Source organism: Perna viridis, chromosome 9, assembly GCF_037379345.1.
Source record: "Perna viridis isolate PV_CMFRI_1.1 ecotype Kerala chromosome 9, ASM3737934v1, whole genome shotgun sequence".
Lineage (NCBI taxonomy): Eukaryota > Metazoa > Mollusca > Bivalvia > Mytilida > Mytilidae > Perna > Perna viridis.
In genome coordinates this window covers 32,180,632-32,319,195 of record NC_142453.1, presented here as the reverse complement: position 1 = coordinate 32,319,195, position 138,564 = coordinate 32,180,632, and the positions used below count along the sequence as shown (strand labels likewise).

Below are 138,564 nucleotides of genomic sequence, written 5' to 3'. Positions count from 1 at the left end.
GTTATTCAGAAGCCAGATTTTTTTTTCAGCGGTCATCCCAGTGCTGGATCAGTACTCTTGGTGAGGTCTTATACTTTCCTGGTAGAATGTTATATATATATATGGAAGGATCTGAAAAATTCCCATCGATGTTAGAACTGTCAAATTTGCGATGGTGGTAATTTTTGGTCGTTCCCTCCGCGGGACTCGAACTCGTATCGCTGTGACATCTATGGCATCACCGCCTGCACCAAGTTCAGCGCCCTAGACCACTCGGCCAGCTAGGCTATATAAAAATATTGCTTTCGCTGGCCAGGTCACTCCTCCTTGTAGGATTAATCTAGGGCTGTAACTTAGTACACGATGTATGGTAGTACGGGACAGTTCTTTTAGGTGTTATTATGTAGGATAGAGGATCAAATTAATGATGCATGTCACAACAAATCAATATTATACAAACGTCTCATGATGTGAATGCTCTATTTGCTGCACTGTTCCATCGGATCAAATTGATACAGGAAAGATATTTTAAACGTAAAAAAGTGTTATATATATTCCATCTATCAATTTGATCCGATGGAGCAGTGTAGCGAATAGAGTCGTCACATTCTTAGACGTTGTATAATATTGATTTTTGTGACATGCATCATTAATTTGGTCCTCTATCCTACATAATAACACCTAGATGAGCGCTCCAGTACTATCATACATTGTGTACGAAGTTACAACCCTAGATTAATCCTACGAGGAGGAATAACCCGGCGAGCGAAAGCTATATTTTTATACATGAGCCGAGTTGCTCATCTGCTTTCGTTACTTTGTATGTATGGTTTTAGTTACTTTATGTTCTTTGTTGTGTATGTCTGTTTTCCATGTCTGGTTTTGTCCCTGAATTATATCCTTTTGATTACCGCTATAACCTTTGTTCCCTTGATTACTCTTATATAGCCTAGATGGCCGAGTGATATATATATATGTGTAATTACGTCTTGATTTAGCTCCTGCTTTAGTAATGTGCTTTGTCCATGTCATCCCTTATTGCAGTTACCTTAAGGTAGGTTTATTGGTCTCATAATCTAAATCATGTTGTATTAATGATGAGCTTTTCGCGTTGAACTATTGTAAATAGTAATAAGAGGGTAGATAATGTTTTTTTTTCTCTATTGGCGGCAACACCATTGTTCAGCCGAATCAGATATTATATACAGAGCACCTTACGTCTGTAGTTGGTTGTCGTGGCACATTGTATATTATTCTGAGCACCATATTACAAGATCTTCTGCAAAAAGAGATGAATAGACAATTTGGAGTAGCACTGGTACTAAATCATCCATGTATAATATGAATATGTTGTAAGTGGTAATTCTCTTCCATGTGAAAAAAACATTGCTTGAGTATCATTTCTCAGTGTTTGTGCCATATAACGTACTCTTGCTCTCCTTTTGTAGGATTGGATTTTGTCCATTTATACACCTTACCACTAATTTCATTTGTGATGAGTTTGATGGATGTTTCTAGAAAAGCAGAGGACGCTTACCCTACCGGTGCACCTGGTCCATGCTCCCAGTTTTTAGTGGAGTCCGAGTTGCTCATTTTCTTTTGTCACTTTGTATGTATGATTCTAGTTTCTTTATATTCTTTGTTGTGTATGTCTGTTTTCCATGTCTGGTCTTTGTCCCTGAATTACATTCTTTTGATTACCGCTATAACCTTGGGTCCCTTGATTACTATTTGACAAATAAACCATCTTTCCATAATTTGTAAAATGTCTTTTAAGCTCAAGTAAGTAAAAAAGTAAGATGTACTTTCTTGGCTTAAAGTACGTCTTCAATAATTAACGATAGGTTAGTTGTTTGATCGGTAATATCTCTGTCCCAGTGGTGCCTAAATCCGTCCTAACACTTGTGATAACATGTTTTGAGACTCTAGGGTTTTTGAATACTTTCTCAAATATTTTTCAACAGCGGTTAAGTAAACTAATAGGGTGATATCTGAGGACATGAACTATTTCAATTTCTTTAAAAGCTTGTATCATTGGTGGTTCTTTCGTACATGTATCTGAGGGGCTTGTCTCTGTTCCAGCTAAGGATGAATATGTGTATAAATTTCGTAAGTGTGAGTGTTGTGCTGCCAAGTTGATGAAATACTTCATTTGACAATGCAGAGAATTTTCTTGCAAACAAGTGTTCATCCGCAAAATAAATCCAAATGAAATATTATATAAGTGTTCTTGAACTGTGTGCATAGACTTTGTAAAAAAACATGGAAAGAGTATTGAAAAATTGTTTTTACTATCGTTCTTGTTGAACGATACACATCAGGCACACAAACAAAATATATATCTTGATGACAATTATTTTCATTATACATAATATAAGTACATAATGTGGTAATTTATATTTAGAAATACAAAAATCAATTTAAAGAATGTATATTATATAAATGATATTGTTCCTTTAATTTAGATGCGTCATAAGTCTATAGCTATTTACTAAAAATGAAGTCATTATCTTTATTTAGAATTTTTATTTTTGGCTTGTTTTGTTTGATTTGTTTTTGTTTTGTTTTGTTTTGATTTTTTTTCTATTTAATCTAATATAATCGATAGTTTGGTGTGATTTCATTAAATATTGTTTTCCCGTTTTTACTCATTTTGTTGCAATCTAATTAAGGAATAACTGATATATATTTTGCAGAGCTTACAGATACTGTATTTCGTGGAAAAAGACGTCAATTCCATTTAGTACAACTGTTCATATATACATGTTTATGAGGTTGTTATGTCATTTTTTCTAAAATATCATTTGAAATTTGCAAATGAGTGATACAGTCGTTTTTAAAGTACCCGTGCTATAATCTCGATAATGCAATATCGGGATTGCATAACTTGGACTGTGCGAGTTATCTGTCCTCTGTGTGTTTGAAATCAGTTTTGCTGGCACTCAGGGTATAGATATCCATCTTCGTTATACATAAAATAGTCTGTATCCTTGTTGGTTCTATCGTATCTATGCAAATAGCTTCTTTTTGAACGACATGTTTATGATAAAAATACTTTGAATAAATGTTACCTTTCATTTTGGCATTACTCGTGCCATTCCCGTTTTTTTGTCTTTTATCACATGTGTCAAATAAGTCCAATGACTGCGATAACATAATTTCGCTGTCGTTCAATTTTAGTGCTACTCTTTGACACTCATGGTAAAGGAGAAAGTTTTCTTTTTTCTTTTTCTTTTTTGTTTTTGTTTTTTGTTTTGTAAATGTTCTTTTACAGTTTAAATGACTTATTGACAATTTTTTTCAGAATGGATTAATTTACGCCGACATTTAGGGGTCATTTTGAGAAGTCTCAATCAAAACACTTTTTGGCGATTCTCGTGCAGTTGGGAAATCTTCAAATGCAGATCCAGGGTATAATTCCGTGAGTAAGAACTCCCCTTTTCTGTCGGAAAAAGTGTTTAATTTGCAGAAAACAGGCGCTAAAATTTCCTTTTTTTTTCTTTTTCTTTCCCTTTTTTTTATCAGATATTTCTGTATTCAGCTTTTATTATCTGAGTTTATGTTGAGCATGTTCGTTCCCTGCTCAAAGCCTTTATGGGCTATGTAAAGTGAAATGTCATCTGTAAGATGAGTAAATCATTTCTCTAAATATCCTGTGTGCAAACTGACATAGACTAATTCCCATTTTTTTGTTCTGTTTGTGGCCTCGATGGAAAAATCCGGATTCGAACCATCCTTTTAATTATATAAACCAAAGATAACGGCTAGTCATGAAAATATACACATACAACAAAGAACGTGAAATATGAAAAATAGCACAAAGAAACAAATAATTGAGTATCCCGGACTCCATTGTGCAGGTGAATACAGCAAAGTGAGTTCATAATGACGGCATTAAAATATCTGTGTTCAAGACTTTAATCTTGTAGGCACATAACCTTGTCCCTGAAGGTCTAGACGGCCGTTTTGTGATCTCTGGAAGTATTTACTATTTTGCATTTAGGTTATATGCTGGTACATTTGTTGCGTTTCACAAGTATACAAAAAAAAAGAAAAACATAACAAAATTCCATATAATTGAATATTTCATTGCGATAGACACTTTACTGAGGTCACACTATATAGACCTTTAAGTATTCAAAAGTTCATGTAATCTAGAATTTAAAGACTATATTATACACAGGTACGCATATCTAATAAAACTAATACTTTAAATCAATATTCCAACTATACATGTATGTATATAGTATTTTAAATTCAGCGATAATAGTTTTTGTTATGTTTAACATATGCATGTATAAACGTATATATAGCGTAAATGTTGACTGCAATTCTTCTTTGGCATTATATAAGGGACTCTATCGTCTCAATATCCGATAGAGCGGTGAGTATGCAAGTTACTTTTGTAAGTATCTTTTTTCATGCTCCGGAATTTATGTCGACATCTTCTCGACGCAAGTTATGTTTTGATGTGGTAGATGCGTGGGTTCTTGACAACGTTACTCTTTATACATAGATTGGTTGTTAAACGTTAATTTTATTTGTTGATTTCGAACCTTGTTTTCATAGATTGTCCTTCATGCATGCATACAGCCTGATGTCATATTAAACATGCAAACCTATATAGATCCCACAAGGGATAGATCTGTAATTCAATTTATTAACTGATGACTTAAAATACAATGTAAATTGCCCCTTTAATACAACAGGAGGTTTTAGCAACCATAATTTATACAGGGCAATTGCCCTGTATTAATTCTGGCCCTGTATAAAAGTTAAACTTGGTATATTTATATAGATCGATATAGAAAAGAACAGTTGGGGTGAATAAATGCATCAAGAGATCTGGAGTGTTACAGTCTTCACTAGGAAATATGTCATACTGAGCTGTATTTAAAGGTTTGTACAGATAACTCCTGTTATTTTAAGTCATCAGTTAATAAAGGGATCATAAAATGGTTATTTTCATATTAATCCTGTATTATGTCCTCGTACAGTCGTATTGGGTTTCGACCACTTGTATTGGCCCTCGGCTTCGCCTCGGGCCAATACAAGTGATCTCAACCCAATACGACTGTACTTGGACATAATACAGGATTAATATGAAAATAACCATTTAATAACCCTATAGTATTTCCTGCAAGGGTCAAAACGAAATATCACATTAAAGTAAGAAAAACTACCTTAAACAACCAAAACGCCGAGTAACAGTGGTTATATAAGTAGGATTTATATGTACATACTGATACCGTCGTGGTCCAAATAATGTTCAAATGCAAGTGCTGTCATATTGGACGAGGTTTACTGTGCTAGCTTTGTAGATGACAAAATAATGCTAAAAGTTGGAGAATTTTATTCTGAATTCGTTAAATAGATAGACACTACAGATAATATTATTCTGCAGAAATAAGGTTGCAAATAAGACATTCGGACAAGCAACTCGAACTATGTTCTGTATTCATTCTTAAACAGATTTACCACGGACCTGTAAATCACCCAACCTATTGATTTTGAAATCACAGATCTAATTTAAGATCTTTACATTATGGAGATCCAATAGATGAACATGCAAGATCTTCTCATGGAATTTAATATACATGCCCTGATCTTCTGTTTCAATTGTCATAAGAATCATCAACGTTATACACATCCTGAAACCTTTGAAACTAGATTCTTTTTTATCTCAATAAAGGCATCTTATATATAGGCTTAAGACGGTACAATCAATTCAACAAACAATTATGCATGGATTAACATATATACATATCGGGTAGCTATAAGAGTATAGAGGAGGGGAAATATTACAAATAATATCACTTAAATACAGACACACAATTTTGCAAAATTTCACCAACCCGACAAGAACATATTATTATCTTGATTATTCATTAAATCTTTTACCAGGCTAACAATGTTTCTATTATTACATATGTGAACCTGTATAACTTATGAATTTTCGTCTTTCATGGTTATAAAAATGTTTCAGTTGAATATAAAGTTCAAAGACATACAGATACACACAAAACAAAGCATGAATTTGTGTTTTTTTTTATTTTTATTAGGTCATGTAAGTATGGTGGACTTCTTTTGTGTATGATGTGTATGATGTTAAAAATACTTTGATTGTGTAGATCTTATCCGTCTGATTGCTAATGTTGGCATTTAATATGTTTCTAGTAGTTGTTCATGGTTACTTTGGTAGTCTTCATAAATAAGTCTGAGTGCCCTCTCTTGGATTTTTTTTTAACTTTGTATGTATTGCTTTTTCTACAAAAGTGTCAACTTAGTGGACAAAAGTTATTAAAGTTTAATAAGAATGGTATACATGGTAAGTTTGCCCAATCTGTTCAGGTTATAGGTATTTTCCGATAAAAAAAAATCCTTTTGAGTATAATTAAGTTGTTTTGATGCCTTTTTGCAATATTTGAGATGTAAATGTTGAATTTCATTTCAAAATAAAGGGTAACCACAAGTAGTTTCACATCATTTTCACAACCGATTGTATTTCCAGTCAAATTAAAGCTTGTATTCACGTTTTATTCCTTGTTTTTCCCAAAACTTTTTCACCCACTAGGTCACATACAGTTGCAGACCTATTAATACTAAAATATCTACCAACATCAATTGGCAATTTAAGTCTTCCACTTCTAAATTTAATACGCTGATGTAAGCATAGTGAGATAAATCCTGAGAGGCTCCAGTTTACCGAAAAACAGTAGAATTATCCCCCCTACCGGAAGTTAAACCTACGTCAGGTGTATTGAATGCCAAATTGTTTACCTTGTCCACAAGGCGTGTTATCGGTGTTTATACCTGTTTTCGTCTTGTCTCTTTCGTTTTATTTGGTAGGTAGATGTTAGGATTGAAATTCTTGGAAATGAAATGACAGCATATTACCATTGAAATAAATAATGTATAAGAGATTGCTAATATTTTCATCTAAAAATGAGCTATCATACAACAGTATTCAATTAGGAATAAAAAATTGGTAGGAATTGCTTGTGTCTTGAAAATGGCGAGATCTCCTCCCTAATAAGTACAGATGTTTTATACTTCATATTAAATTATATATTTTTCATTGGTTTATAAAGATGACTTATTTTTGGTGTACCACCCTTCCCTTCCTTTGCAAGTTTAGTATATACATGTACAAGTATACCACTCTTCTCAAAAGAATACCGCCCAATCAAACCGGAAATTGTTATCTTGTTAATTCTTTTTTACATATTTTTCACACTTCTGCCTAAACAAAAACATGTATTACGTGATAATTTGTTAAAAATCAAAAATAAAATGAAATTTTAAATAATTTTGGTACATGTAAAGAAGGGTGCAGAGAAGTCACAACAATTGTACTAAGAGGAATGAGATTGTTCCTCTGGTTCCTACTCAAGACATTACAGTGCATCAGATTGTTCAGAGAATTTAATTAACACAAAATGATATTCAACTTTGTTTTAGGCGATTTTCTCCCTTCGTGTGGTAATGTACTTGTAGTATACTTATGTACCACCTTCAACTGCAGGCAGTATGTGAATAATAGTACAGTAGGGTGGTATCAATAATCCCAGGGTCTGATCTAGGGGAGATACATTTGTATGACCAAAAACTTCCACTTGTTTGTGTTCACTGCTTCCATATATTTGTCATTGACAGGTAGAAGTTTTTGTAATAGATACTTACATGTAGCAGGGGTCGCGCTGGGCTTCCCCAATGTCGCAATTTGCGATTTTTTATTTTATCTGGCGACAAAAATAGCCAGTTGGCGATTTTCTTGGCGCCTAGGTTTTGTGTATAAAAATTGACAGGAAGTTTATCAGCTACGGATATTTTCTCTACTTAAACAATTGCGTTGACACCTGCCACGCTAACCTGGTCTGAGTTAATTGACTATGACCAATTTACGACTGAAGGCAATTAAAGGTAATTAGACCAGGTGACTGGACTGACAATATCCTCATGGGAGATGTCAATCAAATGTAAATATATTATTGAGCGAAACAAAACTCTCATCATCTGGTCAAAGGTAAACACATTTAAGGCCATGTGCACGCAGCTACACACAAGTTTCACAGCCCTATTTAACCATGTAGTACATTCAGAAACAGACTTACGTAATAACAGAATAAATTAAATCCAATTAACAATAATTATCCCACCAGGAAGTATCCAAATACTTAGAAATGAAAGAATTGATAAATAAATGGATGACATTTGTTTACACTTTTGCCATGTGACTTTTTTGGTGGGAAAATTGGCAAACAAATAGAATGGGGATTCCCAAAATCTAATTAAGGAAATGCTATTCAGATCAAGATAATTAAACAGGGACACAATTAATGGTCCATGGTACAAACTGTAGTTTGATAGAAATTTTATCACTTGAAAAAAAGAATCAAGTTTATTAAAAATAATAAAAAAAAGTAAATTAGATTGTATTAGATAAATTAGACCATAAAGGACATAGGTGACCATGTTTTAAAATCAGGGACTGTATGAGAATAGTAACATAATCTTTGATAGAAGTAAAATACCTGTTTTTGGAGTAGTACTTAATATTTTATGCCTATGAAAGTGACAGACTAGAGCTAAAAACCTGCTTTATACATGCATCAAGAGTGAATCTCGGGTACATGTATGTCTTGAATGGAGAGGTTATTTTGATGAATTGACAAAGATAATTCATCAGTGAACTTAATACTGTCTTTTTTAAAAAAAAGTATAATTATTTTTGGCACCCTTTGGCTCTAATTTCTTAAAACTGGCGACAAAAAATGGTAGCTGGCAATTTTTCTGGCGATAGAATTTTGGAAGCCAGAGCAGCCCCTGCATGTAGACAACAATGTCAGCATTGTTATTTTTCAAACCAAATCTCCTTGCATGTTGTTGATGTCTAGATTAAGTCGTGTTTACCCCAAAATGTAATACTTTGATTGTTATATGTGTAGATATACAGAATAACAGAAAATTATAAGGACCTCAGGAGCTTGATTTATTTTTCAGATTATGAAAATTAACATGATGGGACTTATACATTGTATGCTATGTTAGTTTATTTTTAAGCACCATATACATGTATATACAGAAGCAGTGATATTGTTGGTTTTTTTTTAATTCTTCACCCATTTTTATTGGGAAATTAAAATTTTTTTTAGCGGGAAATTTTGAATAATAGTATAAAACCTAAACCTGAATATTTAATCCATGTAACTTTGAACAGAAATGTCTAGTACTACCCTTGGACTATAGATTAAAATAGTTCATCCTATTTGGGTTAAATTTTTGGCAATTTTTTGACAAATTGGGAAACATTCATGATGGATAAGGGCCTTATTTCTTAGTTGATATAAGGCAAATTATATCACTGAGAGGCATTTAATGTTTAAGATTCATTGTAATAGTGCCAACACCCACACATTTTGCTAGAGACTTACACATTTGAAGCTGATTTAGTTGCATTTTCCTTTGAACTATTGTTTTTTTGTCTTTGATCTTTCAATCGTTTAAGTGATAGCCCATTTCAAATATGTAATCCCAAAATGAGTACTGACTTACTGTTACTTATAAGCACATTGATAGTTAAAATTACATCTTGGTATAAAAACAAGTTTTAAGATTAGACCTAGGGTAAGGGACATCAATTTTGAAATCAGTGATATGTTTGCATCATATTCAATGTTACCAAAGCCTGTCAAGTGTTCATTTGGAATGGAATGAATCAGTCCAAGTTAATTTGATGCTTAGATGACATTGATGTAAAATGCTTTACAAAACCATTCCAATGATTGGTAAGAGTTATATATATGTCCCTTACCCTAGGTCTGATTCCATTAGTAATATGCCAGAAATTAAAGGTTCGGTAGACCTGGTATGATAATAATCTTTATTTGTAATTTTATTTATTATTAGAAATTCTTTTCTTAATCAAATTACAGGAGTTTCATTATTTTTTTGCAATGCAGGTACCTTCGGTTTTGTAGGAGGTACTTTTCATCATTGTCTTTTATAAGCATATATGAAATTTAAAAATTCTGGAGGTACCTTTCAGTAGCTTAGAGGGGTAAAAGTACCTGGTACCACCTCTTAATAAAAGGCCTGAAATTATATGAAAAACTCCTGTACATCATGCTGCTTCATGATTTGATATGACATATACTGGTGATGTTCAAAGACAATCTACAATCTAGTTTTGGGTAAAAGTTAAAACACTGCTCATTTACACAACTGTTGAAGATCAAATATCTTGTATTACATTGTTCAATGTATATGTTTGTCAAATTCTTTATTTTCATTTCGTATTTTGGACCTCTTTTCTTTTTAGCTAATTATGGGAGTATATCCCTTCCAAGTGAACTTAGTATGAAGGACCATTTAACCATGTTGTTGTTCAGTGATCAAATTTAAGGGGAGATGCTAAATGCGAGTTAAAATTTAATTTTGCAAATAAAAATTATTTGCACTTGTTAAAATTTGCTTGTTAAATTCTAAATGTATTACAGATGAAGTCCAGAAATAACACAAAAACATAGATTTAGCAAGTTTAAGTTTTTGATACTTACTGAAATTAAGCTAGTCAAGTGGAAACTTTCCTTAGATTCAATCCCTGTTGTTTCCAGGGCCTAACCTAGAGAGAGAAATGAGCAAATTTTCCTTTGTGCTCACTTAGCCCATTTGTCTTTGACAATGAGAAGTACAGTATACATTAACACCTAAACGTTAATGTCAGTAGTGTTATTTTTCAAATAGAATTGACTAAATCTTCTCCTTTGTGGTCACTTCTTCCATTCGTTTTTGACAGGCAGAAGTACAATGTCCATTTACACTTAAACATTAATGTCAGTAGTGTTATTTTTCAAACAGAATTGACTGAAACTTCTTGTCAGTGATGTCTTGATGAGGCCCTGGTTGTTTCCTCTTTGTACTATAAATTTTCTTATGGTTAAATTTACCAATTCAAATTTTAGACCTACATGTGGGCAGAAACAAAAGGTTTGATGAGTGTATCGAACAATTACTATAATTTCATTACTCTCTTTTTATGAACTTAATATGTATTTAAGTAGCGGTCTTTGTAAGAATCATGCAAATTTTAAGATATGTGATACACCCCCAAAAAGGGCTACACATTTTGATTTTTGTTATTAAGTTATTTTATATGTCCATATGATGAAATGTATAGTTATTCATTCCAATCTTCACTTTTTTGTATCGGCTTATAGGAGATAATCCACATTGAAAATCCAACAGTTTCTATTGTATTTTAGTGTCATTTGCAGAGTTATCTCCCTTAATTTTGAATCCTACAGTGCATTCTATATAATTTTTATCTCCTATGAATAAGGGTTATATGAAAAGCCACATGTTACTTTCTGTTTACCTTGACATTTTAAACAAAATATCAAAAATAAAAATATGTAGGCTTTCCAACCATGAATCACATTTTACACAATTCTTATGTGGAGTGCTACTTAATCTGTAGATCAACTTTTCTGTATAAAGTTCTAGTAACATGTTCATGGGTACCAGGCTGGATTTACCTAATTCATTTACATGTATAATACTTAACAAATAGATAATGGTAGATGTACATGTGCATGTAAATTTTACTATTAAATTGTTTGATATTTTTCACTTCCCTTACAGAATGAAAATTATATGATAAGAAGAATAACAAGCATTATTGGTCAGTCAAACTCCATTAAGAAGATGAAGGGTGGCTCTGTCCACACAAAGGCACGTTGTCCAGAATATCCAAGAAAAGCAGGTCTGAAAAGATTTCCAGTTCCTGATGAAAAAGTATCATGGGATATTCCATTTCCAGAATATAATCCTGTGGCTTTTACTACAGACACAGTTCTTGGTGGACCTTATTATGCTGATCCTGATATATGGTTTGTGAAAATACCAATAAGCATAAAAAGTTTACCTTATTAATTAAGTTAAAGTTTTAGCTAAAGATAATTGTCTTTAATATGCAGGGGTCAAAATTAAAATTGGTCCGCTGAAAATGTAACTGCGGCTCATGAATCTCTTCAATTATTAATGTCTCTACCAATGGGGAATATTTGAGACTTTCTACATGTATGTCAGACCCTGTACACCTGCATTTAAAGTTCAAACAGTCACTTCCTAATTACATGATATATACATGCCATTGGGGATGCTCCATCCCCCATTAAAGAAAATGAAGCTTTTTAGTACAGACGATAACACTAACCTTTATTTAAAATAGCTGTTTCTTTTTGAATATCTTATTGATTGCCACAGTTTAGTAAACTGATGAACACATTCCTAAAAGACTAAATCTGTTACATATCATTTTTGATACCTAGAAATTCAATTCAACAAAATGAATTGCAAACTAGTATAACGCTCTAATACGAAAAAATGTATTTACAAAAATGTTGGGTTAAAACATGAAGCTGTTCTTTTAATTCAGTGAAAAATATATACTGGTATGCTTTTTTAGCTCAGGAAAAGGGGAGATAACCAAATGGAATGAAGTTGATGGGAAAGTCAGCAGAATCAGCTATGAAGGCACATATAAAGTAGAAAATGGTCTTCCATTGTAAGTGTTACAACATAGAAATTTATAATTCTGCCATGAAATTACTGCTTAATAACTAATGTTCAGATATAAAGGAATGTTACAATCTATTCTATAAATTTATTTAGAAATTAAAATGAAATCTTTTTTATGGGAATTATTTTACATAGAAAATACTAGAGTATAATGCTTTACTTTCTTAAAATAGAGTTTTCTTTCAGCTTCAATGAATTAGTACCTTGGAATGATGTCCCATAGACTTCCGGATTTAAGACAGGATAAATAATTTGTCTAAGGCCTAAAATAAAATTACCTGTGTTTCTGTTAACCCTATCAAAAAAGTTTTTGGCCATTTTTGACAGGCACTATTAAAGTTTAAATTTATCTCCATAACAGACCAGTCAAGCACTTTGAAAAAAAAGTTGTGCTTACCTTTAAACCTAAGTTTAAATACCCTGCTATATTGAGTGCAAGGTATATTGTGATACCCTATGAAAAGATATGTGTCCATCCATCCATCCATCTGTCTGTCTCTGGATGACTTGAGGAAGGATCAGTGACTTTTTTTTTCAACTTTGCCCAGTTGCTTAGTATCATAAAATACAGGTTAAGGTCAATTTTCAGCAAATATATGAAATGTAGTTTCTGAGTAAGGCCATTTTGAACACTTTGCTACCCTTTTTCACTATTACTTGGCGGGGTATTATTTAATTTCACATTTAAACCCTATATTTTAGAACCTGAAAACAGAAACACAGGTATTTGTTTTCCTTTGCCTAACTCTCATACATGTAGTATATGCTTTTGGTCAATAAATGAACATTATATTATGGAGCTCATCATGAAGTACAGGTATACATGTACAATGTATATTCTCACATGTAATGTTATATGCAGTCAAAAACTATGTATTCCTTCCACAGAGGTAAACTTAGTTTGAATGCAGTTGACTTCTGATATTGAACATTGTCTTGGGTCAACTTCAGAGAGTAAAATAAATTTACCAGCATAAGTATATATGCTTAACCTTATTGCGTATAGGCAGACTGTGCTACTTATTTTGCTTTCATGTTTACTTGTCTACAAAGTTCTAATCTATTTTTAGACATTTTGAATAAAGAATTTATACGTTGTTTTTTATTATTATTTAAATATATAGATTCCAATGTCAAGATTTTTGGAGTTATTGAAGAAAATTTGTTTTTCCATGGACAGGTAGATTAGTCGATAAAAAGTGGAAATTTCAAGGGTGATAGCCCGATCTTGGAAGTTGTTGACTTGTAAAATGTAAACAAATTTTACTCTATAAGTAAGAATGAAAATTGCAGTTTTGTTACTTTTTTGAGATTTTACTGTGTACATCTATTTCAACATGTTTTTTCCTCTCAGAAACCCAAGAGGAAGGACGGGGTTAAAACACAGAGGTTGCCTCGGACGATGGGGACCTAATCATGCTGCTGACCCTATAGTAACAAGGTACAAGTACTGCATTATAATAATAAAGAACAGTTGATTTAAAAAATTGTTATTTAAGTAACCTACTTTAATGATTTAATTTCTTTATCGATGTAATTAAGTTTGGGTTTGTTTGAATTGCAGACTGTAGACCAATTGATGTTCATGATGTCACATTACCAAATTACATGTAGTTTGTACATAATATTTGATCTTGTCCACAGATTAGAGGACAACTAATCCAAATGATTTTTACAAATCACATTAGATTGTAATTAATGTATCCAAAGTGAAATTATAAGTACCTGTCTCAGTCTCTTGAATTAACAATATAATTACTTTAAATTTTTGAAAATTAGGTATCAAGTTATAAAGATAAAAAGAGTAAGAAACTGTTTGAATTTGATCATACTAATTGTACAATTTTTTCTTTTTTTAGATGGAAAAGAAATGATGATGGGGAGATAGTTAAAGACAAAGATAACAAACCAATAATACAGTTTGTATCAGTACAGAGAAGAGACAATCATGAATGGGCAATACCAGGGGTAAGTAGCCAGCTGTTACAGAGACCAAACAGTCATGAATGGGCAATACTAGGGGTAAGTTGTCAGCTGTTACAGATACCAAACAATCATGAATAGGTAATACCAGGGGTAAGTTATCTGCTGTATTGGAGATGAAACAGTCATTAATGGGCTATATCATGGGTAAGTTGTCAGCTGTTACAGAGTGGAGACGATCATGAATATGCAATACCAGAGGTAAGTTGTCAGCTGTTACAGACACCAAACATTAAATATTTAGATTTATGGATTGACAAAACCCAATAAAGTTGTTATCCAGTTTAGTTTACAAAAGGGATAGGACACAAGTTTTACCAACTTATGAAGTCTTCTACCAACAGTAATATACAATACATAAATTAGAACATTGAGGGCATGCATTAAATCATTACGAACATTAAAAAGACAATTTTGAATAAGATTTTACAGAAAAAAAATGAAGAAAAAAAAGAAAAGAAAATACAACAGTACAATTAGAGAAAAAAAAGACAAACTACTGTACTATGAAAAATAAGAAGAAAAAACACCAATACAATGAAAAAAAAAACAAAAAAACACTGTAGTTTCAGAAATATATATACAAAACTGAAGAGAAACATAAAGTGGACGGATGGATGCGCTGTTCTTGTGCAACACTGATTTTACCTCCATAATATTAAGTCGGAAATCTTTTTGACCTTTTAATAAATCTTACGACACTATAAATATATTTTCTTTGTACGTTAGATCAGTACTGCCCTTGGTAAGCAGTGAAACATCCATTCTTAAAGGAATTAAGTGTAAACTCTCAAAAAGTGTAATACGGTTTTCGGTATATTTTTTGCATTCGAAAAAAATATGGTAGATACTTTCAATGGGAGAAGCGTAACTACATGCAGTATCAGCTACAATATGGACTCTGTGTAAATCGTAGTTAAGGAAAGACTCAGAATATTGTAGCTGGGTCAAACGAGTATTTAATTTACGAGAGCCGTAATTAAAATATTGGCGAATGTCTAGTTTATGCAAGGTATTTTCGCTTCGGATTGCACATTTGAATCTTGATATTGAATTCTCATTTCACATGTCTTTGCTTAGATGGTTTCATTCTCGTATAGCAGATGGTATGAATGATTCACTAGTTAATGACAATCTACAGAAGGGTAATATAATATCAGATCCATTACGTAGCGGATAGGCTGTTGTACTCTGAACAAGAGGGGGAATAAGTTCGTGGAGATAGTTTGGAGCATTGCCATTTTGTATATTGTAAAACATTTGTAATTTTCTCTTATTTCACCTTTCAGACAATTTTTCCCAACCTGTTTCTTCGTATAAATAGCTACATTTCCTAAATACTTGAAGACCTATTACTATCTTCGTGACTTCTAGTTGCAATTTTTCCAGTTTGTTAGAGTAGGTGATAGCACAATTATCCACACCTCACTGGCATATTCTAAGATTTTCAATCCCTGAAAATAATGAGAAATCGGTTTAAAAATCAAAAATCAACAGAATAGGATATTTCAAGGGTGAGCCATACCCTGTTTAATAATTAATTTATAGATCACAGAAGACTTTATTTTATTTTTCTTCAGGGTATGGTGGACCCTGGTGATTTAGTTAGTATAACAATTAAAAAAGAATTTGGAGAAGAAGCTTTAAATTCATTAGAAATGACTGAGGAAGAAAAGAAGGAGATGCATGAAATGGTAGAAGATTTTTTATCCAATGGTGATGAGGTTAGTTTCACTTTCTACTTTCACTTTTTCATTTTGTTTAGGGTAAGGTTGATGCTGGAGAAGTTGTTACTGAGACTTTACTTAGAGAATTTGGGGAAGAAGCATTGAGTACTAAGGAGATATCAGATGAGGAGAGGGAGAATGCTATGAAATCTATGGAGAAATTCTTTTCTAGTGGAGACGAGGTTTTTTCAAATATTTTACAGATTCAGACACCTCTTTAACTTTCTTCTTCTTTGTGATCTCTGCCCAAAAGGTTTTCTAGTCTTTCTTAGAGTTGCAATAAGGCAATTTAAAATATACTTGCGATAATTAAATATCTTTCTTTGGATTTTTTCTGCCAACCATGAATCAAAGTACTGTATAATGTGTATTCAAAATTGTAATTGCATTGTTTTTTTTTTCTGGGTGGATTGGATTCATCATGTATTGAGCCAATCCTATTATTGAATTTCTTTCATTATTTTAATATGAGGATCTTCCTTTTAACTGGTCTTTATTACATATCCTTTTATTTGGAAAAGTCTTATTACATGTTTGACTGAATTGTAAAGTAATAAATGTTTCAAATTTTTTGTCCACATAAATTTTTTTAGATCCTTTCATTTCAATTATTTGAAACTTGGTGTGCTGTATTTGTATGATGCATTATAACCTTTATGTGACTTTCATCTTAGTCTGACATCTTGTTCATGTTTAAAGGACATCTAAGTTTGCTAAATTGCATTGAAGTGCTAGTTCATAATGTACATACTGGAAATGGTTCCTCTGTTTCAATCAATATTTAAGATGGCATTTGAAATTATTTGGACTACACTTTTGAAGTTACCAATCTCACATGGTTGACAATCTAAATTGATATTTTATTCACAGATATACAGAGGATATGTTGATGACCCCAGGAATACAGACAATGCCTGGATGGAAACGGTGGCATACAATTTCCATGACAATGATGGTACTAAAGTAGGACAGTTCAATCTACATGCAGGTTTGTATTAAATTCCCTGCTCCAGTCTTGTTTATATGGGAATTCACCTGTTTGCCTAGAGCAGTAGTGGTACACTGATCATCTGGAACATTGAGATATTGGTCGTTTGGGGAGTTTCTATTCGATGATTGATTTCAAGATACCAAGATCGATTTGTTCACGTCTTAAAAGTATGAAGATTTTGTCTTCATCCTTCTTTTCTCTTGTCTGACTGGACTATTTATCTTTCTGTTGACAAACAATTTGTTCTATTTTTTACCGTAACATTGGACAATTTTATTTGTTGTCTGTGGACCAGGGATGGATAGGCCAAAGGTCAACACGTTGCTTTATTGAAGACAACATTTACATAAGATATTATAATATCCAAACTGGGTAATGGAATTTTAGGCAATTTAAGGAGGTAGACCTAGGGTAAGGGACACAACTCACACAAATCATTGGAACGTTTGCATTCAGCATTGTACATCAATCTCATGTAAGCATCAAAGTAACTTGGTCTGATTTCATTCTGTTTCAAATAAAAGCTTGAAAGACTTCAGTGAAATTGAATGTGATACAAACATATCACTGACTTCATGAGTTATTTCCCTTACCCTAGGTCTACCTCCTTAAGAAGAGGGTATTTAGGGTTCATCCTTATCAAACTCCCAAATACTGATCATCGGTCAATGTTGGTACATGTACAATGGTCATCTATCCAGATTTAGGATCGATTCCCAACTCTATAGAGTAGTATACCCTTAATGGAATAAGAGTGGTACATTCACTCTTCATGCAAGTATGTACAGTTGATAATGCTTTTGTTGAACAGCTACTTTTGATCACACTTAATAGTTTTCTATATAGTATTACTCCTTTCAGTTGCCACTTCACTTACATGGACATCAGTCATCCATTTATTTATGAAAAAGGCATTTTGTTTATGTATTTACTTGATTTAAATCTGTAAACTGTAAAAATAAATGGTGCTTTAATTATGTTGCTTTAGGGGTCAAGGATTTATTAACCAGTACTTGCTAATAAAACCAAATACACATATATAGTTAAAGCAATTGTCAAAAAGTGTGAAAATCTATTCACTGACAGGTAATAATTTTTTAGATGAAGTTAATATTTGAGACAAAATTTTTCAGTCATGTCGGAAAATTTTGCCTTTGTTGAAGGGCAGGATACCATAACATTAATTTTTGGTAAAATTAAATACATGTTATAAAAAATATAAGATAGACACATGCATGCATAATATTTGTATTTAGTCAACTTTTTTTAGCATTTTACTTAAACTTTTTTGAAAGGTCACCTCTCTTAGAGGTCAGTTTTACCATTTACCAAAGGTGACCCCTTAATAGAGGTTGCACTGTAAAGAGGCTTTTGGTATTGTATTTAAATATTCATATTTTATGAAATAGTTTCTAAGGGTTACAAGGTACTTCTTAATCACCAATACTGTCTATAATGGATTTTTTTTTCAAATAATTGCAACACATTTCTTATATCTTAAATCCTTGGTTTTAAATGGCTGATTTTTCCATAGATAAAAGAAAATCCATAAATTTTATTGCTGTTATCTTATAATGTTTAATTCTTCTAAATATAAAGAAAAGGCTTAAATTACTACTTCCGACCAACTTAAACTTATGAATGATTCCCACAAATAAGTATAACAAATAAGTTTAACATTTTAATATGAAGTTGCTATTTTAGTGGTTGAAGCTTTTCTCTTTGTATACAAGGTAATGTCAGAGCTGTTTACTTCATTGATCCATGTATTTAATTACACTCCAAACTTGCTTTTTGATTCTTCTGATTAATCTGTAAAGGTCAGTTAATCCTAACACATGTAGTTTTGTTTTAGCAATATGTCAAACTGTAATATGTATTATTGTAAACTGTTGTAATTTTTATTGTGTACTAATTTACACTATTTAAGCCAGTTTCAAAGAAGCCCAATAAATTTGAAATCACAAAATTGATTTTTTACTTATAATATTTTAAAACTGTGAAAAAATGAAACCACAGAATATGCTCCTTGAAAGCATCCTTAAAAATTAACAGCTACAGAAGATCATACATTTACAGTAAATTCATGATATTTTCAATGTTTTTTTTTCATTTGAACATTCTATAATCAAAATTACTCAATTAATCTTGACCAAAATTGATTCATACTTTGTTCTTTACAAAAAAAACCTGAGAATTTTCAAGGTATAAGTGAAAAGTGGAAATCATTGTGGTGCACATGAATTTGGTCAGGGTCAAAGTGTTGTTTATATACACTGCAAGAAGATGTCATGTTACTTGATGTCCTTGGTTGATGCTTGCTGAATTAATCTTTAGATTTTAATTATTTACAACATCCTAGCTGTATCAAAATTGAACATTAATATTTTGTATTATATTCAATTCCTACTCATTCAATTCAGTATAATTTTGTTCTATTTTTAGGTGATGATGCAATGGCTGTTCAGTGGATGGACTGTAATAACTCTATTAAACTCTACGCTAGCCATGTTGATTTCTTACACGAAGTGGCCAAACTGAGAGGTGCAAGTTGGTGATGACATTGCAATTTCATTGTAAAAATGTATTAGGAACTTGTTATAGTTTTATATTGAATCAATTCATTGTTTAATCATGTAGTATTTTTTTCTGGATGGGTTTTATATTGTTACAATCAATGACTATAAGCATCAACCATTTTTAAGGGGGGTTGAATTCTTTTGAAAAAAATGGAATTATTCCAAATTGGGCAAAAATGAATTTTTTACATGGCCATGGACAGAAAAAAAATATGATTCAGCATTTCCCTCATTAACAATGTAGATTTTCAAATATAAATTTTTAACTTGGGCTACCATTGAAAAAAAGTAATTATTTTGCGCTTGCACAGAAAAAAATTCTAACTCTATATAAAATCCCAGGCCCCTTCTGGAAAAGAAAATGGTATGTGCCAAAGAGCTATCCCACATATGAAGAAACATTGGACAGGAAATAATTTCTGAAAATCCTTCACCACCACCTATGATCCAATACTACTGCTACCTTCATTAAAACGCAGACATAAATTGCAATATTTCATTATAATCTCTATTCATGAACTCCAAACATCCTGGTAAATTGACCAAAACTGTTTAAATCAACCATGTTACAATAGGTGCATGTACAGGTATGTTTTTTATTATGCTTATATTTCGATTAAGAAAACATGTCTTTGAAGTGTTGCCAATTTTGCCAGTTTTCAAATAAGATAAAAAAAAACACAATATCATTCAGTTAGATTTATGTTCAACATTTAAGTCTTGTTAAGTTTGAGGTTAAAAGTCTTAATTTAAGGGTACCTAAATTGATTTTTGCTATAGCCGGCCTTTGTATAAAAGTGACCTTGTTGGACACAGGACAATATGACTTGTTAATTTCTTAGAAGATGTTTAGATTACGTATGTAAATTGACATGATAGGGCGTTGCCAGTGAATGGTTGATAGGTCATGGGTTATTCTAAAGGAAAAGGTAAGAGTAAATAAAATGCACGGGGGTCAATTTCACAAAAAGTAGTAAGTTATAAGGTAATGATAGAAAATAGCATTTTAATGTCATAACCTACAATCCATTTTACTCTTACAATTTTGAGTGAAATTGACTACAGAACTTCAAAGTCCAGTCACTATTTTTGATAAAGGTATTAATCCTGTTATAGACATTACTCACTAAAAAATGGGGTGATCTTTTAGAGGAGGGTTGGTTGTACTTAAACTTTTATAATTGGAGTTGATAAGTTAGTATTATTGGTACAGGATAGGTTTATTTATTTCAAAGTGCTTAATTAATTAATCATATTTCCTTTTTTACTTGTTTTGCATGTTAAGCATCATCACTCTTGCATAGTTTTTATGATATGAAGTGTTTTGTTACTTATTAAATGTGGAACATAAACTCATATACATGTATTCACCTGCCATTTGACCTGAATATGAGATCTACTGTCAACAATATCACAATGACAGGAGATTTTGTGTGACCTGATAATATTCAAAACCAACAATACCTTGTCAATAAATTATTAACAGTGTTCATTGTATTTCAGGCAAACAAGAATTGATTGAAAGCAAACTGATAAGCTTTCACCTGAAAATAGAAAGGTCATGACCTTTTAAAACTTTTGGATTTCACCTTTTATTTTGTATGGTACTTGCATTTTTATGTAAAGATCAATTTTTTTTATTTATGCCTTCTAAATTCTGTATACCAGTCTTGTTTAACTTAGTGGATTCCATTTTATTTTTGTAAAAGTGTGGGGGTTGCATTTCATTTTATCTTGTCTTCAACTTTTTTCAGGGATTACTTTTTTCATTTATAATCTTTATTTTATACATGTATGAGTTATCATTATTTTAAATACATGTAAGTTTTCTTTGTGTATACTTTAGATTTGTACAAATTTATTCGGTGTAAATGATTTATACATGTCAGTTTGAATATGCATAGTCATACATGTACCTTATACAAAATGTAGATATTTTATACTGTGTGTGTATACATGTACTTTATTTTTCTCTCTGTGATATGATTTTTGCTGAACTGACATAATACAATGTTACACTGTCCATATATTTCTTGTCAAATTTGATGTTGCTCTAATAAGCCACAGAAAATTGATTTTGAAATTTATTTGATTATTTTTTTGCAAATCAAGTTGTTGGGTTTGGAAAAAAATGAATCATTTAGCATATATGTTCCTTCTTCATGTTGCAGAGAAAAGCAACCAGAGAAAGTGTAAAAAATAGCATTTGATGAATATATAAAGTACCATGAATTTATATAAAGTTCAGGCATTGCCTGTGGTAGAGGTGATTCATGAAAAACCCACCAAACAAACAAGGGTATTTTTGTACATATGCCATATTTTTACAGAAACCAATAGTGTAGGCCTTTCTGTATTCAGGTCTGTATTTTGGAGAATACTATTCACAAAAATCAACCAAGTCAAAAACGATAACTCTTGCAAAGTCCCAATGACAGCTAAATGACGATATTATTGTGAATTTGGCGGGTTTTTGAAATGCATGGATCACCTCCTGTCTTGATTTCTGTAAAGACAGCTAATTAAAACAAGAGCGTAGGTAATTGAAACTCTTACTGTTTGCCAAAATTGAGTCCATTCTATTGTTATTCTTTGATTCATATTGTCCTTGTTTTTGTTATGAGCATGTACATACATATTTTTTGCTGATATTAAACCATATTTTTTTAATTCCATATAGGATAAACCATTAATACCATTTTTTAATTAAACTTATAAATTTAACCAATAATTATTTGTTAGGATTTATTTAATCTCTTAGTAAACTATACTTATATTGTTTTGATTAGCTTTACCAGGGGTGGATCCAGAATTGAAAAGGGATGTACCAGTTTATGAATGGTCATTTTTGCCAAAAATAACATTTTCAAAGAAAAGCGGGGGGGGGGGGGGGGGTTCCATATTTTGATTGATTTATCTTAAAATTGGTATACAAATTCTTTGAAATTCAAAATGTGAATACAATTGTTAAGGTGTTAAAAGACAATCCAATTTTGATAGTACCCGATAGTTTATATTGAACAAAATGACTAGTGTAAACACATACCATCTTGTGAGGGTTGGAATACTGCCATTTATTTCCTATCTGCAAGATATGTATAAAAGTTCTTTGTCTGTTTGTGAGGTAATCTGTATCACCAGTTTTGGATTCTTTAAATTTGACAGCTTTAAGATATTATTTGTCCAATTTTGCTATTACAGTAAAAAATTTTGCACACAATTAATTGGACACTCTTAAGTGCCCAGTTTCATAACAAAATCTGAAATCCTTCCCCAATTAAAACTTGAAGAAATCAGATCTCTTGAAATCGAAGATGTTTGAGGAAAAACTCCGGATTTTAGGACATTCTCAACTTTAGATGATATATGAAACCCAATAATTGGTACAAGTATGGCAATGAGAGAACTAAGTGCCCCACCCTTCATTCTATAAAAAAGCACAGTGCTGAATGAAATGGCAGTTATTTATAAGTCTTTTCAAACAGCAATGAGCTTGACATTTGACTGCTGTTTCTTCCTTATTAATGCTTATCTTTTTATATGTCATTAATTATTTTCTCTACTACCTTGTAGTGCCAATAAAAAGTCAGGACAACTAAATTTTGTTATTTCACTTCTGATCTTTTGTGTCTATTGTCTTTGTGATGATTAGTACATGAAGGTCAATACAAACATGAATGTAGTAATGGATAATGGGAAAAGTATATAGTACTGTGTTATGAAATACTACTATTTCCAACATATACATGTATTTATTTAGTAATAAACATATGGGATAATCAGTATTTTTTTAGAGTAATTGCTGTAGTAAGTTATCATTCTAAGCCTTGTCTGTTTTTCTACATATCACACACATGACTCAATTGGACGTAAAGGGATTTCAATAAGTTTGTTGCAGTGTTAGTACATTTATTAAAAGAAGACTTTTTACTTTTTTAGCTCACAGGCCATGTGAGCTATTGCCATCACTTGTCATCGTTATTGTCAATCGTCTTTGTTAACAGTATTTCAAACATCTACTCTATCTCAAACTATTGAATGGATTTGGATGAAACCAAGCATGATTGTTCCTTAGAGTATTCTGCATTAAATGGCTATTTGAATATTTGATCCGTGAAAAAAATATGGGCGTCATTACTAGGAACAGAACATAGGGATCGGACAGCAGTTTTTTTGCGTATGCTTCCAAAACCATTTGGTTTAATCAATTTCTGACTGAGGGAAAAGTGCGTAGCATAGCGAGATCTGTCTGGTCAAATTTTTGTGAAAATTTGTTGTACCGTGTTGCAGTGATTTTCTTTTTGGACGTTTTTAGCTGTTTTTGATGTTGTTACTCTCAAAAATCTTCTCAGAGACTACACTGTACAGAATTCGATGAAATTAGTTAATGATTGTTCCTTAGGGTATCCTGCTCAAAATGACCATTTATTTTTATCCTTGAAAAAAAAAACATGGCTGATGTTGCTAATAATATAAGATTGTGGTCAAGATACAGTTTTTTTGTTTGTTTTGTTTTGTTTCTTCTTTGAAACCATGCCACGGAATTTTTCAAATTTGCACATTTTTTAGTGTATTCTGCACAAACTGATTATTTAAAATTTTCATTGGTCGAAATTAAAGCATGGCTGCTGTTGCTAAAAATAGAACATAGGTGTCAAAATTCCCCTTTTGCTATTTTTTCTTAAACTAAAGACGAATTTTGATGATGAAAGCTACTCTTAAGATAAACATGATATTCTGAGTTGACTGACAGTATTTAAATTATTTTTTAGGCGGCCATTTCAAATTGCGATTTTTCATTGAGGAGATTATATCTTGCACCTCGGATCACACCAATATTTCTGAAATCCGAGGTGCAAGATATAATCTCCTCAATGAAAAATCGCAAAACCCCAGATTGTCTAGGAGTAATAACAGAACATTTCAAGTATGGCGGATATAAATTACTGACGTTCGTAACAAAACAGATAAATCAAATCTTTGACAAAGGACTGATACCAGATCAGTTTCGAACTGGAACTTTGACACCCGTATTCAAGAATAAGGGGAAACCGTTACATGATCCTAACAGTTATCGCAAGATCACAGTAGCTAGTATTGCTGGTAAATTGGTGGAGAAACTACATCTCAGTTTAGTATCAGATAAGATTGTCTCTGGACAAACTAAACTCCAACATGGTTTCACAAATTGTGTATCACCATCTAGGGCGGCATTAATAGTAATAGAGCTCAGAGGAGAGGAAAGAGATAATCGATCTCCCATATTCTTTGGATTCCTAGATGCGGCCAAGGCCTTCGACAAAGTCCGGCATGGATCAATGCTAAGAAAGATTCTTCTCGCCGGTATTGATGGAAACGAATGGATTATGCTAAATGAATGGTATAAGAACTTGAGATCTCGAGTTAAATGGAAAAAACAGTCTCTCGAAGGAATTCCAGGAGAATATTGGTGTGAGACAAGGTGGAGTCTGGTCTCCTGCATACAAGCTGTTCATTAATCTACTCCTTAACTTGTTGGAATCATGTGGTATTGGTAGTTACATAGGACCAATTTATTGTGGAACCCCTACAGTGGCGGATGACATTACTTTAGTCTCAAATTGTCCATATGAGTTGCAGACTATGCTATCAATACAGGAGAACTATGCAAATCTAGAACAATACTCAATGAAACTAAATCAACAGTGCTATGTGTTTCCAACAGTGATACCAGTAAATATTAATTCAGGTTAAACGACTGTGAACTCCAAAAATCATATACAGCTACACATCTTGGAATAACAAGGGACTCTAAATCAATATATGGCACATCAAGTGTCTACAGAGAATCAGTATTGCTAGGAAAGCTGTCTATGCATTGATGGGCGCAGGCCTTCATGGTATTAGTGGACTCAATCCCTTTGTATCCGTGCACCTGATAAGAACCTACATTGTGCCTAGATTAATCTATGGGCTGGGTGTCACTCGTCTGAATACAAAAGATCTAAATAATCTTGACAGTTACTATAAGAGACTGCTTAAGCACATCCAGCATCTCCCAGATCGCTCTACAGACTGTGCGTCGAGATTTGCCAATTTATTTCTCTCGATCTGACCCTTTTAATGAAGGAGTAATCAAGGGAACCAAGGCTATAGCAGTAATCAAAAGAATGTAATCCAGGGACAAAGACCAGACATGGAAAACAGACATACACAACAAAGAACATAAAGTCACTAAAATCATACATACAAAGTAACAAAAGTAAATGAGCAACTCGGACTCCACTAAAAACTGGGAGCATGGACCAGGTGCATCGGTAGGGTAAGGTACTCTGCTTTTCTAGAAACACCCGCCGAGTTGCTCATAAAAAGTCAAGTCCGGGGTATACAAACGAGGGAAGGAAAACTATGACCCGTTGAATAAATCAGTTTTCATGGTGCTGATGGATGTCGGGAACTTCTAATGACGGATTTTCGGAGCTGCAATGTAACCTTTTTGTGTAGTAAGTATGGATTACAGTGGCGGATCCAGGGGAGGGTGCACAAAAATTTCATGTGTGATTAATTTGATCCCAAGAATTTAACTTCTGTACATAAAATGAAAGCACTGTGTACATATATGTTAATTATTACATGTACACGTACATAAATAATATAAAATGGTAAACGCACATGTATATACATGTAGCAAACAAAGACGTATTTAAAATAGAAAATAAGCAGAATTGTTAAATTATTTTGATTTCAAAGCAGAGACATAAACAATGCATCTGTTTCAACGGTAAGGTTGAAAGGAGGTCATGTGTCATATTCATCACATTCAGTAGGTAATCTTGAACTATCAAAAAGGAGGGGTATCCAGTGAAATAAAGTAATGTCTGTGGAATGCGAGTGGACACATGAGCCATGACATTACACATACACATGTTCATGTTCCTAAAATCCAAACTTCCACACTGACCTTAGACCTTTATCGCATATCCTATATCACGCCCATAAACCTACATCACACCCCTAGACCTGTATCACATACCGTATATCACACTCCTAGACATATCTCATACTATATACCACACCCCAAACCTATATTGTATTCAATATCACACCCCTTGACATATATTGCATTCTGTATCACACCCCTAGACCTTTATTGCCTTCTGTATATCACACCCCTAGACTTATATGGTACACCCATAGACCTATATGGCATAACCCTATTTCACACCCCCTAAACCCATGTCAAGTACCCTTTATTAACCAACTACCCAAAATATGTTAAAATATGTCAAAAACTGACCAATTGATATAAATTCAAACTGGGCATCTATACGGGGCCAATATGGATGAAACCAGGACCAATACAGCATCATAACTTCCGGTAGTTTGACACCGCCATTTTGAGTTAAAATTGGATTTCATGGATTTTGATCACCAGGACTAAACGCTGCAGAAACACAAAAAAAAATCTTCCATTTTATACAAAAAGGATATTTAAGACTTATAAATGCAAATAAGCCAACATTTTTTTGGTAAAACACGAAACAAAAACTGTTCTACAGATCATCTCATTGAGTTGGTTAATAAAATTGTCAATAAAAATAAATATGTAAGTTCATATTGACCCTGTTATAGGTTTCAGTCAATAATATTAGCCTCGACAGATGCCTAGGGACCAATACGACCGCCTCGAACAATATGACAAACCTCAATCCTATAACAGGGCCAATATGAAATTACATATTTATTAACATATAATATATCACACCCCTAGACATATATATATATATATTTATTTGCAGTAATTTCTAGAACGGGTTTATAAATAGATAGAACCGGTTTTGGTAGATTGGGTATATGAAAGAGCTGCGCAAGATTTTATATTTATCGAAGTTAGGGCGGTGACCACTCGACTACTACACACACGTTTGTAGACAAATTTATTTATTGGGGGAATTTAATGCATTTTTAATATAATTTCTGGATACTTGAATATTTATGCTGATATTCATTTTATATTTATAGAATGCTGCTTGAGTTCTGTAATTTCGGACAGCCGGAGTGCGGGACTGTAGAAGAGATAAGTGTTTTTGGGACATTTAGTTTATTTGTTTGTATAGTTTATTAAACGAGTCACCGTGCCTGATAGTATCAGCGCTTTGTCTTTGTGTCTTATTTTCACAGAAAACTGTGGCAAGTTTCGCAAATAAATGCTTTATGTTCGTCTGAACGAAGTGAATTTAGGACATAAATATTGCATATCATATATCACACCTTGCACAGAGCAAAATTGAAGTACATTAAACGATAAGTGAAAAATACGGGAGGTACGGGTCATGTTTGGGATTAATAACCTGGGGTAAAATGAAAGGGGTCGGAAAGCGGTGGTCAGGAGGGTGGGAGGCCGTGGTCTATGCTGATGAATGCGTGAATAAAATACCCCCCCCCCCCCGACACACACATTCCGACCCCTCTTATATGTCTGTATACTTATATAATAGCAATAATATTTTTGAACCTTATTAATTAAATACATGCACGTCCGTCAGGAGTGTAGCTGTTCATGTACATCTACAGTACTTATATGGAGGTAAACTTCCCCTTCTAAAATCTAATTTATCTGTTTACTTTGATAGACCTTTGTCTTTTACTTAATTGTCATGTTTTACTTTACCTTCCTTCCATCTGCTTTTAAATTTTACAACTTGATTGAAATGTTTACTGGTTGATTATGTCTCCGAGAATATCTTAAACCTAACAGCTCTATGATAAGCTAACACTACTCATTGATACCTTTTGCTTGTTTCAATTCAAATATTTGGGGAAAATATATTGAATTACTTCAGGCACTTAACTGATCTACTATTTATTGTTTTATTTAAAACTACTAATATATGAAGCAGTTCGTACAACAACCACCCAAATAAAGACTTGATACAAATTGATCTGACGGACCCGCCCATATACAAAGTTTAGGCATTATTGACTTAAAACTCAGTTTGTACTAGAAAGGGGCATACAAAGCGGATTATGAAAGATTTCCACTAAATTGAGAAACGAACGGACGTACCGATAGGGGTCGTCTGATTTGTTATGTGGAATGACTACAATTACATTAGAAATAATGCTCAAGCTAAGGTTTAACTCGTTTCAACATCATTGAAATTATAATCGAAATAAATGTAATGCCTTTACTGGGCTTTTATTTATTAGGCTGTAAATCGAGTTTAAATTTCATTCGTTTTTTTATTCTTTGGTTACAAAGAAAAACGTATCGCTGGGATTATCAAAAGGGGAGGGGCTTAAAATGTTACTTGTCGTCCATTACTTCTTTAGATTTGTTTTCTTTTCTATAGGTTTTGAACATTTCTGATTTTTATTATATATTCAATGAAAAAATAAACTTAGTGTATTTTGAATTTTTAAAATGTGAATTGTTATTTCTTTCCGTTGGCCTCGTGCTATAGAACACTTGATCATTCTCAGTACCTCAGGACAAATATTCTTGTTTATTGCATCTAACCCATTTAATAACTGTATATTATTTAACTTTTAGTTGCATTGTATATTCTGCCCATAGTCACTGAAAGGAACAAAATGTCGCGTGCTTCATAAAAATGTGCTTTACTCCATACTTTACTGTAGTAGGGTTGGGGCACAAGGCCAAACAAAATCAGCTGCTTACTACGTGTATAACTACATTTATTGGTTCGAGCACTTTCCGTCAACATACAGGGAAGAAAAAAAACACCCTCTAGTATAATAATGACAATAAGCTACATATATGGAAAGTATACAACATTATAAATAATAGCACATAGAAGTATTCACGCTTTAAAGCGCATAGCAGAGTTCGGTTAGAACAACCGGGCACTGCATTTAAAAAGAAAATAACTATTTGCGTCTTGTTAGTAGTGCATGTATCTACATTGCAAAATGAATATAGTACGTTTTGCTAACTTTAGACTGATTCTCAAAAATACAGATAAACTACTAAATCAATTATGCATTGTTCCAGAACGCACATTATACAAATTGCTTATATAACTACGCAGTTCAAAATATAGAAAATATGAAACACAACAATTCTGTTAAAATAACTTAACAATTACAGTATATCTTGTAAGTTTGTACAAAGGCTTTTTGTACGTCTCGAATAAACAGGTATCAAACAGTCATACCTATCGTACAACATACAAATCATAAATACCCTTTTCAGAAATAGTGCTGCGGAGAACAAAACTTACATTATATTTACAAATAAATCACTACAACTTAGATATTTAGCACATTACCAATGAAAAATGTACATTCGCACATATTTAGACATTTTAACTTTTAAACCGCAATTGGTTTTCTTTAAAATAAATTGCGTTAAAAATCTTTTTACTAACTAACGCTCGTCAGTTACTCTCTTCGATCGCACATCTGATCAAAGCCACTCATTCCTATACTTACGCTAAATTGTGAATTTTAGAGCTAGACAATTAGAATAATTAGTAAAGAGGATTGTTGTGAAATTAGGTTAGAACATTCCGATATAAGTGGCATAACTGTTACGTCGGACCAAGGATGAGTCGCACCCCATGTGGGGAATTCCCTCGGACCATAGAGGACATGTACCGGTGACCTCACCAGGAGATGGGTTCCAAAATCCCAGCATCCAACTCGCTCTCCTCTACACGTGGTTTCATCGGAGAAGGTTGCGTGTAACATCGCTCCAGAGATATTCCATATTAGGAAGGTAAGGCTTGAGTCTATGTTCAGTACTCTCTCTAATCTCTTAGAACTTACTCTAACTATATTAAGTCCAACAGCCACACAATAATTATATATAACACGACAATAATTGGTAGTGCGGGTGCAAATTTGATTAAAGAGGTCACTGGACAGTGAACGCCATTACTGATTATGCAAATTAGTTCATGCATGTAAGTTTGGATGATTGGATGTTTTTTTCCCATATTCCCAACATTGTATGTTTAATTTGACATGATGAGTTATAACTCCTTTTATATAAGTGTATTCACTTGTTTGAAGTTAGCAAAAAGCTAAAAATAGATAGTTAGAGCTACAATTTCTTGCGCAGTCGAGGTCAGCGTCATCCCGATTTGTTTGTTTGTTTGTTGGGGTTTAACGCCCGAGCAGCAATATTTGAGCTATATTCTGGTGATGAACATGAAGTGGATGATAAAATGAACATGAAATGGTGATCAAATGAAAAATGGGATGGGACACAAGGATAATGGAGTCGAGAAATTTTGATTGCTACTGGAAATAGGGAGAGGTGGGTAGGGTCGGGCAATTTAGCATCCTGTGGCGGAGCCCTATGGTTCCTACTCCGAGAGAATACCACAGTAGAATTTGTTAACGTGCGAGGAACGTGGCACCTTTCCAAACACGCTGCACCACTATGGTTTGTGGTCAGGTTTTCCGCATTATAGCCTGACAAACCCAGCATGTAACACCCCAGGGGTACCCCCATTCCACCACCTGGGGCACACAACCCAGGGCAGAGCGCCCTAGCCCTGGCTAGGTTTCTTAGCACTATTTAGTCGCCCTTTACGACAAGCTTAGCGCTGCTGCAGGCCTATTCTTTTGACACCCGGACCTGCACGGGTCGCGTCATACCGGTAGTTACGTACTATTTGTGTATTTTTACAACAGTTCTTGAAAACTGCGAAACGAAAATAGATTTTAGTTGACGAACTAATATAAATCGATATATTTTCGAGTTTTTAAGCATTGCCGGTGTATTTAACGTATTGGTATATTTTGTACAAGGGTGCAACGATACAATACGGCTAATTTTGTGCACTATGGCTGACCAATTACATAGAGTTGTAATAAATGTATATAGCTATGATTAGTTACTGGAACTTCCTGGAATAGGGCGGTCAACGGCACAATGTATTATAAGCATGTGTAATGCAGGAGCCCACATTTCCAGAGAACAACAAACAGGAGCAATTCAACACAACGAAGGAGTTTTACTTTGCCTCATAATCCTTTTTTTTTTTTTTGTTTGTTTGTTGTTTTTTGTTTGTTTGTATTTTTTGTTTGTGTTTTTGTATGTATATGTAACTTGCCTGAACTATCCATTACTTAAACTATTTTCAGAATATTATTATTGTGAGGGGTGGATCCAGGATTTCAGGATTTTGAGACAGAAGTCGTGAAAAATCGAGATTTCATGCAAATAAATTTTTCTTCCCAATTTCAGTAAAATGGGGAGTTCACCCGCTCTTCGAACTGAATGCGATACCTCACATGTCGTGTGTTTAGACTGAGTAATCTGACTGGCTATGTATATATTTTTATATATAATACTCATAACTTTAAGTACTAGTATTCAAAAAAGATATTAGCGTGCTAAAATTAGGTGCATTTTTTATTTAGTTTCTTGTATAAGGACACTTTGCATTCAGAAAGATCAAGGTTTGAAAAGAAGAATTTTGAATTATTTTCGGATTAGCATGTAATGTACATGTGGGCTGCAGGAGATTCAGACTAACAAACGTGTACATTAAGTATTTATAGGAAAACAGATTATAGACGAGCCGAAACTCTAAAGAGAAAATAATGTAACAAAAAGCGTCGTCAAATCAAATGATATAACATTAAATAGTTTTTAATTTTGAAAATATATTTGAACATTCGTTTGATCTTAAGGAGATCTAGCTAGTAGTGCATTTACTATGGCGTACTTCAAATTATAAAATTATAATTTTGTGTTGCAAGAACAATATTCAATTCCAATCATTTTGTTGAAATATATATATTAGATGTATATTTATTTTTAATACACTATCTCAAGTTTCGAGATATGATGTGGAGCGATGACCTTGCCATTGAACGTCTAAAACGTAACATAACATGTTATTTGACTTGTAGTTGCATTGTATATTCTGCCCATAGTCACTGAAAGGAACAAAATGTCGCGTGCTTCATAAAAATGGCTTTATTCCATACTTTACTGTAGTAGGGTTGGGGCACAAGGCCAAACAAAATCAGCTGCTTACTACGTGTATAACTACATTTATTGGTTCGAGCACTTTCCGTCAACATACAGGGAAGAAAAAAAACACCCTCTAGTATAATAATGACCGTTAGCTACATATATGGAAAGTATACAACATTATAAATAATAGCACATAGAAGTATTCACGCTTTAAAGCGCATAGCAGAGTTCGGTTAGAACAACCGGGCACTGCATTTAAAAAGAAAATAACTATTTGCGTCTTGTTAGTAGTGCATGTATCTACAATGCAAAATGAATATAGTACGTTTTGCTAACTTAAGACTGATTCTCAAAAATACAGATAAACTACTAAATCAATTATGCATTGTTCCAGAACGCACATTATACAAATTGCTTATATAACTACGCAGTTCAAAATATAGAAAATATGAAACACAATAATTCTGTTAAAATAACTTAACAATTACAGTATATCTTGTAAGTTTGTACAAAGGCTTTTTGTACGTCTCGAATAAACAGGTATCAAACAGTCATACCTATAGTACAATATACAAATCATAAATACCTTTTTCAGAAATAGTGCTGCGGAGAACAAAACTTACATTATATTTACAAATAAATCACTACAGTTTAGATATTTAGCACATTACCAATGAAAAATGTACATTCGCACATATTTAGACATTTTAACTTTTAAACCGCAATTGGTTTTCTTTAAAATAAATTGCGTTAAAAATCTTTTTACTAACTAACGCTCGTCAGTTACTCTCTTCGATCGCACATCTGGTCAAAGCCACTCATTCCTATACTTACGCTAAATTGTGAATTTTAGAGCTAGACAATTAGAATAATTAGTAAAGAGGATTGTTGTGAAATTAGGTTAGAACATTCCGATATAAGTGGCATAACTGTTACGTCGGACCAAGGATGAGTCGCACCCCAGGTGGGGAATTCCCTCGGACCATAGAGGACATGTACCGGTGACCTCACCAGGAGATGGGTTCCAAAATCCCAGCATCCAACTCGCTCTCCTCTACACGTGGTTTCATCGGAGAAGGTTGCGTGTAACATCGCTCCAGAGATATTCCATATTATGAAGGTAAGGCTTGAGTCTATGTTCAGTACTCTCTCTAATCTCTTAGAACTTACTCTAACTATATTAAGTCCAACAGCCACACAATAATTATATATAACACGACAATAATTGGTAGTGCGGGTGCAAATTTGATTAAAGAGGTCACTGGACAGTGAACGCCATTACTGATTATGCAAATTAGTTCATGCATGTAAGTTTGGATGATTGGATGTTTTTTCCCATATTCCCAACATTGTATGTTTAATTTGACATGATGAGTTAAAACTCCTTTTATATAAGTGTATTCACTTGTTTGAAGTTAGCAAAAAGCTAAAAATAGATAGTAAGAGCTACAATTTCTTGCGCAGTCGAGGTCAGCGTCATACCGATTTGTTTGTTTGTTTGTTGGGGTTTAACGCCCGAGCAGCAATATTTGAGCTATATTCTGGTGATGAACATGAAGTGGATGATAAAATGAACATGAAATGATGATCAAATGAAAAATGGGATGGGACACAAGGATAATGGAGTCGAGAAATTTTGATTGCTACTGGAAATAGGGAGAGGTGGGTAGGGTCGGGCAATTTAGCATCCTGTGGCGGAGCCCTATGGTTCCTACTCCGAGAGAATACCACAGTAGAATTTGTTAACGTGCGAGGAACTGGCACCTTTCCAAACACGCTGCACCACTATGGTTTGTGGTCAGGTTTTCCGCATTATAGCCTGACAAACCCAGCATGTAACACGCCAGGGGTACCCCCATTCCAGCACCTGGGGCACACAACCCAGGGCAGAGCGCCCTAGCCCTGGCTAGGTTTCTTAGCACTATTTAGTCGCCTTTTACGACAAGCTTAGCGCTGCTGCAGGCCTATTCTTTTGACACCCGGACCTGCACGGGTCGCGTCATACCGGTAGTTACGTACTATTTGTGTATTTTTACAACAGTTCTTGAAAACTGCGAAACGAAAATAGATTTTAGTTGACGAACTAATATAAATCGATATATTTTCGAGTTTTTAAGCATTGCCGGTGTATTTAACGTACTGGTATATTTTGTACAAGGGTGCAACGATACAATACGGCTAATTTTGTGCACTATGGCTGACCAATTACATAGAGTTGTAATAAATGTATGTAGCTATGATTAGTTACTGGAACTTCCTGGAATAGGGCGGTCAACGGCACAATGTATTATAAGCATGTGTAATGCAGGAGCCCACATTTCCAGAGAATAACAAACAGGAGCAATTCAACACAACGAAGGAGTTTTACTTTGCCTCATAATCCTTTTTTTTGTTTGTTTGTTGTTGTTTTTTTTTTGTATTTTTTTTTTGTGTTTTTGTATGTATATGTAACTTGCCTGAACTATCCATTACTTAAACTATTTTCAGAATATTATTATTGTGAGGGGTGGATCCAGGATTTCAGGATTTTGAGACAGAAGTCGTGAAAAATCGAGATTTCATGCAAATAAATTTTTCTTCCCAATTTCAGTAAAATGGGGAGTTCACCCGCTCTTCGAACTGAATGCGATACCTCACATGTCGTGTGTTTAGACTGAGTAATCTGACTGGCTATGTATATATTTTTATATATAATACTCATAACTTTAAGTACTAGTATTCAGAAAGATATTAGCGTGGTAAAATTAGGTGCATTTTTTATTTAGTTTCTCGTATAAGGACACTTTGCATTCAGAAAGATCAAGGTTTGAAAAGAAGAATTTTGAATTATTTTCGGATTAGCATGTAATGTACATGTGGGCTGCAGGAGATTCAGACTAACAAACGTGTACATTAAGTATTTATAGGAAAACAGATTATAGACGAGCCGAAACTCTAAAGAGAAAATAATGTAACAAAAAGCGTCGTCAAATCAAATGATATAACATTAAATAGTTTTTAATTTTGAAAATATATTTGAACATTCGTTTGATCTTAAGGAGATCTAGCTAGTAGTGCATTTACAATGGCGTACTTCAAATTATAAAATTATAATTTTGTGCTGCAAGAACAATATTCAATTCCAATCATTTTGTTGAAATATATATATTAGATGTATATTTATTTTCAATACACTATCTCAAGTTTCGAGATATGATGTGGAGCGAAGACCTTGCCATTGAACGTCTAAAACGTAACATAACATGTTATTTGACTTGTAGTTGCATTGTATATTCTGCCCATAGTCACTGAAAGGAACAAAATGTCGCGTGCTTCATAAAAATGGCTTTATTCCATACTTTACTGTAGTAGGGTTGGGGCACAAGGCCAAACAAAATCAGCTGCTTACTACGTGTATAACTACATTTATTGGTTCGAGCACTTTCCGTCAACATACAGGGAAGAAAAAAAACACCCTCTAGTATAATAATGACAGTTAGCTACATATATGGAAAGTATACAACATTATAAATAATAGCACATAGAAGTATTCACGCTTTAAAGCGCATAGCAGAGTTCGGTTAGAACAACCGGGCACTGCATTTAAAAAGAAAATAACTATTTGCGTCTTGTTAGTAGTGCATGTATCTACATTGCAAAATGAATATAGTACGTTTTGCTAACTTAAGACTGATTCTCAAAAATACAGATAAACTACTAAATCAATTATGCATTGTCCCAGAATGCACATTATACAAATTGCTTATATAACTACGCAGTTCAAAATATAGAAAATATGAAACACAATAATTCTGTTAAAATAACTTAACAATTACAGTATATCTTGTAAGTTTGTACAAAGGCTTTTTGTACGTCTCGAATAAACAGGTATCAAAGTCATACCTATCGTACAATATACAAATCATAAATACCTTTTTCAGAAATAGTGCTGCGGAGAACAAAACTTACATTATATTTACAAATAAATCACTACAGTTTAGATATTTAGCACATTACCAATGAAAAATGTACATTCGCAAATATTTAGACATTTTAACTTTTAAACCGCAATTGGTTTTCTTTAAAATAAATTGCGTTAAAAATCTTTTTACTAACTAACGCTCGTCAGTTACTCTCTTCGATCGCACATCTGGTCAAAGCCACTCGTTCCTATACTTACGCTAAATTGTGAATTTTAGAGCTAGACAATTAGAATAATTAGTAAAGAGGATTGTTGTGAAATTAGGTTAGAACATTCCGATATAAGTGGCATAACTGTTACGTCGGACCAAGGATGAGTCGCACCCCAGGTGGGGAATTCCCTCGGACCATAGAGGACATGTACCGGTGACCTCACCAGGAGATGGGTTCCAAAATCCCAGCATCCAACTCGCTCTCTTCTACATCGGTTTCATCGGAGAAGGTTGCGTGTAACATCGCTCCAGAGATATTCCATATTAGGAAGGTAAGGCTTGAGTCTATGTTCAGTACTCTCTCTAATCTCTTAGAACTTACTCTAACTGTATTAAGTCCAACAGCCACACAATAATTATATATAACACGACAATAATTGGTAGTGCGGGTGCAAATTTGATTAAAGAGGTCACTGGACAGTGAACGCCATTACTGATTATGCAAATTAGTTCATGCATGTAAGTTTGGATGATTGGATGTTTTTTTCCCATATTCCCAACATTGTATGTTTAACCTGGAATCCAGCTAAATTAACTGCCATGTAAAGGTTGCAAGTATTGCACCAGAGCTCATATAGACTGGGCTAGATTTTTACAGGAAGTTGATGAAGCTGTATCTCTAGCGAGGAAGGGGAAAGTCCCTAATAAACCAGTTGAAGAACCATCAATAGCACTGGTAGAACTGTTTACCGAAACAGAGAAAACTAATGTAAAACCAAAGTGTGGAGAGGAAGTTAATCAGTGTTTTAGTACCGGTATAGATCTGGAGTGCTCTCCTTCAAAGGCAATGATAATAGCAACCACAATTGTGATGTGTGCTGTTACAGCTCTATCCCGTGGGGAAGGAATTAACTTGTCAGGCTTTTCGTCTGACGAGATAAGAAGCAAACAAGCAGAGGATTCGGAGCTAAAGCCTTTGTTAGCGTGGTTAAAAGACAAGGAGGAGCCCACACAGAATGAACTTTTCATATCCTTTCCAGCGACTAAGAGTTATTGGATTAACAAAGAACTGTTTTTTTTATGAAGATGGTATACTGAAAAGTAATCCAAAGAATGAGAGTGGAAATATCCGATTGGTGATGCCAGATTCTTTAAAATATCTGATCATGGAATTATGCCATGAATTACCAAGTTCAGGACATCCAGGTGTATCCAGAACCACCATATGGAAGAAAGACAAATATCATTGGTATGATATATCAAAAGACATCAAACACTTTGTAGCGATATGTGAAATCTGCTATAAGAATAAGAAACCAACTAGGTATGGGAAATGCCCTGTGACCAATTATCAGGCTGGGTATCCTATGGAAAGCGTACATTTAGATTTCATGGGTCCTCACCCGAAAACAAAAAGCGGGAATGAGTATATACTAATGATGGTGGATCAATTCACTAAATGGACAGAATGTATACCATTGCCATCCCAGACAGCAGAAGTGACAGCCCAATCTGCAGTGAATGAATTCTATAGCAGATTCGGATACCCATTTGAGATATTCTCTGATCAAGGAAGAAATTTTTAGAGTATTTTATTTAAGGCGGTATGTGATTTACTTCAGATTCACAAAGCCAGAACGACGCCTTGTAAACCCTCGGCAATTGGTCAGGTGGAAAGACAAAATAGAAGTTTAATGGATGCAGTGAGATGTTTTGTAAGTAAACAGCAAGACAACTGGGATGTTCACATAACCGAATTAGCTGGAGCATTAAGATCTAGTGAAAACCGAAGTACTGGTTATACCCCAAATATGCTGATGTTAGGTCGTGAGACAAATCAGCTTGTAGATTTGATGTATAGGGTTACAGGTACAAACAGATATGAGGGACCAGATGAGTATGTGGTATCACTAGAGAAAGCAATTCACAATGCACCTGAGGTTGCCAGGAAGTCTCTAAAGACCACCCAATTGAAGATGAAGAAGAATGATGACCTTCAGATTCGTGTAATGGAGAAGCAATACAAATTGGAGATCTGGTATATGTTTTCGATAGTGCCCATGTAAAAGGCAAGAATAAGAAATTATCTTCACCTTGGAAAGGCCCAGGAATAGTACTGGCTAAGATTACACCTTATGTTTATAAGGTGAGGCTCCAAAGAATTGTTTTAACACAAACCATTATCGTTTGAAAGTGTGTAGAGATAGGAAAATTCCCTCATGGTTGGGTATGTGTAGAAAGAAACTGCTACAAGGTGAGAGTGTTCTCATCAAGAAGCCAAATAAACCACAGTATTGTGTGTGTAGAGGACCAGATACCGGTGAGATGATGGTCCAGTGTGATAACTGCAAAGAATGGTTCCACCTGTCATGTATAAAGATCAGTCCCCAAGGTACTGAAGAAATGGAGACGTATATGTGTCCTAACTCTCGGTTCGTAGCGTCGCGGAACCCACAAGAGCAATAGCCCTTCCCATAAAAAAATAGGGGAAGGAGAAGCTAGTATGAGGAGCAGATAATTAAAATAGTAGGGGAAAACTTGATGAGATAATAGTAGTTATCTTAGTAGAGATCTTTGTACTCTAAATTTTCTGATTTATACTTCCAGATTGATCAGAGTATGAGTTCAGAGGAGAAAAAACCTAGATGATGGAAGAATACCACCAAGGGGAAAGGAAGTGCTTTCCCAGAGTGGGTTAAGGAGGATTCACCCGGATAAGAAGGATCTCCAATGGAAGGGATGTTACAAGCCATTAGGAAGTTTGATGCTGGACAGTGTATGGTACAGGAGGAGGTGATGACAGCACCTGTCACAAAAGAAAACTATAGTTAAACTAAAGATGGAAGAAGAAGAAGGGATTAGGGCTGAAGGAGAGATGAAGGATGAGCCCAAGGTAGAACCAGAAGAGGTAAAGACCAAGATAATAGCGGAAGAAATTGTTTTGATACCAGCCGTTGCAGAGTCGGCTCCGCCTTGGTTGGTCAAAAGAGTTAGAGGACCTCCACCACATGTCCCTTCAGGGGATGTGGAGAGAAAACAAGGTCCCTTAAGAGGCATTTCTTTGAGGGGAACCTGAGTGAGGTGTTCTCTCTTGATCCATCCAAAGATATATTAGAAGACCCTGAATTCCATAGATTCAAGGGGTTTATATTAATGCAGTTTGCTAGGTACGTCACCGAATCGGAAAAGCCAAGCTACTGTCAATTCCTTTCCTCCTTGAGGGAGAAAGCAAGAGTACCTCACAATTTGGTACCTCTACAAAATGAGGCTCATGTGTTGAGGGCAGTTGCCAGAGTGATGGGCTGGCCCATTCATAAACACTATATAGTTAACAAAGCTGAGGAGTTGAATACAGCTGGGTGCTTGCTACACCCTCGGGTGTTGGCAGGATTATTTAACATATTGCCAGCTTGGGCACAGAAGGCAGTGGGGAATTGTACGTACATCCCCAGAAAATCCTTTTCGGAGGATGAAGTGAATAGGAATTCCTGGTTTTGGCTGAAGGCCAAACCTGGGGCTGAAACTACTCCTGCCACTCCAAAAGAGAAGATGGAAAAGAGGTCAGAAAAGTCAGAAACTCCAGCGGTAAGCGCTATTTCCTTAGAGGAAGCCTTCGTCACTTAGGGGTGGAGGAAGACGCACATGCACCAAGAATAGTGGCAGTAATCTACAATGACAGGAGGATCCTGGTGCCCACTAGATCCTTTTGGGAAGTGGCCTCCTTGGCAAGAGAGAGGTTAGCTCTTAGCAAAGCAACTGTGATGTTGTTTTATAAAGGATTCGGGGTGGATCCACACTTACCTCTATCTCTGTGCAAAGAAGAGATTGTAGAGGTGGAGGTGCAGTTTAGGTAAAGAAACACCACACCAGTGAACTGTAGACTGATATGGGATAAGATACCCGTAAATCCCCGGTGTTTTTTTTAGTTGTGGGGATTTTTTATTGTTAACTGTTGACTTTATTTATTATCGTATTTAACGATAATATGGATAGATACAGATCGTATCTAATTAACTGAATTTAGGCCATTTTCAAAAAATATATATGATTGATTATAATTTAGGCCATTTTTAAAAATAAAGTTTTGATTTTGTGAAAAGTTAAACTTTTCTGTGTTAATTGTATTTTATATATGTTTATTAAATAATTTTAGAATAAGGTTAATTCTAAAGTTTTTGAGGGTATTGTTAGGTAAGTCTTTCGGATGAGACGTTAAACCGATACCCTTTGTGCAAGGAAATATCACGCCTTGTACATGTAAAATACCCCTTTCCCAATCCATGAGTGGTTGGTGTAAAGTTCTAAATCACTTCATTTAGTTTTAGAAATGTAGTAAAGTTTTAAAGTGACAATCAAAAGTTTTAAAGTCAGATATTTTTCAATTGTGATTAGTCACGTAAAGTTGATTTATATTTTTTTCTGGACAATTCATGATGTCGTAGCACTTACTGGGAACTGCAGATATGGTCATGCGATTTGTAATCTCGTGGAGAGACGTCAGGAAAAAGTTCCTTGGATGTACACATACTCGGGCGGAGTATAGAGTTGTTCGATGACCATGGTGGTTTGTTACCTGATGGTGATTGGTATTTCAGTGAAACCAAGCAAAAGCTGTTGCACTAAGGTTGCGGGTTGAATGAGACTGAAATTGTTGGTTTTCCAGTAGAGTCAAAGAAAAAATTGTGGATTGGTTTTCCAGTAGAGCCAAAGAAAAACTGCATTATTCAAGTCAGTTCCTTGGGTCAAATAGTGGATCCAGTATTAAATTATCATATAATTACGTTTCTATGACTTTTAAATTTCCGAGAGCGAGTTTGATTTGATTGTAAGTCTCTGGTGACATACATGTAATGGTTAAATGGATTCACCGTGATGTAAAGGGAATTTCAGAAGTTAACGCTTGTGGGAATATGAATTCTACCTTTTTAAAGTGGATGGGGGATGTTGTGGAATAAGGTTAAATTACGATATAAGTGGCATAACTGTTACGTCGGACCAAGGATGAGTCGCACCCGAGGTGGGGAATTCCCCCGGACTATAGAGGGCATGTACCGGTGACGTTTCCATGAGATAGGCCCCAAAGTCCCAGCATCCCACTCTCTTCTACACGTAGTTTCATCGGAGAAGGCTATGTGTAATATCGCTCCAGAGATATTCCATATTAGAAAGGTAAGGCGTGAGTCTATGTTCAGTACTCTCTCTAATCTCTTAGAACTTACTCCAACTATATTAAGTCCAATAGCCACACAATAATTATATATAGCACCACAATAGAATGAAAAACAAACCTGGGAATAAATATTGAATCAGTATACAAAATTCTACAATTCTCCCTGTAACATCAGCACATCTGACCAATTTCACACCTGAGCGAACCTGAAAACCTGAACTACCTGAATCTACTTCCAGTACAAATATACCTTGAATAGGACACTACAATACAAATATAATCTGTACTGAAACATAAAATGATTAACACAATGAAAATGCACAAGTAAACCTATAAATATACATACATACCAAAAATACCACCTTACCACACATTCCCCCAGCTGCAAAAGTGACGTCCCGTCATTACAGCTAATGTGGATGGATGATGTCTAGTACAGAAAAAGCTGCTTCTCTGGTTACGCCAGTCTCTCTAAACAGAGGTGTCTGTACTAAAGTTGTCAGATATTCAGCTTTCTGTCTGGCTGGTCTACAACAACATCAGGTGTATCTTCCCACTTGTCATTGTCTGCCAACTTGTGTCGTCCCTCGAAATGGAGTATCTTCACCAGAACTTTATCATCCTTCTGGATGGCGGCACCTCTAATGCGGACATCATATCCTTCTTTCTGGGTTGCCTGTGCCTTTCTGGATGACTCCTCTGCTAGCTTATAAGCATGGGCTTATCTCTTACGTAGATCCTGTACATACTGTGTCATCGGCATCTTCTTGTCCTTGTGTAGGCCAAAAGCAAGATCCTGTGGAAGGCGAGGATATCGTCCAAACATAACAAAATATTATGCAGCTCATGTGGACTTCACGACGAGTACAGTTATAGGCCTGGACCATGGTGCAATGTATTCCTTCCAGTTGGACTTCTGATGCGGCTCAAGGGTACCAAGCATATTCATCAAAGTCCTGTAGAATCTCTCCGGCATTCCATTACCCATATGATGGCATGGTGTTGTTCTCGACTTCTTCATTCCAAATAAAACAGATAGTTCCTGAATAACTTCGCTCTCAAAGTTCCGTCCTTGATCAGAATGAAGTTTCCTCGGAATGCCGCAATGGACGATGAATTGGTCGAAGAGTGCCTTTGCAGTGGTTCTTGCTGTTTCATTCTTGGTTGGAATCCCTTGAGCATCTTGAACTTCAAGAAATCAATACAGACAAGCTCAAGTGGAAAACTGGATTCCACGCTACATAAAGGTGCTCTCTGACTGTCTCCTGGTATTTTCCGCTTGATACATCTTCCACACTGACGTATCCAGTTTTCAACTGCACTATCTATCCCTGGCCAATAGAATCTGTCTTTGAGTAAAGATTGGGTACTATCTTTACCTGGATGGCCCATGTTATTATGAAGTGACTGGAGAACAGTGTCTATATGTGCGGAAGGCGAAACCAGCTTTGTCTTGCGGTCATCGTTGATAATTACCTGTCGCTACAATACACCATCTTCTAGAATCAGATGATGGCATTGCTTCAATAATGGAGTTGGTCCAACTTCAGCTGTTGTAGGTTTTTTCCCATCTCTGACATGTTGTACGAATTGCTGTATAACTGGATCCATGGCTTGTGCCTTCTTCCAGTCGATGATGTTATCTGTATATTCATCATCATTGTCATCCTGAACGATATCAGGGTTGACAGTAAGGCTTTCAACAAGTGACTTTGGTAGAATTGAGTTACAGACAGCTTGCATTGACTCCATGGAGATTTTCTCTGTCTCAGTATATTTTGTATAGATAAAATATAAGAAAGAATGAACATGACATGCAAAAATCTGTTTGATATGCAGAATCAACCCTCGACCTATATCACCCCACGGGCCAGTGGCCCTTGAGTTGATATAGGAGTCTCCTGTTGATACTGCATGTGGTACAGATTTTGGCATGCTCTATTCAGTATGAAATTTAAAGAAGTAGTAATAACATGTACATGTGTATTATCTCCATGTAAGTCATAACTGATTATCAGAATGGTTCTTTTTTAGTACATTGTCAAGATATACCAGATACAATTATTTAGAATGCAGATCATAAAGTGAGAAATAAGATTTTCATGACACAAGAAAGACATAGTTATGTTAGAAATATTGTGGCCATGAAAGTGCATTGAAAATGTGTTGGATATCGAGGCTACCAAAAGTAGACTTTTTCTAAGAGCTGATTTTCATGAACATTCTTGCATGTACAATGTACTAGGTAAGTGTTGAAGGTATACATTATTTATTCATATACTTTGTATGTACACAGGTATTTAAAATTTTCAGAACTGGTGATAGGTATACTGTTTTTATTGCTAGTGTAGAACAGTGTAGTCATATTTCTAAGCAAAGTATGCAGTTTTCATTTGTCTACGAACAAGTAATTTACACTGAAAACTACAAATATAGTAATACATTTATCTAATCTGTTTTCTGCTTTACAATGTGACATTAATTGCTCATAGATAAGTCAACATTCAGGGATTGATCCAGAGATTTTGAAATGAGAGTCATTATTATAAATCAGCAGGTAGCTAAAAGCAATATCCTTAGCAAGCTTTTCATTTGCTGTATTAAGAAGGTTTTTGTCTGGTAAATGAAATGACTTTTAAACTCATTACTTTAAACCACTTTTTATGATCTATCTGGTTATGAGGGGATGTTGTTTTAACAATGACGGGTGAAAGAGTAATCAAGGGAACCAAGGTTAATCAAAAGAATGTAATCCAGGGACAAAGACCAGACATGGAAAACAGACATACACAACAAAGAACATAAAGTAACTAAAATCATACATACAAAGTAACAAAAGTAAATGAGCAACTCGGACTCCACTAAAAACTGGGAGCATGGACCAGGTGCACCGGTTGGGTAAGCGTCCTCTGCTTTTCTAGAAACACCCGCCGAGTTGCTCATAAAAAGTCAAGTCCGGGGTAGACAAACGGGGAAAGGAAAACTATGACCCGTTTAATAAATCAGTTTTCATGGTGCTGATGGATACACCATAACGATATCCACGAGTTCATGATGACGACCATAAAACTTCTGTAGTGATGACTTCAATCTTGTAGCAACATAACCCTGTTCCAGAAGCCTATTTGTTAGAGTTCTAACGCGATACAAAACGTCTGCGTAGTTTCGGCAAGCCCTGGCATAACGTATGAGTTGTGATATGAACTCTCCATACGCAGGAGCCGAAGGGATGTTGCCACAGATGAAAGGAAAGTTGACAATTCTGAATGAAAAGTCATCACGTTTGTCGTAAAGTTTGGTCAATAGTTTTCCTTTACCATCGATTTCTGAGTGTAGGTCAAGATATGAGGCTGACTTCACAGTGTCTGTAGTATCCTTTATCTCAAGTTCTTTTGGGTAGATGCGATGTATCAAATCCCCGAAATTAGGATTGTTTAAAGATAATACGTCATCTATATAGCCGAAACTGAGATTGAAGGATCTAGCCAAACGATATGCTTTCTTTCTGATCAGATCAGCTATAAAGTCAGCCTCATAAGAGTGAAGGAATAGGTCAGCAAGTAAAGGAGCACAATTTGTTCCCATTGAAATGCCGACCGTTTGTTGAAAAACACGTCCACCACACTGGACAAATATGTTGTCGATTAAAAATTCCAGCATTTTGTACACATCTTCCTCTGTATATTTGGATGATGATTTGGAATTATTTCTTACCAAGTATGAGGAATCTCTACCAGGAACTATATATTTGTATCTAGGTGTACCATCTTTTTTGGAATAACAACGATGTATAATGTTTTTAAGTCGGGATTTTAACTGAGCATGGGGAATAGCAGTATACAGTGTTGAAAAATCATAGGTTTTAATGCTATTATATTCAGATAATGGTCTTGAACTGATTGTCTCCAAAAGATCTTTCGAATTTTTCAGGATCCACATTGAATTAATACCACTACGGGAGTAATAAGTGTTGTGGTAGGACAGGACTGCAGAACCTCTTTGACAGTTGTGAGTATAGAAGTTAAAAGTTTTGAAAGAGGCTTGGTACATTTTGCAGATCCAGCTATGAAACGTTGTCTGTATGGATTCTTGTGAAGTTTAGGAATCCAGTACATAGACGGTAAATCACAATCATCGTCCTTGGTAGAGAGACCAAAAGAGGATAGCACAGATTTATGGTTTTCCACAATCTCTTCTTTAGAGAGAGTGATAGCAGTATAGGTCTTATTACTGCTATTATTTTCTACGTCTAACCTGTTCTACTCTTACTTACATGTATCTTACCTGATATTAATAGTTATTGAAACAAAGATGAGCTCATGAAATACACTACATTTTTGTAAAGTTTGTTATGTTATTTCAGATAAATTTGAATTATTTTAGAGAAAGAAATGTTCTTTTTTTAACCAATAGAGCTGATAGAGATATTAAATAGAGACACTGAAATATAGTAGATATATACTATATTAACATTTTTAATGTAGGACAAAAACTATGAATAATGACAAAAATATTGTTTGCAAATTTTCAATCGACCAGTATTGATCACTTTGGGAATATTGACCAGGTGGTTTAAAAACCAGTGAAAACCTGGTACTGTTATAACCAAGCAACCTTTATTTTTGCCTGATTTGCACGAAATTATACGTACATGTAACAATATTTCCCAACAATAGGAGGTTTCTCCATAACATATGGTTAAAATACATATATATATTTTCATGAATTTGCATTGGAACATTTTGCAAATATCAGACAGACACTGTTACGATTTTTCCTTGATCTCTTTTCAGTGGTTATCACTTAGAAATTTCACTAGATGAAGTGAGAAAAAGGCAAAAGTAAAACAGACCATTTCTGTGCTGGGATACTATTTAAGCATGAAACAGTTTAAGATTCTCATGTCTGGTACATGTATGTGTAGCATGAAGCAGCTGTAAATGTATATGTCAACATCTCTTAATAAAAAACTATAAAAAACATTAGCACTTACATATTTGCAAAACATAAGAGTTACTTGAATTGTAATCTTATACATATTTGTGAAACAATCATCCAGAAAAAAAGTGAAAGAAATGCACATACATTATTGAAGGCAGACATGTATAAAACACTCAGCAAATAGTGATTCATCATGAAAAAGAGGTATTCATGAGGTATGGCTTTACTAGTAACTTTTTTGTTTTGGAGAGAATAAAGAGATGGATTTATACTCAAAGTGCTTGTGTGATTAAGACATCATATTCTCTATATTCATCAAATACCATTGACTTTCCAACTTAATTGGAATCTTAAATTGCTCAAATCTATGAGCTATGTAGTTGTTTTAGTGTAATGATCTTTAAACTACACAGTAATTTTTACAACAAGAGTCCTTGTTTGAACTGAAAAATTCCTATGAGAAGGTAATCATTTATTGTACATACCATAACCTAATCTAGACAACAATGACAAGAACAAATTTTAGTTTTAATTTATTACAAAAAACATCTACATCAAAGTGAGCACAAGCAAGGAAAAGTTTTTTGCTAATTTCTCCCTTGAGATTGGGCCTTTGTTTAACTTCCTCCTGTCTGCAGGATTCATTTCTACTTCATGCATCTCCAAACCAAAATTTAAAGGTGTGGGTCCTATTTTACTTTGAAAATTCATCGAATATTAATAGCCAGTGATTCTCAGTGGAATTCATATTTTGTATGAAATGCTGATTTAAGTATTAGGAAAATTGAGGGCATCAACGTACGTGTACAGCCAGGAATACCAAAAGCAATAATAAAAAAGAAGACCCAAAAATATATATTGATAAACGTACTCTATAAATATATACTGCGTTAAAACAAATGGTTATTCTTTAAAATACCTAAGTTTTATTTAGCTTACAAATTGGTTAAATGAATATTTTTGATTACTTTGAGGTCCTCCTTGACTCGGTGCCTCTGCACTTTGATTTATACTTGCTTTGATTTCAACGGTATTTGGTGTATATGGTAAATATGGTCTCCCGAGTTTAATGGTGATGATGAAAGTGTTGTATAGCCATGATTTGATCTCATTTTATGTTCTTTTTCAGCAAATGTATACTAGGCTAATGCCCCCTCAAACCCACAGGGATAACAGAGCATAGGGTGACCACTGGATGCAATTTTTTCCTGAGGTTCTAAAAACACTGAAAGCATTTCCAACATTTGCTCAGTAGAACTTGCAGCATTCATCAACATATGCTCTTTTCAGCATTTTTTTTATCAAACATAGAAACAAAGCATGATACCTTTACTTGCTTAGTTAATAGGACATGGTTTGCCAGGTGAGCGATTCATGCTCTCCGATAGCACCGATTTAACGTTTCAGAGTTATTGGACTAATTACAGGCACCATTCCAGGTTAGTTGAAGGCAAACCTGCTATGAAATATTTTGATATTTTGTCAACAGAGTTTTGCGTGATGTGTTTATAGGAAATGTCTTTTCCACCCTTTTTTAAATCCTGTTAGAAATATCGATGCTCGTTGAACAAATATTTCTTGAAAAATGGAAAGTTATTGTAGAAGATTGTGTTTCCTCTCAAATCTCAGTTTCCGAGTCCGAGTGATATATTAATATACGCTTGTATGAATTTAGATTTCAGGGTTCTCAAAAAGCTAGAAACCGTACATGTATTTTGAAACGGTTCGTTGGGGACTAAATCGTAAATTATGAAGAAAAAAAAGTAAGAAACATGAGAGGTGATTTGTTTAATAGTCTTTGGAGAAAAAATAAATACTGACAAGCTAATTCGAACATCTTACATACACAATTTTTGGTGCGTTACTTTTGATCTGATAAAAAACGCATCAAACGATGTCAATATTTCTAACGTAAGTTTCCCAGCTCTTCCCAAAAAGAGAACAAAAGTAATTGTTCTTTATACCTTGCCATATAGAATTCCAGAGTTTGTGAACAGAGTTCTGGTCCTTCAGCACGCCATTTTGTATTGAATAAAACATCGAACACGGTACATCGTTGACATCGCCAGGATTTTCTAAGTACCAGATAAAGTTTTCGATTTCAAACATTTTTATTCCACCTATCCATTTAACGAAACCCATATACACATCGTCGAGCCGAAGAAACGGAACAAATTTCGAGTATTCTAGAATTGTGTCAAGAAAATTCATTGAAAAAAGGTATGCATGTCCAATGCAATATGGTGGAAACGAAGAAAAGGGATACACTTCCAAAGGAAGTGCCCACTTGTGACCTCTGGGTTCTCGTTTTGGGCTTGAATGTATTAAAGAAAAAAGGTATCTACACAAATATAGTTCTGCTACACTATTGTTTCTATGCATAAGAAAGTCCACAACTAATCTAGTACTCAGTATAACATCATCATCTATTTTCATTACAAATTTTGCTTTCCAGCAAAACTTCTGCACCCAAACATAGGCGAAAAGATGTTTGTACAATAAATTTTCATACTTGTCAAGATAATTGCCTTGTATTAAGTCGTTATATTCTTTCTGTTCAGCTAGAATTTTTTTATTGACTTTAGCATCTAAAGTTTCTCCGAGAACAAAAACAAAATCCAACTTGACTTTTCCGTACTGTTTCACTGAACCATAGGTGGACCTGATAAGACGCCGCCTTTTGAAGGCATCGGCGACACTGTGAATAACAACTATGATAAATGGAGGTTGTAACTCACACTGGTTGCTATTCAGGATGAATTCGTATCGGTGAAGGTTAATCAGAGGGTCTGATGGCCTCCTTAACCATTGCAGATAAAAGCCTTCAAAATCCAATAAGATCTGCTCTTCTCCGAAGGAAAAATGTTCAAATTTATTTTTACGTCCCAAAATCTTGCCAAAGTGATAGAATTCTTTCATAGAAATTTGTTGGGGTTTCGAATTTTCCACAAAATCAGAACACATATCCTCACTGAGCATACAAGTATACGTGCATGTCAGAAGTTGACCGATCAAACATAAAAGGATCAATACTCGTCCAAGCATCTCTTTTAAAAGATTATTGTCAGACTATGAAATCAAAGCTCGCGATATTTATATGCTATTTCACATCTTTCCAATTTACATGCATGATTGAAATCAATCGAAAAAACGACAACTGGAAAATGCTTTATCTGAACTATATTAACATATTAATATATATATTTTTATATATAAATCATGTTATACTAGGTTATATATCATTTAGGTCATGTCAGAGTATACATTACCAGCCGAGTCTATTGATAACACTCCAATGTACTTAATACATGGGATAATCTAACGAATTAAAGTGGCAAAGAGTAATCAATGGAACCAAGGTTATAGCGGTAATCAAAAGAATGTAATCCAGGGAAAAAGACAAGACCTGGAAATCAGAAAAACACAACAAAGAAAATAAAGTAACTAAGATGATTACATACAGATTATCAAACGGAAAATAACAACTGGGACTCCATTAGAAACTGGGAGTATGGACCAGGTGCTGCGCGCTGGTAGGGTAAGAAATAAGGTTTTGAGTAACATTTATTAAAAATAAATAAATGTTGTAAATTAGCTATGCAAACGTCTGAATTTCCACCTATAATACAACACCTACATGTATTCATGTATTATGATTTGGTTACTAAAACCATAACAAAAAAATGTAAAAAAAAATCACTGACCAGACTAGATGTGCTACATAAGTATATGACCCAGCTTTAAAACAACATGGCCCGATTAGTACTATAAGGAAAACACAGACAACGAGTTCCTGACTATTGCCCTCCGCACCTCCCTAGTGGAGGAACGTCAACGGTACGAAACTGGAGCTGCCTTGGAGTTTGATCATGACGCGTGACGTTTTGCTAACGGTCTGGCTAAAATGGTATGACGTTACGTGCGCTGTTCCTACCTACAGTGGTAACACAACGTTACGACGTTTTTAGGGAAAATCAGAGGAAATGTGAACGCTATTTTTCTTTGATAAAAAGTTGTCTGATAAATAACCACGAAAAAAATCAGAACTTTCTGTGACTAATGATCAACCGCACCATGCAATCGAGAATAGCTTTGAAGGAGTAATCAAGGGAACCAAGGTTATAGCGGTAATCAAAAGAATGTAATCCAGGGACAAAGACCAGACATGGAAAACAGACATATACAACAAAGAACATAAAAGAATTCAGTCTGATGTTTATAATGTATTGTAAATTATAAAAATTGCTTTTATAAAGAAATAAACAAGACAGCAATACTATTATTAGTAATCCTCTTGAAATAAATTAACATTAAACGGTATTTTGTTTTAAGTGAGTTTTGTATTTGTGACATATTCCCATGTCCTTTCTTTTTCTAAGGACATATTTAAAATATTTGTGTCGGTGCCTCATTCAGTAATATTTTTGTTTGATTCTCTCCTGTCGAAAGTTTTCATGGGGAGGAAACACAAAAAAAAAATGTTCCTGCCATTGTTGATGTGCTGTGTATTTAATATAACATTTCCCCATATCCTTTCTTTCTCATGATAGTTTTTTTCCCACCGAACCCGTGTATTAATGTTATCACTAGGAAAACTGTGATGGTAAAATTTAAAAAAAGGTTTTGCGAATATATTTATAATCAAAAACTTTCAGCAACATACAAGTATATTTAATTTAATTGTTAATCTAGATGTGTGTCTTTTACTATAAGAATGACATTTTCGAAACCGCACTGGTGATTTTTTTCTTTAAAAATACGACAATATCGCATTTTCATTGTTGTTTTGAATAAAATTCTAACTTGATAATGCGAATTGCAGCTGTTAAGTGTAAACTCATGCGAAAAAATCGCCAACCACACTTACGGAACGTAATTTGTAAGATTTGTAAAATATGCTGTTGTAAGAGTAATAAGAATCAGGAATTAAAAGTCTAGGACTTAATAAAAAGCTGAGAAAAATAACATTCAGAAAACAGTTGTTGTTGGAAAACGGAATGTAGCAATAATATAAAAATAAGACGTGAACATTGCATAAATTGCCGTAATGCGAAATAGAGCATGTGTGACATTTTGTAAGACTCAATAAAAGTTGCCGTATTTCGTAAAACTCTGTTTTTCTTTTAAAATATGTTGAAATTTATGATTTTGAGTAAAATAATATTACTTAAATGTAAAACGAATGTACCTCTGTCCATATATGATACTCCTTTTCTTTGTTTGAATTGGTGTACTAGTTCTGTTGTGTTCTGTGGGACAGCTTTGTCCTTGGTATTTCTGATCAATTGCTGGGGAATGAGGTCATCATGACGTCAAAATAAAACCACATTAAAAAACGTGGATATTTGCCATTTTTTTAATTTCGTTTTATTATAAAAAAACAAATTTTCTGTGTCATATTGAAATTATTCATGCGACTAAAATGTTACCTGGGACAGCTGAACAATTACAGATTTCAACATTTGTAGGATGTATATATATGACTACGGCGCTTTTTTTGACATTTATCCAGCTAAATATATTGCTACACCCATTCTTGAAGAATAATTCACAATTCGATAGATTACTACAGGTTAATTAGTTTTATCGCATTTTTAATGGTCGATAACGCCGCTATTTTGAAACAAGTAAGAACAGCGCGCGTTAAGTCAGTATATCTCCGTCGAATTACACAATTAACTTTCCATGAATGAGTACGTGCAGATATATAGTTTACTATGACGTCATAACTTACAACTAATTTTACACTTACGATTTTTTGTGAAAGGGCCACTGATGGTCAACCTTAATCGGATCATTATTCCAACAAAAAATGGGGAGCTTATATTGAGACCGATTCGGTCCATATATTTTACAAAGAGAAATTAGTTGGTCATTAGGCGAGGATAAGTTATTTATTCAATTGTGAAAATTGTTGATCCTGTTGGTTTTGACTTACAAAGTTCTGGTATTATTTGTTCCGGATCGGCAATATTTGTGAATTCTGCAATAGAAATGTTAGATGGGACTGACAGGATTTCTTGAAGGGCTACATTAGAATTCGCAAACTGTGAAAAATGAATGTTTTACTTCTTGTTTTACGTGATTACAGTACACAGGATATTTTTTTTTATAAAAAAAATCCCTAATATATCGTTTACAGACAAACAATACTTTTTCTCAGTTGTTCACCGAGAAAATTATACATTTTTAGGAGTTAAGGTTTAAATGAATGGTTAGAACTAGGTCAGACATATGGTCCATGGTTAGGTTTATCGCTTAAAAACTTGTAACATTTTGAACATATGATGTTTACGGTAAATGTTGGTTAAAAAATATATCATTACTTACTGATTAATGTCTGATGTGAATGTAATATATGTCACCTGGCTAATACATACATGTATTTGTCACATTGTTGCTTATGTTTGTGAATGGTATCGGTTATAGAAATTATTTAATGTTTACAGGTACTTACAGGCCCACTTTATGAGCGCTGGTCATCAACTTCTACGCTCAGGTTCAAGCATTCATTACTTTCGACATAAAAGTTGTATCTGGTTATGATGAGGATAAACAACTCGGCGGATGTTTCTAGAAAAGCAGAGGACGCTTACCCTACGGGTGCATCTGATCCATGCTCCCAGTTTTTTTGTTTTTTTTTATTGGAGTTGTTCATACACTTTTGTTACTTTGTATGTGTTATTTTGGTCATTTTGTGCTCTTTGTTGTGTATGTCTGTTTTCCAGTCATCAAGTCGCCAAAACTAGAACTACATTCAAATATTAAATCGAATAAGTTTGGAATTTATTTAGATAAGAAAACCAACGATTCGTATAAGATTGGCTTATGCAAGTTGAACTCATATAGAGAACGAATACCATTTTTTATTGGTTTGTCCTAATTACAGCAAAATTAGACGTAAAATATTACCGAAATATTATGAAAGGTGGCCTAGTATTCACAAACTTAAGTTTCTTTAAGGTACAATGCAGAATCAAACGTTCGCCAGGGTAAAGTAGGGAAGTTAATCGACTGTGGCTTTGAAATTGAGACAACAATCTTGTTCTTGCCTCCCCAGTTAATTATAATAGACTGTAATTTATAATTTCTTGTTATACTAATTCGTACAGACAAACAGCTCTCTATATTTAATATTTCATGTGTATAATAAGACTTAAAACAGAAGTGGATCGAGCTAGTATGTCATATAGCACCGGGAGCCAAAAGGAATAAGTTGAGCAATCAAACAAAACAAGATCTTAGAACTACGACTGAATTTCCGACAGGTTAGCTTATAATATATCCGCAAATTGGAACATGTAGAATAAGTTCTGCGAAGATGGTGTGTCAGGATCATGCATTTTGATTGGATACTGTTTTCATCGTTTAGCCAATAGATTTTATCGTTTTACCGACCTTAGACGAAGGTGTGTTCAATCTGTGATTTTCATTGGTTGGAATTTTTTCTAGTTGGACGACGGACGAGTTGGAAAAATGGTAAGGTTTTATAACAAATGAAAAAAGTTTTGAAATTGCGATTGTCACGTTTTTTCTTTCAAGTTATATATTTTCTAAATGTTCTCTCTTTCTTTCAGACTTCTTACACAGATAAAGGCCCCAAGGTAATGTATTAAATCATTGATTGTTTGGTGAAGGTCATCCTGTTGATATTGTAAACATGTTATTGGAAATTGATACATTGTGCTTAATTTGATCTGTTTGTGGTAGTGTTGTTTGCTGGTCGAATACTTTACTTTGCTTTTCAGTAAACTCATTAGATTGCTAATCATATCCTGTGAAATGTAGCTCTTCATTCGTATTCATTCGTGTTTTGACAACTTAGGTCAACTTCGTCCTTTTTGGGATCGTTGTCGACTAGTATGATGGTAGTAATAATAGTCTGTAATGGATACTGGACAGGGGAATGTCCTTCAATAAATAAATACCCTATAGAATGGCACGAAGTCTGAAAATCGCTTGCCAGACAACTTCTAGCATTCTAACACCAATATTCTCTCTAAACATGCTCAATGTAAAAGGTACACAAGTATGAGGTGACAAGGATGATAACATTTAAGCTCAGTTCAGACTGAGTATCAGAATGTAATTAATTCTTTTGAAGGACATTTTGTTATTAGATATTTCAGTTGTCTCCTCATTGAAAATGCAAATCCCAAATTGACCAAATACACTCCTTGAAACGTTCCCATTTTAGCATTCGTTTATCGTTTATCATGCGTTTTCACGATTTTCTTTCATTTAAATGCATGGTAGAAGCTTTCATTCAAACTCACAATAGGAGTGATTGTTTAAACGCAAGCTGGGATTGTACGTTTTAACACACGATAGAAGCGTTGGTTTATTTTTGTACATTCATTATTTCCTTTATTCAACTGTAATTTTTATATTTTTTGCTATTGTTTTTTTTTTTGCTTTTTCATTATTTAAATTTACTGTTTTTCTTCATTCATTATTTATGAATATTATTAATTTTCATTGATCGTCAATCATGTTTTTAAACACACGCCGTGAGTGTTCATCTGTCATGTTTAAACGAACATTGGGAGCGTTTGTTTATTGTGCTTTTGTTTATCATGCATTTGGTGAGTGTTTAGCATGCGTTTAGGTATTGTGTGTGGAGAAACCTAAACATCCCAAGGAGTGTAGAAGTTACTGTATTAATCAACATTGAAAGTGTTTGTTTATTGTGCTTTTGTTTATCATGCATTTGGTGAGTGTTTAGCATGCGTTTAGGTATTGTGTGTGGAGAAACCTAAACATCCCAAGGAGTGTAGAAGTTACTGTATTAATCAACTTACGGTACATATAATGTACCTATTAAAGGGTTTGAAGCTAACTTTTCTAGATAGGTAGCTTTAAGGACTTTCTGATCAATAAATTAGGTAGTCCTCAAAATTGTCTTGTGGCCCTGTCTTTAGGTGTAGTAAAATTTTAAGAATTAATTCAGATAGCCCAAAAGACTACTAATTAACAGTCCTCTCTCAAATTGGGTAGACACAGGACTATTAGACTACTGTTAGTGTCAAATCTTGTTTTCTAACTCACTTGTTGACACTTATTGAATGCAAAACTCGGTCAGAAAATAACAAATTCAGTTTATTTTGGGACATTTTACAGAAGTTATTTGTTAACACATGTTATTAGACTAGAACAATCAATTTTTTGCTAAATCAATTAAGTGTAATTAAATGACATTGTTTTGTATTTTTGCCTTTTAAGTTTGATATTTTGGGCTATTTTTGATGATTTATTTGACACAACCCCTTTTGAGGTCTTTGCTTCAATTTTATAATTTTACCCTGGAGGTAAATTTGTTTTATGGTTGTCTTTGAAATCTAAAGTTTGTTATAATTTGAAAGATAGTTATCTACATTCAAGACTGTCATTTTGTATGTTTACTACCATCAACCTTATTTTTTTAAATTCTCCACTCTTCACAGTGAAGTCATTTTTTTCCTCTACTATGACTCCACAGTGTCTCCACTAAAGTAAAAACTTAGATAAAATATTGGATTTTTTCTGTATGTAATTTAAATGTTATCAAACTGACTGAGAATCATTTTATATAGTTTAATATGAATGCAGAAGAGGTAAATTATATCTAAAATGGTAACACCAACATGATCTCCTTTTGTGTTCACAGTAGTCTATACGTACATGTAAATGATTTTTAAGGTGATATGAAATGACAGAAAATAATTTTCACTTCAATGATTTTGTATATTTTGATTCTTTATTGTTTAGCAGGAATCTGGGTTCAAAGACTAAAAAACTGCTAGAACATTTTTGACCCGATTATTTGCTTATATTCTATACAGTGTTTTTTTAGAGGGTATAATACAGTATGAGCTTAACATGTCACACGAAACAGGTTATATATATTTAACTTAGATAAGCCTGACTGTGAATTAATGCACTGGGCATGCTGGGTCAGGCATACCTTAGCTATTCCCTATGGGAGTTCATACATTTGTAAGTGAAATATGTGTATATATAAAGTGATGTGATATAACTGAATATAGTTGACACTAAACAAAACCACACAGATTCAAAGGTTAAGTTCTTTTTTTGTTTTTGGTGACACCTTTTGTGCCTTTTCTGTAATTGGTAGTGACACACTGATTTATTACATTAATGCATGCATTTGTCATGATGTTAGATTGCTCTGATGGTGTGATGGTGTGCAATGGCCTTAACATTGTACAAATGCAATATTAGTCAATAGCCTAATGGCTATAGAAATATCACCATCTGTGACCCAAATCTGGGTTAAGTTTTTTATTGACTGGCATTAAAAATGCATGCAAAAAATATGCCTTTTCATCATGTTCAAGCTTTCAATAAGGCCTTTAAAGTATTGATTTATATTTTATTATTTCTTAGTTTGAAGTAACTTCCTGTTTTGTTAAGAATTAACGTATTCAAACTGCATCTCATAATTAAGAGTAATGTATAATGTTTTGAGGATTGACAATTCCAAACAAAACAGCTTATTTGTTAGAACTTTCTGACATTAAGTACTCTACATATGTCGTAAATCAAAAATTTAATTTGCATGTTTTTTTTTAAATTAATGGTATGACAAAACCACAAAACCGAAAAAACCAAAATTCTTTAATAGTAATTGTTGATATTATGTTTGTATTTGACATCAAACACTTTGCTCAAAGGAGATTTATGAATAGCCCCAATTATCACTTCCCTTGACATATAAAAAGTATATCTACATGTAGCAATTAATAAGGCTAAACCTAAATCCTTATTGTCTAGAAAATGCTAAATGTTTTGAAACTGTTGGAAAGTGAAAGGTACTAAATGACATCAATAAGTTTAAATATTTACATAAATTAACATAGAAATATGCAGTCAATAAAATCAGAAACCAAAGGGAGACAATTTCCATAATTCTTCTAAAAATTTCAAAATACAAAATATTTTGCATGGGTAATAGAAAGTTGGAAGACCACTTTTTTGTATAACAACAGAATATATACATATTTATATACAAACTTATGTACCTACCCATCAAAGACTTGCTAATTTCCAGCTGAGCTTGGTAATTTTCTTCTCTATTTCAGTGCTTTCAAATGCAAATGAATTTACTAAATATGAAGTTGTTTCTTGGGCACGTTGGATGTGGACAATTATTTCTATGCAAGAAAAAGTGCAAAATTTAATATGAGAAATTTCTGAAATTTAAGTTGACTTCAAGCAACTCCTTTTCCTTTTACATTGTAATGCTAGAATTTTTCAAAAATCTGAATGTTTTTAAAGTGGGCAGTGTTCTAGGATTCCTATTTCCCGTTACCCGGGCCAAATGAAATTTGGGTCAGGGAAAGTTAGGTACTTAGTTACACTTTCCTTTGACAAGTTGAAACTTTCATATGCCGTAAGGATTTGTTTTGTTATGAAAGCAGTCGTTGACTATGGGAAAGTTAATTTTATACGGATTTTTCCAGAGGAAACCTCAATTTCTAAAAAATCCTAGAACACTGGTGGGTATGGATTCAAGTCATCAAATGCACATTTAACACTTTCAACAGATTAATTTTAAGTGGCAGTCTTTCAAAAAATCAGACAGGAGGTGATTCATGCATGTCAAAAACCCACCAATTTCAGTTTTATTTCTTGTTCAGAAACAGTAACTGATCACAAAACCAGTCTTAGTTTTTCATTTGGTTGTTGCACATTTGAGATAAAAATTATATAGATTGTACATGAAATTTGCACTTTGCAAGAGTTATCGTTCTTGATTTGGCTTCATGTGATTGATTTTATTGGGAGATAATCTGAATGCAGAAAAGATTGTTGTTATGTGAAAGCATAGCATGTGTAGACTAATAATGCATAGTTTGGTGGGTTTTTCTTGAATCACTTTACCATTGACTGTGTCTGAATTTTATGGGGACTAGTACTTAATTGTGATTTAGGCCAAAAAGAGCCTTCAATTTAATTCTCCTTTTACTGTGTCAGTCTATTTACTGCCAGATTACATCTGTACATCAGTTCATTATCAAACTGTATCAGTCCATTTACTGCCAGATTATATCGGTACGTCAATTCATCATCAAACTGTATTAGAAGTTTCCATCTAAAATGTACATGTTCATCAATTTATACTTTTCCAATTGATCAACTTCGTCTTCAAATATTTATGTACACACAATTGAAAACTTGCGACAGTACATGAACATTGTATTTCTTAGCCGTCATCAAAAATTTGTGAAATAGTTTCGTTATCATCAATAATGGCATTAAATTTATTTTACAGCCAGATGCAGGAAGATTTGTGTGTTTTGATCATTTAACTTTCTGGGTAGGAAATGCCAAACAGGTAATTTATTATGATTAAAAAGTTTTCTTTACTTGTCATGCTTTATTGATTTATTTCTCTGACATGGTCTTAACTTCTTCTGTGCTCAAACAGGGAAATTTCCCTCTTTTTAGCTTTTCTAAGAGGGATATTCAGTGTGACAACCATTTTTACACAAAAAAAAGGATAATTTTGCTAGATATCAAGCTGAGTACATAGATAAGACATTTGAGTAATAAGTACACTAAAAGGATTAATTATTTGTTGATTGTTACTGTATGTTACATAAAGATTGTAATCAATTTAATAACAAATTTAGGTTGAATTGATATGAGTACAATCTATGTGGAAAATAATTTGTGCCATATTTATGCTATAAAGAAGAAAACTTGGGGAGGGGAGAAATTTGTGAAAGCGGGAGATTTGTGTCTCCCATGTGGGAAACTTTCTTCACTCACACAGAGGAGAGAGATTGCCCCAAAAAAGGTAGTTTCACTCCTAAAGAAGGAGGGTTAACATGTATGCATGGTTTTTGACTTATAAAATGTACCAGGACCAATGTGAACTTGTGCCAATATAACATGTTTTTATTTGAATCATATTTGAGGAGAAAAAGATACAATGCATGAATTAGTAACCACCAACCATGCATAAGTGCAATGGAATATTTGAAATGTCATACTGGTGGTCAAATATTGTCATTCTGGAATTGAAAGTTCACTTTTGTAGTTCATGAGGTTACTGAGGGTGACATTGTGTACAAGTCCATTGTTAATGTGGAGTTCTGTGAGGTCATAATTAGCAAATAATTCTTGATGCCAAGGGTCATATGGCAATATATGGACCGGTTGGTCACTCTAAAAATATATATGATCCAAAGCTTACCTGAGGTCTGTTGAATTTTTTTGGGTGACCTACCTGTTAATTTATTCAAATTATGTTTGTATCACAACCAAATATGGGAAACAACATTAATAATAAGTTTGGATCCAGGATTTTTTGGGGAGGGCGTTAATTATAGAAGTGAATGTCAAACAAAGCCAGGCAAGGAAATAATTGGAGGTAGAATTTGTGAAAAATCATGATTTCATGCAAAAAAATTATATTTCCCAGTTTTAGTGGGGGGTGGCTTATGCCAGGCATGCTGATCTTGGATTTGTGCCTGGAACAGTTGTAACCTTTTCACAGCTGTGAAGACCAAGACACAGTGTGTAATCTTTTTTTTTCCTTTTTGGCAAATGGACATTCTTTCCATTTCATGTGGCCTAAATCAAATTCCATTAGCCAGCTTGGTTTAAGTACATTTTGTATCAGATTATAGTAGAAATGTTTTGGATGTTTAGAGTAAATAAAACTGCACTGTTTAAATCCAAGGTCTTTTAAACACTTATTAAGAACCAATCACTTGCCTCTTTGAAGATTACTTGATATTTAGCACTAGCTAAAACTTGTACATGCCATTGGCTAGTTGGCCAGTACTGAAGTCACAGTCAGATAACATTAATTTGTTTATACATTGTCAATATTTTTTGTGTTTTAATAACAATACTAGTCAGTGTTTAAAATAATTGTCTTTTAGCCAATAAAGTCTTGATTTTTAAGCAGGGTAAAGGTATCTTGATGTACACATACATGTGGAAGCATTGTTTAAGTAAGAAACAAACTATTAATTGTATTATACACATGTAATTTTTATGTCTTGTTTTGTTTTGAATAGGCAGCATCTTACTATTGTACACGGATGGGGTTTGAGCCCTTTGCATACAAAGGTTTAGAAACGGGTAGCCGTGAAATAGCAGCTCATGTTGTTAGACAAAACAAAATAGTATTTGTCTTCCAGTCCATGTTGAATCCAGACAAACCAAAAGGTAATATAAATAAATAATTTATTTTGTTTTGCAACAAGTTTTCTGATTGGTTGGTTCTCTTTGAGCAAACCAAATTATGAACAGTTTATACTCAATAATCTGGTTTATGCCAGTTTACTCTGTATATATACCGCTTGAGGGTTAATACATGTTTATACAATAATCTGGTTATTGGGTATAACCTGTTAAAAATAGGAAACATTCCTTAAATAGATAAATATTTGCCACTTAATCTTCCCTGCAGTTCTTCAAAAGGGGCAGGGAAATCCAGGTGAAAAAAAAGTCAAAATTGAAGGAACATCATGCAATTTTAACAATATTGACAGAAAAGGGCACTGCACTTATACAACCCATAAAAAAATGCCCCACCTTCCCAAAATAATCTGTAGGGAACACTTCCTCTTCAACCTTTTTAGAGGTGTTCAGACAAGCGACAAATTTGAGATCTACATGTACTTAATTAGAGCTGCTGAAAATCGTCAACCCTGACTGGCAAATTTATGGCAGAATAACTACATGTAGTTACACTCCCTTATTTTACCGCAATGTTCACATAACAAAAAGGAAAAGTAACTATGTTACAAGGTTATTATGCTACTCAGTGTTTTTTTGAAGATTAATGAAATGCACTTTGCTGTAGGTCCTAGTAACTTGCTCACTATGAAAAAGTTGGACATACCTTACATACATTTATACATGTAGCAAACAAGTTTATATGAACTCTAAAAAACTAGAAAATTAACATACAAAAACACTAACTGTCTTGTCATAATTTGTCATTTTATTCACCTACATATCTTTAACTTTCTTGGAATGCAAAATGAGGTTTCTAAGTTATTTGTACTACCTTATTTGGGTTAATTTCAATGTTTTCAAATTCTGTTTTGGCACATTGACCGATCTGTCGCTAAAGTAGGCATTGTGTGTAATCCCTACTAATGTTTTATTATTGTTGTCTTCATACACAAACACATGGTATCAAATTAAGCAGTGCTTTACTATACCACCAGTGGCCACTCACTTACCTTGTCTGTCAGTCAATCTGTCTGTCTGTCCAAATGTATCTGCAATTAACTCGACTCTCAATGAATTGATTGATTAAAAAATTTGGTGTGGCCTTATATTGATGGGGCATATATTGTTAATGATTTGGGTGTTGTCTGATAACAACTTCCTTTTTTGTGGGACTTTGCCATTTTGCTAAATGGAATGATAGAAAAAATATTCATCACAAATATCTTGGCTCCCATTGGAAATGTGGCGAATGTTGTATGCAATTTAGGGTGCTGTCTGATATCAACTTTCTGTACAGGTGGAAATGCACAACAGCACATGCAGCATCATGTTTGAGTACATCATACAGGTACATTTTTGCCTGTATTTTTTAAGTCATGTACATGTATAAATAACTCCAGAAATTTTCCATGCATGTGATTAATGAAATTGAATTGATTTGTTTGGCATTGATTTGACAGGACACAAAAGAGATAAATTATGATTTTTTTAATTGTACCTATATTTTAAATAAATTTAATTGATTGCAGGATAAAAAGTAACATTATAAGGGTGTTGTTGAAAAATAACACCTGCAAGTGCATTTGGTGGAGGAGGTTGGGAATGCTCAGCATAATAACTGACCTAGCCTAATTATTGCAACATGAATGGCATTCTCAAATTTGTATTTTCAGAGTTTGGAGACCATTTAGTAAAGCATGGAGATGGAGTGAAAGACATTGCTTTTGAAGTGGAAGACCTGACAGCAATATTTAATGTAAGTTTTCTGATAACAATATGAATGTTGCTAGAATTTGTGTTGAGGCTAGCCTAACACTCTTTTGTCTTTCAGGTGAACATTGAAATTACTTTTGATTACATGTCTTGCTTACAACTTGTACAAATTCAGTATAAATGCTGCATTGTTGTGTGAATTGAGCTGCACAAACTGAAAACAGACATATTGTACCTCATGATGAATGGAACCAACCAAATATCAAATAGAGATTTGTCAGATTGTAGTAAATTCTCCACATTTAATTTGGTTCTTTGATGGATATTCTTTGTGATGTATATCTATTGTGTTAAACCTTTGGATGGTTCCATTTATCTTGAGGTATGATGTTTGTTTCCATTCTTCACAGATCACTTCACACAACAACACAATGGTCATACTGAATTTTTACAAGTAGATTAAAGACCCTGTATTTGATTTCCCTTACATGTGCCATATAAAGTTCTGTTGAACCATAAAGTATTCAAAATAGTGTATTGTTTACTACTTTGAATCCATTTAAGTATGTTGAAGTGTTCTTTTTTCCCATGAAGTCCTTCTCTGCCTTAATTTTCTTACTGTAACATTAAATTTTGCTCTTACTACATACAATGTCGTAACAAGCTACACAGGCAGTTTTTGTTGGGTCTGAGATTGGGTTTTTCTGTCGTGTATAAAAACATTGCATCTATAACTTGTTGATATTGATTTTTTCAAACAAATCTGTTTTTTCCTTGAAAACTATTATCGCTATTTTGTTTAAAATCCATTTGATCTTGCTATACAATAATTTTCAGTCTCACGCCAGTCGAGTGGGAATGAAAATTATCGCTAGTTTCTATGGCCTCAGGTGACATAAAAGCAACAGCGTAGGAATATTGGACAACTCAAATAACTGTTTATTTAGTGCGTGTGAAATAATGGCTAATTTGTGGCAATATTTTCGAGTCTACAATGGAAAATGATTAAATACAGGAACTTACCAGATTAGAATGAATAAATCTCAAAGTTATTCAACAAATTTTAAATGCGACTGTCATAGTTAACCAATTTTTTTTTCAAGTAATGTGTATCACAGCTGCACAACATACATGACCTCATGTAGCACATCGCTGAAAAATAGTGAAGAAAGGAAACTTTGCAGCATTTATAAAACTTACATATTTAGAACAGGAAAACTGATAATAAAAGAAAATTAATACCTTACAATGCAGCAAAACAGCAATAAAAAGATTATTAAATATTTTTTTCAACTCGAGGGAGTTTCTCATGCTCATCTCGTCTCGCAGCAAAGCCGTTTGACAAGATGAGCATGAGAAACTCCCTCTCGTTTAAAAAATATTAAATAATTTGAAACATTGTCAAGTCTATCATCCTGCCATATGCTTCCTTGCCTTCAAAATCCCCTAAAACTTGTAAAACTACACCAATACATTCATCATTTGCTGATCAAAATATCATTTGTTATAGATTATTTTGCACACTAATTCTTCAGCATATAAATCCACTATTTAGCATTATTATGTCCTTGACTTCTTCCAGAAAGCTGTTGCTAAGGGAGCCATTGTTGTGAAGAAGCCTTGGGAGGAGAGTGATGAGAATGGTACAGTAAAGTTTGCCCAAATCCAAACTTATGGTGATACGACCCACACTCTGGTGGACAGATCTAACTACAAAGGTCTATTCTTACCTAACTACCGTGAAGTCAAATATAAAGATCCCCTTGTCAAAATCTTGTGAGTAGTATTGGCAGTAATTTATTATTATTTTTAAAACCCTGCAAGACAATGTGGTAAGGTACTATATAATTGATACCCTCCAAAAGGCTGCATATCTGGTGTTCATCTGTCTGTCTGTTCCCATGACGGTGTCCAGATGATAACTTAAGAAGATATTGAAGGATCTTTTTAAAACTTTGTATAGTTATTGAGTATCTTAGCATGCTGATCAAGTTGGAATTTCAGTGTGATGGGATTATTTGCACAAAAGGTATGGTTATTTTAACTTGTTATTACTCCCCAAAATCTTTTACAATGTCACAGGGTGTCATTTAATATCCCATTAGATGTCCTATTTTTGGACAGTTCAATTTTATTACTGTGTGTACGTGCATCCGTACTATAATTTTTCATCAGCTAAAACTATATTGTAGGTAACTTTGTGGGAAGGATAAGAAATTTTGAATGATAAGATGTTTTTTGGCTTTGGTTTTTCATTATGACTTCAACTTTCTAATTATTGCAATCTGTTTTTGAATTTTATTGTGTAAGCTCCTTAATATTTCATCAGCTAAAACTTACTCTTCATGAGTAGGATTTAAAACTGAGTAGATTTAGCTATGATCAAGTTCAATCTGAAAATATGAAAGGTTGCAGACCTCACACCTACTTTTATATTTGAATTCTTGTAATATAATATATTAGAATGAGTGAATAATCTAAATATGATCACTAGAGAACGTCAAGATTAAACTAGCATGCCAAACTTGTTCTGTGTAAGGGTTTAGTCTACAAATGTTCTTGGCAGGAGTATTCAAATTTTAGTTTGTCATGATCATTTCAATACTTTATCATTATTTTCCAATTCATCTTTTAATTTTGTGATAAGTGCATTGATATTCCAATTCATCATTTATTAGTCCCCTCCTGCGACTTTCGCTGAAGTTGACTGAAGGTTTACATTCTGTACATCCGTCTGTCAGTCAGTCTGGCATATTAGTTATCTGTACTTTTTTTGTCTTGCTCGTAGATATTTACATTGTATTACCAGGGCAAGTTACTTATCAAGATCTTAATATTGTTCCAGTTAGTTGATTTTTTGGTGAGTTATGGCCCTTAAATTGTTAAAAATGCAGACTTCACCAGTGCAAGTTACAGATCAAGTTTGAAAATTGTTATGATCCTTTGAATTTTTGCCGAGTTATGACCCTTGAACTTTGAAAATTAATACAGACTTGAAGTTTTCTGCACTTGTTTTTTTTTTAAGTTTGCATTCTGTTTTCTTCAACAGTAATTTCTTCAGGGAGAGGATTTTGTATTGCCATGCAATACTCTCAGAATGCTTTTTCAAATAAATTGAATATCACTAGAGAAAAGTTTTTAACATTTGGTGGGAAAAAGTCTGATAGTGAACATATAGAATTTATTTTATATTTGAAATATCAAACTTTATTACACATGGAATATTTGATTGTTCACTGCTATCTTATTTTCGAGATCAACAGTCAGATTGTTAATTATACAATTTTTGTATATCTTTGCCTTAAAACAAGGCAGAAGCTTATGATTAGTGGTCCGTGCATATCTTGATCCAAATTTGTTATAAAAAAGTACCAGAAAATATCCTGCCATAATTTTTACACTATAACCAGTCAAAAATTATTTCACAATATATCAGATCTATCCTGGAAAATGAATGCAGGAAAATGCTTTAAAATGTATTTGAACAGTTTCATTGATTATCTTGAGATATGACTAATTGCCCCTACCTGATATTTAGACAGATCCATACTTGAGTTACAGAATCAGGTTTATACAAGATTTCTCTAGATACATTCTAAAAACCAACTTTCTATCAAAACAAATACAAACAATAATTCAGGTAAATTAATGGTATCCCTTTTTTCCAGACCAACAATTGGATTAAACTTCATTGACCATATTGTTGGCAACCAACCAGACGATGAAATGGTGTCCATTGCTGATTGGTGAGTATTGTTTGTGACCTAAGGCATACAACTTCTGCATAACTACCAGGAGCTTATGTGAGTAATTTGGGAAATGCCTTATTCAGGCATATTGGGAAAAAAATTGTTGACAATTTGTCATTGGGGAGTCCAAATGGGGGGAATAAAGTTTTAAAAAGATAATTTTGTGAATATTGCTTGATTTTGATATAATTTTCTTTGGGAAAGGACCTTGCTAATAGCTAGAAAATCAATGACTACATGCATGTGTGAGCTGCTCAATTTCTCACTTTTGAGACAAATATATTGGTAGTTTTAGCCGTTTTGGGCTTTTCATCCATGGATGATGATATAAAACGTGATGTTTGCAAAGCCACAATAAAGCAATGTTGTGTTATATCTTGAATACATTTGAATTTTGGCAACAAGGGTGTTCTGAATTGGTGTACAAAGTAAAAGTGAGAAAAAAGTTACAGTTGGAAAATTCTAGTCTAGGAAATCTTGACTTGGACACCTTTAGGTAAGAATATAATACCGGTTTTCTTGAACTCGGCTGAGTCACATTAGGTCTATTGTTTTGCACTTTCAGAGGTGTTAGATTCTTTATTTCTTCCACGAGAAAGAGGCATACATGAACACGGTCCAGATTGTGACCATTTATAAAATGTGCCCTAAATAAATGTCTGTTTACACGATCAAAGATTTCTTCATCTGGAACAGGGTTATGAAGTACTGATATAAAAAAAAAATATTTTATTTTGGCCATAGAGCCTGTTATATATTTTAAGATTCCAATACCTGTTCATATCATTTATTTGGAGAAAAAAAACTTCATAAAAAAGTTTTAAACCAGCCATACACAGTAATATGGTATTGTTATCTGGTTCCCTTAAATTTTATAATTGACAGTTATTTGTCCATAACATTGGGGGTATTTTTTATTGTCTCGGTAATGATACCCTATTATTGTCTTCAGCAATTATTGCCTTGATATGTTTTTTTTTTTACTACAGGTACGAGAAGAACCTAATGTTTCACAGATTCTGGTCTGTTGATGATTCTCAGATCCACACAGAGTTTTCAGCATTACGATCAATTGTGGTTACCAACTATGAGGAAACAATTAAAATGCCCATCAACGAACCGGCTCCAGGAAAAAGGAAGAGTCAGATCCAGGTTTGTCTGCTTTTTAAGTAAATAGGAAGCAACTTTTAAATTTTTTTGGAATGGAGAATGTTGGGTGAAATTTGGTATGGAATAGGCAGGAAATCATATACAGGATGAGCTTGGCTTGGTTGTACAGTACCTAAACAGATCAGTCATCAGTCATTGCTCTCCATTTAGTTTCCAATTGGTCTCATCAAATCCAATGTGTTTAACTGGTGATTGAAACTGTGTTTAACCCAACAAATGAATGTATGAAACAATATAAGCATGAAGCAAAATAAACATATATATATATATATATATATATATATATATATATATATATAGATATATAGATATATATATATATATATACATTGCAAGAATAAAAAGACATTTGAATACACCACAATCTACTGTAGGAATAAAAGCTTATGAGAATTTTTACATCATAAACAAAATTGCCTGGTTTTCATTGTAGACTTACTTAGTTAACATGTTTCTCTTTATAGGAGTATGTAGACTATTATGGTGGAGCTGGAGTACAGCATATTGCCATGAATACTAATGATATAATAAAAACTGTAAGTACAAAAGATCGGCTTGTTTGTTGTCGTGATACAAAGTTTTGAACAGATGTCACAAGATTGACAGAAGTTGTCATGTTATAAGTTATTGGACAGAAGTTGTCAGAATACATATTGTTTGACAGAAGTCACCTCAGAATGCAAGTTATTCAGACAGAAGTTGTCAAGATAGAAGTTAATATGGTACAAGGGTTTTTACAACCACAAAAAAGCACTGTTATTATAATGTTCTGACACTTTTGTTGTCTGTACACATTTGGTTTCTGCATAACAACTTAGATAAAGTATGAATTTTGATGAAGTACCATTAAGTTTATACTGTAGAAAAGATGGTTGGGATTGATTTTGGGGTAATAAGGCCATATTGGTATTGAAATTCAGGGTAAAACCCAAACTTTTTTCTGGATTTGACACAATGGCTTTGAAGATCTGTATGGATTTGTGTTATAACGTCCACAACTCTAAGAGAATACACCACCATGCATTTGAGTTTAGATAAGAATATGTTTTGATGCATTCATTCAGCTCAAAACAATTCTATTATTTCTGCAAATAAAATTAACATCTAGTCTTCATATCAGCTGAAGATTTGAGGGACTCCTTTTTGGCCTTTAAAGATATTTAGTAATAAATTTGAATTTGGGGAAGTTAGTTCTTGTAGTAATGTGTTGAGAATGTTCCATTTAACACAATTATCAGTCAAATTTCCATCCTATCATAAATATTTTACCATTGATAAACAGGAAGTGAAGAGCAGGGATTTTAACCAAGTAAAATTGGTAGGAAAATTCAAATTGATAAAAGTGTCTAGTTTTTTTTTTTAAATCTTCTGTTTCATCAAGGAAATTTTGTTCTTAAACTGAAATTGGCATTTGAGTGTAATTACAGTGTAGGATAAATACTCTGTTAATATAGGTTTTGATTGTAAATGTACATCAGGGCCATATCCAGGTTTTCTGAATAGGGGTGCGAACTGATCACTGATAAGCAATTTTACTTGGTTATCTGGTATGATTTCTCTTTAATTACAGGCTAAGTTGTAAGTTGCTGTTGCAGCATTTCACCTCTAGGCTACGGTCTTGTACATTAATTATCTTTTGGGCAAGTCAGGGACTTTATATAACTATTAGTATTATATAGTACCTGGACAGGTTTAAAAATTTGGATAAAAGGTGAAATGGACCAAAGTTTGTTAATATGTGTGAGGTTTGATCAGTAGTATGAATTGACATTCAGTTTATTCATATTATGAAAAAAAAAAGTTCTTAATAATATGTAAAATATCAATGTATTATCACAGTTTTATTTTACATCAGGTAATCTTTGAACTTTTGTTCATGCTTCAATTTCACAAGAATCAAAAACTTCCAGTGCCAACAGCACTTTGATTCATTTATAAGAATAATAGAGAAACTTTTTGTCACAAAATCTTGACTTCCAAAAGATGAACAGATTTATAATTTGGTATGTGGCTTCATATAAATGGGGCATGTGTGGTAAGCAGGTTAATTGTATATTACTATTGCCTGTGGTAACTGTATATTAACTATGATGTTTAAATAAATAAAATAATGATCAAAACTGTTTTGGTGCCCCTGTGTCTTCATGAGTGCAGAAGGTCGTGGGTTCAATCCCCAGCTGAGTCACACCAAAAACTTAAAAAGTTGGTTGTCACTGCTTCTCTATCAATCGGTGGTATATAAGGGGATGGGGGGATGACTGGTTGGCTAAGAGTTAGAACAATGTGTCCCAGTGGGGTGACATGCCCACCAGAAGACTGTTGCAAAGTAAAGATCCAACTCAGTGTCAGATCAGTACAAAGCAGGATCTTTTCAATCAGTCAATCTATCTCTTCCTTGAATTTGTGAAATATCTGCCATAGAACATATGAATCATAATCAATCAATATATAAAAAAAGATCTTTGGTATGGATTTATCAAGACATATGTAGTACAGAGAAAAGAAAGCACCTATCATGTTGTGCTTGTGTATACTTAAAATGTAGATATCTGTCATGTGATATACCTACTCAGATATTGATATAATTTAAAACCTAGTTTTGTGATAGTAAATTTGTAAAATCAGGTTTTCAAATTTAGGTTCAAGGGTGAAAAGACCTGGTCTTTTTCACATCCTGAAAGAAAGGTCCACTAAAAGGAAGTGAAGGTCCCCAAAAAGTAAATGTTAAGTATAGTAGGTCCAGGAGCTAGGTAAATAAATTCACTTCAGTGGTGCAGCATTAGATACTGAGAGATCTTTGACCACTGTTAATTTTAACCTCTGAAAATATTCCTGATTATTTATATTAATCTTGAATAAACAAACATGATCGAATTTGATTTTGCAAAATTAAGGGAATCTATATATAGTTCTCTGTCTTGTATGTCAATGTCTTTTACATGTCCAGACCACTTCAATTCTGACAAACTCCAAAGTATCATGCCTCGTAGACCTAATAATGAGCCAAACAATAGACTCTGGTCATGTGTTGTCAAATGACCAATCGCTTCAGTTACTATTGTTCACTACTATGACTGTATTGATAGTTGGTCATGTGTGCAAATTATAGTTGAACTAGTTTTTAAGTTTTTCAATTATATTTTAGTTCTGATTCTACTTTGTTTCGAAAATATTTTGGGTAAATATGATACTCTATCGATTCTATGCTTATGTTTGAAAAGAATGAAAATTTGTTCTTGTTGTAATGATATTACTTGATAAGGGATTTTCTTTGGAGATGCATGCTTACTTTCAAGACTTGTTAATAAATAAATGTTCTGTCAGTCAATCAGTTCCTAAATATACTATTTATGTAATACTTTCAATATTTTTTTGTCAGAATGAAAATAAAAGATGTAAGATGGGGGATTCAATTAAAAAGGTATCCAAACATTAAAATAAAACTGGTGAGAACAATTTATAGTAAACATGTAATAATGATGTATTCAGGTATCTCATTGACTTTATTGGTAGGCCATTCTGGGTCATCACCTTAATGTATACAGGTGATAGTGTTGTCCTTGTATAGTAAAACTCTCAATCTTTTGAATGATCCATCTGTTAAAGTAGAAAGTTATATTAATGATTACAGTTCATTACAATAAGTGTAAGAGATTTCCTTTTACAAACTGTTACTTGAACTTTCATTTCAGGTGTCAAAACTACGTGAAAGGGGAATGATGTTTCTCGAGGTTCCAGATACTTACTATACAAATCTACGGGAAAGATTGAAGAAATCTAAATGTAAAGTGAAGGAAAATCTTGATGAAGTAAGTCAATCATAATATTTGCAATTATCAAAACATTACAAAAATTTCTTAATTTACACTATTGTTGGTATATGACTTTTTTTCTAATAGAGGACAAAGTCCTTATAGTGGTAATTAATGCTAAATAAAGTCATTGCTTGGAGGCAGTGAGGGCCTGGTTTCAGCTTGACAGAATATCCCATACAAAATTCAGTTTTTCGTATCTTATTCACTGAAAAGCATTTATCAAACATGGTCTTCTATAATTATTTAAATTCAGATATTTTTTTTCATTTCCAACATGCCATAAGCATATGCCTTTCTGGCCTTGGCCAGAGAGTCCAAAATATAAATACTTAGTAAAATCAGTTTCACCAATTAGGGACAAAAAGCGACAAGAGGAAACAAATAGTTACATGAAGGTTTTTAAATAATCTATATATGTAACTCCTCCTGCTTTTAGGCTAACCTGCCTCATATGATTAATACAGACTTATGACATAAGGATTTTTCTATGTTTAGAGTCACATACAAGTTAAAGGTCATCCAGAGGCTTATTCAGAAACAGAAAAATACTGCACCTTAAAAAAAAGCTTGTTTTTGATGACTGAACAAGCCAGAATTTTTATCCCTGTTGTAATTGTTAGTCATTTTATTTTGCAGCTTCAAAAATTAAAGATATTGGTTGACTATGATGAGAATGGATACTTGTTACAGATCTTTACAAAAATCATGCAGGACAGACCAACTCTGTTCTTAGAGGTCATTCAAAGACGCAACCATCAGGTATATCAATTAAACACTAATTTGTACTTCATTCTATGATGTTAAAGTCATCATGATTTGAATCAGAGTTCATGGGCTCATGAACTTGGCAGGATCGGCCATTGTTGATCATGTTTATGAAGCAAACATACAATTACACATAAAACTTATATCAGAAAATTTGTCTACTGAAACAGATTTTTGACAATTTAAGGAGGTAGACCTAGCCTTGGGACATGACTCTTGAAATCTGACATGTTTGTATCATATTCACTTTCATCAAAACCTTACAAGCTTTCATTTGAAACAGAATGAAATTAGTTTACTTAGATGCTTAAATGAGACTTATGTAAAATGGTTAACACAAACTTACAATTGATTTGTATTAAAGAGTAAAGAGTTGCACCCCTTAATCTAGATCTGTCTCCTTAACTTGTGGTAATTAAATTGTTCAGGGTTATTTTGAAACTGATATTTATGTCTGTAATGCAATTATTTTTATATGTTTTATGTAGAGAGAACTACATGATGATTGTATATGGCAGTTGAAAGCCATTCTAAATAAAACTTGCATGAGACTGTGCTACTGACAGAACTTTGACTTACTGACATTAATGGTTGGTAAATTTCCAACACTGTTTTTATTGGTGTATTTCTATCAAACATGATTTTTTGAAGCAGAATTTTGCAATTTCAAATCAAGATTTTACTGTTATGATTCTTTTTTTTACTGTATATTTACTTCAGATTTTGCCAATTTCGGCTTTGTTTGTAGACCTCGTAAAATCTTCTCTGTTCTATGATTCAGGGTTTTGGTGCTGGTAACTTCAAGTCACTGTTTGAAGCCATAGAATTGGACCAGGCAGAAAGAGGAAATCTGTGATCTTTCAAAACTGCATTATAGGTTAATAGTTGAAAGGGCACCAGTAGTCTGTATTACATTCCAAGGAAGTCATGTGTGAAATTTGTGTCAACAAATTTTAAATTATTAGACAAATATTGTTGAAGTAGCTGATTAATGGGTATCATTTTGGGTGTTTCAGTTATTTATTAGTTTAGGTGCCATAAAATATCAGTATTCAATTAAAAAAATAATGTGAACTTGAATTTTTGATTAACCCATAAAAGACCACTCAAGTTGATTTCTTTACTCACAATCCTATTCCTGTTAAACAGAACATTTGATACATATGTTCTCATATGTTTCATTACAAATGAAAACATATGTATAGGATCAAAATAAAGTTTGTGTCTATATGAAAACACCTGAAACATATGTTGGTTTTTTTTTTTACAAAGTTATACCAAAACAATACCCTTTACATGAGTGAAATCCAGTGAAGAAAACAGGTTGTTCTTTTTTATTTTATTTTGGTGTAACTAGTCCAATTGTTTTAATTGTTATTTGAACCTATAGTGTTTTGTTTTGGTGTGTAGAAGTCTGACAATCTTTATGATCTTGAACATTATTTAAGGTGCCTTGTGAAATGTTTATTTTATCTTAAAAAGTATGTATGTCAAGATAGAAGATGAGTTCCTTTTGTTTTTGCAATTTCTTTTTATGGATATTAGACTATAAATGAAGAACTTTGAATGTATAAATCATGTACCACAGTGCAGCTCTTTTAATACTGCCTATTTCTTCAGTTATATATGGCAGCTCATCCTATAACTTTAATGGAACTCTCACTACCTAACAAATTAAGAGTTAAAAGCCTCCTCTAATTTGCATGCATATTTAAATATATATCAACACCAGAATCTTAAATGCTTTCCAAGTCATTTTTATTGATCTCTTGTTCATATGTATATATTTTTAAATCTTGATAATTGGTATGTAACCAGAATTTGTTATTTTTTTTTAATGTTTGACAATGTTATTTTATTGAGTGGTGTAAACATAATGTACATTTTGATCAATCTGTTTACACATTTGTAATACTTTGTACATTTTTGTCATCCTATTTACAGATCAATGGAAATGTGCATATTTGTCATACATGAGATTGAAATCTTTGATGAGAAATTTTTAACACTTGATTTATGTATAAAATATTATTTTCTATTATGAATGATCAGTAAATGATTTGATTATTATTTTGACCATGAAATCATTTGTAGTATGATCAATTATTTTTCTTGCTGTGGTTATGTTGCCTTTTACAAAAATGCATTTCTAGGGTGACACGACTGAGATTTACACCATTTTCTTTTACGTGTATATGGTATATGATTCCTGTATGACTTTTTTGAAAGAATGAAATAGAAAATGTCATCTTTTTGACAATGATAATAAAAAATGATGGAAAAATTGCTGCTTCTTAGTTCTTAAAAAGTGTCTAAATGCTTTGATATTGAAGAGTTTCCAATAGATGTGGATTAAAGACGCCAATTAAATAAGTTGTGGTGTGTTTCCCTTTATTAGTTAGTGAAGTGTCTTTTATACATTCAGGATTTTGTAAATTTTTTTTTCAAATTTGGGACCAGACACTAAGAGGCTGTTCTTTTATATATTTGATGACAATCATTTGATTTGTAGGAAGAAACATTACAGAGTGGAAATCCATAATGCATTATTATTCCGTTTTCAATAAACATTTATTAATATAGATTTGTTTTTATTTACTGCTCCACATTTATTAAGTCTCACAGAGTAACTTAGTACCGGGACCCTTCCTCATCAAGTGAGCTTGTGCCATCACTTTGTGTCTGTCTTATGCACACTTCTTATTTTTTTCAACTACATACAAATTGTTGGCTGATATGATGATAAATTTCTACAAATGATCAATTTTAGATTACATTGATCATGAAGGATAACCACCAGAGTCTATTGACTGGTAACTTATGATTAGGAGATTTTAAAGGTTAACTCATCTGAAAACATAAGTGCCAGTGTTTTGAAACTTGATATGGCTGTTGACCTTAGTGTCCCTTAAGAAAGATAATAGAATAGGAAAAAAGCAACACCTCATGATATCGCCTATTGATGAACAGTGAAAAATACATTTGTCATTTTTTTTGTTTTTTGGTTGGGGGGGGGGTTGTGAAATTCCCCCTTTCTTTTTTGGTTGTAATGAGAGTCGAGAAATAATTTAGGTGTTTGAGCATCAAGTTCAATATTTGTCCCGGTGGGGAAGAATTGAATTTGTAATTCAGTTTTGTCAGTGGGTGCATAAATTAGGTCAAGTTCATATGTTATATTCCCGTTCACTAGACATGACCTGAATTTTCAGTGTTGCATCATTTTATGCCCGATAAGTAGTAGTTTTGCCTTGCTTGTTGACATTAGGAGTGAAATCCGACATTGATATTGTACTGTCTGAAGATAAATGTACTTTAAATTGTTGATATTAAAGTATTATTGCGTAAGGTTTTCCATATTGGCTCAGTAACTGGTCCGAGGCTAGCCATATAACTAGGACCAATAACTCAGCCATTATGGAAGGTCTTACGCAATTATACTTTTATTGACTATTTCAATACGTCATATTTGCCCAGGCAAATATGGAATTTAACCAGATCATTATGACGTATTGGACGGGTAAAAGTCCTATTGGACGGCTAAATCCCGTATTGGCACACTTTTGTTTTTTTTTTTATCATATTGGCAATTGTTATCATATTTCGGCTAACATTTAAACCTTAGTCAATAAATGGAGTGATTATGTTGAATCTGTGCTTATGTCCATACTCATGGACAAAAGAAACGGCACATTGCTATAGTATATGGTCAGTAACTCAAATTAAAGTCTATCAATGTGTCTGCAAGATCTTTTTTTTTTTTCAATTTTGAAAAAAGCAGGAAAAAAAACATTATTTTGAATGGAATTAAGTGGCTTTTCATAGGTGAGAGCACAAATCATCCGTTTGATATAATCACAAATCTAAATAAATAATAAAACGCATCAAAATCTCATTCAGATATCATGAAAATAATTCAAACGATAGTAACTCTCGGAATTTATACATAAGAAATGTTTATTTCATTAAATGTTATCACTTTCATTTTTGCCTTGCAGTTTTGTAAGAATTTTTTAGACATTCAAGCTGATTCCTATTCTTGACATTAAAGATTTTTCCATATCGGTATATCTTTCCTTTTGCCTGTAAGTATATAACATAATTATACTTGTTTTACGGGCATGGAGGTGAATTATGTGGCTTATCTTCAAGAGTAATCAAGGGAACCAAGGTTATAGCGGTAATCAAGACGAAGACCAGACATGGAAAACAGACATACACAACAAAGAACATAAAGTAACTAAAATCATACATACAAAGTAACAAAAGCAAATAAGCAACTCGGACTCCACTAAAAACTGGGAACATTGACCAGGTGCACCGGTAGGGTAAGCGTCCTCTGCTTTTCTTGAAACACCCGCCGAGTTGCTCATAAAAAGTCAAGTCCGGGGTAGACAAACGAGGAAAGGTAAACTATGACCCGTTGAATAAATCAGTTTTCATGGTGCAGATGGATACACCATAACGATCCACGAGTTCAAGATGACGACCATAAAACTTCTATAGTGATGACTTCAATCTTGTAGCAACATAACCCTGTTCCAGAAACCTATTTGTTAGAGTTCTAGCGCGATACAAAAAGTCTGCGTAGTTTCGGCAAGCTCTGGCATAATGTTGTGATATGAACACGCCATACACAGGTGCCGAAGGGATGTTGCCACAGATGGCAACTGGTGTAATGGACCTGTAATCAGGGCTATGGTTTTGCGGTTAAAATATCTTGAATTAAAATAACTAATTTTACTTACAGCATATTTGTTCACGAGTTTCAATTTCTAGGAACTAACACATGCAATGCGCATGACTTTATGGGATTATATGTATGATTATGTCAAACAAAAGGATTATGTATCTGTATCTGGATAGAGCTTTTTAGATATGATTTTAGGCTTTACCTAGGAGGGAAACCTTTAAAAAACTCAAATAGTGACAATATGTTATGGATGATGTATCGATCAACGGGAATATGCTAAACGTCCTATAATAGCACTTGCTCTGCACAAATTCCAACGATTACTTTCGAACTATAAATACGTCATTTATGGAAGAATGATTTGAGTCATTCCTATTTCAGACCCCCAACATATATAGGTCGTTGCTGACGATTCGTCCCTAAAACTACAATTTATGTTTTTTTTATTTTTCAACAATGAATGCCTGTGGTTTTTATCTATCTTCCTTCATTATTCTTCATGTAATTATCAAATATAAGAGCATAAAAGGAAAGAAAAATATTAATTTTTCCGATACAAGTTGTGTGTGAATAAAAACTCTTCTCTTTGTTAGTTAATTAATAGGGACAAGGTAATTATTTCTTTTTTTTTTTGCACAGTAAAACGTTTGAACTTTTTGAATTTGCATAGTATCGATGGTCGCCAGAACTGATTTTGTTCTAATTCTTCTGTTTCTCTGTACAATGATGCTTTTATAACAACTTAATCTTATTTCAGTGTCATTTCAGAACACGTCCATAGTATAAACATTGAGAATTTTTGTATCTAGTCCATGGTTTCATTCTTATCTGACCAGGTTACGAAATCAGGGTCTTCAATATATGCACAACGGTCACATGTGATGTTTTCTCATCGAACAAAATGTCCTACAAAAGTAAGTATCGGTTACACTTTCTAGAAATTTTTTTTATTTTAATTTGAATAAAGAGTTGATTTTCTATATTGTCACAGAATTTGGCGTTGAATATATTTGCAAGCGTTTATTTAATTGTATCCAAATTGGCTTCTTGTTAAGTAGCTGTCTTTGTAAGAATCATGCAAAATCTGAAAAATGTGATTGTAAGTTGTTTTATGGGTCTATATTATGAAATGTGTAATTATTCATTCAAATCTTGCCTGTTCTTAAGAGATAATCAACATTAAAAATTCAATAGATTCTATTGTATTTGAGTGTCATTTACAGAGTTATCTCCCTTAATTTTGAATTCTACAGTGCATTCTATACTATTTTTATCTCCTATGAGCACGGGTTATACAAAAACCCAAGTGTTAATTTCTGTTTACTAAAGCATTTTAAACAAAATATCAAAAATAAAAATATGTAGGCTTTCTAACCATGTATCACATTTTCCATGCTTCTTAGCTGGAGTGCTTCTTAATATTTACGGTCGGTCACATTATCCATAGGTCAATATAAATTAAGTCTTAAATACCAGTAAGTGTTCTCATCATCTGTGGTCATTGATGTCATTAGCTTTTCTTCTCAGAAACAGCGACTTGATTCGAATTGCATCTTTTAAATATCAAATATTGTTACAAGTATTCATTGTTAACTTGACACTTTTCCAGTTGTCGCCTTTAAATCTAAAATAAAACAGACAATAAAGATTTTAAATAATTGAAATAATCTTCATTTCAAGGCTTAGAAGAATAATGCATCATCAAAATACTATTTTGATGATGTTGCGTTTTATCTACTTTTGAAGATTTTTTCATAGAAGGCCAAGCGAAAATCAATTCACAACATGTTTAATTGTTTGAATGGATGTTATTTATATTATGGGAAATCTACCCGACACATTAAAATTATTAACATACATTGATATTTTTTATTTACAGTTGAAGTAGCACTCTCCATTTACTGTATTTTTCTACCATTTATATGTAAGTGACTCTGGAGAGGTTTGTTTAAACTAATTTAAAAACAAATAATGGCAATTCTCTAGATATTATCTGCACCGACATATTTTGAAAATCTTTACCCTATTGTAATACTACATTGATAATACTTAACTTTCTGCTTATGCTATTCAGTGCAGAAGGACATCGAATGTACATTTGCTTTAGAAAAAAGGATCACGAAGTGATCAGGCTTGTGGGTAGATTGCTCAGATAATAATAATGGTAATACTATACTCGCAAAACGTGCAATAAATCACAAGATTAGATTCTAATAAATGAATAAATTAAAATGTTGGAATGTAGACAAAGCTAGTGATTTAAACTGGAATCAAAGTAAAATAGAAAGTACACAATTTGAATGTGTTAAAAGAGTCTGTGAAATGTTCATTTAATTCCATTCAGTGGTGGATCCAGGATTTTAAGAAGGGAAGGCGTAATTACGAGAATCAGTGAAAAACGAAATCAGATTAATTATAAAATGTTTAATGAGTGAAATATGATAGAGTAATCAAGGGAACCAAGATTCTAGCGGAAATCAAACGAATGTCATCCAGGGACAAAGACCAGACATGTAAAACAGACAAACACAACAGATAACATGAAATAACTAAAATAATACATTTAATGTAACTATGTATATAAACAACTGGACTCCACTAAAAACTGGGAACATGGACTAGGTGCACCAGTAGGGTAAGCGTCATCTGCTTTTCTAGAAACATCCGCCGAGTTGCGAGAATCGGATTCCCTCCATCCATTATATTACATGTACAATAACTATTGACGTGGTTATTTGAAGATACAGATTTTTAATTACATCAATTTGCTTTTGCTTTTTGTTACTTTGTATGTATTATTTTAGTTACTTTATGTTCTTTGATGTGTATGTCTGTTTTCCATGTCTGGTCTTTGCACCTGGATTGCATTTTTTTGGTTACCGCTATAACCTTGGTTCCCTTGATTACTCTTTATCCAGAATAATTCATTTGACTCCGAAATACTTTTTTTACCTGGTCAACAAAGATGAAATCAGGTCTAGTAGCCGCTCGCTATGTTATTACCCCCTTTGTGTTATCTGTAACTCAAAAAGTACTCAAACAATAATATTGACATTTTGCATAAATTTTGTATACATATGGAAGATGTGCGCTTACTCTTCTGGAGACATTTGACAAATGTTTTCTTTCTTAGCATGTTGAATGTATAGCTTTTTTTTCGTCGCTTTATTATATGTTGTTAAGGATACCTATAGCTAAATAGTATTTGTTATCTGTAACTCAACTATTGCTGAACCTTTGCACAGTGTTTGTGTAAACATTGAAGATTTACATCTCGAATATCTGGCATAACATGTTTAATTTACTTAGTGTTTATATATAAATTGAAGATACTTATGTGCTGACAAATATATGGGAAAAAGGAACAGATATGGTGAAACGCTACAAATGCACCATTGTATAAACCCTTTTTGCAAAAAAATGTATTCAATACGTGTAAACACACCTTTTAGTAAGCTCTGAAAGGCCCCGACAACAAAGTTATAAAACCCACAATGATAACAGAACAATGACACTTCTTCGAAATAATCACAAAAACATAATAATGACCAACATCTCCTGACTTTGGACATGCGCATGTCTGCGGTGGGATTAAAAAAAATTTCATAAGACCTTAAATATTCCCCTTTAAAGTAAGGTCATAAATGAACTGAAGCAACGGATGAACACATAATAAAATACCATCAAAATTACCTGAAATAGAAATAGTAGGATTTCGAGTAGTAATGTCAAGTACTAAATAGATAAGGTTTTATGTAGTACAATACTAACAAAATGTCTTAATGTTTACGCAGGATTGCAAGAGTAATCAAGGGAACCAAGGTTATAGCGGTAATCAAAAGAATGTAATCCAGGGACAAAGACCAGACATGGAAAACAGACATACACAACAAAGAACATTAAGTAACTAAAATCATATATACAAAGTAACAAAAGTAAATGAGCAATTCGGACTCCACTAAAAACTGGGAGCATGGACCAGGTGCACCGGTAGGGTAAGCGTCGACTGCTTTTCTAGAAACACCCGCCGAGTTGCTCATAAAAAGTCAAGTCTGGGGTAGACAAACGAGGGAAGGAAAACTATGGCTCGTTGAATAAATCAGTGCTGTTGGATACAGTTAGAGGTCGAATATCTGTATTAGTGAAATAAAGGATCAAAGAATAAACAATGATTTGAAAATTGTATCAGTGACACAGGTCTAGACATGAATTCGTCTTGTATATTGTTACAGCATGTGGCCAAACCTGTTTATCATGTAGTGGGGTGGATGGCGCAACATCATGTCAAGGTGTTTCAACGTGTAACAATAATGAGGTTTGTGTGTAATTGTGTGCATATAGCTCTTGAATGATATAAGCTTTCCACCCCATTCCTAAGCTTCCATCCCCATACTTCCTAGAATTGGAAGTTTTCCCATACAAGTACTGTATCTATTTCATTCAATAATTCAACTTCGTAAAACTTTTACGAGCATTGAAAACAATCTTTTGATACTTAGTATCAAATTTGAAACAGATACCTGTTAGACATGAATTTTATCACCATTTTTAATTTTTTTTAACAATATCTCATGATCCATGCAAGAAATATGTAAAAATGAGTTAAACGAAGAGACACATAGTGCACAAGGACGGACAAATACAGATTTAATGTCATTATTTTCTGCCTCACCATTTATATAAATACAAAATTATACACAATGCTTCCATCCACCTCACACATCCATATTCGATAATTAAATCTTTAACACGCCTGCTTCACCCTGTATTTAACTCCACCTATTTATGGACACAAGTAATTATGTAAATTTAGCAAATACTTTAATATCATAAGAAGCAGAGCCAATTGGCTTGCGGAGTGATATGTTATACAGGAGGGGTGTAAATATATCTGCAAAAAGTTGATAGATCATAAATCTCCTGTGTTGTATGTATATTTGGTTTCAACCATTTAAGGTTCCATTTAGGATTACACACATATTGAACAGTGTTAGATATTCTAAAATACAAAAAATAATACCAGTTTTATATATTGTAAATTTCAATATGCTGTAAACGTGTTTCAATGATTAACCAGCAGCATTAAAATCAAATGTAGGAAGATTATAATCAAAATATTAGTTGTATACAAGAAGTTCTCAAGACCAAAAAATATCGAAAGAGGAAGCAAGATACATCACCACCGAGAGGTTCCACCATATGCGGTGCAAGGAATGAAGCCTCGGTGTTTTGAAATCAGTAACAACACTGGATACCAAACTCAAATGCTTTTCATTCACCAACATTTTATTTTCAGGTTTGTTTTATGCATAAATATAGGACGGAATCCAACACTGAGCTTTATGACTTTGGATGCTCATATCCCGAGGTATGAAATAAGCCACTATCACATAGCAGTTTTCTTAAGGAGTTGTGTATTGTACCCATACCTCCATATTATACATCGAAATTTTGTCTTAGTTTGAGGGAGATAAATCATTTCCGTTTCGTCAATTCGATTAAACAACCAAAGGTTCGATTTTTTGTTGTACTTACGACATCAACGATAATTGTCTTAAATTGTATTGTGTCCAAGATGAATTGATTGAAAATATCAGCCATGACTGAAATTTCGCAGCTTTAAACATAAAAGTCGATACAAACGATAAAAGGAAAATATTTTAAATGCCGATAGAATGTTGTAAGTTAATAAATACACAACATAGTTAAAATATAGATGCGTACACTGTACTTAAATTGTACTTGTCAATTGGTTAATTCTTCTCTTCTCCATACACATTCATTATTAATATTCTTTTATATGTTTTCAATTGTCATATCCTTTGAAAACCATTTTAATTACTCAGTTTTCATAAGTTTTATACGAGGAATGGAAAGATATATGATAACAACAAATGGGAAAGTCAAATTTAAATTCATATTAAGATATTTGTTTTTATTTTTCTTATAATGGTACGTTCTGCATTTTTCATTATTCATTTACCTTTTTTGATGTTATAAAACATTTCTCCTGTATAGTAATAATGAATATTACAGGTATGCATCCATTTTTATCCTAACGCAGGAAATGGGTTCGGAAAGCGTATCAGCGAAGGCCATCATATGATGTGTCTAGGGTGTTGTAACAGCACTGCCCTCTGTAATATGAGACTCCCATGCGACGATCCACAAAATGGGTCAAAACGTAAGTAAGCATATGAGTTGACGCGTTTAGTCATTTTTCTCCACAGTGACATTATCTCTACGAGTCTAGATATATACTAAATATTACATATCAAAATCTGTATGACATGCTACATCAACCTGAGACTCCTATATCAACCTGAGACTCCTATATCAACCTGAGACTCCTATATCGACCTGAGACTCCTATATCATCCCAAGGGCCACCCTGTTTTGTTGTTGACGTATGTCCACAAAATAATTGTAATTAGTTATGTTGAAAGGACATTTGTAAGTTATAGTAAGGTTATACTAGCTATTTGTATGGTATAACTTATGTCCAAGCGAATTGCCTGTAAATTTAGCAATAAAATATGTTTAAACTTTTATATCATATAATTTAACCTTTAAGTATTGTCTGTGAAGGGTTGCGATATATGGCATGTGATACAGTTCTAGGAGTGTGATATAGGGTATGCGATATAGGTCTAGAGGTGTGATATAGGGTATGCGATATTGAGTTAAAAAACACTTTTAATAAATATACAAACAAGTTATATTTTAATCTAAATATATGATATGTATTAATAAGTTTAAGCTACACCCAAACTCTAGAATCGATGCAAGATTGCAAATTTGCGATGCAAATTTGTTCGCTCTCTCAGGGGGATTGAAACTGTCATCGATGGCAACACTGCCTGCACTTAGTCTAACTCTCTACACCACTTGACCAACTATGCTATATAGATATAGTTTTCGTTAACCAAGTGATACTTCCTCGTAAGTAAATCGAGAGCGCAAACTTTAGCACATGATGCAACTGAATAGGAAACCTCTGATGGTATATATACTTTGAAGGGTCTAAAAACATCCGAACGATGTTAGAACTGTCAAATTTGCGAAGCAAATATTTGGTCGTTCCCTCCGCGCGACTCGAACTCGTACCGCTATGACATCTATGGCAACACCGCCTGCACAAAAGTCCAGTGCACTAGACCTCTCGGCCAGATAGAGTTCGAGTCCTGCGGAAGAAACGACCAAAAATAAACGAAAAATCTGTAATCTCAATACTATCTAATATATGTCACTAAATATCCATTTCAAAAATGAAAAGCTTATTGAGCGCATTTGCTTTTAAATGTACTATCTACACACCTGTATGTTATGTTTAATTAATACAAATATTACTACCCATGTATCAATTTTATTGCGGTGTACAAAGTCTGTTATTTTCGCGGCGAACAGAAAAGAACGGAAAATATAATCCATTACGTTTATTTGAGCAATAAGAAAAGAGGAAATTGATACCCGAGAATTCGTTTCCTTAAGAGATTCTGGCAAAAATTTCCAAACGCGCAAATGTATATGTTTACGGAATTTTGAAATATAACTGATGATTTGGTGTATCGTTTCAGCGAGCCAGGGGTTGCCAAGGGAATGTTCTGATTTAACTGAGACGACATCAGGTGTTTATACCATATACCCTGATGGGATCAAAGCTGTCAGTGTATATTGTGAAATCGCCGACGGAGAAAAATGGACGGTATGTTTCCAAAATATTCAAAATAATATGAACAGGTAACAAAAAACCTATATGCTTCATTTTGTTGTATTTTTAAGAAGATGCATAGTTTTGACTCATGCATTCCGAGACATAAAAAATAATAATGAAAAAAAATACTTCTCTATTCTCTATTCGAAAACCATAACAATCATGATATACGTTTCACACACACGTCTTTATTTCATACAATAGTCAGTTTTGTTTTATAAACATTTGAAAAAAAGGTTTGCTGACCATGGAAACAGAACGAATATATTACCCTACCTGTGCACCTAGTCCATGCTCCCAGTTTTTAGCGGAGTCCGAGTTGCTGATTTGCTTTTGTTACTTTGTATATATTATTTTAGTTACTTTATGTTCTTTGTTGTGTATGTCTGTTTTCCATGTCTGGTCTTTGTCCCTGGATTACATTCTTTTGATTACCGCTATAACTTTTGGTTCATTTCCCTTGATTACTCCTTCTAGACATTTGCGTGACTGGGAATATTAAGTTTTGTTTTCGTTTATATACTAATATAAATTTCTGTTTTTGCCGATTAAAAGGTTATACAAAGACGTATTGACGGATCTGTTGATTTTTACCGGACATGGAATGACTATAAATATGGTTTTGGTTCAGCCAGTGGGGAGTATTGGCTAGGTAATCTTCTATTTATATATGTTTCTTTTTGGTATAAGTAATAACAAACTTAAGACGTAGTGAGTACTAAACAAACTCATACAATAAAGCAATGCCCAATATCATAGCACTAAAACAAAAAAAAAAAAGATAAAATTATCTTGTGTTTTAGTTCTCTAATTCAAGTCTAATTTTTACATTTTGTTAACAGAAACTTTAAGATACAATACGTGTCGTCAGAAAGAGTAATCAAGGGAACCAAGGTTATAGCGGTAATCAAAAGAATGTATTCCAGGGACAAAAACCAGCCATGGAAAACAGACAAACACAACAAAGAACATAAAGTAACTAAAATCATACATACAAAGTAACAAAAGTAAATGAGCAACTCGGACTCCACTAAAAACTGGGAGCATGGACCAGGTGCATCGGTCGGGTAAGCGTCCTCTGCTTTTCTAGAAACACCCGCCGAGTTGCTCATAAAAAGTCAAGTCCGGGGTAGACAAACGAGGAAAGGAAAACAATGACCTGTGGAATAAATCAGTTTTCATGGTGCTGATGGAGACACCATAACGATCCACGAGGTCATGATGACGACCATAAAACTTCTGTAGTGATGTCTTCAATCTTGTAGCAACATAACCCTGTTCCAGAAGCCTATTCGTTAGAGTTCTAGCGCGATACAAAAAGGCGTGATGAAAAATGTGTTTTGGTCTTACTGATGGCCATAAGTAGGAAAAAAATAAATTATGAAAAGAATCTATGCGTTTAGAATTAAAAACTACTGCTCTTGAATGTTTATGCCACCCAAATCTCATTCTTTCAAGTAGGAAAAATTCCATTTGCCCATAAATTGCAATTACATGTGTCTTGATAATATTATTGCATTGTCAACGATAAATACACATGTGAGAATTTTCTTTATTGAAATTTTTATGATTATAAAAAAAAATAATTCGTTAACATGACACCTCAAATTACACAAAATCATATTTCACAGTCCCCTTAAAGTCAATAGAATCGGAAGTTAATCCTTATTTAAACTACTAATATAATTATAATTGACCCCTCCAAAAGTACCCATCAGTCACACAAGCAATACAGAAACAATACCGTATGTGTTGGATGGAGTATATTTTAGTAATGTTTTAATGTACTTTGGCTATTTCAGGGAATGAAAACATTCATCTGATTTCATCAGGGACAGGTCATAAGATGGCAATATTTTTGGAAGACTTTGACAATGTAATCAAATATGCTAACTACTCATCTTTCCTGCTTGGAGACGAATATAACAAATACCCAATAGTAATATCAGGGTTCAATGGCTCTACTGGATGTGAGTATAACATCTGATACTCACCTTCACTACTAATATTTAAGATAAAGTTTGCATATAAGAAGTAAATGTCCATCTTGCACAGAGAAAGATAAATAATACAAGTACGATTTAACTCTAATTTCCGTTAAGTTTTACAACGTGACTAGGCATGCCAGTATACTTGCTGATTGAAGAGGCATGTTAGAATAATAATATTTGTGCTTATATACCGTTATGGATGTCAAATTACTTAAATTTCTAGTTTTTTCTTTGTGACTTTAGATTGCGAATGACATTTAGATACTGTGCTTGTTGTTTAAAGGCAGCATATTGATTGACAATTTTTTTATGACTATGATATCAAAGAAAATGGTCAGAGCAATTCAAACCTTGAAAAAGAAAACAGACCACCAAACTTATATCATATTTGGTACTATACGGAAATTCCAACTTAAAACGAAAAATTAGTAACAACAGCCCTTTTTAACAGGTGGCGACAGCTTAGAGTACCATAACAACCAAGCATTCGCTACTAAAGACAATGACGTCATGAAACATGGCTGCCCTCAGTTGAGACATGGTGCATGGTGGTATGTCCATTGTTCCTATTCTAATCTGAATGGACCATATACTGGTGGACAGGGTACCGACGGTTCAACAATGTCTTGGTACCACTGGAGGAAGTATTATTCTCTAAAGCAAACTAAAATGATGATAATGAAGGGTTAAAATGTGTTTGTTTTATTTATTTCCTTTCATAATCAAACCTCCCACACAAAAAAAGTCTGGTGATATTCATTTTCAAGCGGGATTACTGCTTTTTAATCAAAATGTCTTACTTATCATGTTTTAGGAAATGACATATGACATATGCCATATGTAATGAATATAAGTACGACAATCTCTTCTCCTGTTGTGCTCAGTTTATTTTTATATTCCGCTAGGTGTTGGTTTAGGCTTCCTCTATTGATAGTTTGGTTTAGATAAATTCTTGTATATATTTTGTCATAGAATTGGAACTTTCTATATATCTGGTTCTAATGCTGCTGTTGAAAATTAATCCTTGAAACACGTGAACATATTGCCAAAATTTGCAACATTTATATGAGTAGCATTTTAGAATTAAAGAGTAATCAAGGAAACCCAGATCCAAGCGGAAATCAAAAGAATGTAATCCATGGACAAAGACCAGAAAACAGACACCCACAACAGAGAACATGAAATGACCAAAACATATATCATTCTGAATTTAATATAAATCAAGAGTAATTAGTAATCTATTTCATATCTCTTCGTAAGTACTTTATATATTTTAGTACACTTAGCCTTAAATAAGGCAGAAATTATCTACGCAACTTTCCGCTTCAACAAAACGTTTCTGTACATTCTGAAAGGTATCAAGTCAAGATATCTCGAATAAAGTAGAACTATTTAACAATGTGTTCTGCATTGAAGTTATAATAACCCATCATTATGATACATCATATTTAAAAAAAGATGTCAACCAATAAAGTATAGCTTACATAAACAAATTTAATTCGGTTTCACTTATCATGTTATTAAATTAAATGGTTACCATTTTATGGTACTGTAGCTTTTATATTTAGTTATGAAATTAAAGTATTTTAATTCATAATACACACAATATTTTGTAGAAAAAAAATTCATAAAACGTGACAAAAACTAATATGAAATAAATAAATCGGATTCTAAAACTAGCGCTGGTGAAAGATTTGGTCTAAATATCATATAACTGTAGGGAGAGCCGACATATACTAACGACGAATGACGAATTGGCTAAATAAAGTTGAAGATAGTATAATAACCGACTCTAGAAATACAAATGTAAATAAACTATCATTAATAGCACTCGAATGCTAATAAAATGTTGTCCAAATTGTCCGAAATCGCTTTTATTTTACTGATCACAATCTGCAGACAAATACATTTCACCAGAAATCATACGAAATGCAGAAAACACATACAGAAAGAGTAATCAAGGGAACCAAGGTAATAGCGGTAATCAAACGAATGCAATCCAGGGACAAAGACCACACATGGAAAACAGACATACACAACAAAGAACATAGAGTAACTAAAATCATACATACAAAGTAACAAAAGCAAATAAGCAACTCGGAGTCCACTAAAAACTTGGAGCATGGACCAGGTGCACCGGTAGGGTAAGCGTCCTCTGCTTTTCTAGAAACGCCCGCCGAGTTGCTCATAAAAAGTCAAGTCCGGGGTAGACGAAAAAAGAAAGGAAAACTATGACATGCTGAACAAATCAGTTGTCATGGTGCAGATGGATACACGGTAACAATAATCAATCACATCCTAACTGTATACACCACTTCCCGACAGAGAGATTTTACAAATGTAGGACTTCACTGACGCTCCCTTCCTTTTAATAATGCAAGGAAGAAGACCCATTCATTAAAACATATGTTGCATTTCCCGCTCCTGTATTTATCTTGTAATTTACATTATCACACTTAAGTCGACTTTCAAAAGGCATGTTTGCATGATAACAGAAGCATTCGAAGAAGCATACTATGCAATGCAAAATACACAATAAATAATGAAATCCAAAACGGTAAATATAACGCAATTCGTTTTCATTTTGATCTTGAGATGCTTAAATCGTGCAATTTTCTTTATGTAAAGCTTTGGTAAAGTCCTGAAGTAGAATTACAAGTATCGTAGGGACGGTTTTTGTTACTTATAACGGGTGATCACCATTCTTAGATCTTTAATTAATATACTTAGATGTAGTAAAATATTTTATCTCGTTTAAGTATTATAGTATTTTGCAGCTATTGTTTATTTCACATTCTTATCATAAACGTATAAGCATACCTAAGAAAATGTGAGCATAAAAATTTCTGTTCATCGTGATTCTTAAACACTTGAGAAATACAAGTGAACGATTCTTGAGCGAACCTATTCAGGTAGACTGCATAATAAGAGACTAAAGAACTGTTTATCAACATTTCTGCCCAGTGCACTTTAAACAAATTTAATCTTTATCAAAAATCTCTGCCTGATAGGAAAGGACCACTTTCATTTTCATTTTGTATCGACATATATCACACTTTGCAGACACAAGTGTAAAAAAATATGGCTACTAAAGGTCAGTATTCAGTTATATTTTCTTACGTAATAATTACTCATTTAGCATTAGGCTTGAGATTGGGTAGTGCTTACCTAGAGTAAACGTTGACAATATCCTGTCACATTAATAATTACATTAAAATGGTGGCGCTAACGACCGTGAATCAAATGTAATTGAGAAAAGCCCATGTCACCTTTCTGTCTTTGTCAGTCATTTTTATCTATTCTGCGATACGAGACATGAGTGATTCTATTTTGAGGTTTTTTCCAGACAGTCTGATTTTCGAATCACCTGTATTAACAAATATGCGTTGTTTTTTGTAAGTCCCAACGAACACCAAATACACTCAATGTTCCAAAAGTATAATCAGGCAAAGGAATAGGACTTTATTTTCATCGTACGTAAAACGGAATTGTTACGCTTTGTTAGATATACTGTATAAAGTTTGCTTTGATAATTCGAAAAGGTGTTGTAAAAGATAGAAAAAAACATATATGTCAAATGTCCACATATTTCATGTCGTTCGTTCAATGTTTCAAAATGAGAATCGAGCTTAACATGATATTCATGTGAACTTCATGTGATACATGTATTTTCAGATGATATTCACTTAACATGAAAACAATTTTTCGTTTGCTAACTCTTTCAAATAAAATGTTCACATGAATTTCATGTGAAGGTTCGAAAACCCAAACTTCAAATGAAATCTGTCACAAACATTATTTGCTCACTTCAGGTTAAATTTAATTGTAAATTGTGTGAAATTCATGTGGAATTATTTTGCATGTGCATACTGAAAGGACGGTTATAACGCACATAATGAAATTCGCTGACTGAATTGATGTTCTTTACATCCTTCCTTGTCTGCTGAAAGTGTACTGAACCCAAATATGTTTTTTTTTGTTAACTTTGCATGCATTTGTCTTCCTATGGACCATTTTAAATCGGAAATCGGAATGCAATTATCATGCTGTCCATTGTAACAATGTGCAAGATGATGAATAGTCGGTACAATATTGGAAAAGAAGACACACTTTAGATCAGTGGCCCTTAACCTTTGGCTAATTGTGTTTAATTATAAATGTTTTTAATGTTTCAGTACAAATTATCTTATCAGTAGCTGTGTTTTTTCCATCAGTCGTACGTAAGTGTTTTAACGATTTATGATATGGACTAAATTTTTGGAAGATTTGTCTCACGAATAAACAAATATAATTGTGTATGTCTGTTTTCCTATAATAGTTTGGAATAGATCTGTAAAATGGCTCCTGAAAACAAAACTTTACGAAATAACAATACCAAAACAAAAACAAATGAAGCCAAGCTAAATAGTGTTTTCAACATTTAGAAATTTCGTAAAACTGTCTCCGTTTGATGGACATTTGATCAAACATATTAACCTATATGTTAATATTGTAAGAACAAGTAAAGTAAATAAACATGCAATGGCAACCGAGATGTTACAACATAACAATGTTTGCCAAGCTTAGGCAAAGTTTTGTGCGCTTTCAGCAACACGTCATTGCATTTAATGAATTGATTAGGTTTCTTCATATGAGGGTGCTTCGAGTAGCTGGTAGATATAAATATACATTTTTATATATTGAAAGGGCCCGATAGCGGTCAATCAAAATGGGTCGTCTTTGCCACGTATTATACTAAAAATGCAACACTAAGTGTTTTTTTTAATTTAGCAAAACTTTTTTTCTCTAGCCTATAGTCGAATCTACATCCATATAAGTTCAAATATAGTTATCATCAAATTGCTTAACTGTCAAAAAACACATGATACTACTTGTAAGTTTTTTTTCAGGCTATCCATTTTTTCTCTTGTCATGAAAGTTTGATATGGCGAGTTTAGTATTATATTAATATAAATTGTATAAAAAAAAATCTTTTTTCAGTTTGTGGTCAAACTTGTTTATCATGTAGTGGGGTTGATAATTCTAGCTCATGTAAAGACCAATCTGTTTGTAATAACAACGAGGTAATACATGCCTAAGTTTTTGTTTTTTGTTTTGTTTTGTTTTGTTTTGTTTTGTTTTTTGTTTAGCATGCACACGAATTAATGCTTAGCATCTGGTTTTATCCCAATATTTATGTAAGATTTACTTTAAGATCACAAGTGTTTTTAAAATTTTTGTTCATTAACCTTCCAGAGATCTATCTCTGTACTATCTTATTTCTTTAAACTTTAGTGCATCTATTCAAAAAAGATGCATCAACATACACTTGTATTAATTTTCTACTTTCGTTAAAATAAATTTACTTTAAAGGTTTGCTTCATGCACAAATATAGGACCGAATCCAAAACCGAACTGTTTGACTATGGATGCTCATACCCAGAGGTAAATCACAACGACTTTATTGCACTACTTTATATTTAAGTTTCAACTTCTTTCGGGATTTGTTTGTCCCATGCTGACTAAAATGAGAAAACCATTCCAAATTGATCATTCTGTTATATACAATGATTATCACGGTTGATTTGGAGTAGAATTGCACGTATGAATTATAAACGGCTGTTTCTAGAAATCAGCGAACACTTACCATACCGGTGCGCCTTGTCCATGCTTCAAGTTTTAGTGGAGTGAAATGGGTAAGAATTAAGAATAAAAAACATAAGCATGGGTCGTTGAAAACATCCTTATTATTATAAGAATATTGAACATTTATACAATATGGATATATCAAACATCTGTGAGATCGATGTCAAAATTGTGACAAAATCTAGTTCAGTGAAAACAGGAACTGTAAACCAACCTAATGCGCCAGCGTAATCATGCTATCACATGTGTCTTTCAAAACCAATCTTAATTGATTTTTTTAATTCTTAATTAGCTTTTCCCCAACCTTTAGTTTAGGATTATAGGTTGTGCAATAATATTTTTTTTCTCAAAATCAATGTAAATTACAATAACTATACAAAGACATATAGATTTGAAATGGAAAATAAATGCAAATATGAAATATTTATTTCGAAGATTATTCTAACACATTATTGAAATTATCTTTTACAGCTATGCATCCACTTCTATCCTAATACAAGAACAGGGTTAGAACGACGTGCCAGCGAAGGACATCATGTGATGTGTCGTGGATGTTGTAACGATACTTCCCTTTGCAATGCAGGACTGCCTTGCGATGATCCAACTAGTATGCAATAAATAGGAAATAACGTTTAACCTTTGCTCCACTGAAAATCTCAAGCATGGCATTTGTTCCTCTTGTCTCTACTTAAATATACGTTCATTATACTTATGACAGTTTTTCCCATCAGAATGCTATATGTTGATACTATAAATAAGGTATATAAGTGAAATCAACAGTTGAAACAAACATAAGGATTTAAAACACATTTCTTGTTTATGTTACGCCACCCTAAACTATTATAGAAGTAAAAGCAGGTGTATTTTGTACGAGGACGATGTTTGATATGTTTATTGTATCGATTCAGTGAACCATGGCCTTCCCAGAGAATGTTCTGACTTATCTGAGACTACATCAGGTGTTTATACCATATACCCAGACGGGTTCAAACCAGTCAATGTATATTGTGAAATTGCCAACGGAGAAAAATGGACGGTATGTTTTCTGTGATTTAAAACATAAATGACATTAATGTTATTGAGTTTTTTCTTTGCCAGATGATGCGTCGCGAGGAATTGTTTTAGCTGACCCAATAATGATATTTTACTTTATTTTGGTATAATTCAAGGCCTTATATATCTGTTATATTACACCTTTTGCATGACTTAAGGTTCCAGATAATATGTATGCTTCTTAAAAAATCAGTAACCATAACGCATACATGGCGTTGTTGTCTCCTTGACATATTCACCATATCCATTCCCGTAATGTTATCGTCCAATGACAAAGTATTCAAAATGTGTGGTTTGTTTTTGCCATGTATACAAAGAAAAGTTTCTTAAATATTTTGTTTCAAAGGTTGTACAAAGACGTTTGGATGGATCAGAAGATTTCTACCGGACATGGAATGACTACAAAAATGGCTTTGGATCAGCTGGCGGGGAATATTGGCTAGGTTTATTACTTTATATTTTTTTGTTACAAAACAGAGATACATGAGATCACATTAGTTCAGAATAAAATACTCACTGGGAATGCACAAACAGTATGCTATAGTTTACGTTTAAGTTTTCGTTGATTTGGAAATATGATATTCAGCAATTTCGGATAATGAAAAAGTTCATCTGATATCAAAAAGGGAGAGGTCACAAACAACTCAATATTCTATGAATATTTTGACAATGTCATCAAAAATGCTAACTACTCAAGTTCCACGAAGAGTTTTGTAATTAACCCCAACCCCTAATTTTTTTTAATAGCTTCCCATCAATACCAGAAATGACAAAGAAACGATACATTCTGTTTCTGTCAGCTTTATTTTAAGATACAGTTTACGTTGTTGTTAAGTTAATACTGAAGTCCATTGATTATTTCAGGGAATGAAAACCTCCACCTGATATCGACAGGCAGAGGTCACAAACTGTCAATTTTTTTAGAAGATTTTGACAATGTGACTAAATATGCTAACTACTCAAGGTTCATGCTTGGAGACGAGCACCACAAATATCCTGTAACAGTGTCAGGGTTTATTGGTTCCAGTGGTTGTGAGTTTAAAACACACTTCCCTTTAAAGAAATCCAAAATTTTCCATTCGAAATCCCTTTTCATTTCATTTCATATTCCAAATCCACAATCCTCGTCCTTCTTACCCTTTGTCCTATCACAACAACCGTTGAGGCATTTTATTTTCCTTCCACAACCCCAACATATTATAGAATAGAAACTTACTTTTTCTAATACCAAAAAAAGAAAGAAAGAAATATTATAAATATTGCAAATTTCAATATGCTGCACACGTGTTTCAGTGATTATTGATTGCTTGATTGATTGGTCATGGTTTAACGTTCTATGGCAGATGTTTCTTGCATTTAACTAAAAAGTTTCCCGTATCGAACAAATCCTCTTTTGTACATGCTCCACACGTTGTGCTGGATCTTTATTGTGCTAGTTCACAGAAACTACAGCAAGCCTGCAGGTTGGCATGTCATCCACTTGGACACATTATTCTGATTCCGAACTCTAACCCCTAAAAATACTGCATGTTAGCAGACACAAAATGACTATCTATTTTAAAATCTATAGTATGACTCATATGGGGGATCAAACCGATGACCTCCCGCATTCGAGGCGAGCGCGCTCAATCAGTAACCTCTCATCATTTATGTAATGAAAAAATTTTTTTGCGTACTAATTTACGTGAAAATCAATTTCAAATCTGCATATTTAAATCAGCAACATCTTGTAGTGATTTATTGCTTTATTATTGTTAGCTACAAAGTTAAATAATGCAGAATAATACTGTTTATACTTGTATGACAAATATTTGAAATTACTACTCAATAGAAACGCACTAAGTCGTGAATTTTTAAGATCAAAAGACAGAGTTTTAACAAAAACGGAGAAAAGACAACATATAACGAAATATAAAAATAAAACTTAGGATTACAGAAAGGCATAATCAAATGAACAACACAGAAGGCTATCATACAAAGGTTACAGAACATTTCTAGTACATTAATCGGAATGGCGTAATTTTTTTTCAAGAATGTTCGTTCCTTATGTCAGTAATACCAGAGTATATAAGAAAAAAATAAAACAAACAGTGAGAGTGTTGTATCTGACTTAATAAAGGTCATGTGTTTGACAGGTGGGGACAGCTTAGAATACCATAACAACCAAGCGTTCGCCACCAAAGATAATGACGTCATGAAACATGGCTGTCCTCAGTTGAGACATGGTGCATGGTGGTATGTCCATTGTTCGTACTCTAATCTGAATGGACCATATACTGTTGGACAGGGTACCGACGGTTCAACAATGTCTTGGTACCACTGGAGGAAGTATTATTCTTTGAAGCAAACTAAAATGATGATAATGAAGGTTTAAAATGAGTTTGTTTTGTTTTTACTTTCCTACTGGTATAATGAAACCAAGTTGAAAATATTTCAACCAACTTCCTTATTTTTGTATCTTAACCTAATAGATACTTACGATGCTCTGTATTTGTACAGTAACTCAATAAGTATCAATGTCAATGATGACCAAATTTAACAATTTCGCAGGAGGGACTTCCGAACTGATTTGTTACAAAAACCTGGTCTTATCGTATGATATGACATAAAAAAAGGTTTATTGTGCAGAAACTTTTAAGATATGATAATGCATTACTTATTTGTATATAAAAAATAATGTATGGAGTTTGCCTTGAAACATCATGATCTTAATTATCACGAAATAAATTGAATATTAAGAATGCTTTATGGACAACTGCGCTATTTTGAAATCAAAGTTGTCTTTCTTGCCATCAGTCTACAATTAACGAATTGAAAACTACACAGCAAATCGTACAATCCAATGGATCATGAATGTGCAATGGATATCAGACGTAATTGTGTGGAAATAAGGAAAGAAGTTTCGTAATATATATTTGTAAATAAATTATTGATATCTCTTTTTATAGTACAAATGTTTGCACAAATCATACACGAATCTAGTGCTTCAGGTTATTAATATTATTATAGCCTGACAAATGAAGCATCAACTACTCAAGAACTTTTAAATGATTTTTGATAAAATTGAGGATATCAAAGCACAGTGACAGAAGAAATGTTCAATGTCTATCTATTATACATCAACAAATTCAGAAACACAAATAAGAAAACCTATGAAGGACAAGTTATATAAAATACACCAATACTACATGAAAAGGTACACATGTGGCGAAAAATACTGGTGATTTTCATTTATCTGGAAGAGTGTGCATTATATCTGCTTATTGTGAGACAATCAACATGTTGTTCACTGAAAGTCATCGTCATTAAAATAATATTTATGACCGATGTATATCATTTGGCATTATTGAAACATACATACTATCACCGCCATTCAGGCAATAGTTTAACTCTAGAAGTGACGATTAACTTTTAGCAACATAGCATTGTCTAACCAACTTTTGTGAAGCCGTTAACCCCAAATCCAGAAAATTGGTATATGACAAATTACTGCAAAAATTCGAGTACACGTTAAAATGGTTAGAAAAAAAACTTCAAAGCTCTAAAAAGTAGATCCTATGCTTATATGGTGCACATTTGACGTGTCAATGTGTGTTGTAAGCGCGCATTTTTCCTGCAATATGTGTATTGTACATATTTTGTACAAGTTAAACTGTTTTTGTTTGTAAAAAGTATGTATCATTTTTTAAGAGTTACACTAGTTACGTTTCTTAATGCTTTTAATCTCATAAATTTTTTTTCGGCTGAAATTTTATCGACTGTCGTTTTATGGGGATATTTATTGGATAATGCTTTTCTGACATAAATCATGTTAATTTCGTTTAAGTTACATGTATCAATATGAGCTCAAAACAGTTCTGTGCTAGATTGACATATCGTGCTTCGTGCTGATACATAATTGTTGTTACATGTAACAGTTTTTTTTTATTGTTTACCTGTAAATTACACCATGAACATAAAAAAAAGACAAACAAATTATATTTGAAAACTACAGATATTTCATTTTTTTCAAATTGCACGTGCCTTGTACTATTTCGTAGACACAAAACAAACATTATACGAGCATAGATAGAAAACCAATGAGGATAAACTGATGAAATTGATACAGGAAGATACCGTAAGCATAGAAGGGAAATCATTGTAGGTTTAGTAATTCCCTTTGAAGCGTGCTACTGATATTGTGCCAAAGTCTATAAAAGATAAGAAATGATAATAATATCAATACTGATTTTCGTACCTAAAGGGTCAGTGACTTCTATTCAACTATAATCTTTTTCTGAAATATTGCTGCTCTGAAGTTAAACCCCAACAAATAAACAAACAAACAGATAAACTGTGATTATATATGAAATTGTTAAAAGGGTCAAAAAAACAAAACGATCACTAAAGGTAAGTTTAACCAATTTTCTTTTCCGTTTTTTGTGTACTATGTATGACAGCCAATGACAGACAGGTGCATGGGACCGTTTCTAACATGGGGTAAAAGACACAAGCGCAAAATAAATGAACAAGTTGATTGATATTGTCGTCTGTCTACTTACATTTTGAAACAATGTAGCAGTAGATTTCGATAGGGAACAAAGTGTCAAGTTTATCGACAATGTCATAGCACCAAAGCCTCTATGGAGATTCGAACTCCTGTTTTCTGTTAAAAACAGATGTAATCGCCACTATACTATGAAGACTGCTATAATATCACTTGTCTGCATTCCTGTATAGGACGAAACATTTAAAGTTATAATTGAATTTACATTGTACAGACAATATAATCCAGTAAAAAAAACAGTTGAAAAACACGTGCTACTCCTTGTTCTCTAATTACCATGCAGATACGCGAGGACTTGTTTCTCAAATATACACTTTAACATAACACAACATAAACTATTCGACCACTTTTCTGTTATGGCATTTAAATCAGTTATTGATATATTCACTTCAATTTCCGATGTTATGTATCTGAATGAAAATATATGGGTCAATTTATTGGTTACGTGTCGCACGAAAGCGTTCCACTGACATATAGCAATTTGAATAATGTAGATCCACGTGGATGTAAATATATATTCAAATTATACAGAAAACAGAAAAAAAACAATTACTACATTATGGAATGTTTAGGTGTTTTAGCAAGTTAAGGTTCTAATCGTCTTCATTGATTAACCGTTCAGTAATATGGTACACATTTTATGCAAATAATGAATTGACCTATATTATATTAAACGGATGAATACGTTCTTACACTCGTCATTTATTGAAAATCTGGAATTTCTTCCACGAGTCGATCCGATAGAGACTCATGTAAGAACCAATATCCTCATCCATGCATGTTGCAAATTTATTTCGAAGTATAACTTGTGGTCCAATCACATATACGATAATGTTAATGTTAGTTAAAAACTAAAACTCCATAGTTAAAGTTAAAAAATGATTTTGAAGTGGCAGTTAAGGCTTGTTGGTTGATGTTGTTTCCATTTCCTTTTTTCTAGGTCACACATCAACATTTTATCTTCTAACTTTGATTCAATCGTAGGTGACGGAGGCCTCAATATCAAATGGACACTTTTATTTTAATGCATGGTTAATATTTCGTCACAATCTTACAACGACTCGGGGGCCCAAAACAAGTATTTTGAATAATTCAAACGATACAGCATGGTAAAAAAATACTTTTTATTTTAGATTTATACGTACGGTCGACCGTTTTTTCAGAATCTTGAAATAATGCCTTTATTTTCAGCTTTGGTTTTCAGTTGCAGCCATTATTTCCTCATTTATATGTAAGTATTTCAAGAAGATAACGCTTATTGTTTGTGTGTGTTAAAAAAAACGAAAAATTCCGAACACAAATAAAGAAAATGTACAAATGTGCAAAAATCGTAATTAAGCGAAACAAATCTTGAGTAACAATTTACGGAAAAAAACAATAGCAAAACTAACAAATGCCAAACAAGAACAAAACAAAACAACAAAAACAAAAATAAACGAATATTTGGAATAATACAAAAGACGAGTTATGGCCTCGAATCAATGTGTTTGATTCTGGGCGATTTCCAGTTTTTGTCGAGTTTTTCCCTCTATTTTTTGTTTGTTGTTTGTTGTTATTTATTTTTGTTTTAATATTTATTTTTATATTATCACAACGTAATTGACGTAGAAATAAGGTGGACTTGCTACAATGGTAATACTTTTCAGGTTGTGGTCTAACTTGTTTATCCTGCAGTGGGGTGGATAATTTGAATCTTTACGCAGAACAAACTTTGTAACGTAGACCAGGTAACAATCAACTGTTTTTATGTTTAGCTGCACAGCAGGTGAATAACACGATTTTTTTATTTATGGACATATTTCTTTAAAAAATACCCCGATTTTTTACGACATTTTTTGTTTTGTTTACCGATCATGACATTGGTTGTTTTGATTCAGCTTCAACGTCATTTTATAAGGTCCGCTCCTGAAGTCTCTTTCGATAATTGGTTTACTCAAGTAGCTTAGCCAAAGTACAACATTAAAAATGTTCTTATTTTCGAGGATCTACTGCTTATATAAAGTATAAGGAAATGGACCAGCGAGAGGAGAACTAGAGAAGTATATATATAATCTGTATATATTAAATGTTTTAAAGAGAGGGGACATGTGGTAACTAGAGCATAAATAGAATATTTGAAGAAAAGGACAGGTTACCCCAGGAACCAATATATGATCAATTTGACCTGATTACCATAAAGTCTTAATTTATTAACGTTCGATGATGAATTTTATAGTTTTTATACAGGTTTACCCTACCGGTGCACCTGGTCCATGCTCCCAGTTCTTAGTGGAGTCCGAGTTGCTCATTTGCTTTTGTTACTTTGTATGTATGATTTTAGTTACTTTATGTTCTTTGTTGTGTATGTCTGTTTTCCATGTCGGGTCTTTGTCCCTGGATTACATCCTTTTGATTACCGCTGTAACCTTGATTCCCTTGAATACTCTTTGCTTCATGCATAGATATAAAACTGAATCAAATGCCGAACTGTTTGACTTCTTATCCGGAGATAAATCTATTTCATTTTCATGTTGTTGTCTTAAAACATCTGAGTTGTCTTGTTTGTCATTCGTTTTATGAAAACTTACAATTCACTTGATGAAAAAGATGAAAATTGATATATTCTAAGGAAAACAACTTTATTTAAATTAAGACATCATTTGGTCAAAATGGTGACTTTTTGTGTAAAAGCATCATCGATTTTTGTCCAATCAAATTACGCAAACAAGCAACAAAATCTTGCAAAAAAGACTCTAAACATTGATGTTATTATAGGTTTTATCTTGTTGGTAAATGACTCAGATGATTATGCGATAAAACATTGCGGTGCTTGTTAAAACTTAATCAAGTAGATTGTTTTAAAAATACATTATAAAGGCGGCTTCATGGCTCGGTTAGCACATTCTTTTACATATACAGTGTTTCTATATATATTTTAAGAAATTGAGAGCTTCAATGTAAGTGGCGTCGAGAATCACAAAACGTTTTGGATAGTAACTTACATATACTGTGCTCCAACATGTTGATAAAAGACATTTCATGCGTAACTAGCCTTGAATTTTATGAGGAACTCGGCGGGTATTTAGACAAGAAGAGAACGCTTTCCCTACGTTTGCACCTGGTTCACGCTCCCAGCTTTTATTGGAGTCCGTATTGCTCATTTACTTTTGCTACTTTGTATGTATTACATCATGTAAGGATGTATAAATCAGAAAGAAACTGCACTGAAGTGAAATAGCAGATAATAAAGACTTCTTTGATTCTGCACAATTTGTGTGTATAAGAGCAGAAATAACATCATTCACGATGGTTGACGTTCGATAAAAGTTAATGAAGGTATTATTTTTTTGCTGTTTTAAAATACATATGTTACCACAAAAAAAGTATTTGTCCATCTTACAACTGTGCTACATTTAAAGATTAAGCAAACTCCATATTGCACTTTAAAATTGTGAATATTTACAATTGCTAGCATACAACCTTGTTACTCTTCTTATTAAACAAAGTCGTATCGATTTTTACTAATAATGTATATCAAAATGCAATGTTAATTTTTAGGTTTGCGTCAATTTCTATAGGATATCTAATCAGGCAGTATTTGGAAGACGTTCGAATGAGGGGCACCACATGCTATGTCAGGGCTGCTGTAACGAAACCAGACTTTGCAATACGAAGCTTCTGTGTGAAGGCAATAATCATTACATTCCAAGTACATAAGATGATTAAAGAAGGTTTGATATAGAGCATTTGACAATATGCACTATTATATCCAGATAAAGCCGGCCTTGGCTTACTTTCTCTATCACCTCTCAAAAGATTAGGAATAGGAACAACATTGTCAAAAGCATTGTTATTATTTTAAACGCCATATGATACAGTTTGGTAATTTATTTTAGCGCTTGTAAAATGTGAGAATTTTGAGGCAAACAGTTAAATGATTTTTGTTTTTTCGTTTCTCCTTTTGGCAGTTAATTTGGTTAATTTGTATACTAACAGTTTCAGCACATTGTAATTTGTCAATGTTTTGCCGTTTTAGCAAATCACTAAAGTACGCTTAAAATAACACCCAAGGAAATTCACCCGCTATACGGTATGTGGTTGTTTTTAGTTTATATAATATGATAGTAAACTCTATGATTATGAGATAATAACAATAAAAAAGATTTTTTGTATTTTCTTTATTACAGAAAACGATCAGCTTCCTCGTGAATGTGCGGATATGTCAATAACACATCTAGTGTTTACACAATATATCCAGATGGTACAAAAGCTGTGGAGGTGTATTGTGAAATCTCAAACGGAGAGAAATGGACCGTATGTACTTTTATGTAATTAAGTACGCCTCGACATGCATGTCAGCATACTTGTAAAATATGAGTTTCTATGACACTTTATACGTTCTATGCCCATTAATTTTTTTCATGTGTCTATAATTAAGTTGGTTAGGTTGTATTCATTAAAGATATTTTAGTCAGTTAAATAACAAACACTGCGGCGAATTTATGTGTGACTTCATAGTACTTGGTGTAAATTCAGTATACTTTGTAAAAAAAATTCTAAATCATCCTCTATAAATACCGAAAAAGATGTTGTCAAAATGCTGGAATGTTTTATCGAAAACATATTCGTCCAGTGTGGTAACGTGCTTTTCAATGTTTTTTCAACAGACAGTCATCATTCCAATGAAAACAAATGTGCTCCACTACTCGCTGTTATAGCATTATAAGGCTAACTTTATATGGTTTACTTGATCGACTCCAAAAAAGGAACATCGTTTAGCAAGATCCTTTTATCTTAGTATCCACTAATATTATAAGTTACGTTGTAAAATTATATTTCGTATCTTATCACAATGGTTCTCTCCCTTTTTTATTTCCTTATAAAACTTCCAATTTTTGTTATTATATGAAACATTTCGCACTCTTAGGCTGGATTCCATTGTCTCAAAGTGTGAAACAGAACAAATCCAATTCGAAATGCCAAATAATTTCCAGACAATCTTCTTTAACTATCGAGTCGAAGGTATTGTGAAAGTGAAATGCTTAAAATAGAGATGTAATGATAATATAGTTAATTTTCTATTTCAAGGTAATTCGAAGACGTGTAAATGGTTCAGCTGATATTTTTCCGGACTTGGAATGAGTAAAAAGAGGGCTTTGGATGTGCCCATGGAGAATATTGGCTTGGTAAGTTATGTATGGTTTTGTTATAGTCACTACGGCTGCAACTCTGCAATCATTTTCTATATTAATGAATATTAAACAATGTTTGTAAAATCCCTAAATAATGTGCAGTTTTTGAGAAGATCAGTAATCAGCAAACGTAACTGGTAACCGAAGTTCTTTTCTGTCCCGAGTATCTTTGCTTTGTACGAGTTGTTTTGTATGTCATTTTGATTATCCCTATATTTTATCAAATGATTCAGAATTGTCTGTTACTTCGGAATACTGCTATTTCTTTTTTTATCTTAGGAAATGATAACATTCATTTGTTGTCCACGTCAGCGGGGCATAATTTGTCTATTTACATGGAAGAATTTGATAACCAATTTAAGTATGCAAACTACTCCATTTTCATGTTTGGAGATGAACATAAAAAGTACAGATTGACTGTACAATGGATCATCCGGAAGTAGGTATCAATATTATTACCGTTTATAACCAATGTTTAATCAGATAGGAAAAACTAGTAGCAATGATGATCGTATGGTTTGATGGTAATTGTTTTTTTTTAAGAAGAACAAGTACATGTAGTGCATGGCATTAAAAACTTAACAAAGAACTACATTTTTATCCTAGTATTTTTATGCAATATCACAATGCTAAATAAAAGGTTTATAATAGGTTAAGTATGATATGCATCATAGAGATAACCGCATTTTGACATTACTCGACGTATTTGGACGTAGACGTAAGGAAACGTTTATTTTTCAGTCATGAAATCATCACAAAACAAGCGTTTGGCTAATTGTATTTCTGGACTTATGCAGTCACTTTATTTTTCCATTTATTTGACTTTATTTACACTACACACGTTCTCTCCAAAACAATTTAATGTGCAGAATTTGGTCGTTTTATAATAGGTCTGAGTATGTTTTGGTAAGTTCTGTTACAATCCTTGAACCGATCCGCGCAACGGTTTGACGGATCGATGATCGTTGACTGATTGATCGCTGACGGATGGATAACCAATGACCGGCGACCGATCTGATCGCAGCTTTGTTATGAAAAATGACGGATGGTCTGTTTACAAAACAAGTGTAAAATAATAGTGTTAATTGATGTTTAAATTTATTACATTATAAAGATATTTGTAAAATTGACATAGAAAACACCGGGAACCGTAAAATATATTGACAGCTATGTGGTCACGTGATGCAATCACCTGTTTAATGCATTGGTTTGATCGATCGATGGTTGGTCGGAAACTGACCGGTGATCGATGACCGATCGCAGTTTTTGTTGCACGGATTGGTTCAGATACTGTACCTGCTTGTAGATAACTATCATGGTTACTGTTCCTATTTAAATTGCTGTATATGTTTTCTGTAAGATTAAATGATACTATTTGCATTGCATATCAGGAAAATATAAGGTAAAAATAGTTTGAATTGAAAATGCTAAATTATGTACAGAACAACGATTATTTTGTTAATATTTGCACCAAATTGCCCTATCGTAAAATTCTGAAAATGGATATAACGTGAACATTGTTTGTTCTCTGTTAGAGTTGTTAAAGGCCGTGAGGTTTTTAATTTTGAAACGAATGAAAGTTTTAAGTAGGTCAATGAGTGCCGATGCTACATCAGTTTTCAAAGACCCCGATGTTGCAAAAACATTGTCTTATTATACATCACAAATATGTTGTCGTACCAGCAGACAAAGCCCAAAACAACATTGATTTTGTCTGCAGAATGGTTTACATCCAATGTTTATTATCAGAGGTAGACGTAGAAAATAATAGCAGTGATAAGACCTATACTTCTACCACACTCTCTAAAGAAGAGATTGTGGAAAACCATAAATCTGTGCTACCTCTTTTGGTCTGTCTACCAAGGGCGATGATTGTAATTCACCGTCTATGTACTGGATCCTTAACTCCATACGAATCCATACAAACAACGTTACATAGCTGGATCTACAAAATGTACCACCAAACCTCTTTCAAAACATTTAATTTATATACTCAGAGCTGTCAAAGAGGGTCTGCAGTCCTACCACAACACTTGTTACTCCCGTAGTGATATTAAGTCAATGTGAATCATGAAAATTCGAAAGATCTTTTGGAGGCAATCAGTTCAAGACTATTATGTGAATATGAAAGCATTAAAAACTATGATTTTTCAACACTGTATACTTCTATTCCCCATACTCAGTTGAAATCCCGACTTAAAAATATTATACATTGTTGTTTTTCCAAAAACGTTTGTACACCTAGATACAAATATATAGTTCTTGGTAGAGATTCCTCATAATTAGTAAGAAATAATTCCAGGTCATCTTTCAAATATAATGAAGAAGATTTTTACAAAATGCTGGAATTTGTAATCGACAACATATCATATTTGTCTAGTGTGGTGGATGGCGTTTTTCAACAAACATTCGGCATTCTAATGGGAACAAATTGTGCTCCTCTACTTGCTGACCTATTCTTTTACTCTTATGAGGCTGACTTTATAGCTGATCTAATCTGAAGGAAAGAACATCGTTTAGCTTGATTTTTTAATCTTAGTTTTCGCTATATAGATGACGTATTATCTTTAAACAATCCTAATTTGCGGGATTTGATGCATCGCATCCACCCCTAAAGAACTTGAGATAAAGGATACTACAGACAATGTGAAGTCAGCCTCATATCTTGACCTACACTTAGAAATCGATGGAAAAGAAAAACTATTGACCAAACTTTACGACAAACTGATGACTTGTCATTCCGAATTGTCAACTTTCCTTTCATCTGTGGCAACATCCCTTCAGCACCTGCGTATGGTGTGTTCATATCACATCTCATACGTTATGCCAGAGCTTGTCGAAACTATGGAGACTTTTTGTATCGCGCTAGAATTCTAACAAATAGGCTCCTGGAACAGGGTTATGTTGCTAAAAGATTGAAGTCATCACTACAGACATTTTATGATCGTCATCATGAACTCGTGAATCGTTATGGTGTGTCCATCTGCGCCATGAAAACTGATTTGTTCAACGTGCCACAGTTTTCCTTTCCTCTTACCGTTGTAACCTTGGTTCCCTTGATTACTCTGCAAATGCCACCTCTTTCTATTTCTAAATATAGTACATTATTTTTCATTTAATTTCTTATCAGTAAGCGTAAACAATAGCGTAAGCAACACTTGCTGTTCGACCCTGAAGATGTATAAACCGGGCAACTACATAAATAATCCCCTTAAGCGTCAAACTAAATCTATTTCAGTTCACATATATCAAGTATACTTCTGAAAGGATTGGTAAAAAAAGTGTGGTACCCGTACAACTTTTCCACGATACCCAAATGACATTCATTTAAAACAGAAAATATAAAAATTGTGATTTCAAAATTGATCAAGATATGTAATCAGTTTCTATTTTAATTTAATGTCATGAATCCGATATTTCTCTTTTGTTGATTATTTTAAATCTCATTTCTACCCGAATTCAATGTATTTTTGAAATTATTCAAAATATTTAAAACTCAATTAAAGGTTATAAGATTTAGCGAGGTTGAAAAAAGGAGCCTAAGAGATTGTATTCTGCAGCGTTCATAGCGAGGATTGCCGTACCAGCAACGTGTGGATACGATATTGTTCAAAAACAAAGATAAGTCAATGATCTTTAGTTAATAGCTAAAAAGTTTGATTTATAAAAAAAGAGATCTATTTTCACAATTGATGGTGTTATTGTATTTTTGACGTGTGTTCAAACTTACATGGCGATAATGAATTGAAATCACAGAAAATATTTATATAAAGAATGATAAACCAAAAAAAAAAAAACTGCTGATCTAAACCACGACTTGATAGGTAATACTGCGCACATACGGATTTTACTTTGTTTATTCAAGACATATACATGAATTATATAACACCCATTTTTAAGTCAAAAAGATAAGAATAATAGGCACATGAACCAAATGATGTCAGAAATCATATATAAAAAGATGATATGCTCGATGAAATTTCCGATTTATCTGATGAAATCTGAGACTGCTGGTCCACAAATCGATGCCTTGAACCTGGTGGCTCCGACTATGATCAACCGGGAACCAGTAAGAACAGAAAATCTACATCAGATCTGACAATGCCATTACTATGTACTTAGGGAATGCAGGAAGAGTAAACTAACTAGAAAAAAATTATGCTTTGCATGGATTAGTTGTTAAATTCATAAGGAGATAAATCTTTGTGTAGTTTCTTTTCATGACATGCATGACGAAAGAAGCAAATTATTATACTTACTACAATCCTGCAAAATATAAAATATTTTCATAAAACATATTATACACGAATACCTCGTACAATTTTGCATAATTTAATTGCGCAATACCATTTACATATAAACAAGTACTATCTTTTTTTCAAACAAGATAACCGAAAATATGATTTTATTCGGTTAACTATGTGATCACTGTGCTATGTGTCATATTTAAATTATTCAATTGATACCGAAAGTTAAGTGTTACTAGTCATTCAATATATAAACGATTATCTGGAATATTACTAAATATAAAATAAAACTGATTGCAAATGTCCGGACAGCGATGCCCACAATGGAACCTTGAATTCCATCAAAGCCATCACTTTTGTCCGATGAAATGCAAGCGAAAGTATCAAAAGAAAAACACCGTTATCACCCCCCTCCCCCACAAAAAAAAATACCAAAGTCTCACGGCTTTTAGCTATCCGTAACGGAAAACAACTTGCACTTCAATACTGACTGTTATATGTAAACAAATAAGCAAAGGTCGTTTCAACGGTGGTTCATTTTTATAATCTGATCAATTTGGTGTAAAAGATAATTCTTCATTTTTAAAAACTTCAGTTGCCCATGTTCAATTGAGATATTACAATTATAATTTAATCCATAGGAGTTATTTTGACAGTAACACTTTCCCATACATTTCTTTTTTTTAACCGGATAAATTTTAACTCCCATGGCCGTGATCAAGTTTAAGCTTTTATCACTGTAGGATGAGATTCTGAGCCCAAATAAAGTAATGACTTTTTAGTTATTTTGCATGATTCTGACATTTACTTTTACTTAACTATAAAAAAGACTACTACTTAACTATCCTTAACTATACTTAACTAAAAAAAAGATTCACAAAAGGGGACGTTCATATGATTCTGATGAAAACTCCTTAAAACATGCTTGTACTTCTAATATCTATGCAACAATTAATTGCAACTAAATAGCTTGTTAGTATAATTTTGAAGAAAATCTTAATAAAGGCCCAATAACTTGTTTTAGCATACGGAGATACTCAATATACATCACGAGCTTTTTTATTCTTCAAATTTTGTCACGAAAATATGATTCAAAGACATATAATTCCGAAAAGTTATTATAAAATCAGTGACGACATACAAAACATCAGGATGATTTGGTTTAAACAAGTTTATTTCGGAGCGCAGGCCATAAGGCGTAGGAGAGAGTAACCTGGGAACCAAGGTTATAGCGGTAATCAAAAAGAATGTAATCCAGGGGCAAAGACCAGACATGGAAAACAGACATACACAACAAAGAACACAAAGTAACTAAAATCATACATACAAAGTAACACAAGTAAATAAGCAACTCGTACTCCACGAAAAACTGGGAGCATAGACCAGGTGCACAGGTAGGGTAAGCATTCTCTGCTTTTCTAGAAACACCCACTAAGTTGCTCATAAAAAGTCAAGTCTAGGAGGTATTTATTCGTTTTCATCGGCACACCTAAAACTGATATATACATATTGTGATTATTTTGAAATAACCATTACACGATAATGATCATGCATTTGAAAATATTCTTTTAATTAAGAAATATAGTAATTGGAATATAGTTAACGAACGATCCCTTTGTGTCATGCTTGTATATGTATTGTGGCGATAGGTAGTCATACGTTGATAGGTAGAGATACGAAGAGTAATGTCAAAATGCGATTCTCTTATATAACCTCTTCTGAATAAATTTATGTGCATTGATGTATGAGTGAGAGGTAAACACCATATTTCGTTCTTCTTAACTCTTGGTTATAATTAATCCACACTCAATTGTCATTCTATATATTGAAGATTTGATCAATGTTCGTTTACGTATTCAAGTAACTTTTCTCTCTCTTTATTGCAGTTGGAGACAGCTTAGAATACCATTACAATAGTCCATTTTCTACAAAAGATCAAGAAAACAGCATCTATAAACAGAAATGTGCTAATGAACGGCATGGAGCTTGGTGGTATAAATGGTGTGCGAACTCTAATTCGAATGGACCATGCTATAAAGGATACGGGTATAATACTACAGCGACAGAATGGCAATCTTGGAGAACATATTACTCGTTAAAAAAGACAAAAATGAAGATTGAATATATTTAACCTTTTTATTTTATCAGTTTATTTCTAGTTAAGTAATTTGAAAACTAATGTAAAGGCGTTTTAATCTTTGTAACACAATTAATCCGTTCCTTAAATGAAACATGTATTTTTGGCTACTTATGATCATCCACACAGTTAAGGACTGTAGCTGAATTATTTTAAATTCATCTACCAATTTAAAGAGTGGATACGTATTACAATGGCTCGTTTATTGAGCGTTTTACAAGTTTTAAGTTCTATGCAGATAGTTTTAATATTACAAATTTTGTATGAGCTGTATCGAATGGACGTTCGCCAAAATCATACATTGTTTATGTTCTTACTTGAAAAAAAAACCGTCGAGACTGTAAAAAAATGTTTTCGAGCGAACAACTTTTTAAGGTATTGGCTTTTTTTTCGATTTAAACGCGATTGAAAAATTATATTGGTGTCTGACTTCTATCAATATCGGCTTAGATTTCGTATGTATTTGTTTACCTTTTACACCCAATTTACGTGAGTTTTACATGAATTGTGACATAAAATATTAAATTTTATGTCACAATTCATGTATTATGATTTTTAGAAATGTTTTGTAGAGTTTTATGAACTACCATGTAAATGGGATGAAGTACCGGAAACTAGGACGCTTGGTATGGATCTATACCGAAATAGCATGTCTCGTTATATCAATATATCTTCAATAAAAGCCTTTTTCAATATACTTTGATAAATACAAAAATTACTAATCATATATATATTGCAAGTTTTGATATGCTGTTTACGATAATGTTTGAACTTTAATCGTACAATTCATTCAGGAAGTTGAATAAAATGCGTTATCGTTATTCTTTCAATTATATCTACACATTACATGTGGAAGTTTACATTTGATAATGTTAAACAAGTAAAATTATTTTGGATTGATCTGAAAACAGGTAATTAGATGTATAAATATTATACTCTTACAGAAATGAGCACACACTATATAATTATTTTCAACTTCTGTTATATTACATTCATTTACAAGGGTATCATTTTGTCTAGAGTTCACTGTATTTCAGCGTCTAGTTTAGGTTTTCCCCTTATGTTTTGTTTTCACCGAGAAACCGCGTAAATCTTATTTCTCTCTACGTAGTAAATTATTTACTGTTCAATATTTTGTTCAATTTGTCACGTTTCATCTATTGGCATTTAAATGGCAATTTGTTTCACCGCAGTAGTCGTTTTTTTCTAGAAGTCGACTAGACTTCAGTAACGATACCTTATTTGTTTACATCTTTTATATCTTTAAAAACCAATATTTTCAACTGCTTCACATTTGTATAAAACAATCTTTTATCATCGATAAATAATAATAATAATAAAACAAAAGTAAGTAATATATATACATGAATTTTGTCTCTTGCAATTTAGTTCTTTTTCAAGTCTCCAATAACATATGCGGTATGATTTCCTTAGACGATGGTCGAATAGTTATGTGTAATTCAAAAGGCAAAATGATTCTAGTTTACAATTCGAAGAGAGAATGTCTTGAAGTTGTTCCTGTTGTTTCATATCCAACAAATATCGCTATTTCATTTAACCAAAAAGAGGGTGTTATATCATTTGAAGGTGAAAACTTTATTCAATTTATTACCTTAACCGAAGAATTTTTGATTCCGAATAGAAAAGTAGACCTAATTAATAAGTGTAATGGTGGAATATGCTTCAAAGAGGACACAGTTATTGTTGGTAGAAAAACCGGATTCGACATATATCAAAAAGATGGCACATGTATTAACTACGTTAACTCAAGTCTCGAGCAGGTTTCATTCTTAAAGCACTCTATGGGTATTTTTGCTTACTCGGATAATCATACAATGGTGATCAAAGCAACAAACGGTGTGCAGAGAGGTAGTCCATTAACATTTGAAGGAGAATATGCAACGATCCTAGATGCTGCTATTCATGAAACCGGGACGGTATACTGTATAGATTGCAATAATAACATTTTGGTGAAATATAAAGACAAATCGCAGCCGTCTGTTGCACTTTCAAGTATTGAAGGATTGTATAGACCGAGAGCGTTATGTTTTAGTAGTAATTATACCCGATTGTACATCGCTAATAACGATGGTCGGTCAATCTTTTCAATATCAACATCATTTATACTTTAATGACGTTTAACAGTGTAAAATATATTGATACTTCATACTTGAAATCTTAGCATTACAATTTCGCTTGATTGAATCAATATTGAATTTTTAGATGACGATTAAACAAAGAGTAATATGAATATTAATTGGAAAGAATAAATAACAAAAACTTGATCACGCGAGTCGTAAAACCACTATATTTAATAATTGTGCGAAACTAAACTTGTTCGGCGCACAAATTACATCTTAAAGCGTTCTTGTCATGAATGATTATATTTTGGGTACTCACGAAAACAAACTGTTAAATGAATTTCTCCATTATTGGTTTTCATTTTCAACATTAGTTTTCAATTTTGTAAACGGAGGATTGATATTCGTTGTCTGACATTTTGCTACTCTTTGAAAGAATAAAGACTGAGAGCGAAATTGTCGTATTCATTTCACAGTGTGAATTATCGAAAATTTTTACACAGGGAGAAAATAGTGACTCACCGCTATCTTTTTAATAAAAATATGCGTATTTTTGCTATAGTTTGCCGATATATAAATAAGAACAGAGTACAAGCAAATATAACGTTGTTTTATAATACTTGGTTAATATAAAAAGTCATTAATTTTTCATTTGTAATTGATTATTACTTGTTAATGGGTTTGTTATGGTTATTTTGTTATTATTTGACTCTTTGTTTTGTTGCATTTTGTTTAATTGTTTGTGGTGCTTTTAGCTTTGGTTAAAATGTTCATATGTAATGGTTTTAACAGTGTTATCACTCTGTGTGTTTCTCTGCCAAATAAACTTAAATTAGTATTACACACGTTTTGATCATCACATTTTAATATATTTGTGTGATAATAAAAACATATGTCAGATTAAACATCTTTACACAGCTGTTTTTGTACATTTCTAGTATTGGAAATCATTAAGAAATATTTTTCAACGAAAAGCATCAACGCAAGAATCTGTTCAAATGAAGGGGAATAACAAATTACCGAACTGATAGGCAAGCTCTATTCAAAAGGAGGGTAGTCCATGTAACAAGTAGCAATATCAAAGCGAAGAAGTAAAATCGGGAACAACAAAGAATGACGAGAGGATGTTTACTGTTTGCCATTGTTTCTTGATATTAGCCTAACAAATATCCCACCTTAACGATCCTATTGATTATTTCATCAATTTCAAGTTTCATATTTTCATCAATGTTTTTTTTTACTTTTAGTTTAATCTTATTTTGTTGGAGTATATCATGGCAACTATTTCGGTGTACTCATTTAAAATGTTGTTTTTGGACTAGCTGCATCCTGCCCTGAGGTGTGAGGGTTTCCTCATCGTTCATTGAAGACACATGAATGGCCTTGAGCTGACATTTGTTTAATACCGATGTGGTTGATGTCATATTGACATATTCATTATATTTATTCTCGTAACCAGGTGAAAGGAATAGTGAATTTGGTTTGATTGTTCTCAACTATAGAGTGCTTTTTTCAATCATGTTGTTTTAAATTGTCCTAATGAATTCTGGTGTATTTAAAAACAATCATTTTCACGTAAATTTTTAACATACTTACATCATACATCATCGTAAAGTAAGGGTCAATGAGGTGTCTTGTGCATGTAAACATACTATATTCAACAGATATATTACACACAAACATACGTTATCAATATAAATACATAAAGGTCGGGCAGCGCATTTCATATCTCCATCCAAAAGTTATAGTTTTTGACATTACCTTGTCATACAATTGACATTTACTTTTTGGAAGGTCAACCGTTGTTTATATACCAATAAATAAATAAATAGATAAATTTGTATCAAAAGGTTTGAACAAATATTTGTAATTTGAGTTATGCTAAGTGATGTCACCTCGGTATGACGGAGAATATTATAACCCAATGCATTTTTGCTATTGGCATGTACAACAAATTTTGACATGTAATATTCATTAAAATGCATTAACCGAAATGGAACCTGAATCGCTCACATTGAAAATTGAAATCATGTAGTATCATTTGATTCGATTGAACTAAAATTGTATCATATAAATATGTCTGTATTCGTACATCATTCCTATTATTCACTAAACCAAACGAAAAGGAAATTTTGAAGAAGGCATAGCGGTCAAAATCCCTTTCAAATTTCATAACATTAGCGTATGGTGTATCTGCACCACGAGAAGCGATTTTCTTTTCATCTTGTATTTTTTTTCTCTTTCGTCTACCTCGGGTATAAATATTATAAACAACTCTGTGGGTATTTCTATAATGCATAGGACGCTTACCCTATAGGTGCGCTTGGTCAATGATCCAGGATTTTAGTGGAGTCCTGGTCGCTCAATTAGTTTTGTTTTTCAAGGTGTTTTGTTTTATATTTTGTTCGTGTTCTTTGTCTATTTTCTCTTGTCTAGACGTTATCCTTGTAACATATTCTATTTATTTCCTCTCAAATATTGATTCCCTGGGTTATTATTTCGATCCTATGGTTCCATGTTAATAACCCAAAACTGCACAAAATGATAACTATAGCAAAAAAGGCCGAGAAATTGTGTTTCTCTGTTGATGAGATAGGGTCTACAGTGAGCCTCACAAACCACGGACTAATATAATTTGATTTGTGCTGTTATTGTTTCAACTGTTTATCAGTTGTCAATTCGTTAAAGAAGTCGTAAAATCATACTTATTTCTTGACAAACCGAATAACATAAGATCTGTTCGTGTTTATGACTTGCCTTTGTGTTTATTTGAGGAGAAGTCTGATCTGTTCATACAGCTGAACCTTGCGTACTTTACCAGAAAATGACATTGGAAATGACTCCACAAAAACATGACAGTCAGATAGAAACAGGTCTATCTCAAAAGTGTTTGGTTTAGCAGTAATGTTTTTGCGTATAACGGAACTAATTTCATTCCACAGTCGAACCGTCGCGACATATAATACAAGCGCAGGACTTTTGATATACTATTTTATCTGGAATGGGGATAACATTCACATATTTGACGTCTTCGTGCTGCATTAGCAAGCTTCACCTGGTTCACGCTCCCAGTTTTTAGTGGAGTCCGAGTTGCTCATTTGCTTTTGTTACTTTGTATGTATGATTTTAGTTACTCTATATTCTTTGTTGTGAATGTCTGTTTTCCATGTCTGGTCTTTGTCCTGAAATACATTCTTTTGATTACCGCTATAACCTTGGTTCCCTTGATTTATTTTTCAATTGTACGTGGCGATAACCGACGTCCAATGGTAGTACTAATCATATCAGTTTTCCGTCCGAAGAAAATTAGATCTCAGTTTTCAGTGATTCGCCCTGTATCATGTGTATTAAACCAACCAGAAACATTAAGAACTAGTGCTGTGTTTTCGGCGTCGTTCATATATCCTTGAAATCTGGTCAGTGACCGAACATAAATGTGTCCTTGCTGTCCACGGGGAACTATAACTTTATCATCATGATGCATCGACCACCTTAACTTCTGTACCAGCAATAGGTGTTCCACAATTAACGACAATCATATCAATATGTGATATTTCCCGTTTTACATTAATCAAATTCCTTTCAGTACTACCATAACAAATGAACAGTTTCTTGGTTATAGTTCCAATACCAATTCCAACGGACTTCTGAATTGGATGTCCGGAAATAAGTAGGCCTTTATGAGGTTTGTTGAGGTTTGTTGAAGTCTGAAGTTCTACTATGCTGCTTAAACAGAACGCAAAAATGGCCGCCCATGTGCATTCCTCTTTCTTAAAAATGTATAGGAAAGTTTCTGAGATCTTTTCAATTGACCCTAAAGCCATGAAATTTTCTACCGTTATACAGGTACATCCGTAGATCAATAAGCTGTAAACATATCCAACTAACCATGAAAAGAAGGCAGGTCTGAAATACAGATCAGTTTCAAGGAGGTCGAAGAATTCGTATGGACGTTGGGATGCATGCAAATGTCCAGCATCAGTGTATGGTATAGTTTTGGAAACCAGTAGTGCTAGACGTTTGAAATATAATACAAACATCATCTTAGTTTATTATTGGTAGTTCAACATCAACTGAATAGCTTCCATCACACGAGATATTTAAAAAGAGCAGTTTTCGTGAGACGTCGATGCGATAATGTATCCAAGTTCTTTGAAAGTTATTGAGTTTTTCGGAAATCCGTGTTCTTTAACAGTGTGACCGAACAAATTTGCGACAATATTCGAATGGCCAACAAATTTCATGCCGTCGATTATTAACGCCTTGCATCTTCCTGCTTTTTCAATGGCGTATTTAACATCTTCCCCGTTCTTCTGTGTGAAGGTCAAACCCATTTACAAACAGCCGACAAAAAGTATCCTAAAATGACATACTGACCAGTCGCATATGTTTGGCAAAGCGATTCCAATAATATCTCCAGGTTTCAGTCCTAATGTTACCAGTTCTTTAGCAAACTTAACAGACTGATCATAGTATTGCTTGCATGTCAGAGAGGTGCGTGCGGTGCATATCATTTCAGTAGTATAAAAAGGCCTCTTTGTTGGGAAACTTTTCGGCAAACTTTGACTGGTGATGGAATTGTTTCATAAATATATTTTTCGTTCATCGGTGTATGAATATAGGAATTCATTTTGTAGATAAAGTTGCTAATTGTTGCTCCACTTATTATTGTTTCATTCTCATGTTATTTGTTTATATAACCAGTTTAATCAATTAGATCAGACATGATATCATTTTTTTTTAGCTTATAGCGCGTGATCTACGTATGTTTGACCTTATTACACCCGTTATAATGATTGATTAATGATGAGAAAATGTCGATACTCGGTTAGTTATAAAAGAAATGGTATTGTAATTTTAAAGTAGAAAATACGTTATTTTAGAATCAAGAATACTCTTGAAATTAATAAACAGTCGACAAAGCTCTCATAAACTTATTTGACTGTTTCTGTCTTCTTTTTCGTCTCAGAGGTTCAATTTGCAACTGATTTTTGAAATTGATTTGTATTAAAAACGTCTATATTTTAGTATGTACTTATGTCTTTTTGAGAACAGGGCAAATGTTTTGTTTAAGGGGGTAGACCTAGGGTAAGGGACATAACTCTATAAAATCTTTCAAACGTTTGTATTTAGCATTTTACATCAATCCTATGTAAGCATTTAATTAACTTGGATTCATTTTATTCCGCTTCAAACAAAAGCTTGAGAGGCTTTTGTGAAATTAAATATAATACAAACATATCACTGATTTCATGAGTTATGACCCTAACCCTAGGTCTTCCTCCGTAAACAAAATCAAATTAACTATTTTTATCCGCAATATTATTGTTATTAATATAACAATTATTGAATTAAAACACAGATATTATATTGTATTATCCAAGTATTTATACCTTATAACTTCAAGAAATTACTGTCAAAGTGTTTGTACACTTTTTAAGATATTGATAGGTCAAATTTAGTTCAAATGCACCACAGAAACTTTCTCCGTACATAACCTGTCAAAAACTATCTACGACACCAATGCTTCAGGATATATTCGAATAGCTAAATAGTTGTTTTCTAGATGTATTTGAATACGTTTCAGGCAAAAATGACCAAATTGAGCAAGATGATGTGCCACCACTTGCCTGATTCTTACACAGTATGGTACTTAAATAAATCTGAGTATTTTTTATTCAAATTTTGAAACCTACATGATATAATGCATATCCATTTACATGTATGTCATGTACATTTTAATACGATTTGAATACCAAAATGGTTTTAGCAATCTGTATGTTTAGCATTTGAGACCAGAATTCATTCATTCATATTTGTCGAACAGTGATAGGTATATGAATATCTTTTTTTATCTTAAAGTCATTGCAATTCTCTGCAACGTCACGAACTACATTCGTCAGCCAGACAATAGCGGTGCAATGAAAATAACTAATGTTATGTAGAGGGAAATGTAAAACTGATATGTGATGTTGATTTAGTTTGAGAAAATCGTATAGAAAGACGAATTACTAATATCATCCTTTCATAAATTAACATAATATTTTTAAAAAATCTCTGTAATTTGTATTAAAGGGAAAGACCATGTTGTTGTGAACGTCATAAATATCGAAAGTAATTTGTTAAATATTCATAAAAATCAAATTGAAACAAATTAATTTCATTTTCTTAATTAATAAATCGAGATTTAAAATTAGGAAATTTGAATTTCCCGGGCCTATGGGCGCCACCATGACCGGTTGAACTGTGACGTCACGAAGTCGGTTTGTAAAGTGAAAGTAAATAGGTAATTGATTACGATGTCCGAAGAAATCGCAAATTTAGGACTTTTCCCCTATAATTTTAACTCAAAATAAATATAAGAAGAAAAACAGACAAACAAGACGCCTGAGATCAGCAAATATCAAACTAGAAACCGATGAGGGAGAAAAAATCCCGCTCAATTTACTTGTAATACCAGAAATTGCCGTACTAATACAGACCCATGTTAACTCCGTCACTAAATTAAACCATATACGCGGACTGAAATTAGCGCACCCAGTGACTAGCGATAATAGGTTCGAAACTTACTGATAGGGACTGACTATTATTGGAACATCGTCGGAGACCGTATTATCAGAGGCAATGGTCCAACTGCAGTAAAATCAAAGATTGCTTATCTACTGTCTGGTCCCACAACAACAAACAAACAAACAAACACAATGTACAAGTTCAATGCTGAATGTTATGGTATCTCACAACTTCACAAGGTAGAAGAATGCCATTTAGAAAAGTTCTGGGAAATCGAAAACATTGGTGTCGAGACAAAGAAAACAAATACAGAACATGAACACTTCCTTGTAAGGTACGAAAATTCTTCAGCCTACCATAACAACCGTTGCCATGCTAAGTTACCATGGAAAACCGATCACCCTTCATTACCGGTAAATAAGACAATTGATTTACAAAGAACTAGAAATATAGTCAGGCGTTTAAGTAAAGAACCACAGTTGCTACACAAGTACACCGAAATCATACAAGAGAAGGTGAATCGAGGTTTTATTGAAAAAGTAACAACCGATGAAGTCGTTCAAAATACGAAGTCACATACGTACCTCACCATCCGGTGAAGAATGATTCAGTGACCATGCCAATCAGAATTATATGTGATTGTAGCTGTAGACAGAACAAAGACAGTGCTAGCCAGAATGATTGGTTATAAATTGTACCACCAACATTGAATGACGTAACTGCAATTGTGATGAGATTTCGTTTGAACTAGTACAAGGTGAGTACAGATATAGAGAAGGCATTTATAAACATTGGACTGGAGAAAGGATAGGGACGTGACAATATTTTTCTGGCCTAGTAATCCAACAGACCCTAACAGTGACTTAAATCTTACAAGTTCAAGTCCGTACTATTCGGTGCCACTTGGTCACCTTTTATACTTAGGGCTGTACTATTGAAACATATGAAAGACAATCGATGTGAAATCACAGAAAAAATGACAAAGGATTTGTATGTAGACAATATCCTATCAAGTTTCAAATCTGAAGAAATATTATCAACCTTCTATACATCTGCTCGACAATTATTTTCAACTTACGCTCGTGGGCTTAAAATAGCAAAGAACTACAAAACCTAGCTACCATGGAAAATGTTTTAGATAATTATCAACCTATCAAGACATTAGGGTTACGTTGGTATTCGGAAAACGATACATAAGGATTCGCTAAGACAAGAATTCTAGAAATCGATGGGGAACTTATCACAAAACGGGAAGTTTTAAGACAAGCGTCCAGGATGTACGATCCGCTTGGAATTTTAAGTCCAGTAACTGTCCGATGCAAGATGTTTATGCAAAAGCTGTTGGAGAAAAAATTGAACTGGGACCAGGTATTACTAATAAAAATTAATCTCAGAGTGGATTAAAATTGCACAGGATGTCCAAGAGGTTACGAAAACAACTATACCTCGTCATTATTTCGAAGAAAGTTCAGACGAAAATGAAGATATTGTCATACATGTATTTACAGATTCTAGTAAAAAGGCGTATGGAGCATGTGCATCTGTCGTAGCAAAGGGACAAAGTAAACTCATTATGGCAAAAAAGCAGAGTTGCGCCGCTAAAAGAACTTACAATACCCAGATTAGAACTGATGGCTGCCGTTATCGGAAGTAGATTGTTAGACCACATCACCAAGAATACAGGATTTACACGTGCCATGTTATGGAGCGACAACCAAATTGTTTTAAATTGGTTAAATTCGTCAAGGAACTTGAAACCATTTGTAGCGAATTGTATTCGAAAGATCAAGCAACTTTCAAACAAATGTATGTGGAATTACGGTCCAACTGATTGTAATCCGGCCGATTTGTTATCAAGAGGAATTTCAGCAGACAAATACAAAGAGAGCAAACTATGGATGGACGGTCCCAGTTGGCTCATTGATCAAGACAAATGGCCAGAATGGAAGAATGTTATTAGATACCTGCGATAAGACAAGTTGTTAAAGAGTAATCAAGGGAACCAAGGTTATAGCAGTAATCAAAATAATGTAATCCAGGGACAAAGACCAGACAAGGAAAACAGACATACACAACACTTAAAAGTGTCATACGTAAATGCGTGAACTGCAGGAAAATTATAAGCCGACCCTATTCGGCACCCAACCTTTCACCACTTCAGAAAGATAGACTGAGAGAAGAACCACCATTTACTGTAACATGTGTGGATTTCACAGGTGCGTTAAATGGTAGAAACAAGAATGGAGAAATCAAAAAGGTATATATTTGCCTATTCACATGTGCCAGCACAGGTGTCTTTCACTTGGAAGTGATGTTTATCTTACACGATCGCCATTACTTGTAGACCAACTCAACAATTACGGAACAACATGGAAATTTATACCTAAAGGAGCCTGAAGGATGGTATGGTGGCTGGAGGGAGAGGCTGATAGGTCTTACAAAAAAATGCATAAAGAAAATGTTAGAACACTTACTTATCAGCTTAGAACTACTACCGAAGGTGAGACTGTACTAAATGACCGACCACTCACAGACGTTTCATCGGATCCGTCAGACGAAGAACCATTTACTCCAGCTCACTTATTTTACGGGCGAAGAATAACTTCCCTTCCCTACCCGGAGAATAGAGACTTTACAAACTCACTGCATATCATGACTCATGAATTTGTGAACAAAGTATCAAAATTCAAATAAAACATCATACAACAATTTTGGTGTAAATGGAGACACGAATATGTTACATCTCTACGAGAATATCACCGGAACACAGGGAAAAACGAACAAACTATAAAAACCGGCGATGTTGTACAAGTTTATGACGATACACCGAGGCCCAAATGGACACTAGCCGTGGTGGACAAGCTCAACACGGGAGGAGACGGAATAGCGAGATCAGCAGATATACGACTTACGTCACGTCCTATCACTAAACTGTATCCGTTAGAGGTGACATCAAATAGAAACACAAATTGTGAAATGTTCGCAAAGAAAAATCTGTTGCTATTGATAAGATTAAAATATGCGAAATAATGAAACGTTTTATTAAAAACTTTCAAAGTGAAATTTAAAATTGTGCAGAGACAGTAAATTCCGCCCTTTATTGTTAATGAACATTCATTTATTCTTGAATTGTTTTCGGTCATTTGAATTTTCTTTATTTTTTGTGAAAAATTACTTTCGCGCAGCCCCCAGAATGTCGAAAACTCCATACTACCGCACATAGATGACGTACAGTATGTGCCGCGCTTTAATGTAACCATGTAACGTCATAAATCTTGACGGAACTTTAAATACGCTTTTTCAAAATACAATGTTTATCTGAATAGACGTTTTCCTTCACGTTCCTGCCTTAACCTACACCACTACACGATAATGAGCTTGGCATTTATATTCGCATTTAACACCCCCTGCTGTCGCCCGGTGTTAAATAATCGCATATAAATGACGTACCCATGTTAAAATGAGTACAAATCTATCCCCTCCACGAATTCTTTCTTAAGTAGATAAGAACAACCATCATTTTATCAGTGGATTTATCTGCACCACAAATAACATTTACCATTGGCTGTGTCTGAAGTGTACATAGATAAGAACTTAAGAATGGTTTTGTCTAAAAAAAAACTAGGCAGGGGGGATATATCTTAAGATAATCAATAACAATCAAATATACTATACATAAACTAAAAAACTACCAGGGAACCAGGCCGCCATCTTGTATTTCACTTTGAATACCAAAAAAATAGAGTCAAACCCCTTGCTACATGCCTTATTTTAACTGCAAAGGAATGATCTCTTTCTCGTTCACAACTTGTTTCAATTCCGCCGAAAACAAAGTAACTGACGACTCCGTCGTATTAATGCGTCGTTGCTTTTGAGGATAAGTCACGAAATATTTGGAATGATTCCCAAATAATAACAGATGACACTGAAATTATTTCTTAAATCATAAAGGTATGAAATATCCGACAATAATAATGCCTCGACAATCGTCATGCATATCTGAACTAAAACATGGGGAAAGCCATGCACTACAGGTCAATCTAACGTGTTCCCTACAAACACAAGCCCTTAGGACCGGATTTTTTTAATCACAAAAACATCATATTTGAGGTATTCTGTGTGTTCTCAGACATGTCCGCTTGCTTTTTAAAGATGTTTGTACTAAGCCCTGCTTATCCTTCTCCAACAAGGCTAGAAACTATATAAATTCATACAATAGAACATTTTTAACCAACGGTAACTCCTCTCCGTTTTTTCTCTAAGATTTTTTTTCCAGTCGGTATCGACGAATCGTTCGTTTCTTGTCGTATTTTCCTTCTTATACAATATTTATTTCTGGCGACAGTGTCTTTGTATTCAGACCTTTGCACATTTCTAGACCTTGTTAATTGTTTTTTCAATTCGTATCCATTTTTCAAACTCGTATTTTTTTAATTATGATTGAAAAATAAAAATTTTGGATTGGTTAATGGAAGTTTTGAATGGGGAATATAGGTAGATTGGATTTAAAATCGTTTATTTATTCCAAATAAGATTAAGTTTAATGAAAAACGGTAATTTGAAAGGGAAAAAAATACAATCTTTCAGTTGAGATGAACGTGTATAATATTTTTACATTTGTTTTTGGTAGAGAGAGGACACTGCCAAATAAGCTTCTAAAACAGGGATATGTTACACAGTTGTTGATATAATTACTTAAGATGTTTTGTAAATATTACGTGGCCATATATTTTGATCTACATTTGAGGTCAAAACAGATACGTTGAATTGTATCTTTTGTGATGTTTTAAAAATAATATTTAGTAAATACATTATACGTTATATCAAACTTACTTCACAAGAACGAATGCTCTACGTCATACCATTCACGTGCAAAATGATGGAAACTATGCTTATATTTCATAATTGTATTGTAAGACACAAAATGAACCGATTTGTTTTAAATGATTCTAATAAAAAGTAGATTTACCAGTGACATTAAAAACGGTAAAAAGGTTTACATGTGTGCAAAGTTTGTAGTATCTTTAAAGAAAGCAAGAAAACAATATTGTCATAAATGCTACATTTTATGTCAAACTGTAGTGGGACGCTAATAATCTTGACTAAGATTTCATTTTTTTTTTTTTTTTTGTTACTCCGTTATAAAATATTTTTGTACTGAACATTAAATCTTTTTACATTGTTATGTCTATTGTTTGACTAATGTAGATATTTACTGTTATAAGTGAAAAATTACTTCTGACATGAATTGATTATGTTAGTTGACATAGAAACACAAACAATTTACAACCGCAAATGTACTTCAAAATGCCTGTATAGGCTAAATTCTATTCACTTGAATAGTTATAACTATAGTCAATAAAAATGACGAATGCCCAACATTGTACACGGTGTTTGATTCGACAAATAAACCAAACAAAAATCAAGGGAACCAGAATATTTCGAATGGTAATCAACAGAAAATAATTCCAACGATGAATATTTAAATAAGGCGTTTGGATCGACTAAAAACGATTGGAGAAAAAGGGGTATATGAATTATTCCGGATTATTCCACTCAAATCTGAAACCCGATATGAATGTTATATGTCCGCGATATAACAAACCATTTCCTAAAATTATACATGATGATATGCATGATTATTCTATAAAATGTAAAGATTCAGTCTGTAAGAAAATAAAAAGAAAAGAAATTGAATTGGGTGTATCAATAGTCGGAAATATAGATAGGTAGTTTTATTTGAATATCGAAAGGGGAAAGTTCATAAGATAGTATGAAAAATAACTTTTTAAACAATATGTCTTTGGTTTGGTACTTTTGGAAACCCCATTACTCACTACGAAAGACAACAATGATGATAAAGAACGTTTAATATACTTTTTAAATGCTAAAATGCATGCGTGAAATCAATTAAAATTTGTTTTTTATGTTAAAGGGCAAAGTACAGTCGTTTTTGCTTTTTTATGCAATTTTATGAAAAATACAAGCATGTGAAGATATGAATGGAACAATATTAACTTCGAAATCCCTGCTTAGTTAGGAACTGGTCTCTTCTGATAAGAAAAAAAAACAACTTCATTGTAGTCTTTCACAAGTTAAGATTGACTGCATTCTGGTTACTAATTCAACTTTGGTAACAGACTGCAAGATTCGGTTACAACCATTCTCAAACATTTCTGCCTTTTCTACCCATGTTCCTGTAGAAATGCCGACAATAAACTTTCCTTGTCAACTTTATAAATCCAAAATCGCTGTTGTCATTTCTCATTACTCACCTCAATCTCTAACTCAACTTAATTTAACTTTATCATAAAGAATCTAACAAAATCTATCTGTTCAGACAAAAAAAGTACAATGTCCAAAATGGAAGGCTTTGCCAAATGTAAGAAGACTGATGAAGCATGTAAAACCTTATAAAGAGGATGGTAACAATCAGGACAAAGCAATCACCACATTTCGTTTATTCATAATCCCAAATGGGAAAAAAAAGGCTACACAGTGTCCAAAGAATTGAAAAAGCAGTTGACAGAAACATATTATATGAACAAATAGGAAAAATCCATCTTTAGTAGTTTTATCGCTCCGTTAGAAGAAAACTTACCGGTTATATCATCACTTCGGGTGTTGGGGTAAAAGACCTTATGGAGTATTTTGAAGAAACACAAATGAATTATTTAGCAAACTATTACGTATATTTGAACATACCTAAAGCAAACCTTTATGAAAGAGTAATCAAGGGAACCAAGGTTACAGCGGTAACCAATGTACTCCAGGGACAAAGACCGGACATGGAAAACAGACATACACAACAAAGAAAATAGAGTAACTAAAATCATACATTCAAGGTGAAAAAGCAAATAAGCAACGTGGACACCACTACAAACTGGGAGCATGGACCAGGTGCGCCGGTAGGGTAAGCGTCCTCTGCTTTTCTAGAAACACCCGCCGAGTTGCTCATAAAAATTCCAGTCCAGGGTAGACGGAAGAGGAAACTATGACACGTTGAACAAATCAGTTTTCATGGTGCAGATGGATACACCTAAACGATCCACGAGTTCATGATGACGGCCATAAAACTATTGTAGTGATGACTTAAATCTTGTAGCAACATAACCCTGCCTCAGACGCCTATTTGTTAGAATTCTGGCGTCATACAAAAAGTCTGCATAGTCTCGGCAAGCTCTGTCATAACGTATGAGTTGTGATATGAACACTCCATACGCAGGTGCTGAAGGAATGTTGCCACAAATGAAAGGCATTTTGACAGTTTTGTATGAAAAGTCATCACGTTTCTCGTAAAGTTTGGTGAATAGTTTTCCTTTACCATCGATTTCTAAGTGTAGGTCAAGATATGTGGCTGACTTCACATTGTCTGTAGTATCCTTTATCTCAAGTTCTTTGGGGTAGATGCCATGTATCAAATCCCCAAAATTAGGATTGTTTAAAGATAATACGTCATCTATATAGCGGAAACTGAGATTAAGGATCAAACTTAACGGTATTCTTTCCTTCGGATCAGATCATCTATAAAGTCAGCCTCATAAGAGTGAAGGAATCTATCATCAAGTAGAGGAGCACAATTTGTTCCCATTGGAATGAATGCTGACTGTTTGTTGAAAAATGCGTCCACAACACTGGACAAATATGTTGCCGATTAAAAATTCCAGCATTTTGTAAACATCTTCATCTGTAAATTTGGAAAATGATTTGGAATTATTTCTTACAAAGTATCAGGAATCTCTACCAAGAACTATATATTTGTATTTAGATGAACCATCTTTTTTTTGAAAAAAACAACGATGTATAATGTTTTTAAGTCGGGATTTTAACCGAGTATGTGGAATAAAAGTATACAGTGTTGAAAAATCATAGGTTTAATGCTATTATATTCTGTTAATAGTCTTGAACTGATTGTCTCCAAAAGATCTTCGAATTCTTCAGAATCCACATTGAATTAATACCACTACGGGTGTAACAAGTGTTGTGGTAGGTCTGCAAACCCTCTTTAACAGCCGTCTGTATAGAAGTTAAAAGTTTTAAAGAGGTTTGGTGGTACATTTTGCAGATCCAGCTATGTAACGTTGTTTGTATGGATTCTTGTGGGGTTTAGGAATCCACTACATAGACGGTAAATCACAATCATCGTCCTTGGTAGAGAGACCAAAAGAGCATAGCACAGATTTTTGGTTTTCCACAATTTCTTCTTTGGAGAGTGTGGTAGCAGTATAGGGCTTATCACTGCTATTGTTTTCTACGTCTACCTCTGATAATAAACATTGGATGTAAAACCTTTGCAGACAAAAACAATGGTGTTTTGGGATTTGCCTGTGGGTACGACAACATATTTGTCTTGTATAATAGACAATGTTTTTGCTACATCGGGGCCTTTGAAAACTGATTTAGCATTGGCACTCATTAACCTACTTTAAACTTTCATTCGTTTCAAAATTAAAAACCTCACGGCTTTTAACCACGGTAAAAGAGAATCAATGTCTTCTTATTTCCGTTTTATCCATTTTCTTGTGTAGTCCTCCACGGCATGGAGGGCAGTTCACGGTACTTGGGACCTTTATAAAGGATATTATACCTTTGTTGACAAACGGTAGTGGAAGAAATTATCGTTTTTCTTCAACTTGACTTTTCCCACAAACTGGTTTAAAGAGTCCCAAATATCTAAAATGATGGCAACAGGTCTGTATAATGATGAGGTATGGTCAGAAACAGGAGTGTCAAGACTTGTTTTGTAAAGGGAGTGTAGTAGAGTTGGAGGTATAGAATAGAGTTTGGTTCTAATGTGATGAAGTCCAAGAGGTTGTATGAAAGGAAAGAGACCATCTATTAAGACATCAAGTAACTTAGGTGACGTATAGTGGCGATGGCCATGACTCCCTTCCCGTCTTCGAGTTTTGCCAAATACATTCATCACATTTATGCTATTGTTATATTGGTTTGAAAGGTTTCCTATACTTTTGATTTTGTCATTGCGTCCATAAGATATTGCAGTACCTAGTCTGCGTATACAGCACTCCTCTCTTTCCCTACGATAGTTTTTACTTAGAACGGGACTGTTTGTAGGATGGTAATTTTTTTTTCTAAAATTCGAACTTTCATAGATAGGATTGAATGATCTTGTTGATTAAAATGTTGATAAACTGTAGGGAATTTGATGGTATTTATTCCCGATGACCGCACATTCTTTTGTTTAATCGTTTTTGTGTTTCACCGACATATATTAGACTACATAAGTTGCATTCTAATCCATACATTTTATATGTTATATATGTTGATTTGCAACTTAAGTCATCGTGACTTCTTGTATGGAAGATTTTGTTTGTAAGAGAACTAGAGAAGTAATAGTCGGTTATAAGAATTTTGCATGTTTTGCAATTTTTAATACCACATTTTGATATAGTAGAAAGTAGTTCATCATCGTTGCAGTCATATATAACATTTGAAGTGATGGCAAATGGTTTGATTATTTTGTAAAAAGTCAGAATTTTTGTACTGGAATAGATGGTCTGCAGATTGAACATGTGATTGGGTACTTTAAGTTGGAATGGTCGCGGCACTATCCATACCTGGGTACACCAGAAATTACCTATTTGGACTTAATATTATTTGACAGAATATTGCTGGAAATGTTTTTAAAGACAGTCTTCCTTCTTTATGACAGTACACCGAAAAGGAAATAAAAACTGATACATGTACAGATTAATTATTCCGGAAATTGCCCTATAAATATTCTGTAATGAAAAAAATTTAATATTCTACAATAATAAAAGTTTTCAGCCGGACAGCTGAGTTTAAATACATTCAAACAGGTATGATTAACATGAAGTAAACATACAAGATATAACGTATTCAAGTATATCGTTGACTTGATTGGAAGGTCATTCCGGTCATCACTGTAAAGGTATGCAATGTCCTTTTATAGTAGAAATCTCGACCTGTTTGTATATACACACGTCCACTGCGTTAAAGTAAAAGATACTCAATTGGAGAGCCTAATATTTGCATTGGCATGCTAAGTATTTCTATTTCATTGTTTTGTCTGTGCACTCGGACCAAAATCTGACGCATATTTACACAACATTTCACAGTTTGCAGGAGACGTTTCTGAATGAAATGGGTCACTAAAAACATTCTACATATAAATAAGTTTGACCCATTGGAAGTGAAACAATATGAATTCAAAAAATAATTTTACCTCGTGAAACTACGCATACATTTTCAGCTGATTACATGATTGTTTTTTATTTACTATTCATATTCATACGTTTTTTACTTTTAAAAGTATTGCGATATGATTAATGTGATTATATGCACCAGTTTGCTTTAAAAATACACTTTTTAGTTCGAAACCAGTGTTTTCAAGTGAGTATGCAGGTCGGTAAAAAACAAACATGTATTTCATTGAACCAGTTCCATCACCTATGTAATTACGCTATTTAGCTCATTGGAAATAACAAAACCTAAACTCATGATAATTACTTGCAACGTGTGTTGATCTTGTTTATGAGAACCCGACGTGACCGTGAACTTTACTTTTATTTAACAGAAAAATGTATTAGAATTGATAGATTATGATATAAATCCAAATTTGTACAATAAACAGTACATAGAGACCCCCTGAGTTAACAAGAAACAGAAAAGAACTTAAGACAAGAGTAAGCGTAACCAACTGTTACAAGTTGATACCTCATTAAATCGAATTGTTCATCTACCAAACGTTACTGGTTTTAGTCGGAAGAGAGGGTCGTTCGATTTTGATTGTTGTTTGATTTGATTTTTGTTTTCTTTGATTTTTGTTTTGTACCATGTCTTCTACCATGATGAATTCGTGGATCATTACGTTATATCCATCTACATAATAAAACATGATTTCTTCAACGTGCTATGGTTTTCCTGACATCTATCGTATACCCTGGACGTGACATTTTATGACGACCTGGGGTGGGGTGTTTCTAGAATAGCAGAGCACACTTACCATACAGGTTCACCTGGTTAAAGCTCCCAGCTTTTAGTGGTGTCCAAGTTGCTCATTTACTTTTGTTACTTTCTATGTATTGTTTTGTTTATTGTATCTTCTTTGTTGTTTGTGCTTGTGTTCAAGTCTGATTTTATGTCCCTGATTTACATTCTTTTGATTCTTTGTTCCCTTTATTACTTTTTCATAGGACAAAAATTTCACAGGTACAAACGGTTTCAGTATGGACATAAATAAAAACGAGATAAACTTGTATGAGGAATTCAATCGTTTTATACATTAAGCAGTTGAGTAGCTGTCTTTGTAAGAATCATGCAAAATCTGAGAAATGTGATACACCCCAAAAAAGACTACATAATTTTATTTCTGTAATTAAGTTGTTTCATGGGTCTATACTATGAAATGTGTAATTTTTCATTCAAATCTGCCTGCTCTTAGGAGATAATCCACATCGAAAATCCAGTAGATTCTATTGTATTTGAGCGCCATTTACAGAGTTATCTCCCTTAATTTTGAAATCTACAGTGCATTCTATACATTTTTTATCTCCTAAGAGCACGGGTTATATGAAAAACCAAATGTTAATTTCTGTTTACTATGACATTTCAAACAAAATATCAAAAATAAAAATATGTAGGCTTTTTGCCCATGAATCACATGCATGATCCTTAGCTTGAGTGCTATTGAACAACAAGAGCTACATTTAATGTATCAACAAAACACAAATGCCAATAGGTAAACATATAGATATACTATTGCTTAAAAAGTGTGTATGCAACAACATGTCGATGCATTATTCTCTGTCTAATTTTAATACAAAAACATAGTGTCTATCACTCTTATTTTGAAGGATAGCAACGTCCCTTGCTGATAAAAATATTTTGCACTTTACATTACTTATTCTTATCAAAGTGCCGTTATCTTAGCGACGATATAGTTAGTTTCTCTGGATCAAATATGTACCATTTAAAACGTAAGTACTTATAAATAATTCTTCTTAAGAACATTACATTGGCACTCATTTTTTGAGACATGTCTTCTATTTTCACAAGTATTTGTATTTCAAGTATGTTTGGGGAAAAAACGTTTATGAAAGCTAAGTGGGTGTGAAACTAGAATTTCCTAGAAGCTTCAAACGTCTTTTGAATACTGCGTTCTGATTCAATCTAATATTGATATTTAATAAATAGGCTTTTTAAAAAAAGATGATATAATAAATCTCAATTTATGCTACATATTTTTTCAGGGAAAGTAAACTTGTACATTACTTTTATTCTTCCCTCAATCATATGTAAGTAACTCAATCTGGCAATAATTTGATAAAAATAACTTTGAGACATTTTTACTTATTAATTCTTGATTAATTGTCATAATTTCCCTTTAATCAATCCAAACCATACGCGTATTGGCTTTTTAGTTCGTTGTAAGCTTATACCTTGCTTGATTTACCCATTCGAAACCATGCACGACGGCCATTGGTTCCTCTATATTTGTTGTCATGACACACGTGGTCACGTGGACTGATCCAGTTCAGTTTTCTCTATCGTATAAGAAATATCCTCATTGGATATATTAATGGAAATGTTATATGTTCATTAAGCTTTATTACAGTAACTACCAGTATAAACTCATTAAAGTGAACACGAATGTCGAACTTCTTTACTTTTCTAACGAGACTATCCGACGAAATTAAATGCATTGACTTCGAAGCACATTTAAGTTAGACCAAATTCTTGTTCAGTTATATAACAGTAGTAATAAAAAGAAAACTGTAGAAAGAAATCCAAATAAACGGACTTACAGAAAATTTAAACACAATCCAAAATAAAACAGCAACCACAAGGCATCAATGAATATGGCGTTAATTTGTTGAGTAGTATTAACTGAGCAATTGGGTTACAATGTTTCAACGGATCACAAAACGTGATTGTTTTGTTCAAGAACCAATCATATTATCAACAGCAAATTGGCGCCAAAGACTTTTAGAGGAATTCAAACTTTTAATATTGTACTCTAAACCAGTTGTTTCAAATCAAAAAGCAACTACATGTACACAACCAACCGAAACATCGGACAATAATCACTCCAATGAAGCGGAAGTAAGGGTACGATCGGATTCTTATACTGACATATAAATCGTATTAACTTCTTTTATGAGACAGATAATTTACTCTAGCTGCATTACTTACTCCTAAAGTCGCACCACACAATTATTGCAGTAAGAATGAAAGTTAATTTCCATTTCCCCGGAAAACTCGACAGAAGGTTAATTCTGAGTTTAACCACAAACTATTTTAAAGCCTTTGGTGAATTCAAACGTATATTGACAAGAAAGACGGACAGACCTAAATGATTTAATTACGAAAAAAATCATTGATATATATAAGTAACTATTCAGGTCTAAATTGTATGGCCCCGTGCAGGTCTTGGTGTCAAAAGAATAGGTCTGCAGCAGCGCTAACCTTGTCGTCAAACGTTACTGTATAGTGCTCAGAAACCTAGCCGGGGGTTAGGCGCTCTGCCCACAGAGCAACTGGGATGTGTGCCCCAGGTGGTGGAATGGGGTAAATCTGGTTTGTTACATGCTACGGAAAACCTGACAGCAAACCATAGTGGTGCACCGTGTTGGGAAAGATGCCACGTTCCTCGCACGTTAAAGAACCCTGCTGTGGTATTCGATCGGAGTAGGAACCTTTGCGCTCCACCACAGGAGGCTTAATTGCCCGACCCTACGCATCCCTCCCTTTTATTTTGTGGCAATCAAAATTTGTCGACCCTATTATTATTGTGTCCCATCCCTGTTTTTTCATTTCACCACCATCATTTCATGTTCATTTTATCATCCCTTTCATAATCATCGCCTGAATATATTGCTGCTCGGGCGTTAAACCCCAACAATAAAATGATTAATCTTAATTATGTAATTATCATTTGTCGCGTTTAGCCAAAGCGGGTTCACTAATAAGGAAACACCAACTTAAAGTTGATATGAGTAAGCGAGACTGTGCATTATTCACAATGATTTCGACAGGTGTACTAGTATATTCGTACATATTTGCTCAAAATGTCGTTTGTCAGCACTTCAACAGCTTCAATGAAGAACATGAAAGCGCCCCGCAGCAATCATTTCATCCAATCGGGTAAATAATGCGGCTAATGATGAACTGACAAAGTTACCCTGTAAAGGTTGAGTACATGACTTATCCTCACATGCAACAAGTCCCGTAAAATTAGAGAGATGTAAGGCCATCCTCTTTTCCAGACTGAATAATATGAATTATTGAATTAAAGTTCAAAGTCTTATGTAAAAATGAAACCTTTCGGATTATTACAAAGAACGGAAAGAACACAAAACTGTATATTTGATCTTTAATAGCTGAACACACTTGTATAAATGCATTAAGGAACTATCTGTCGTTAAACATACATAGATTGGCAAGAACAAATCAGATATTTTAAAAGCGCCACTCAAATATTATTTTATGTTTTTTTTTTATTTAGGCGTTTTTTCAGGTTATATTTTTCTTGATGCATATAACAAACTTGAAGCTTAACTTCCATAAGAGATATCGTTCATCACAACCGCTATTTTATCTGATAATATTATTAAGTTGTAGTAAATATTAAATGTGCTTCTTTTATGTATTACTTCTTAATAAGCACAGAAGAGAGATTACACATCCCGTTATTCTGGACCGTCTGCTGTGGTATTTTCAACTATCAATTGTTGCTTTTTTGCTTCAAATTTACATAATTTTATGCTGACGTACAGACTATAAAAAGTGATTACGATGACAAAATCAGATTTATTACCTGTTTAGACTGTGGTCAAATTTGCCTGTCGTGCAGTGGTGTGGATAGTGTAAATTCTTGTAAAGGAGCCTCTATTTGCAGAAATGACGAGGTGATCACATAGCATAATGGATCAGGCTACTATTTATGGTATATATATATAGGTAAAGGAGGTATAATAACAGTAGCATGATTAGTAAAGTTTATCATATTAATATAATATATATTTATATTGGATCTCCAAACAACTATCGTTGTGGGAAAATCTACACTCTGTCGTAATTAAGTAGCTGTCTTGGTATAAATTATGCAAAATGTGTACACCCCAAAAAAACTTCATACTTTTTCTTATTTATTTATTTATTTTATTTATTTTATTTTATTTTATTTTTTTTGTTTTTGTAATTAAGTTCTTTTATGGGTTTATATCATGAAATGTGTAATTATTCATTCAAATCTGTCTGCTCTTTGGAGATAATCAACATTGAAAATCCAATAGATTCTATCATATTTGACTGTCATTTACAGATTTATCTCCCTTGATTTAGAAATCTACAGTATATTCTATACAATTTTCATCTCCTTAGAACACGGGTTATATGAAAAACCGAAAGTTTATGTCTGTTTACAATGGGAACTCAAACACAATTAAAAATAAAAAAAAACAACAGGTATGCTTTCCACCAATGAATGACATTTTTCATGATTCTAATGTGCAGTGCCACTTTAATTTTATTTCTTTTTTAATGTAACTTTATCTTTTACATAACTTTAAAAAATTGACCTTGCTGTTATGTTTTTTTAATCTAGAATCTCTTTTCTGTTGGTTTGTTTTATGCACAAGTATAGGACTGAATCTAACGCTGATCTTTTCGACTTAAGTTGTTCTTACCCAGAGGTAAAGAAATAACGTAATGAAAACCTTTCAAATTGTATCATTCAGAAAAAAATATTTTCAGTTATACAAAAGTTCTTCATTGGAAGATAAATAAAATAAGGTATGTTTAAACCAAACCACTTTATTGATTCAATGTAGACGAATGTTCGGTATACTAAGGTAAAAAAAAATAAGCTGATGAGAAAATAAAGATAAACGCTGAAATCATGTTTTTAAAATTCATGATAGGTATATGCATGACATATTTTTGTCATATTTGTAGGGGCATCATGTAAGAGATATGTAGAACATGTGTTTATATCTAACAAATAAGTTCATGGAAAATAAGCAAATAAAATCATATGGTATTATTTGGTCATCATCATGAACTCCTCACGGTGTATCCATCTGCACAGTGACAACTGATTTGTTCTATGCGTCATAGTTTTCCTTTCATCTTTCGTCTATCCTGGACTTGACGTTTTATAAGCGACTCTGCGGGTGTTTCTAGGAAAGCAGAGAGCGCTTACCCTACAGGTACACCTGGTCCATGCTCCCAGTTTTCAGTGGAATCCGAGTTTCTTATTTTCCTTTTTTTACTTTGTATATATTATTTTAGTTACTTTATGCTCTTTGTTGTGTTTGTCTGTTTTCGTTGTCTGTTCTATGTCCTTGAATTATATTCTTTTCATTTCCGATAGAAATATAGAATGTTCAATATATGAATAGAACAGTTTTTTTTTCAAATTAATTCGAAAATATATTACTTCATGTATTTTTTTTTAAAGAATAAAAAATCAATTTACCATAATAGTCCAACAAATATGTCTCCATAAGCTTTAAAACATATGAAAACATATGTTGCAAGTTGCCTGTGTAGACATATTTTCTGATTTTCCTGAGTTCGGATGCAATAGGTTACCTTAAATGTACCTAAGAGATGTGTATTTTTTATATGAAACAACATGAAAAATCGAAGTATGCAAAAGACTCTCAATATAATTGCAATAACAGTATATAAAAATATTTTTATATGTTCTTTTAAAATTGATATTTGAAAAGAATATATATATTTTTTTTATCAAAACATGTGTTGTCATAAGGTTTGGCAAACAAACATTTCTATATTAGTCCTAAGCATTTGTTTTCCAATCATAAAACATGAGAAATGATATCAGTACTGTAGGTCCAGTATTTATTACATTATAGACCACCTGACTTTAACTGTTGAAAAAGTTTACTAGCATATACCCTGTTACTCTAATTATTGAGTATTTTATCAATATGTTAAGGATAAAGGAATCATCTTCCTTTTGTTACTTTGTATGTAAAAAAGATATCTGTTAGTGTTTTCTTCTGTATACCCATCATTTTTTAGGATCATAAGCTCTTTATGGAATTTTGCAGGAATGGTCATGTGTGACGAATCTGCTGTTACGATTGTAGTTTGTATGTGCTTAAAATGTGTTGAACAACTGATAACAACTATTTCTATTGAAAGAGTAATCACGGGAACCAAGGTTTTAGCGGTAATCAAAAGAATGTAATCCAGGGACCAAGACCAGACATGGAAAACAGACATACACAACAAAGAACATAGAGTAACTAAAATCATACATACTAAGTAACAAAAGAAAATGAGTGACTCAGACTCCACTAAAAACTAGGATCATGGACCAGATGCATCGGTAGGGTAAGCGTCCTCTGCTTTTCTAGAAACACCCGCCGAAAGACGAAAGGAAAACTATGACACCTTGAACAAATCAGTTTTCATGGTGCAGATGGATACACCGTAACGATCCATGAGTTCATGATGCATTTACAATATGAAATGGGTGAACAAAAATTTGAAAACAAAATTTGATATGTGCCACCCTCAACCTTGTTTTTGCCTTGAAATCCTCTTCTGCCCAAATGTATAAAAAAATAACGCAATCGGCATTTCCATAATTCGTACTTCAAAATTGCGGAACAATCACAAAAGAAAACTGAACGAAAAGAACCGATAAGATGTGAATCGGAATTTCAAACAAAATAAAATGAAAATAATTCGATATAAAAAAACGAAATAAATCGAATCAAAATGTAACGAAACGAAATAACATAAAAAAAAATCTTTCAGACGTTTCGTAGTTTATATGAACCATATGTTGTCCCAATGTCGGACAATATCTATTCGGAACATGTACTAGGATAATTCAAACGTACAGCAGGAAGAGGCAAAAAAATATGTTTCTTGGGAAACGTTTCAGGTTTCGCCTGTCTCATATAAAATTTTAGAAAATTTTGGCTGAGTAGAAATGTATTGACTAGTCTCATAGTTTGAGGGCACACATTGATTTGGGGCGACTTGGATGTTGTGTTTAGTTTTTCGCTTTGATTAGTAATGGGGAAAATATTAAAATATATCTTTCTCTGTCCATAATTGAGTAATATATTTGCTCGTATTTGGAATTCTTTCATTTATTGTTTCTAAATAATCTCAACCCCGCCCCCTCCTATCTCCGGGGCTTAGCCATCCATAACCGAATGGTGTTGATATTGTGTGTAATTAGGTTTAATGCACTAACATATTTCTTAATACACGAACCGATCTCATTTTCAATTGCCTTGGAAATTTCAAGAAACAAAATAATTGTCCTATTATACAGAATTGCATTAAACCATCTACACATCACTTTGTAGCAATTAAAATATATACCATGCATGTATGCCTTTCTGTTTCACCATTGCTGGAATGTGTCCATTACAATTTATAAATCCTGATGGAATTTTTACTGACCTAATTAAACACAGTTGCTGAGATATGACAGTCACACTAATACCTGAACCAGAGACCCTTGATACCTTACAATTCGTAAACAGTCATCATGCCAATTATTCAGAGACAAAAATATACCTTTGGAATTTTGTGATATTTATTCATAGTTATTCCGTCAACTATTGTCTGTAGTATACTTTTTTCATTAATGTGTGCTTTAAGTTATTAATTTATACATTTTATTTTATCTCAGATTTTTCTGTATAGGTAAAATGATAGCTGGACCTTGAACAAAAAATTGTTGACTGTGTCATCAGGATCTGAATGATATTTGATATACATAGTCTTGTGTTAGGACCCGTGCAGGTCGGGTGTCAGAAGAATAGGCCTGCAGCTGGGCTGTGTGCTTCAGGAGATGGAATGGGGTACCCCTGGTGTGTTACATGCTGGGGTTGTCAGGCTATAATACGGAAAACCTGACCGCAAACCATAGTGGTGCATCGTGTTGGGAAAGATGCCACGTTCCTTGCTCGTTAAAGAACCCTACTGTGGTATTCTGCCGGAGTAGGAACCATATGGCTCCACCACAGGAGGCTAAATTGCCCGACCTTACCCACCTCTCCCTATTTCTAGTGGTAATTAAAATTTGTCGACCCCATTATCCTAGTGTCCCATCCCATTTTTCATTTCATCATCATTTCATGTTCATTTTATTATCCACTTTATGTACATCGCCTGAATATAGCTGAAATATTGCTGCTCGGGCGTTAAACCCCAATAAACAAACAAACAAAACCTTGTGTTAGTTCTGAAAAGTGGTAAAGAGTGACATATATGTAAAAAATGTTTTGATGTGCTGAAATTATCAAATTATATGGGCCAAAATTCATTGGCAATTTTTCTTATTATAACGATATACACTTAGTTTTCAAATCACTCTTTGGTTTTTTGTGATCAAAATGGTAAAAAAAGAAGTGTACTTTATTCTAAAAACAGCATGATTTTCTCATAATTTCTCAACAATTCATTTCTACAATATAACATTTTCGTAATAAACATTCGTTATTTTGATAGTAGGAAAACGTCTAACAGTATTTTCGTTGTGGTTACCACCAACTTGTTTCTCTCAGTGTTCTATAAAATACTAAAATGTTTTGTTCAAAACGCTTAATTAGAGTCAAAATCATTATTTGCGAAACTAAGAAGCCGAAATATTTGTAAATGAAAGCAAAATTTTAAAAGCAAAATATACAATACCTTGTTTTTGTTTCTTGCGAAGTATTTAATTTAAAACGAAACTTACATTCTAACAAAGTGCCAAAACAGACAAAATTAATCAATTATATCATACCCCCTTCGAAAAATACCCCAAAAATAATGGAGTCCTGGCTAAAAAATTTCACTGTATTAATAATAATTTTTTGCTTTGTTTGGAAATATGATACTCCAAACAAATCCCTAAAAAAACGCTATCACACCACTGGTTCAAAGTTCATTATACCGTTTCATTTTAACCATTATTGATAGTAATTATGCGCGTCTGTAGTTAAAATACATGTATTCTACTCGTTCTATTATGATGTTTTTCTTTAAAGATCAACCTATAATCGGAACTAATGCGTCAAAGGCGAGATGTCTTTTAGGTTTGTATCAACATGACTTAATCCATTTATATCTCCGTACCTTAGAAAATTTCTTATTTCTTTTTTAATTTGCCCATACTGTTGATAGAATATAATAGAATCCCAACACAATCCAACTTAAAGTAGTACAATAATAACTAAAACATTACTGATAAGGTAAATAATTTTAGGCTCAAGTTTCAAAAGGTTAGTCGTACATTGAACACACTTTACAGAAGTATTTTTATTTTTGCTCTGTATATGGAAAACTGTGAATCTCGACGTACTTTTAAATGTCAGAAATGAAGAGGCCCTGAACTATAAAAAGGCATTTCTAAAAATGTGCTA

At 33.3% G+C, this 138,564-nt stretch overlaps 4 protein-coding genes, 1 long non-coding RNA gene and 2 pseudogenes across 13 annotated transcripts; 5 read left to right on the top strand and 2 right to left on the bottom strand.

Moving 5' to 3' along the window:
• Nucleotides 1–4,221: 4,221 nt before the first annotated feature.
• LOC148607855 (ADP-ribose pyrophosphatase-like) lies at nt 4,222–23,624 on the top strand. 4 transcript variants are annotated; one of them, XM_088544177.1, is made up of 9 exons: nt 4,278–4,363; nt 4,778–4,878; nt 11,623–11,870; nt 12,449–12,547; nt 13,916–14,002; nt 14,421–14,529; nt 16,125–16,268; nt 17,142–17,259; nt 19,708–23,624. In XM_088544177.1, the coding sequence occupies exons 3-9, from the start codon at nt 11,635–11,637 to the stop codon at nt 19,818–19,820; spliced, it is 906 nt and encodes a 301-aa protein (XP_088400303.1). In that variant the 5' UTR covers nt 4,278–4,363; nt 4,778–4,878; nt 11,623–11,634; the 3' UTR covers nt 19,821–23,624. The 4 variants fall into 4 exon arrangements, with proteins under 4 accessions (XP_088400302.1, XP_088400303.1, XP_088400301.1 ...); XM_088544176.1 differs by lacking the exon at nt 4,778–4,878 and having other exon boundaries at nt 4,222–4,363; XM_088544175.1 differs by lacking the exons at nt 4,278–4,363; nt 4,778–4,878; nt 16,125–16,268 and adding exons at nt 6,699–6,824; nt 16,310–16,453.
• Nucleotides 23,625–54,425: 30,801 nt separating this feature from the next.
• LOC148607854 (4-hydroxyphenylpyruvate dioxygenase-like) lies at nt 54,426–74,994 on the top strand. The gene is made up of 12 exons (XM_088547257.1): nt 54,426–54,480; nt 54,579–54,605; nt 59,276–59,338; nt 61,035–61,185; nt 62,874–62,956; nt 64,496–64,689; nt 66,582–66,659; nt 67,652–67,814; nt 68,297–68,368; nt 71,525–71,641; nt 72,284–72,406; nt 73,194–74,994. Exons 1-12 carry the CDS (start codon nt 54,478–54,480, stop codon nt 73,266–73,268), a joined length of 1,149 nt encoding a protein of 382 aa, XP_088403383.1. The 5' UTR covers nt 54,426–54,477; the 3' UTR covers nt 73,269–74,994.
• Nucleotides 74,995–77,882: 2,888 nt separating this feature from the next.
• Nucleotides 77,883–87,503, top strand: LOC148607853 (microfibril-associated glycoprotein 4-like). The gene is made up of 9 exons (XM_088547258.1): nt 77,883–78,016; nt 78,982–79,026; nt 81,335–81,417; nt 82,399–82,470; nt 83,139–83,286; nt 84,680–84,807; nt 85,372–85,468; nt 86,619–86,786; nt 87,259–87,503. Exons 1-9 carry the CDS (start codon nt 78,004–78,006, stop codon nt 87,495–87,497), a joined length of 993 nt encoding a protein of 330 aa, XP_088403384.1. The 5' UTR covers nt 77,883–78,003; the 3' UTR covers nt 87,498–87,503.
• On the bottom strand, nt 78,044–98,445 carry LOC148607851 (uncharacterized). Of its 2 annotated transcripts, none has more exons than XR_015915584.1 (4): nt 98,027–98,445; nt 80,055–80,119; nt 78,478–78,726; nt 78,044–78,186 (listed from the first exon to the last, which is right to left on the bottom strand). It is a non-coding gene; the product is annotated as an uncharacterized LOC148607851 (long non-coding RNA). The 2 variants fall into 2 exon arrangements; XR_015915583.1 differs by lacking the exon at nt 98,027–98,445 and adding an exon at nt 89,976–90,094 and having other exon boundaries at nt 78,045–78,186.
• On the top strand, nt 89,762–95,865 carry LOC148607852 (microfibril-associated glycoprotein 4-like). Of its 4 annotated transcripts, XM_088547260.1 has the most exons (9): nt 89,764–89,901; nt 90,983–91,027; nt 91,788–91,870; nt 92,160–92,231; nt 92,904–93,039; nt 93,341–93,468; nt 93,832–93,928; nt 94,350–94,517; nt 95,621–95,865. In XM_088547260.1, exons 1-9 carry the CDS (start codon nt 89,889–89,891, stop codon nt 95,857–95,859), a joined length of 981 nt encoding a protein of 326 aa, XP_088403386.1. In that variant the 5' UTR covers nt 89,764–89,888; the 3' UTR covers nt 95,860–95,865. The 4 variants fall into 4 exon arrangements, with proteins under 4 accessions (XP_088403389.1, XP_088403387.1, XP_088403386.1 ...); XM_088547263.1 differs by lacking the exon at nt 94,350–94,517 and having other exon boundaries at nt 89,762–89,901; XM_088547261.1 differs by lacking the exon at nt 91,788–91,870 and having other exon boundaries at nt 89,763–89,901; nt 90,983–91,023.
• Nucleotides 97,806–112,584, top strand: LOC148607850 (ryncolin-1-like; annotated as a pseudogene). Its single transcript, XR_015915581.1, has 8 exons — nt 97,806–97,874; nt 99,236–99,262; nt 99,678–99,758; nt 101,569–101,892; nt 102,198–102,324; nt 103,099–103,196; nt 103,482–103,641; nt 109,336–112,584. The product of XR_015915581.1 is annotated as a ryncolin-1-like (transcript).
• A 1,366-nt stretch (nt 112,585–113,950) lies between these two features.
• LOC148607849 (uncharacterized) lies at nt 113,951–116,273 on the bottom strand (annotated as a pseudogene).
• Between the last annotated feature and the right edge of the window lie 22,291 nt (nt 116,274–138,564).

What these genes read in the sequence shown, in the direction of transcription:
- LOC148607855 (XM_088544175.1), top strand. Translation starts at nt 6,744, where the DNA reads ATGCCAAATTGTTTACCTTGTCCACAAGGCGTGTTATCGGTGTTTATA. An exon ending in GCTGACCCTATAGTAACAAG is followed by an intron (nt 14,003 to 14,420) that starts GTACAAGTACTG and finishes TTCTTTTTTTAG; the next exon opens with ATGGAAAAGAAATGATGATG. An exon ending in TCTTTTCTAGTGGAGACGAG is followed by an intron (nt 16,454 to 17,141) that starts GTTTTTTCAAAT and finishes TTTTATTCACAG; the next exon opens with ATATACAGAGGATATGTTGA.
- LOC148607854 (XM_088547257.1), top strand. An exon ending in TGAAGGAAAATCTTGATGAA is followed by an intron (nt 71,642 to 72,283) that starts GTAAGTCAATCA and finishes TTTATTTTGCAG; the next exon opens with CTTCAAAAATTAAAGATATT. An exon ending in TTCAAAGACGCAACCATCAG is followed by an intron (nt 72,407 to 73,193) that starts GTATATCAATTA and finishes TCTATGATTCAG; the next exon opens with GGTTTTGGTGCTGGTAACTT.
- LOC148607853 (XM_088547258.1), top strand. An exon ending in TCCACAAAATGGGTCAAAAC is followed by an intron (nt 83,287 to 84,679) that starts GTAAGTAAGCAT and finishes GTATCGTTTCAG; the next exon opens with CGAGCCAGGGGTTGCCAAGG. An exon ending in CAGTGGGGAGTATTGGCTAG is followed by an intron (nt 85,469 to 86,618) that starts GTAATCTTCTAT and finishes TGGCTATTTCAG; the next exon opens with GGAATGAAAACATTCATCTG.
- LOC148607852 (XM_088547260.1), top strand. An exon ending in GCCTTGCGATGATCCAACTA is followed by an intron (nt 93,040 to 93,340) that starts GTATGCAATAAA and finishes GTATCGATTCAG; the next exon opens with TGAACCATGGCCTTCCCAGA. An exon ending in CCAACGGAGAAAAATGGACG is followed by an intron (nt 93,469 to 93,831) that starts GTATGTTTTCTG and finishes TTTGTTTCAAAG; the next exon opens with GTTGTACAAAGACGTTTGGA.